The sequence below is a fragment of the Barbus barbus genome (assembly GCF_936440315.1).
Source record: "Barbus barbus genome assembly, chromosome: 33".
In the NCBI taxonomy this organism is placed as follows: domain Eukaryota; kingdom Metazoa; phylum Chordata; class Actinopteri; order Cypriniformes; family Cyprinidae; genus Barbus; species Barbus barbus.
The window spans coordinates 23,919,662-24,041,557 of NC_136761.1; the positions used below are offsets into that span (position 1 = coordinate 23,919,662).

The 121,896-nt window shown below is 37.7% G+C and overlaps 3 protein-coding genes and 1 pseudogene across 7 annotated transcripts; 1 reads left to right on the forward strand and 3 right to left on the reverse strand.

Moving 5' to 3' along the window:
* The first annotated feature begins 75,461 nt into the window (after positions 1–75,461).
* On the forward strand, positions 75,462–76,170 carry LOC306853282 (insulin-like; annotated as a pseudogene). Its single transcript has 3 exons — positions 75,462–75,612; positions 75,736–75,942; positions 76,025–76,170. The product of its transcript is annotated as an insulin-like (transcript).
* Positions 76,171–76,457: 287 nt separating this feature from the next.
* Positions 76,458–87,944, reverse strand: LOC306853558 (hyaluronan mediated motility receptor-like). 2 transcript variants are annotated; one of them, XM_079391060.1, is made up of 20 exons: positions 87,757–87,944; positions 87,243–87,341; positions 87,054–87,127; positions 85,899–85,976; positions 85,593–85,781; positions 85,398–85,484; positions 85,203–85,314; positions 83,873–83,938; positions 83,710–83,783; positions 83,505–83,575; positions 83,057–83,424; positions 82,802–82,950; positions 80,087–80,301; positions 79,884–80,000; positions 79,573–79,731; positions 78,458–78,838; positions 78,279–78,351; positions 77,672–77,848; positions 77,446–77,596; positions 76,458–77,342 (listed from the first exon to the last, which is right to left on the reverse strand). In XM_079391060.1, the coding sequence occupies exons 1-20, from the start codon at positions 87,800–87,802 to the stop codon at positions 77,323–77,325; spliced, it is 2,706 nt and encodes a 901-aa protein (XP_079247186.1). In that variant the 5' UTR covers positions 87,803–87,944; the 3' UTR covers positions 76,458–77,322. The 2 variants fall into 2 exon arrangements, with proteins under 2 accessions (XP_079247186.1, XP_079247185.1); XM_079391059.1 differs by having other exon boundaries at positions 87,054–87,130; positions 87,757–87,939.
* Positions 87,945–90,065: 2,121 nt separating this feature from the next.
* On the reverse strand, positions 90,066–112,711 carry LOC306853094 (cohesin subunit SA-2-like). Of its 3 annotated transcripts, none has more exons than XM_079390280.1 (34): positions 112,641–112,711; positions 107,948–108,079; positions 107,766–107,844; positions 104,497–104,640; positions 104,208–104,304; positions 103,475–103,551; positions 103,152–103,356; positions 102,908–103,059; positions 101,009–101,082; positions 100,761–100,884; positions 100,538–100,636; positions 100,185–100,264; positions 99,355–99,462; positions 99,030–99,141; positions 98,456–98,573; positions 98,256–98,359; positions 98,057–98,149; positions 97,880–97,969; positions 97,566–97,769; positions 96,429–96,499; positions 96,228–96,315; positions 94,481–94,561; positions 94,295–94,387; positions 94,049–94,223; positions 93,562–93,701; positions 93,369–93,470; positions 93,132–93,280; positions 92,911–93,039; positions 92,602–92,807; positions 91,715–91,943; positions 91,441–91,554; positions 91,222–91,348; positions 90,619–90,696; positions 90,066–90,353 (listed from the first exon to the last, which is right to left on the reverse strand). In XM_079390280.1, exons 2-34 carry the CDS (start codon positions 107,989–107,991, stop codon positions 90,330–90,332), a joined length of 3,810 nt encoding a protein of 1,269 aa, XP_079246406.1. In that variant the 5' UTR covers positions 107,992–108,079; positions 112,641–112,711; the 3' UTR covers positions 90,066–90,329. The 3 variants fall into 3 exon arrangements, with proteins under 3 accessions (XP_079246406.1, XP_079246405.1, XP_079246404.1); XM_079390279.1 differs by having other exon boundaries at positions 112,494–112,711; XM_079390278.1 differs by lacking the exon at positions 90,066–90,353 and having other exon boundaries at positions 90,447–90,696; positions 112,494–112,711.
* Positions 112,712–113,614: 903 nt separating this feature from the next.
* LOC306853215 (E3 ubiquitin-protein ligase XIAP-like) lies at positions 113,615–121,123 on the reverse strand. Its single transcript, XM_079390458.1, has 7 exons — positions 120,956–121,123; positions 118,080–118,856; positions 117,735–117,834; positions 116,854–116,932; positions 116,685–116,721; positions 116,380–116,553; positions 113,615–114,713 (listed from the first exon to the last, which is right to left on the reverse strand). The coding sequence occupies exons 2-7, from the start codon at positions 118,834–118,836 to the stop codon at positions 114,523–114,525; spliced, it is 1,338 nt and encodes a 445-aa protein (XP_079246584.1). The 5' UTR covers positions 118,837–118,856; positions 120,956–121,123; the 3' UTR covers positions 113,615–114,522.
* Positions 121,124–121,896: the final 773 nt, after the last annotated feature.

The window sequence follows — 121,896 nt, forward strand, 5'->3', positions numbered from 1 at the left end:
ATGAAAATCAGTCACTTTACTGTAAATGAGCACTGCAAACCGCCTCCTAACACATGTGGAAGGAAATCAATGAGGTGCTAAAAGTCCCAGGTGCCTTATTTCATTTCCCATTGGAGAAGAATTTGGAATTAGGAGACCTGGAAAAAAAATGCTCAAATCCATTAGAGGATGTATAGGTGGCGTGATAACACCTATGTGTAATATTTAACAACTGTAAAAAGAAGCTTCATCGCAGATATTTTCACGGAAGCGACTGGTTCCCAGCACTGAAACTGTAGAGATGTGTTAGAAACAGAATGAATTAGATATTCAGTCTGAGTTCAAGTGAAGAAAACATTTCTCAAAAATGATTTTAACAGGAAAGGAATCAAATATATAAATTGTTCAGATTTATTCTAAAAAAGGATGGAGGAAAAGCAGCTAAAAAGGGACAAACTCATTTCATTTTCACTTTGTTGATTTTCTTGCCCATACTGAACCAACAGCATTTAAAAACATCTGCAATCTGTCGCCACAGGTGCAATACTCTTTTGAACCAATTAAGAAGCATTTCCAAGTAGCCCAGTAACAAATCAAAAAGGCTGCATGGAATAACTAATCTTACAGGATGAAAAAGACTGTTATTAATCGGTTCCATTTGTGTGTGGCTGAATAGGAGCACAAATTGTTTCATTCTTCAGAGGAAATATTGAAAGTTGCTGCAGTGCTGCACTGGCTGTAATCACAGGCCTTTCTGATGCTAATTTACAAAAAAAAAAAAAAAACAGCTCAGTGTAAAATGTCACGTGTCATCGTGAAATTACGGTAATTATAACATGGTGTAAATGCAGCATATATTATATTTGCTCATATAAAATAACAAAAAAATTAAATTTAATATTTTAAATATATAAATAATTTGTGTATTATATTTGGATTGTGAAATTGTTATTGGATTGTGAAGTTATTATGAAAAATTACATTTCTATGAATGATTAAATATATTTTTAACACAATTTTAGTTATATTTGGTTTTTACACATCAACTGTGAAATATAAGAAATGTATGTATTTTTATAGATAGGACAGTGGAGAGACGACAGGAAAGCACTGGGAGGAGAGAGGGAGCGGGATCGGCAAAGGACCTCGAGACGGGAATCGAACTCGGGTCACCGTGAGTGCAGTTGCGTTGTATGTCGATGCAGTAACTACGAGGCTATTGGCGTCGACAGAAATGAAATTATGAAAATATTTTTTAAACTGTTTAGTCAAAAGAGTTATAGCTCTTGATGTCATTTCAAATACACAGTACAAAGTGAGAGCGGCTCAGGATTTCACAGAGAGAACAATAAACTTGTGCCTCTCATCTCTGAGGAGGATACAAGAGACTAGTGAATTCAAAAAGCACCTCATCAAGGTGACTGATGGCCAGTGAAGGATAAAATCAGCCTTTTTTGACAATGAAACAGCTTTCATAAGTGTGCCTCTTAGATGCAGCTGTCACTCAACATAAGCTGCTGTTTCAGCGATGTTCCACAAATATGGCATAAAGCCTGCAGGCCATTCTGAAACATTACTAGCACAGATTCAAAGCAACACGGAGAAGGTGCATCAAGCAGCAACTAGGTTTCTCTTTCTCACTCTCAAACGCACACACCAAACTTCTCTCAATCAATCTCTATTCATGAGGTCAACATTACAGCTGTTGTTGCTGCAGAATGCTGCTTTGTGCGTCTTAATATGCCGCTTTTCCATCAGCATTAAAGGCATTTTGTCCCAGAAAAGAGGCAGGAGAGGCAGTGTGGGATAGATGAGAAAGAATAGGACGTACTGTCACAGACATGTACAAGGTACAGGGATCACAGACAAAAGAATGCTCTTCCTTTCTTTTCTGTTAACAAACAAAAAGCAGATCTCTAATGCTTCAGTTCTGCTTTATAAGTCCATATTTAATAGGTAACGAGATGCACTGTAACTTTCATTACAGGAAAAACATGAATTTCACATAGGAACACGTCTAGGAGCATGTTAAATGTATGCATTATTTATTTTGCATGTGATCATGTGAACAGCACTTGAGGCTTGAAATTTCATGTGAAACTACCATCACATGAGTCACATTGGGAACGTGTGAAATGTGCAGAAAGAACAAAAAAATTCTATGAATATTACACGTGAAATTCATTCAAAACAGGTCTGTTCTAAAACAGTTGCAAAAAAATAAAAAATTTATACAAAATAATATATATCCATCCCACACTGCCTCCCCTGCCTCTTTTCTGAGACAAAATGTATTTGATGCTGATGGAAAAGCAGCATATTATTGCTGGAAATAAGGTTTTAATAATTATTATACAGTTGTGGTCAGAATTATTGGAACCCTTGGTAAATATGATCAAAGAAGACTGTGAAAATTAACCTGCTTTGTTAATCCTTTTGATCTTTTATTTAAAAAAAAAATCACAAAAAGCTAACCTTTCATTGGATAATAAGAATTTAAAATGGGGAAATATCATTATGAAATAAATGTTTTTCTCAAACACACGTTGGACACAATTATTGGCACCTTTTTATTCAATACTTTTTGAAACCTCCATTTGCCAGTTTAACAGCTCTAAATCTTCTCCTATAATGCCTGATGAGGTTAGAGAACACCTGACAAGAGATCAGAGACCATTCCTTCATCCAGAATCACTCCAGATCCTTTAGATTCCCAGCTCCATGACGGTGCTTCTTCTCTTCAGTTCACCTCACTCATTTTCTACAGAGTTCAGGTCAGAGGACTGGAATGGCCAGCAGAAGCTTGGTTTTGTGCTCAGTGACCCATTTTTGTGTTGTTTTTGAGGTTTGTGTTTGGATTATTTTACGGTTGGAAGATCCAAACATGGCCCATTATAAGATTTCTAATAGAATCAGTCACTTATTGATTTTTTATCTGTTGGTGTTTGATAGAATGCATGATGCCATGTGTCTGAACAAGATGTCCAGGACCTCCAGCAGAAATATAGGCCCACAACATCACAAATACAGCAGTATATTTCATTGTACACATGGGGTACTTTTTATCCCTGTGTTCACCAAACCCATCTTGAGTGTTTGCTGCTAAAAAGCTCATTTTTTAGTTTCATCTGACCATAGAAGCCAGTCCCATTTGAAGTGCCAGTCCTGTCTGATAACTGAATATGCTGGAGTTTGTTTTTGGATGAGTGAGGAGAATTTTTCTTGAAATCCTCCCAAACAACATGTGGTGATGTAGGGGCTGTTTGACAATTTTTTTTTAAGGTTTTCTGACCCCGAGACTTAACTATTTTCTGCAATTCTCCAGCTGTGATCCTTGAAGAGTCTTTAGCCACTCAAACTCTCCTTCTCACCGTGCATTAGGACGATATAGACACACGTCCTCTTCCAGGCAGTTTCATTACATTTTCTGTTGATTGGAAATTCTTAATTATTGCCCTGATGGTGGAAATGGGGATTTTCACTGCTCTAGCTCTTTTCTGAAAGCCACTTCACTAATTTGTGAAGCTCAATTATCTTTTGCTGCACATCAGAAATATATTCTTTGTTTTTTCTCATTGTGATGGATGATTAAGGGAATTTGGGCTTTGTTTTCCCTCCTATTTATATTTCTGTGAAACAGGAAGCCATGGCTGGATAATTTCATGTTCATAATCACCCTAGAGTGCTCAAAATTGTGAATATGAATGGGAGTATACTTTCTAGGGGTGCCAATAATTGTGTCCAACGTGTGTTTGAGAAAAACAATTATTTCATAATGATATTTCCCCCCATTTTAAATTCTTATTATCCAATGAAAGGTTAGCTTTTTGTGAATTTTTTAAATAAAAGATCAAAAGGATTAACAAAGCAGGCTAATTTTCACAGTCTTTGATCATATTTACCAAGGGTTCCAATAATTCTGACCACAACTGTAGATTAAAGTCACAATTATCAATTATTTCAACACCAAAAACTAATAGTAGCCTAATTAGCTTACTGAAGACAAGTAAACAGTCAGTAATAAAATAACAATGAAACTACTAACAAACAACAGGACAAATAAATACAATAAAACAAAGATGCAAATGAAATACACTGTTTTTAGCTTTTCAGATAGTTCTATCTAAAAGAAGCAAGAAATATAAAAAAAAAAGGAATAAAATGTACAAACATCACTGTATGAATTCAATATACAGTGTTTTTGTTGTTGTTGCGCGTTTGTTGCCTTTATGATGATAAGACAGTACAGAGGAAAAAGGAAGCGAAGTGGGAGAGAGAGAGTGGTGATATCGAGAAAGGTCCTCGAGCTGGGATTTGAACTCGGGATACCTATAACGCAACGGCGTCATATGTCAGCGCACTGCCCACTATATCGGCGCAACCAGTGTTTATGGCTACAAAAGTTATTATAAGAGCAGTGAGTGATTCCCACTTTGTTGTTTGATTAACATTAATGACACAGATAGCATATTAGGCTGCAGTCACTTCAATTCAATTCAATTCAATTCAGCATTTATTGGCCATGTATGCATAACATACAAGGAATTTACTGCTGGTATAAGGTGTCCCACATACACACACACACACAAAAAATCTGTTAACTTAAGACATAACCAACTGCATTTACAGTATGTGAATACCCTCCAAAACAGGAATTTTCACTTTGTTAAAAAAAGCTACTTGAATAAAATAAACTGTAATAAATTATAGAAAAAAGGAAACATTCTAGCTAGTTGCAATGAAAAAAAAAACACTCATTTTGACTTAATCTACTAAATAACAAATTAAAAACTATACTGACATAAAAAAAGATAAAAATGACAAGCTCAGCACAATATTAAAAGCAAGTACAGGTCAGTATTGTATGGTTTCTGACTTTTCCCCTGTCCTCAGTCTTTTGGTATTTCATATGGTAAATCCACCAGAACAGCCATCCACTCAGACTTCCACAGCTTAATCAGCTGTGTGAAAAGGGTTTTCAATTACACAAACCGCATCAGTAGTCCAAAACAGCCTCTCCACAGAGTCACTGACCACATACACGTGCACACTGATCAATACGGCACTTTTGGCTCTCCATACTCAAACATGCGGTTTACAGAACGTTAAACGCAGCAGACTTGGCTTTATAGGGTGAACTGACGGCCACAACAGCATCCCACCACTGGAAGGTCACAAAGACCCCTTCACAGGGGCCATTGCTTTAAGTCAGATCCCCTCGAGTGCCATCACTGTAAATATGAAGAGGTGCGGATAACAGCGCTGGAGAGCAGACACGTGCTGGAGAGAGATGTGATCCATCATCCCATGACAGCGGCGAGAGCAGATGTCAGATCCCACAGCACTCTTGGCCTATCCTGCCTTTGTTTTTAACTATGCAACTCCCATGTTTTCCTCCATGGACGTCCTTTCTTCTTTACAATATTATTGCTATCACTATCTGACATGCAGCCGGCTGCTGAGAGAAGCTGATAAGAGGGGGCACGAACAGTGTCTGAAATTGAATTCTGCCCAAATGTGGCATTGATGAAGTGGTTTTCATACCTTGCGCAATTGTCTATCGCACGTCCTGTCCAGGCTTATTAAAGATGCCCTGTTTACGACGCCAAAGCCCAGTCATCTCACATTTAAATAACACAATTGGAAAAGCAAATTCTCTATTGGGCCTCTTTATCTCAGTGATGAGGGAGGCACTGAAGCCTGTCATAATGAGACTGTGTCGCTTTGCTTAATGCCTTTTAAAGAGCATCTACCCCTCCTTCTCGTTCACTCTCTCTCTCTTTCGCTCTCCCTCAGTCTCTCACCCACTTCTTCCGACCCTTAGGCCAGCTTTAATAATAGGATAAAGTTCAGCAAATTGATCCAGTCTCACTGGCTTTGGGGATGAGTCAATAACACAAGTGTCCCGCTCAGCAAAGAGAGAGAGGGAGAGAGGAGAGAAGGAGAGAGGATGGGAGAGAAAGACCAGGTGTTGAACCCCTCGAGGATGAGTTTGTCTGAAAGAAAGAAGGATAGATGAGGGGGAAATCAATTTTGGGTCACGCTCTCTTTTTCTCACTTGAAGATGTTAAAAAATCCTTCATCTAAAAGTGGAGCTCCCATAAGATGTATTAGATAAGGAGGGTCCCATCTCAGGGTTCTTATAGTATGAAAAATTTCATTAAGCTTTTTTTGCTTTTAATATGAAAAACAAAAAAGTTATGTTTTTAAAATATATGTTTTAATATGACTTGCATAATAATAATAATTATTATTATTATTCAACATTATTATTAAGGTATTTTATAATTGTTATTATCATCATTTTAAACTTCACTCATGGTTGCTTTACAGATTTAAAAAAATGGTATACAAAAAATATAATTTAATGAAAATAAAAAGTTACTCCTTGTTTAACTATATTTTATTCATAACAGACGCTGTACTTGTTAACATGGTTGTATATGATTATGTTTGCATGCGCTCATATAATTAGATTTCAGCAATTTTTTCAGAGCTCATAAACAGAATACTGTGATTATACTCATAATTAGAGTAACCACAACAAACATTACCATAACAAAAACATGGAGTACTGTGATTTTAAACTGACTACACAATTATGTAAGAAGCACTTTAAATCGCATTTCTTCCACTTCACTCAACATGGACACCGTGTTTCATATTGAAAAGGTTTGTCCCTATCATGTAAACACCATTCAAATAATTCCTTACACTGGTCATTTTTAATAATCAGACATGCTGTGTACATGTAAACACAACCAATGATTGAACCAATGGACTGAATCCACTGAGATCCTGTGTCAGATGCCCCATGCCAAAGAACAGATAGTAACTGATTTGCCAAAGTTTGCGCACTTCAGGGCACGGGTAAATATTTAAGAGACCATTTGCGTCAACTAAACAAGACGCAGTCATAAAACGCCTCAGGTTACGCATGTAATACTGGTTCCTCGAAGGAACTAGTTGCTGCATCCGGTAAGAAGCACGTCTCCAGCGTGAGCGGTTCTGAATATCGTGTGTAATCAGTCCAAATGATGGACGAGACGTCATGGGCGGGGTGACGAAATGACCAGCTGGTATAAAAGCACGTGCGATGCAGCCGGCATTAGCTTCAAGAAATTAAGTAAAGCGCTGGCAGGGATGCAGGAGGTGTGGCACCAAGATGCAGAGTCTTGTTCCTTTGAGGAACCAGTGTTACATACGAAACCTGAGGCATTCCTCTTCAGGAACTCGAGGTGCGTCCGGTAAGACGCTTTGGGGAACGAGATGCCCTCGCTGCCAGACTTCCGAGTCCCTGCCCTATGTGTATCCCTCAGGAGCACGACGAGGGCAAGAGAACGGAAGAGCCTGGAGTGGCCCGCATATCGAGGACATAACACCTGACGAAGGTCAGGGGCGTGGACCAACCCGCAGCGTTGCAAATGTCCTGTATTGGGACACCTGCGAGAAAGGCCTTGGAGACCGCCACACTCCGAGTTGAATGAGCTCTGACTCCCATCAGCTGAGGGTCTGCTTTCTAGTCGCCAGACCTCTCTTGGGGGGACCGTAGCAGACTAGCAATTGGTCCCCCTTTCTCCAAAGGACAGCTCTGTGGACGTATGCTCGCACTGGACACATACACAGGCTCTCGAAAGGGAGGAGGACAGAAAGCCTTCAGTACTATAGGCTGTGGTGCTGAGGAGGGGACCTTCGGAACATACCCAGTTCTAGGGTATAGAAAGGCTTTCAGCCACTCATGACCGCTCCCCAACCGGTGAGGGACGTGTCCATCGCTAGTGTCTCGCGGCGACAAGGAGCTCCCAACACCGGGCCCTGATACAAGAACCAAGGCTTCCTCCACATGTCTAAGACACGTAGGCATCGCCGTGTGAACCTTAATCATGCGAAGCTGTTTTCCCCTTGGGGAAAACCCCTTGGTCTTGAGCCACCACTGTAGGAGTCTCATGTACAGCAGGTCAATAGGTTTCATGTTGGACGCAGCTGCCATCAGACCCAGCAGTCTCTGAAACTGTTTCACAGTGAGTGACCGGCCTTCTTTTCACCCTCGCGACCACGGTGAGGATCGACTCGATCCGAGCAGGTGTCATACGAGCCTGCATCGTGAGCGAATCCCATACCACGCCCAGATAAGTGGTTCTCTGAGCCGGAGAAAGCACACTTTTCTCGGCGATCAGTCTTAACCCCAGCACTTTCATGTGGGCAAGAATGACATCTCGATGCCGAACCGCCATCTGCTCTGATTGAGCGAGAATAAACCAATCGTCGATGTAACTGAGTATGTAGATGCCCTGTAGCCATAACGGAGCTAACGCAGCATCCACACAATTCCTCTTTTTTCGTATGCAAAAAGATAAAATTGACCTTATGTGAAGCTTATAAAATGTCAGGGCAGACAATAAGACCCACAAAACAAAGTTTGGACACCACACACAGAGCGCTTTTGCTGAATGACAAAAAGCTTTTATACCAGCTGGTCATTACGTCACCCTGCCCGTGACGTCTCGACCATCATTTGGACTGATTACACACGATATTCAGAGCCGCTCACGCTGGAGACATTCCGCAAAGCGTCTTACCGGACGCAGCTTGAGTTCCTGAAGAGGAACTAAACAGATTCACTGTTGTTGTCTTCAACTACGTTTCAGAAACACGCTATTATTTGCTGTAACCAATTTACTGCACACTAGTTTAGTGTTGTGGTGTCATCATTTTTACATTTACCTTCACCTAAATGTACCATACAAAAAAAAAAAAAAAAAAAAAAAAAAAGACAGTCTTTGCTTGGTTGTTATATGTCAATAAATACAAAAAAACCCTCCCATCTAATTGGCCAATTGCCAACAAGTCCTTTTTGTGACATTACAAAAAAGACCATCCAGATCAACTCAACATAGTAAATGATGACAGTTTTCATCATTGGGTTAACTACCCCTTTAAAAGATAAAATAAAGAAAAATAAAGTGCTTTCCAGGAAAACCTTTTTTGAAGCAGTGTTTCCCATACGTTTGTTATTTGTGGTTATTTGTGGTGGGCCGCCACAATATCCACCACCTGCTGCCATCCGCTCCAGCGTCTCACACACACGAATGCACAATATTTAGCAACTGACAATACACATACTAACAAACCTAGTGACTTTTTTGAAATAACCTTAGCTATCGTTCAGTTGGACGATGTCTCCAGTACTGCCCTGCGAGCGTGAGGTCTAACTCTACCGGCACAGTGTCGCCTCTCTCGGCATCTATTCTGTGCAGTGAGCGGCAGAGAAACAGCGCTTTCAGTTGGCCGTACCCCCAGCCGACTAGTCAATAAATCATTTACAAAACAGTGTTTCCAAGCACCTGTCGCTTACTGACTGTTTGGACTTCTAAATATGAACATAATTCATCTGTTAATATGCTCATAGTTACTCACATGTAGGCAGTGCACTGAATGAAACAAAACATTAATATAGCCAAAACCACCGCATACAGTCACTTTTAGTGTAAGTTAGATGCATATTGATTTTATCAGACATGTCGCGATTATAAATCAGGATCTAAGGAGTATAGTGAGAGTGATTCCTGGTTAACATGTAGTATTAATGGGTAGTGTTTACCATTTATACTTGTTTTATGTATGACAACAGAAAATATAATGTGTGAACAGCTTTATTGGGCATTCAGTTGTATTACAGTATGTGATAGTTCATAGAGTAGAACAGATCTGAAGTGCCAAAACTCATCTGAACGCAAACTTGATGCAATGACATCATAAGTATGCAAATTAATATGTGACATCACCTACCGCCACAAGTCTCACAAAATCCTGTGGGAAATACTAATATTAACGGATTATTTCACTTCAAGAATAAAAATGTCCTGACAATACTTTACTTACCCCCATATCATGCAAGATGTTTGTGTCTTTCTTTCTTCAGTCGAAAAGAAATGAATGTTTTTGAGGTAAACATTCGAAGATTTTTCTCCATATAGTAGACTTCAATGGGAGCCAACCCATTAAGGTCCAAATTGCAGTTTCATGTGGCTTCAAAGGGCTCCACACAATCCTAGTCAAGGAATATAGGTCTTATCTAGTGAAACAATAAGTAATTTTGACATGAGGGTGAGTAAATTATCAGAAAATTTTTATTCTGGAAGTGAACTAATCCTTTAAGATAACAAACACACACAATGCATATGATACAGAACATCATTTCGATAAGGATAAAACAGCGCTTCGAAGATATCATCGGAAGAGAACGACCTACGGGCTGCACTGTGTACAGAAATGTCCACAGACTCAAGAGACCACCTCAGGAAAAACAGCAAATGTCTCTTCTGTGCCGTTTTCACCTCAGCTCTAGTCCTCTACGTTTTGTGTCTCTCTAAAACTTTCTTGTTTTCTTTGTCTCCCTTTCAGTATGCAGGTGAGGTTGATACCCAGCTGGACCTTGTGTCTAGCTTCAGTCAAATCTGACTGCCGCCTCTGTGTTGTTTAACAGAAACAAGGCCCAAATATATCCATATATCCCCAAGCCTCTGCCTTTCTGTGCCAGTCACACTCCCCTGCAAGGTTTTGTTTGTTTTTGGTCTCTACACTTTTAAAAGAGATGAGGAACATACACATCAACACTGTGGTGGAATTGAATAACAGGCCTCCTCTTATACTATACATGTTATTAACATGAGGTTAATAAATCAATTTCATTTTTTGATAGTAGATACTATCATCACACAATCTCTTGACTCGGCAAAAAGGACTCATTAGAAGAATGCACATGAGGATATGGGTAAACTGTAAACAATCTTAGAGAACATTGCTTGAATGAACCAAAAGTGCTTTAAGAGTTTGTAGAAGGTCACAATATGAATGAAAGATGTTACACTTGTAAGCAATCTATCATGTTAAACAGAAGCCCCTAATGGATGGTTCTAATAGCCCATCTCCAGCTCTGCCGTGCCTCTAAATGCTTAAACATAGCCCTGCTACCACTTCACAGTCATGTGACCCTGCATTTGGGCTGCTCCTCTGCTTATTTTCCAACTCAAGAGCTTTTTTCCACCCCAACAAATAATGGAAGATGAGAGCAGATGCAGAAAAAAAGCACTTAAGCTAAACAACAGGCTGATGGCTAAACCTTTTTTCCCTTTCATTAGTATTTTCTTTTGGTTTTTGGAACACTTTAATCACTTAGCACCATGTTTGGCACTCAGCTGGCTAAAGATGAGAAACCATTTGACTTTCAGAAAATTACTATATTTTGCTGTGCTTCAACAATGGGTTGACTTTGAAGAAAATGTACACTTTGTTAAATGAAGCCTGAGGATTTTAATGAAATCATACACTGAACACCATGAAAAATAAAGCTTTTAAAAAGAAAAAGGACATAAAAAAAAAAGGTTGCCTGTCTTTATTTCCTTCTTGCACTTTATAATCCAAATATGTACAATATCGATAAGACTATTAAAATTTATATCCCTTAACTGCCTTTAAGCTCTACAAAGTAAACGTTATAATGACGGAGAGATGCCAGTCACTGTCTGTTTCATTGTATAGAAGAGAGCAATTTCGTACTAACTCCTCCTTTGCATATTTTTTTTTTCCCTAGATAAATTAACAATTATTGAACTTTGTATCACAGTCCAAAAAGGCAAACTGTCATGCACAGCAGATAAACAAGTAGAATACTGGAAAATTAAATGTTCCACTATCCATTTTTTTCTTCTTTCTTTATCACATTGTGCAGATTGACCCAGCAGACTCCGTCAACATTGTTTACTTTCCTTGAAAGGAAGCTGCTGTCAAAGCACCAGAAACTTATTGAGGTGGCAAAACAGCAATAACAACATCAGAGAGTCTAAATACAACTCATCCCTCTGTTTGAGAACACTGGAACACACAGCTGTATAGAAGTGCCAGTTTTACAGCAGTATTTTGTGTACACAACCCTCAACTATATTAGAGTACTGGATCCACGTTACAACTTGAAAACTATGAAGACTTGCAACTGGATTTTAAAATAAGGGGGTTTTTGGACAGTATAACATTAATTTTTAAATAATAGCCTATAAATGCATTAATTGTAAAGATGTAGAAAGCATAGCAACCTATATCATATATAAACTTATTTATAATTTTACAAATTTTATGATCTGCTAAATGATGCAATGATTTAAAATATCTGTGCTATCATTAACAATAATTATCCATTAATTCTAGATTTTCAAGTCATTGATTTCTACACTGCTGTAATGTCTTTCCCCCAAAGCAAAGAGCGGATTCAGAAACCACTTATGTCATTACATTGCTAAAATTCTACCATAGACAGGAAGAACTGAACACACAACTGTACTGGAGATTTCTTGCATTTTTTCTAGTCTAAAACTTATTTCTACTTCCACTTGTATGGGACTTGAGGATACTTCAGACAAATATTACATTCTGTATATCTTCACAGGATTGACTGCTCAAATATGACAACTTTTCACATTTGTATTAGTTTTTTTTTTTTTTTTTTTTTTATAAATGTGCCACCCTGATCTGCAGAAAAACAGACTATTAAACCAGTAGTCAATCTTACTTTGTTTAGCCATATGATCACTGAAAAACAGCAGAGGTGGATTTTGGATTGCAACAACAGAATGACTGGAACGAAGAGGAGGACTTGGAAAGAGTCTGATGTTGGTCCACTTGGCCCATTTTTTCCATGAAACAAGATACCCACAGGACTGGGCTGGCCAGTGGGAGGTTTCCAGTGACAAATATGAGAAATGCTGCACTCCTCGAAGGCTGCGCCTATTTGAAGTTAATCAGTGGGCAGATGCAGAGCTAACACAGTTCTAGTTCACAGATGTCAGCTATTGATGTAAGTATCCTGTGATTGTTTCTAATTATGAGCCACTATCACTGCTTGGCCCATAAAGAATTCAGCTCCAAAAAGAGGAGCAGAGAAACTGACTCCCCTGTCCCAGAAGAAAGGCCAAGCAAGAAGAAGAGAAGAGGTCCCAAATACATCTCTGAGAACAGCCACAATCTTCACACTGTCAAGACTGTTCATTATTGAATTCAAAGCATAATTATGGTATCATGTGGTGTCTGTTTTCGATCTTTGCAATCTCACATCGCTCATTAGTGACCATCAGAGAAGTCAGAACAAACTTCTGGGGTGAAGCAGAAGATGACTATCCTTATCCAACTATCATTATCTATCAAATACATATCTACCTTCACCATCCACTTCAAAATAAAAGGAAAAACAATTATTCATCCATCCATGAGTGAAGATCTCTCTATACACATTCATCTACATATATATCAGATCATCCAACCATCCATGCATCTACCAACCTGTCTACCCATCCATCCTTCCACAGTATATATTCATCATTGGTTAGATATTCCATTTCTAACCATCTATCTACCCATCCATCCATCCATCCAATCTGTCTAACCATCCTATTTATCTGTCTAACCATCTATCTACCCATATATACCCATTCACCCACCCATCCATCCATCAATTAGGGCTGTGCAAATAATCAAATGTGATGATCATGCGCATCTAGTCAATAAAGCCGGTTCTGTGATTAGAAGTAAAAATCTCCTTCACATGCTTTCAGATGGAGTGGCATTTACTACACAGAGCCGTAGTTCACTGACAAGCTATGCAATATCGAGTTCATAATCGAACATTCATCTTCGATTATGAACGTGATACTGCATAACTTGTCAGTGAACTACGGCTCTGTGTAGTTAATGCCACTCCATCTGAAAGCATGTGAAGGAGATTTACTACTAATCACAGAACCAGCTTGATGCGCATGATCATCACATTCATTTTTTTGCACAGCCCTACCATCAATCCTTCCATCAATCCATCAATCTATCCACCTACCCGTTTACTTACCAACAGATTCCTATCAATTCATCTACCTACCTCTCTACTCATCCATCAATCCCTCCCTCCCTGTACCCATTCATCCATCTTGCCTTATATCTCCTCATCTATCCAAACATCCATCTACCCATCAGTCTACCAATCTACCCATAAATATAGTTGTACATTAACTTATCTATACATACATAAATCCAACAAAAATAAAAAAAAATAACAAATAACAAAAAACCCTAATTTGTGAAAATATCCATCCATCCATCTTTACTCCATCCATCACCCATTTATCCAGTCATAAATGCACTTTTTAAATCCATTCATCTATACACACATCGATCCATCAAAAAAAAACTAAAAACATCTGTAAATATACCCATCCATCCAGTATATTAATAACTGCTTGTGCTTAGAACAACTTCATACAACTGAGTAACAACTGAAGTGAATGGCCTTTAGGCAGGTTACATAAAGCTGTTGCCTCTCTAACTGACCTACTACTTTGTTCAACTCTTGACAAACTTCCATCATAGTAATAAGAGGCACTTAGGAGGCCTTTTCAGAGCTAAAACAAAACTTCCGTCTGATGCTGTCAGTGCACTGAGCTCAACAACCTCCCCAAACCCATGGTGCGGTCAGTTCTGGAGAGATGCGAAGCAAATTTGACCTTTATGGTGCACTAACTACCTGAAGCCCAGCCAGTGAGCGGTCAGATTCGATACATTTCGGCACCCTGCACCCACGTCCTGTTGCCATGAGTGACCTTTTTAAACCAGCGCTGTCACCACACGACAGATTAATCTGAGTAAAACCCAGCGGCTCAGGCATCCTCCACCGTGCATGGCACAACGCACGATGACCTTTTCTCTAGGCCTCTCTCTCTTTCTCTCCGATCACTCTTCTCCTCTCACACACCCTTATCTCACTAGCCTGCATTTCTGTAGCTCAGCCTACATTTGCCTTGTCCCCGTGTTTGTTTACAATGACAGAGAGACACAGAGAGTGTTACTGTGACTCACTCTTTTGACATCTTGGGTGCAGATTGGAGGCAGATAACACTGATGAGCAACACACTGATTCACTTGGATTAAACGTCAGTGTTACTCCTTTCAATAAAATCTGACCAATCAATGCAGATTTTCAGGGGTTATTTGAAGTTGTTCAGCTGTTTGAAGTCATCTAAAATAATATTTAAAAAAAATACATATAAACATGATTCAAAATCGTACCTTGACTATAGTCTGAATTTATTTTATTACTTTTTTTTGAGGGGAGGAGCATCTCAGATTAGATTACGTATTTTTTTACCATTCCAGACTCATGTAAATAATAAAATATAAAATGTTTCAGTGTTACATCCTTCTCACACTGAATTCAGATTTGAATTCAACGACAAACTGACAGTGCTAACAGTCCATGCAAAGGAAAAAAAAATAAGCCTTAGAAAATAAAACGGTCCAGCATAAATTTCCAAGCTGGTCCAAGGTAGTTTTTCTGGTTTGATACAGAAAAAAGGAAGCAACACCAGCATCCAAAACTTTGTAAAAGCCAACCCCTACCGCAAAGAACCCCCCCACTGCAATTGACTGTAAGCTTGCATTTATTTTAAATGCAATGCCCACATCTCAAAACCAGTGGATAGTATCATCTCTCTGACCTACATTTTTTTTCTTTTTTGATAACCCGTTACACTCAAATGTACATTACAACATGGATGAAAAGATTTGTCATTACTTATTTTTCAATCCAATTTTAAAAACAATATTATGAAGGAACTAAATGCTCAAACCATTTTTACAGGGCAAAACTGATGACAGTGATTTATATAAAAAAAACAACAACAATATGAAGCAAAATGTTGAAAGCTTTTGATGGGCAGAGATAGTCTGTTCCTTCTGGACTTGAATGCTCAAAGCATCCACAAATAAATAAATCCTGATGTGTCATCAGGTAACTTAAGCAGTAAACTCGCTTTGAAGATCTGACACACCAAGTTCTGATACCTTGTAAGTTAAGAAAGAGAATCGGCAGTAAGTTTACCTCTCTGGCCGCTGAATATCAAGGGAACAGGGGTCGAGCCAGCAAAGGAAAAGAGATAGAAAAACCCCACCCTGTAACACAATGCTCGTATGAAGTGATGGTCTTTGAAGAGGGGGAGGACGGATCCCAAGAGAGGAGAGGGAGATGTGCTTGGGAAAACAGAAGTTGCTTTAAAAGTTTCAAAGCAGGCACTAAAAGAGCAGCCTCCACTTTTTCTCTGCCGCTCTAACAGAATTCACAACCAGAACCAAACAAACAAATCATCCATCCCACAACACCACAGTCCATATAAACCCATAGCTGGCACCACTGAAGAAAGCCACCGCCAACATAATAGCATCACTCCTTGGCTTTGAAAGTCTCAACACTCTGTTTAATTTCTCATGCAATAAATCAATCAATAAATGAATGACACCTGTACACAGCTAAACCTGACAGTATGGAAATGGACGACAAGGATCCAAGAAAGTAATTTCAGTGAAAGCATAGGCCTCATGGGCAAAGTTAATTTGAGTGAATGCTCCTCTTTGCTTGACCTACAGGTTAAACACCAATCAAGGGGAGATGGCAGTAATCAGACACACAGCACCTGTCACTGCCTGCTGCTCTCATCGGAAGCACACTGCAGAACATGTTGCAGATGTAAACAGCCATCCAAAATATAGAGGTTACTTTGCATGGTCTCAGTTGCTGAAGTATGACTGCGGACTAGGGCTGGGCGATATATCGCATGCGACTGACATGTGCATCTTGTCAGTAAATATCGAGTTCCTATGAAAGCGATATTGCATAGCTTGACAGCGATCTACGGCTCTGTGTATTAAATGCCGCTCCATTTGAAAGCAGGTGATGGAGATTTACTGCTAATCTCAGAACCGGCTTTACTGACAAGACAGTGACACTGCTCTGCTGCTACTAAATTTTATACCAGCAAAATGTGAGCTTGCAGTATGAACTCCATGTGATGCAACAGCAGTGTGGCATACCATAAAATAAATCGAAGACAACACCTTATGCTATTGCATTGTATTATTGCATATACTCAAACACAAAAATGCAGAGAGCTTGACTGACTGGCTAAGTTCCCAATGTGAATCAGTCTGATGAACCATTCATTGGATGAACTCACTGAATCAGTCAGAGCCATCCTGAATAAACAATGTCATGCTTATTGAATCTAATTACTCATATCACATTCAAAATAAACCAAAAATGATACTTTCATACATTACGCAACCGGTAAGATTGAATGTTTTTGAAAGAAGTCTCCTATGCTCACCAAGTATGCATTTATTTTATCAAACTACAAAAGAATAAATAAATAAATAAATAAATAAATAATGTGAATTAGTATTACAGTTTAAAATAACTTATTTCATATATTTTAAGATGTAGGCTAACTTATACCTGTCATGGCAAAGCTGATTTTTTTTTATCCTTGATCCTTCAGAAATAATTCTAATACACTTTGCTGCTCATAGTCAAGTTTTTCTCATAACTATCAGTATTTTTGTGAAAACAGTGATATACTTTTTCATTTATTTAATTAAAAATAGAATTGATTTGAAATGTAAATCTTTAGTAATGTGTTTACTGTCACTTTTTTCAATTTATTGCATCTTTGCTAAATAAAAGTATCAATTTCTCACAAACCCTAAACTTTTAAACAGTGGTGTAAACAAAACATGTATTACAAACTCACACTCATATTTAGATGTTATTAGTTGTAAGCAGATTTAAATTAACACTGAACAAGATTTAAATCATAAATACAAAAAAACTGCATAGAAAGTTTAAAAAAAGAACGAAAAGAGAAATTATGCGTGCTAAACTGCAAAAAAAAAAAAACTAATTGGAAATACACATACTTTTATGCTTCAGGGACAGACATTCTTTGTCTTCCCACTCTTTCTATCTCTCTCAAAATGTCACCCTCGTGTTAGTGCAAGCTAGCGCTTATCACAGCTCACGTCAGAGAAAAGTCAGGGAAACTGATTGCTATTTAAGGCTCAGTGGTATTTTCCTGTGGGTAATCTCTGGCACTCTCCAGCAGTTGATTTTGATGAAGTGGCTGCTGCGGTCCAGCCAGGAGACAGTAGCTGGAATGCAGAAAGAGGAGCATTCAGGGGAATATGATATTGGTTAGGGAATGAGCAATATCTAGAATTAATGTTCAGTTATTAGTTCTGTTCAGTTTGTGAATGAATAGAATGCAGAACATTTGTACAATTAAAAATGAATCTGTCAAACTGGTCAGAGCTTGGTTAGTGAGCTCATTACATTATTTACAGCAAGTCTTCAATGTACCTCTCAACAGAAGCACCATGCACCATAAAGATTTTGAAAGAGAAAAGGAATTCCATATTCACCAGAATATAAGTCACCTTTTTTCATCTGAAATATGCTGCAACTTGTAATATTGCAATATAATGCGATAACGTTATGCATGCAAAACACATACATTTGAATTGTACTGAATGAGAGAGGTAAGAGTTCAGAAATTTATTTGTGAGCAGAAGTTTAAATTTTGTGAGCAGAAATTTGCAATTCCCACATGCCCATATGGTCGGCTTCGCTTGTATTAAATTTGTTTTGTCTTTATTTTCCAGAAAATGCAGAAAGAGTTAAATTAACATTTTATAAAAATTATAAAATAATAAATTTTATCAAATAAAGTAGTTATAAAATTAAGACAATTAACAAGAAGAATATTGAATTTTAAAAGGTCACTACTCAAACAAGCAAGATTATCAATTATTTCAGATCAAAAAGCTTATATAAAGAGCCTATATGTGGCCTTTAAAATGAAATACAGCTGCACTACTAATAATAAAAAAAAAAAAGATTCTATTCATTAAATTATTCTAGCGATTCAGCTGGTATACTCTGTGAGCCTCTACCACCCTGAGGCTTTAAATACAAGATGGCAGACACCAGACTTGCAGTTCACAGTGTGCTTCCAGAAGCACAGCTGAATATACTAAACCTCTGGAGAACATATGGGCAAACTAAACCATTTGATTGAGATCAGCTAATTAATGAGCACCAGACAGCCCATTGTTCATCGGTTATGTCTAGAAGTTGCACCATCTGTTTTTCACACATAGTCCACAAGTAACTGCATTAAATGACATTTGACTGACACTTCTTCTCAAGAACATCTCCACATTTCAAATAACCCATGTGTGAACAAAGCTAAAATTAGTTTGACATGTCAGGAGATGCTTTCATGCGTTCATGGTGTGTCCCTTATATTGTGCTCTTGTCCTCTGAGTAACTGGAGTCAAATCATTAGCTACATCACAGTTACACAATGATCATTAAGCCATTCTGGACATGTTTCGTGTAACCAGGAATCACTCTATGCCTAAAACTTAGCAAGTTATAAATTATATTTTGCCTAATGAACAAATTTGGCCATTAACAAAACTGTGCTCATAATTGGTCCACATCCAATGTTTATACAGTAATTACTATAATGAATCGCCCAATATAATGGCTAATTCAAAATCGCTGGGCATTACTCCACTGGGTTGTTTAAAATATCACAATGGAGTTTTTTTGCAATGAGTCCAACACTTTAAGACATGATGGGAAAGGATGCATTAATGAGTCTGCCCTATTCCCTCACACACACACACACACACAAGAGTTTGCAATTAAATGCGAAATACAACTCAATCCATCAGATGTTATTTCTTGATTATTACCCATTATTTCCCTCCCAGAAAGAGTGAAACTCTAATGGCAATTTGCAGTAATGTAACCTCCAATAATTCTTGCTTTCTCCATTGGTTGTATCAATGGATGTTGTAATTGGCATTTTACTCATAGCTGATTGATTACAACATAAAGTAACAAGAAAGAAACAATTATGTCAAGGAGACAGATGAGCGAGCTCGATAGGCCAACTCTGATTCTGCTGATTTCTGGAAATCGATCCCGCCCTCTTCCCTCGCCGGGTGACAGTCTCGCCTATAACTCACTTCCAGCCTCTTGGGTTCATTCAAATACCCCAGCAAGGCGATATGTGTGCGCCTGGGCTTTAGGTGAACCGTGACTCCTGTGTATGGCAATGACTGGTGTGCTGTATGTGATTGTAGGGTTAATGGTGTGGCCATGGAGCTGTCCAAGGTGCTGAATGAGCTCTATTTGTGAGAATCCCTGCAGTAAAAAGAGATTAACTATTTGTGCTCTGTGTAATATGGGAAAGAGCTAGAGAGAAACAGATCTTGAGCAAGCAGAAACCGTTCCAAATGCTTTGCAATACTTGGTCTATGGAGGGTCTGAGAGCTAAAAATGTAAAAGTGCTTGTTATGTGTTATGAGTTACACGAGGCAAAAATTACAAATCAACAATAACTGGATAAACTGACATTTACAGCATTTCAACACAACCTCTCCACACAAATTTGAAGGCTGCTATTGGATCATTAGGTAAATGCTGCATTGCTTTACAGAGCTTACAACCTACTAGCTACATTCTGCCTTAAGAACAAATGATGCAACCAACTTAAGCGAGTAAGGGTAAGACTAGGCTATTCCCACCCATTTTATCATTGCTTAGAAAAGTAGAACATCTAACCTCAACAAATTTGCACAATATGAGGTATGAGTTATGAATATCAGGATAAATGAGTTACATGTTTAAGCTTAATATTTAAGAATTTAAACAAACAACTAATTCAAATAAGAGAAATAATAGCCATGCTTTCCTTTGTATATAAATTTTTTTCCTGAAATTAAAGCAGACAACCAGTATTTTGTGTTCTGCGTCACAAAGCAGGGAAAAAAATATCTTTAAAGAGACTGCACAATTTTTCATTTTAAATCGACTGGCTTTCAACTAAAAAGCAGAAGGATGGATCAAAGAAATGTCCTTTTCAGTTGTTTTTAAAAATAAGTAGGGCAATAATTCCTGCTCCTCCCCTGTGCCTTGATCTAAAGGCTACCATAAAGCAAACCTGTTCAGCACTGCACCAATCAAATAGATTTGATTAGGAGACGCTCTGTTTTACAGCACTGCCTAAAGTTAAAAGTCATGGAAAATAAAGTCAATATCATTGGGGTGAGGGGGGAAAAAGAACAGAGAGACTTCAGGACCAAAGTCCACGCCGTAGGGAGGAAACATGTGACAGCTGCCATTAATGACAGAGTCAATAGAGCAATAATACCCATAACAAGGTCAGAGCCGCACCAGAGCGTACGATGCTGGCAAGTGTCCGTGCCGCCCCACAGACACTGATGAGTAAACACTGGCCTGGTCTGGTTTCTCATGTTGTGCCTTACCGTCAATAAGGACGTGATGGATTCTGTGTGGCTCTGAACACTGGGCGGGGTGAGGTAATAAATAAGCGGCGCGTCAAAATAAAGGCTCTGGATGCTGATGCAATTACAGAGCAATGTCCAGTTAAACCTCGAGCAATTAACATGCTACCAGAGCGCATGATGCAGGGTTTGTCCACCGGTCCATATAATACACGTCTGTCGATGCAAACTCAATAGGCTTAATTAAACAGCTCAAAAACGTTGTCAGCACAGAAGGAGGAAAGAGCGGTGGGGCTACATCTAATGTCCGTCCAGTAAATGAGTTCAAAAATATGGAAGTGCAGCACTGCTCCCTTTTCTAATTAACTCCCAGCAAACCTAATCAAACACATTCTATGAGTGTAATTTGTTTCTTTTATTTTTTGTATCCGTTGAGCACAGTAAAGTTAAGTTGTTAATGGAAAAGATGACCTGAAACAGAACTGCTTTGTGAAGATGCAGCAAAGCGTTAAGTTAAAGTGTTACTCAGGTATCTGGTGTTAACTACTTTTAAAATGCAGACTTTAAAAATAGATAAATAAATAAAAATAGGCCACAATAGCCTAACAACAACAAAAACACATTGTGTCTACAACTTAATTGTAAAAACATTTGTGGACTGTAGGATAATGATATGTCTGTGTTCAACGATATGGAAATAAAACCCTTTTAATCGAGTTATAACACTGTATAAATCCACTGACCAGGATGACCACCATGTCATGTGACCAAATTTCACTCAACAACTGTAGGATGGCATAAGTGACCTACAAAAAGAATGGCAAACGGCAGCTGGGGTGAGATGCAAGGCGAGAATGGTTCAAAACAGGCTCATCAATGAGAAGCAAAGAAGAGCCAAGCTGAGGCTGCAAGGATTGGACTATAAAAGGACTGGAGTAAGGTCATCGTCCCTGATGAGTCCAATTTCCAGCTTTGCCCAACACTTGGTCATCTAATGGTTAGACGGAGACCTGGAGAGGCCTACAAGCCAGTGTCTCGCACGCACTGTGAAATCTGGTGGAGGATCGGTGATGATCTAGGGGTGTTTCAGCATTTGTCTTTGTTAAGGCGCATGAGTCAAGCTACATACAAAGTTGCCCTGAAAGAAAACTTGCTTTCTTCTGCTCTGACAATGTTCCCCAAATCTGAGGATTGGTTTTTCCAGCAGGACAATGCTTCATGCTGCACAGCCAGGTCAATCAAGGTGTAGATGGAGGACCCTGTCATGGCCAGCACAATCTCCAGACTTGATCCCCACTGAAAACCCCTGGAATGTGATCAAGAGGAAGATGGATGGTCACAAGCCATAAAACAAAGCCGAGCTGCTTGAATTTTTTCCACTAGGACTGGCATAGGGTCAGCTAACAACAAAATGAACGTCTGGTGGAGAGCATGCCAAGATGCATGAAAATATTAGTTTTGTGTTGTGTTTTTTAGAAATGAATATGAACTTGTTTTCTGCCATTTTCTGCAAATAAATGTTCTAAATGACAATGTTTAGGCCTATTTGGAATTTGGAAGAAATATCAGTAGTTTATAGAATTAAACATCAAAGTTCATTCACTCAAAAAAACAGTATTTCAAGTGGAGGTCAGCAGACGCTTGTTTAGAGGTGAACCGAAGTCATCATGGGTAACTTCAAAAAATAAGCTAGTTTGCAGATATGCAGATTTAAATACCTGGTTAACAACAGCATTAAATTCCTAAAAGCAGACAGAAAGAAAAAAGCACTTGTTAGGAAATTATACTTTTGAGTCTGGCATTTATAGGCAAACCACAAAATGTAACATATGGATGTCAATTCTGTCTATGAAAACAGTGCACAAAACTTTTACGAATGTAACTTTTGAAGGCTGCAGTATACTAGGTTTATGACAGACTGCAAATAAGTTATAAAAACTCTCAGCACTGCAGCAGGGTATATCAAGATTTACGAGTATCGTCTTGATTATAGTATGACATGAATTCATCACCATTGCCTTGAGTCTCATTCCAACGGCTGACTATTTTGCCAAAGCAAAATTAAGTTATTTTTCAGAAATGCTTATAAAACTTAACCATCATTGTAAAATCGGCAGCTGTTTTACTGAGAAATAATAAATCAGCAAAGTACACAATAAAACAGCCTGTATATACTGTATTTATAATTCTGCTGTGCTGTGGTTTTATTGACATTAGTGTAATGGACTCATGCAGTTGGCTTTCATCAAAGATGGAAACAGGTGTTTGGATTTGCACAGATAGTTCATCTTTAGGGTGCCACAGTTAAACAGCTTTGATCTACAATCTGCACACAATCTGATCAGCATCAATCATTCAATTTATTTCCCAGTTCTCTCTCCATTACTAGAGCATTTTATACTTCAACTACAACCATTTCTCTTTTAGATTCAAATCACCATTTGGCTCTGGAGTATGAATTGAAGGAACCTTGCACATTCAATTCAGCTCATCTTTCATGACTTTGTCCTTTACAAAGTCAAAAGCTCTGTAACTCTCTTGAGAGATGAGCGAGCACAATAGGTTTTGTGCTTTCATGATTACTGAGAATGAAGGAATAAAGAACATAAAAATGTGCCTACGGCACAAAAGACTTTCATTCTTGAGAGACTTCTACACATACAGAAATTATACGTGTTAGAGGTGTTAGGCGATATGACCAAAATATTACATCATTTATATCCCAGAAATGGGCATTGTTGCACAGTGTCTCATGTTTTACTGCAAAAATGGAAGCCAAAATGTTTTATATTTTAAATATTTAAGCCTGTATATGGAAAAAGAAGAACAAGTAAAAGTAAGAAGGTGAAGACAGAGTAGAAGGCAACGAAGAAGCAGAATGTTTGGTCAAAAATCAATGCAGCAAACTTTTGTATATTAGTGTGTTACTGACCTATCGGTAAGCACCGCCCCCCCTTAGTTACGGTTGCTCCCTTGGACAAACAGAGTTGCTCACTGTCTTACAACGACAGCTGCAGTGTGAAAACCTTGTCTCACAATGTTTTTGCACAATTTTGTACACAAAGCCACCAAATGGGAATTAAATATTGCATGGAGGAATTTATAAAATATTTTAAAATAAATACGTTGGGTAACTCGAGGATTTACAGATCACAATGCAAGCGGGAGAAGTCTCATATTACGGTCGGTCATCACGATCGCGGATGACAACATGCAGAAATGACAAAAATGGCTTTTAATTAATCATTTTAATTTAGAATAAAACTTACTCATTCAGTTAAAACAACAACAGCACAATCAGCCAACTTCTGTGTACATAAGCATATAGTAAATGCTCAAAATGTTTCTTAGCTAAAATATTTGTTCAAAGCATTATTTGTAATGTATGTAAACGCAGGTTATTTTTAAATCATAAAGCACTAGGGTCTTAAGTTCATAAAGTCATATTTTTGGGACGGGAGCTTCATGGTGCTCTTTTGTCAGCATTTCCAACGCTTCTGCTCTCTATGATTTTAGGGCTGCACAATTAATGGAAAAAAAAAAAAATCACGATCTCGATTCATACATAAAAGCGATCTCATTTCTAAATGATGGTGTATTTCCCTGCATTCAGATCATGCTGCATTCACGTTATTGGTCACACTCACACAACAACAAAACACTATTAATTCACCAATCAATCATAAATCTCGATCACTTTTCTCCTCTCCCTCATTGGCCACGTTCCGCTGTCACTCACGTGACGTGTAACAAGGCGGCAGACCTAAACGGAGTCAATAGACCTTTTACGCAAAAACCGGAAGTACGTCAACGAAGTGTAAACCCAGTTCCGGTGTGATTTTTATTTCGTTCGCAGAATGATCACCGTATGACATCAAAGTACCACGAGAGCGATAAGAAAGCAGTCGGATCCTATGCATTCAAATCGCTCTTGCGGTACTTTGATGTCATACAGTGATCATTCTGCGCAGCGCTGCTTCAACGGGCATCAACGCTTGACAGAGGGCGTGTCTGAAGCTTGGTGCTGACCAGAGCCGTTGAGAAACAGTTGCGACACGCTTTGATCTCGCCGCCACGCGGTCACGTGGTTCATGGAGCTCTCAATGGCTCCAAACAATAGGTTTGAATGGGATTAATCGGGTCAGACAACAACAGCAGGTATACTTGCAGCATTTTCCGGCAAATATTAACAAAACGTCCATTGATTAATTAGTTTAATACACTGATAGTAGCATTTTGTCTGTGGATTTTAATGGAAATAATATTAATGTTTTTTTCTTGTTTAACTATGGAGGAGTAAAAACATAGCAACACACAGGATAAGGCGGTTACATTTCTTTGTATGCAAAGTATAAATAGTGTAAACTGCTTAATAAAGATTGGAGACTTGAGGCATGACTTTGTGTTTTTGTGTTACACTTATTCCTGTGGATGTGCAGACCAATGAGGAAATACATTATGCTTATTTAAAAGAGTATAAGAAATCTAATCAGTATGCAAAATGTGTTATTGTATTAATATATATTTCTTCATCTATGGTCATCTATTATTCACATTTTAATACAATATCATGTTAAAATATAAGATACAATATGCATACACAAGTGAATATCAATGAATGCTAGAAAATGCTAGAAATGGTTTTAGCCATTTAAAAAAAAAAAAAAAAAAAAATTGCTTTTTCGCCACCATCTGACCAATTAACACTAGCACTTACCTATTCTATTTATTTATTTTTATTATTAAATTATTAAATTAATTAAAATTATTGCCATGTGAACTGTGGTAGACTAACTGAGACTTGCCACAGCACTTGTATTGTGTTGCTCTTTCGCTGGTCTGTTTGCTTCTACATGAGTCGCTTTGGATAAAAGCGTCTGCTAAATGACTAAATGTAAAATGAAAAAAAAAGTAAAAAAGGCAACCAACTGTATTCATCAAAATATTTTATTATATAATATATCCAGGGAGAGGGCAAATTGTGATCGCTATTAAGGTGTTTCTCACGTTATCTAACTGCAAATATAGCATATATTGCCTATTATCTAAAAATAAACATTAACTATAACGGGTTTCATAAAATACAACCACTGGTCCGATTTCCGAGAGGTAAACTAATGCGTTAAAATGGCAAAAATGCTGTAACTTCCTCAACTTTCTGGCGACTGTGCTTGAGAAGCACTGAAATGAATGGGCTTCAATGCTGAAACTATTGGTTGTTTGGAACTATTGGCTGCTCCATGACACGCTTTACTTCTGCATTCCTAAGTTCCTATGGAAGCCTATGGGAGTGTCGCAACTCTGTTTCTCAACGGCTCTGGTGCTGACGCGCCGTCATAGTGATAACAGCCAATCACATACTTTTCTGGTGCTGCATGAACGGGATTGGCTAGCGTCTGCGCTAGGGTATTTGCATAAGACAATCTGACTGGCTGATGTCTGCGTTGGTGCTTGAAAAGTTTTCAACTTCTGCCGCGTGAAACTCCAGTGAAGCGACACGAGGGACCCACAATTCAGTTCGGCAACGCTTGACGTCACTCCATTCAAAGTAAACAAGAGGCGTTGATGCAGACGCCCCATGTGAATGTGAATATTTTTATTTATTATTGTTAATGTTCTCTTATGTTCAACAACTTAGAGCTTTAAAATTATTCACTTTAAGGGGTCTAAAATAAAGAAGAGACATTTTTTTGTTACTCCAGCACTTTATTATACTGAATGTCCTGTGTTTATTTTGTTTTTTGTACTTGAGTGCAATACATTTTGGTTGAAAAAATTTCCATGGAGAAAAACATTGTGCAGCCCTATATGATTTACCAATGAAAAGCCCCCTCTAGTAGATACTTTATCTTGAGTCTTCCATGCGCAGCCATGTGAGGCAGGTGGATGAAGTCTTTAAAGCTGCAGAAGACTGTCTGCAGGTGGACTGACCCGTATATGAACTGAGACTGCCAGCACAACCACAGCACAGTCTTCAGAGGTAACTGCACCACTCAATCACAATAACTCTTTTAAATTGCCAAAGGATCTCTCAAAGAAATATAGCCAATTCCCACTACTGTGTGAGAAAGAGACATACTAACAAAACATATATTCCTGTCATCTTTCTTCATGCATCTTATTGGATTCCTCTCATAATACTGCCTCAAAAATGGACAGAAGATGCTCTCAGCTCCATCACTTGAAAAGCCTCAATGTCAATGGTTTATCCGAGGGATGAAATCTATGTATTAAGCAATAATTCCAAATGTCATAAATTAAAAGTTATGGTAATTCAAATTCTTAAACTTGGAGTTCGGGAGTCTTATGGACTGATTTTTTTTTTTCATTAAAAAAAAATCTCATGAGTCATTTGTTCATTAATCAAAGAACAAGCTTGATGCTGTAGATTCAATTTGCATCATAACGGAATGGCTTTTGAGAGAAAGAGAATAACAAAAAGAGAAAAGTAAAGGGGAAAAGCTATTTAATAACCAAAAAACCTTCAAGAATAGTAAAGTAGAAAAAGACACTTAAAACTTGCACTTGCACAGTTGTACAAGAAACACACAAGAATCTGTTTTGTTAATTGAAGAACAAACTTGATGTAAATATTAGGCATACATGTTTGCCAAAACAGCTCTGATGTGTCCAGTGGTCTCTGGCACCAAGACATTAGCAGGAGATCTCTTAAAGGTAGAGTAAGTGATTTCAGAGAGTATATATTCATATGTCTAAATTGCTTTCACAAAATCATCTTTTTTTAATCAGATATTTTGGCTCAGATATAGTGTCTGGAGTTTAAGAAAGGAAATTCCTGCTTCCCCATGAGCTAAATCATTAACAGGAATTTAATTGCATGTTTTCGTCAGCCCATCTGCATATGAAAAGGACTTCGCAAGGAAATGCATGCGGAGAACTAAAAATGTAACTAATAATCCATGATTTGTCTTTTCATCTAAACTTTAAATTCAAGGTAAGTTCAAATACGTAAACCTAAAATTAGTTTTGTCACAACACAGCAGGTGTAGGAATGAGAAAATTACATCTCAAAGAAAATGCAGATTAGTAGACTAGATAAATATTTGAATATAACAAAGCAAGTAAATATTGTATGTAAGTATGGGATCATAATAAATGATAATACCCAGCACAGCAACATGCACTGAATGAATAAACAGCATCTGAATATCTATGCAAGATCTGTTGTTACCCAGAATTCTGCCAATGACTGATCTTCCTCTTCCAGCAGAGAGAGCAAATGGGCGGCACTAACTCTGAGAAGAACAGCCACAAAAGGAATCAGAACTGCCAAGAGCAGTAGATCCAGGATCCCACCAACTCAATATTTTCAATCAAACTCTCTCTAAACTTATTCTGCCCTCCCCATAGTTCATTTAACATGATCTAAACACTTATTTCCACATTCCTACTGAAAACAAACACCTGCTTTTTCTTTCATAAACCCACGAATACGGCCACATGCAGCTACTCACAAAGAAACACACACAAACAGCATAAGACGCTAGCCGAGGGTGGGATGTACTTTTGAGCGATTAGTATCTCGCCGCAGGGGGATGCAAGTTCAAACAGAAATCTGTCACAGAGCAAATGAAGGAGAATTATGGATCCACAGGCGGTGGCCGTGGACTCCCGACTGAGTGATGTAAGAGTGTGGCCACAGGCGACACATCACAGTCTAGCAGAGACATCCATCACATTTATCACACTTGCATCTCATTACACTCCTGTGTTAAGATGGGAAGACAAATAAACTACAGCCAAAATAGACACCCACTCAGAAACACTGCAACGGCAAACAAAGTTAAAGCAGAAGTTGCAAAGCATCACATGAGCCAGCACAGAGTGTGGGTAACGTTCGCTCTCTCCACGCTCACAAATGCACACTAGTGGCATGACTCAGGAATTGCAAACTCTTAACATCCTACCGGTTCAGACGTCGTCTCGGCTTCAGTGCTGTCAGCTCAGCGACATTCGGCAGAGTGAAACGTGCCTCCTCTGTTCTGTGTGTGCGTCTCTCTCCGTCTCTGAGTGTGCCGTACCAGGCAGTCTAAGCCCAGCCCAGCGCAAGAAGCTTCAGTTCTGTTCGGTTCAGCGCGGGACAGCTCGGCTCAAAACAGCGGGGGAGTTCGACCACTGATTTCAGAAGTGTGCCACCTACACTTGACAATCACCAATACTGTAGTCAGTTTCACCTTACCTCACTGTTTTACTACCACAGTCAGCTGATTTGTCAATATGAGTGTTCACGTGGTTGGCTGGTTTTATTTCAGTGTTAATTAACGAAGCACAAAAATGAAAATCCTCATCATTTACTCCCCCTAAAATTGTGCTAAACTCTTCTGTTATTCCATGGAACACAAAAAAACACATTCTGAAGAATGTTCGTGCTACTCTATCCAATTCAAGTGACTGTCCAAAAAAAAAAAAAAAAAAAAGCTTAAAAAGCTTTAAAAAGGATTAAAGTCTTCTTAACACTTCCCCATATTTAGGCAATTAATTCTGCTGTGTCTAGTAAGCAGTTACATTTGGTATCATTGACTTTTGGGACTCAAATATTAAAATTATGAACCCATATTCAGGTTACAACTAAGAACAGACAAATGGCTTATAAAATGATTGTCCAAATCAATTTAAAATAAGATACTAAAAACTAAAACCTGTAGTTTTAAATTATACTGAAGAATTTAGGTGCAACAACAGTGTACAGCAGGAAAAATGAAACTGTTAGTGTTAATTAGTAGTGTTTTTAAAGATTAACTTCAAGGTTAATGCTCCCTTATAACGATAAAGGTAATGTAAATATAAAGATAGGAGCATGAGCATGCACAATTAAATATTGTTATAGACGTTTTTAAGAAAATCTGACATGGTACCAATGTATATTGCATCCCCAGTTGACATCAAACCTGACAGGAGGATGACATGCTATATTTGAATATGCACTACTGCTCTAATGTTTGGAGTCAATACAATTTGTTAATGTTTATTTTAAGGAGTCTCTTACGCTCACCAATGCTGCAGTTATTTTATCAAAAATACAGTAAAAACAATAATATCGTAAAATATTACTACAATAATTTTGATAATATCTTCATATATTTGAACGTTTAATTTGTGATAAACTTTCAGAAGCCATCACTTCAGTCTTGAGTGTCACATGATCCTTTAGCAAACATTTTAATATGCAGATTTGGTGCTCAAATGTTTTTTTATTGCTCAAGAAATAATTGTGATGAGGATTATTAGAGTAATTTTCAGACGATTTTATGCCACTGACTATAATAAAAAATATAATGTCAATGCAAGTACACCTTTTCAAAAAATATTGAATTACAAGTCAAAATTAAATTTCTAAATAAATATTTCTAAAAGTCTAACACACAAAACTCTACTTAAAACAACAGTAGGTTTTCCATATTAACTACTGCATATAGCGAGTTAACCGTCACATCAATAACTAGGCTATAACTAAAGATAACTAACAATTACGATGTTAGTGTCCAAACCAGCAATGATATTGCTCCTTTGTTAGCATTTTAGTTGCAGTTAATACTATTCTCTAAGTATTAGAATTGTTATTCTATTTACTGTCCTTGGTGTGGACACTATATTTAAGCACAACACACATGTAAACACAATGGGCAACATGTGTCAGTTATCATGGTTATGTCCACATATCATAAAATAAGTCAATATAGTAGTTATTGTGATGGGCCTACCAAAGCTAAAAACACCTGTGTGCAGCTTAATATTTTTCATATTTACTGGCACTAAACTTTTGAATAATATAGTACACAAACGTGAATGAGTAACATGAATCAAACGGTTTCAAAAGACTTGAAGTATACAGCACAAGATGCAAGAACCACTTTTTATTGATTGTTGGAGCTTAAAAGTATCTATCACCATTCGCTTTAGTTGTATACACTTCCTGAAAAACTTGTTTTGTGTTTCCTTAAAGTCAGTCATACAAAACAACATAAGGGCGAGTAAATGAATAGGTTTTCATTTCGGGTTAAACATTTTAACACAAGGGCATCTGTTTTTAGAGTTGTGTCAAACAGAAGGCAAAATTGGAAGAGTAGAACTCTTTAACTAGTTAAGACACAGATTGGGTGAGAAAGAGAGATAGTGATAGGTGTAATGCCTCCACAGCTCCCCCACTGAGACTCATTGGCAGCCACATCCTGTCTCTTCTCCCATCCTCTCTCAATCCCTTTCTCTCCTCATTCCCTGTGATTCCAACACTGTCTTCCTCTCCCGAGGAGGAAAAGTGGTTCAGATTAAGTTCCTCTCATCCTCACGAGCAGAGCCCTCTATCCTCTCACATCTTCACTTATATATGTACACCTACTGTGAGAACGGCCTGCCATTACCCCTCCATCTCATCTCTGAGGAATCTCAGATGTACCCAGGTGTTACTGCTCACACAGGTATGCTAATGTGCAGCAATTTTCCTCTATTTCATTGCATTTTCTATTACTCCAGAGACTTCAACAGCCATAGGAAGACACTTCTCTTGAAGTGAAGCAGTCGAAATTGAAAGAAAAACAGCCGGTTTGCTGAATACAGTCCATCAGGCCGTATCCATTCTGCTGTGGAGGTCTGGGTCAGACCGGGGCTGTACTCTTTCACAGGAAGCTGAATTTCAAGGGCTCGGTGAAATGTCAGCTGGGCCCTGGACCTTTAGTGGCTATGATATCTTGAGGGATGGCTCTGGTCTAAAGGTAACAGGGGTTGGTGTATTGTGTAAAAAAGTGCACCTGGCATTTTTTTCCCTTTTGTGAGAGATCTTTTGTGAAGAGCCACCTTGAACCACATCGTGGTCAACCCTTAAAAAGAGAGTGGAAGAAAGAAAGGTTTCCTATCAAGAGACAAAAACTTGAGACCGTAAGACCCGCTCATAATAGAGTATGTCTAGCTGACACTGACTTCATTTCGAGTTGCATAAGACTGTGCAGGCTGAAAATGATTCAAATAAAGTTAAATATAAAAGAACTATAGAAATGTAATTCCGCAGTAATACATTATAGGACAACAACATACATGGCTGCAACAAAAAATTCATAGTGTTTTAATATTTATGGATGGCCCTGAATCTGAGCCTAAAGCAAAAATGAATGTGACCAGGTGTTTGGGATAAAAAATAAAATAAAATGCAAAAACAAAAACTAAATAAAATGCAAAACTAATTAAATACATTAAAAAGATATACATTTAAATATTAAAGATTAAAATATTTTTAGATATAAAAACAATATAGAAATGTAATTCTGAAGTAATACAGTATAGTATACCTGCAAACAGGGTTGCAACTAAAAATCATATCGCTTAATATTTATGGATGGCCCTGACTCTGAGCCTAGAGAAAAAAAAGTGTGAACAGGAATTGATAACAAAAAAACTAATAAAAATTAATAAAAATACATAAAACATTAAATAAAGCATTATTTTCTATTAAAGATAAAATTATCATATAGAAATACATAAAACATAGAAATGTAATTCTCAAGTAATACAGTATCGGTTGCCAATAAAAAAAAAAAAAAATGAAACCTGCAAACCGCGCTATTGAAAACAAGACAAAAATTAAAATAACACATGGAAGAAAAAAAATACAAACACATAAAATGTAGATAAAGAGCAAACATACATTTTTAATATAAAAAAATATAAATATGAAGCAGGTAACCGCTAAATCACAGCTCCAATGAGAGCACTGCTTGTAAGAAACCCAGAAACTGTCCAACATAGCCATTTCATAGTGTCTGTGAAGTAAGGAGAAGAATTAAGATTCCAGCAAGCCTGTTGGCAGCATGCAGGTTCAATATAATACAATATAGAGTGTAACAGTAATGGCTCCTGTGCAAGATACACACATCCACATGAGAAAAATGGCCAGTGTCTGAAGTCAAGGACAATCTGTCAAGCTGTGACCCTTGTACTCGAGCTACAGGAAGTGCCTCCCTCAGCAGAAAGCCTGTGTTACCATCGCTGCAGTCGACCGAGTCTGCAGAACTTTTAGTAGGACACACTTAAAATTTCCAGCTCCGTTTTAAAGCCTTTAAATCAGCCCACCGACCGGATTGTAATTCTCCTCACAGTCTCATCCCATCTCTATCTGCCGTAGTACACAGCTCCCACAGTGCAAACCCACTTTTCTTATGCCAATGTAAATATGAAAATAAAGTCACCATGCACTTTTAAGTGCACCCGGTAGAGCTGAACTACTCTGTTGTGTAAATCTGACAAGCCGTATTGCTTTTACAAGTCACATTTTGCCTAGCAATGTACTCAGGGCATATATATTAACATTAATTGTAATGTACCTTGGTGCACAAAATACGCCAAGCTAGCAACTGTTCCTTTTCTAAATTAAAGTTTTGAAGTATTCCAGTGGATTATGGGAATGGATAGGTAATTTAAGTCTACCTCAAGAGGAGTGTTATCTGCTGTTACAACACCTTTCAAAATGAAGAGGACTAAAGAGCTGACATTCATACCCTGAGATCTCATTCGAAGTTCTGTGAATAGGTTGGAAGGTTTCTTTAAAAGTCTTGCGGGATTGTTGAGCACCAAGATTAACTTTGGTTTATTTGGCCGGTTTGCCATCTAAAAGTTCTTAGCCTAATAATTCCACACACATTTCTCTAAAGGCCTCTTTCCACAGCAATAACCATCCAGAAGCTCACGTTGGAGACTAGAGGCCGCTTTTGTTTACTTGAACATACGTCAATGTCATGAAGTGGAAAATGTAAAACCGTACACCGAACCTGCTCATTAAATCCATACAAGCAGGTACGCAGTAAAACCGGCGCAAATAGTTTAGACATAATAATAGTTTACAACAGAGACACGAGTCTCTTGCTGAATCACCGGTTTGAGGGACAGGACATGCTAAGTGTGCAGATTTGTTCTCCTGAGTGCATTTCTGCTAGTTGTGATATATTTCTGAGAAGGTCACTATTATAATCTCAAGCAATGCAAATTTAGGCTGAGAGACGGGACGTGCAAATTAAAGGCGCTGTGGTAAATGAAAATGCGAGATTTATTGGGACTAAAAGGAATTCATTTCATTTTAATATCTCTGAATGGCTCAGGTCAAGCCCTTGAACATTTTAAAGTAGAAATCGAGCCCTTCTTGTAGTTAACACTGCCTCTTGACAAGATTCAATCATAAAACCATATATTTGAATGATAGTTTCCAGTGACAGGGGACTCTATTTATGAGTAAAGCAATTAGAGCAATTATGGCTTGGAGATCATTAGCACAGAGCTGGCAAATGTCCATTCATTCATTATTGCAAACAGTATAACAAAAGATATAATAGGAAAATTAATAATCTGAGCACAAGTCCTGCCAGCGCAAAGGAGGACATTTTCAGACTGCTTCCTGATTTTACAGAAACCATGTAGCAGAAATGCTCTCAAAAGAAGGAAACGTAAAAAAAGAGGCCTTCAAAGATATCAGTTGTGGGTAATTATTATTTTATTACCGGGTTTTATTTCTGCCCCCCAAAATATTCGGGGACATTTTTCCTCCACGGTTGTGTGTGACTAACTGCATAAAGATAAGACAGCTTTACGTGTGAGCACGCCTGCCCTTGTTTATGGTGAAGGGATGACATCATTAGCTTTATTTAGATCAATTTCACACCGTCTGTCTGATTAATAGGGATGCAATTAAACTTAGCACAGCTCTAAACCCAACGATAAATTACAAAAGGATATCTGGAGGAGAGGGTTTCACATCATACTTTTTTTCCACTGTGACCAGAGTTGCTAAAGTCCACAGGCGCTGAAAGATTAAAGTGATGAAGATTACAATTAAAGCAAAACGTTTATATTGGAACATCTTTTTGTCCTTGAGCAGATGAGAAGACTGGGAACAATTAAACACTAAATTACTTCCATCACAAATAACCAAGAGTGATATAACTAACTGAACTAACACTAAAGTTTTCTCTCTACCTAAAGGTAGAGTATTCCCTTTGCAAGCGATTTTCAACCAAAAATTATTTTGGTTGGGTTGTATTATTTTCAAATGCATTTTTTTTTCCTCTGCTTGGTAAAGTATGTGTGCCTTTGAATTCAAATGATCTCCATTTCATTTCTAGGCTTTTGATTAAAAGTTAACATGGCTGTTTTGGGCTCATCACTATATCAGTACATTTATTTATGACATCATATTTTATGTAATCAATTTTATAAGCTGCTTGGACATTCATTCTGACGGCACCCATTCACTGCAGAGGATCCATTGGTGAGCAAGTGATGTAATGCTACAAACCTGTTCTGATGAAGAAGCAGACTCATCTACATCTTGGACGGCCTAAAGGTTAGCAAATGTTTAGCAAATTTAAATTTTTAGATGAACTATTCCTTTAAAGTGTACTTCATGATCCAAAGTCCAAAATATTACGCATTTTGCAATGCAAATCACAGTGTGTTGTGACAACGTTATTTAAATGGAATTACAGCCCCATTGATGCATCCAACCTCATAATAAACCATCCTTGTATTTCTTTTTTATTTTAACTGTCTAACTAATTACATGATGATGGCTGCCAAGTGAATAATGCATTAGAAATTATATTGCTCTCTAAAAAGCCAATTTAGCAGAGATGAAACTGTACAAACTTTGACTCAGAATAAGGATTAATTTAGAAGCTTAAAGTACACAGAACAACCAAGAACACTGACAAAGATGGAGCATAATCGTTTAATTCACCCTCTGTTGTCATTTTTTACCAAGTGTCTTTATAAGAACTAATACATGCACAAGAATATCCAACGTAAACATATAAACAGTGTGTATACACACACATAAACGTGCATGCATTAAAGCTCTTTTATGCAGTTTGTTTTCAATTCTTTAATATTTAAAAGGTATGTGTCAACTATATTGTATCATTTCTTTAGTTTCTAGTTTGTAAATAAGCCACAACCAACTCATATTTTCCAGCAAATTACTACTTTTTTGATTAAAACAATATCTGGAAAACACTGGCAGAACAAGCAGATATCTAAGCATTATTGACCCAAACATCAGGAAAAATGTATAAAATGTTGAGCCCAGAAAATGACTGACATATTGTAGATATAGTCTAAATATAGACAGAGAAAAAGCACAGAAATTTGTATTCAGGTAATGTCAAAAAAGTTGGCCACTGACGCTTCTGAATGTCATGTTTATATGCTGATAATCTTACTATTTATAATACTTTTAAAATCATTTGGCTCTGTTTCATATCACTGCGGCTGCCATATGTCAGGGGGCTTACTAGAGGGTTTAAAAACAACAAACATACCAGAGACAGACATAACAATCACTGCATCCGTTCCCTTTTAAGCAGATTCTCAGGAGAGAGTTTTATCTGTACATGACTCCCACTGCTCTGTTATACAATCACATATCACAGACAGCATTTGTTCCACTCAGGTATCCAGTAATCTAGCCGCCTTCCTGCACCTCGCCGCATTTGATCAGCTCCTCATGGAGTGCTTTACCCTCACAAATGAAGCTATCTGCCACAGTCGTCTCCCCTAAAAATTACCTACATCTAACCTTCCTCCACAAATCACACCCCATGCACTGGATTCTTGTTTTTTTGGACATCCCTTCATTTCTCTTCACTAAATTGGCAGGTCTGAATGGCTGAAGGAGCAGCGTGAGGTGGACAGGTCTACAGGAGGGGGTCGTCTTCCACACAAACATTATTGTCATTCTTTTCATTTCTCTTTCAGCACGCCGTTGTCAGGAAGCAAACAAGACATCACTCTCCACCCACCTCCTGACGCGGGACCACAGAAATAAAGCAAGAAACAAAGATTTGACAGACATGTGAGGACCTAATCTTAACGTATGGCATTGTTTCTCGTTCCTTTGAGTCATATAACTCCAGGCCCACCTGCTCCATGCGTTCGGACCACCTCTGCAGCTCATGGCAGTGAATGCAGTCTGACAAAGCATGTTGTCAGAAGATAACTACATTACCCAAACTTTCATTTCCCTCACGCCAGGAGTTCCATCACACACAGATGTCTTTCCACCTTACGCACTGCGCAGCAGTCATTTCGTATTCTATATCCATCCCACCTCCGACACTGCCAGCAGAAATGATCAACAGAAAAAAACAACAACAAACCTGACATCTTTAGCGGGGAATCTAGATTGCCATCCTCTGAAGATCTCATTCACCTTTAGCGTTGCTCTCACAAAGTAACTTCGGTCCACATGAGGCCATCTGTGCTCTATTATGGGCATATTTTTACTCCCAACATAAACTTCCAACATCAACGGGTCAATGTGTGACTAGAATGTCACCCTGTCACAATGTAATGGCAATTCAAAAGCATCTGAAACAACAGGAGTCGTAAACTCGTGGCAAGTTTAAATAAGCCTATCGATTGTAAATTGAGCAACAGCTCGAGGATGGTGCTTAATTCGTTATGTTTTCCTCGGTTGCAGCAATTACAAAGAAAGCGATCCAATTTGGTGTCGTGACGGCGATAAATAGATCGTAAAGAACGTGATTTAGGCCGACCAGGTGCTGCGGTGAGGTTCGCTTTAACGGCTTCAACAGCCGGGTCGCTTCTAGATTTAATACAGCGGCTGACACAGATGCTCTCCTTCATTCTTCTTCTCGTCTGGCCTGACATGAATACACCCACTACATAATAGGTTCACAATACCTGGAGCTTCATGTTGATGACCTGTCAGAATCGGTAAGAATGCATCATCTAGACAGACAAGGCCGACATTAACAATTAGAGATTCATTAAATTTACAGCACTACAGTGCCTTCGATGAAACTCAACAAGGGCGGAGAGAACAATCGCTTTCGCTTTCGATAACAGCAAAGAAGTGTGATTGAAATCAGATTGAACCTTTATGCTCATCTTTTCACCAAATAAATCTGTACGGCGAGGCTGAATAGCGAGCGAGAGGCATGTCATAATAAATCTCAGCTGTTGAACATCAACTCCTGCGCGCCTTTCTCAGGGACCCAGCGGCGTTCAGCGAATTAGGAGCATCAAGCATCATTCAGTCTGAGGCTGTGTCATATTATGAGCCTCTTTTCACAGACTAATGCCGTTCTGATATAATCTAGGCACTGGCCCAGTGAATTCAGGCCAGCTTGTGGGAAAACAAAGCCTAGGACACCAATGGAGCACAGCTCCAGAGCCCCCATTTAACCAGGGCTCTGTTGGACGGGTGAATAGGTCATTTCCAAATGCCCGATATGGGAGTTGCTCAGGAGCCGTGCTGAAGGGCCCATCTGTTCTGTGCATGTTCAGCCACCATGAGCCCAACTGAGCTGGGTGGCAATTACTATCAAGGAGGTGAAAGTGTGTGTGAAGTGTCCAATTAGGCTTTGTATTTTGGATGATAGCACTGAGACATCATTGGAAGTTTAGAAGGAAGTACTAAAATGGGGTGCTGACGCTCTCCACCGTCCCATTAATGGATAAAAAGCTAGAGTGGTCTAATGGCCCTAAACATATTGAGAAAACACGCACCGATACATACAGCACACCCACTGTTACGGCCTCCAGAAACAGGCCGGTTTTAACTCCAAAATCCAAAATAATACACCATTCTTGTGAAGAGGCTAAACAGACAGCATTTTATATTCTTAAAGGCTCTTAAAAGCGAGATCTAATCCAGATGGTACAAATGATGTGCCTGCGCGCAGCAAATGCACTTCAGATAGATAATACCGATTCCCGGCACCATGTCCAAAAGAGCCCCACTTATCTGTCAGACGATCCATTCTCTTGATCTGTCAGCGTGTGTCCCGCAAGGCAGATACATACACACTAGCAGACAGACACGAACGCGCCGTGCACACACCCATCCGGCAATCATCTCTCTAACTTACCCGCAGGGGTTACGTCAGAACTAACCCTGCTCATTACTTCAGAACAAGCGTCGTTAGCAGAAGCCCTCGCGCGCATTCATCAGAGAGCCTCACCTCCGCTTGTTAAGCATATTAAATGTCCAGCAGCAAGGGCTCAATTAGTCCTCTCTGGGGTACGGTGGCAATCAGAAGGATTCCTCCGTAACACTGCGCACAGATCTATGGTCCGTTTAACCAGGCTGGGCAGAGGCTGGGTGAGAACGATGGATTGTGGGGGTCACTGACGGGAAGTTCTCTGCCCTGTGCTTCTTCGTGTTGATGAGCTGCCCTGCAGAAATCACATCTGTCTCTCCAGCAGTAATGCACTGACTCTGGGCCAAAGAGGAAAGCGATATCATCCTTCTGTCCAGCCAAGGAGCTCATTTGCCATGGCCTCTCTAATTCACATTGTCACTCTTTCAGCTCAAAGTCCATTCTGGCTGTATAACAGGGGTTTCAAACACTTTTTAAGGTCAAGGTTAACCCACAAATGAGACAGTCCTCAAGCAGCAGTAAAACATGCTGTATGCAAAAAATAGTAACCGACAGTGATGGTAAAAAATAATAATATAATATAACATAACCAGGGGCATTTCCTCCAAGGAGAGAAGGGAGACAGTGTCTCCTCAAAATATTGGAAATGAAAAAAATGCATTGTACAAAATTAAAACAACATTAAAATCACTTGTTTTTCTAAAGAAACTCTGTCCAACAGCAACACCAGCAGCAGGTAAAGTTACAGCGGGAGTCTGCGACTCTCTCTCCTCCCCTGAGCCCACTGAGTTTTAAAAGACCCCCCCCCCCCCCCCCCCAAAGCATGTCGTGAGTTTGGTGGAGGGTAACTGAGAATGATTTGGGGAAAGTCACATGAGAGCCTCCATTGTAGTACGATTGGACATGACTGGTTTTGTTCAGCTGTGATTGGTTCACTCCATGAATCCTGCCTCGTGTGTGTGTGCGCATTCCAATTTTGCAAAATCAGTCTGATTGAGCATTATAATGGCATTAATGGGAAGACTAATTTAAAAAAAAGTAATTAAACAAATCACACTTAGATATAACCACTTTTTTACGTCAAAATAATACTTAAAATGGCATGAAAACATGATCTGTGGGAGTTTTTAGTAAGTAATCAGCTAGGTAAAATTAAGTAAATCTGCATCTGTGACCAATATTTAGTGTAGATGACTGATGACCCTAAAAATTCAAAAATAGTTAGAAGTTAACTATTAAAAAGAATAGCTAAAAATAAGTTAAATAAAATACAGTGTTTAAATTGAGTTATTATTATTGAATAAATGTAAAATGTTTAAAAGACACTTGATGATATACATACTTGGCTAAAGAAATAGAATAAATAGAATAAATTGGCTAAAAATAAATAGAATACTGATAACATTGTTAATGTAAAAACATAAAAAATATATATATTTTGTTTTAAGTATGGTAAGTAAGTGAATGGGACATGAATTTACATTTGATTTTTAGAAAACTTTGCCTCCATTTCAGAACACCACTGCACACCACTGAATATAATAATAGAATAGAATAAATATATTGTGTGAAAGTAAAAAAAGCTATACATTTCGAACCAAAAAAGACTAAAGTGTGAATAAGTATGAAATAAGAAAACGTAAGAAGTTAAACTAAAAAAAAGCTTTTAAATTCTTCTTTTTTAAGGGGGCGCTAGGACACCTTAGCATCCACATTTCAACATTTATTGTTGAACAACATATCAGCCCATTGAATTTTAGAATTAGGGTAATAGGGTTACTTAGACAGTGTGTTCATTAATCCCATGAATTACAAACTAAGTTGCTTCTTGATTTATCTTTTTTTTTTTTAGAGATTTATTATTGGTGTTTTTGTACTTTCTTATGACAGGACAGTATGTAGGCAGGAAGCGTAGTGGGAGAGGGAGAGGAATGGAATCAGAAAGGTCCGCCAGCTGGGACTCAAACTCGGGATATATATATATATGTGTATGTTAGAGAGTCGGACTTGTAATCCGAAGGTTGCGGGTTCGAGTCTCCGGCCGGCAGGAATTGTAGGTGGGGGGAGTGAATGTCCAGCGCTCTCTCCACCCTCAATACCACGACTGAGGTGCCCTTGAGCAAGGCACCGAACCCCCAACTGCTCCCCGGGCGCTGCAGCATAAATGGCTGCCCACTGCTCCGGGTGTGTGTTCACGGTGTGTGTGTGTGTGTGTTCACTGCTGTGTGTGTGCATGTTGGATGGGTTAAATGCAGAGCACGAATTCCGAGTATGGGTCACCATACTTGGCTGAATGTCACTTCACTTCACTTCATTTCACTTATATAAAATAGCGCTATATGTCGGCGCGCTGCCCACAGGCTACTCATCAGCAAAGTTTTTGACTGCCAGATCGCTTAGCTATTGCTGATAAATAAACAAAGACGACTGATGTTGTCCTTTTATACATCAAGCTACCTCAAAATGCAACTACTGCATCTAGACTTGCTCTAAACTTTTAAATGTTTCCTTATTTCAAAACAAAAGCACATGCAAGGTGCCGGTCCACCATCAAACAGGACTCCCCAATGGAGGTAGAAGGTTAATTCAATTATATTTTCTTATCCGTTGTTTTCCAGAGCTTGCTCATAGCCTGAGGTTCAACGGTGGCCTTGCCAAGCATATGCTGGCTGGAGGGGAGAGTCGGGGCTGAAATAAACTTGCAGCATAGCAACGGACATCAGCGCTGCTACTGATTACTGAGCATGGAAAGCTGGCAAAGGTAAACACACCGCAGGCGCTGTTTGATTTAAATCCAACCACTTGGACCCACAATCCAATTATTTTAGTGACAGTTCTCTCAAGGATGAATAATTTCTTTTTTTTAATATATTTTTAGGCTTAGCAAGAAGCAACTATTTAAATTATAAAAGGCAACATAACTATTTATCTACAACAGCAAAGTGATTCAAATTGGAACCCTACTAGTCTTTCTCTCTCCCACTTCTGTCAGTGAATGTGTGATGAACTCATTTAAGAGCAGCATGAGCTCTGAAACAGAACATACTGCAAACGAAAGCTAATCAGATCAATGTTTAACCAGAAATCAGCATAAGAACTTCAGAAGCAGAAAATTAACAGATCTGAGGATTCAAAAAAGCAAAGATGATTGGGTGATTATTCTACTGTGAAATGGCCATAGCAGATACAGACTCATAAGCACATTAGAAAAGAGATCATGAATCAACACTATCCTTTTTGAACTGATTAAGTTACATTTATATCTAATTGATGCATAAACGGTCCCAAAAGCTTTTGCTGCACTTATAAATGGATAATTTACACAAAAATTTACAATTTGTCAAGATTTATTCATTCTCATGTCATAACAAATGGGGAAGATTTTCAGTGATTAATGCCTTACCTCTTCTGACATATAAACCACTTTCATGGTGCTTTCATAGTGTTATTTTGGTCATTTTTGGACCTTGATAGACTATGGTTATTGTATTGAAACACAATGTAAAGATTCTTCAGAATGATCATGTGTTCACTGAAAAAAAGGATTCGGAATGACTTCCGAACAAGAAAATAACATTTTCATATCTCAGGTGAATTTTCCCCTTTAACTTCACAGTACAGCAAGGTTGTACAACACTTCAAGTGCAGTATCTATATCTATATGAAGGGAGATCGCCTGTGAAGCCTGATCATAACACATGAGTCAGATCTGGTGTGTTAATATCCTGTGCTGTGTGACAGAGAAGAGAGTTTATGATCTTTACTGTGACATTGAGGAGGGCAGTTTCTCTGCTCCCTCTCACTCATCAGCAGGCTGTTATTTCAGGGTACATGATCGATTGTATAATCTTATATGATTTAAGGCAGCAATCAGCTCAGTTTTCTCCATTAGCTGCTCTTTTTCTGCTGTATTCTCAATTCACTGAGATTAGATGAACAATAAATTCAGTGCTTCATTCCTAAAAATTAGTTGGCTGTGTCCTAGGGGTTATAAAACATTTGCTGATCCTAAACTTCACCCACCTTCTCCCCACTATCTCTTTCAATCAAAAAAAAAAACAAAATTGATTTATATTTGATTTCATTTTGAAATTCTGAAAATGTAATAAATGCTATAGTAAAAGGGGCCTTACTTCCACTACAATACCGTTTAAAATTTTGGGGTTCTGATATTCCAAGATTTTGTATGTTTTTGAAAAAAAAAGTCTCATGCATTTATTTGGCAAATTACAGCAAAACATAATATTTAACGAGAATATTTCACAATATTTATTACAATTTAAAAGAACTGTTTTATATTTTAATATATTTTTAAATGTAATTTATGTAAAAAAAATTCAGAAGCTCATTACTCCAGTCTTCAGTGCCTCAAAACTGTTTTAAACAGTTGTGTTACTTAAGTTTTTTGTGGTAATGGTGATTCATGGATTAATAGAATGTTCAATAGAACAGCAATTGTTTGAAATAGACATTTTTTGCAAAATTATGCATCCAGCTATGAACTGTTAAATATATTCACCAAAACAAACAACTCAAGGGCCTGAATCAACCCCAAAAGTCCCCAGAAATTACCTATCTGAAACTGTTAGTGTAAGGAGCCAACGAGAAGTGAGGCGTACAGATCCATGTGCAAGCTTTTATTAAACAGAGACGTGGTCAAAACACAAGCAGGGTCAAACATCAGTTAACAGATATGTTGAGGACAAGACACAAGAGTATTTCGAGGGCATGCGTGGGTCGTCTATCGGGTTTAGACAAGAGGGGTAATCTGAGAACACGAGCAATAGTCCAAGCAGGGGAAAACAGAGTCCAAACGGAAAGATGAAGGGTTAATCCAGAAAACGGGCAAGAATTAAAACACGAGAAAACAGACAAAGGAAAGACAAAGACAACTAAGTGGGTTCCGTATCGCAGCTAAAACTAGGAGAGTAATAAACGCAGAACAATACTGGAACTAAACAGAATGGCTCGGTAAGGCAGCTCACACTAGAGGAGTGCTATACGCAGAACAATACTCTGCAACTAGATCAGGAACTGAGTCTGACCCTCTAACCTTTAGGCCACAACTTCCCCTAAGAACTAGCCCTCCCCACCGGGGAATCGAACCCCGGTCTCCCGTGTGACAGGTAGAGATACTGTCCACTATACTAATGAGGAGCAATTCATTGGAAGGACGACTTCTGGTGGCTGTCGGGCAGAGGGCCACAGACCCTGTGACACTCAGTCATTCAGGCATGTTGAGGGGTGTTGTCAACACCTGCAGATATCTGCCCCACAATAATGAGTCAACATGGCCCTCCACTCCTCTATATCAAACTGTAATTGTGTTAAATGCCCCGCATAGCTCCGTCATTACCTGACAGACGGCTCATAATTTACAGCCCATTTAGTTTGGTGCTACCCGCCGCTGTGTTTGCCGCATAGAGGGAACAGATCTAAGTCGGACGAGGATGCTGATGCTCCAAGAATCAAGAAGCACAGTTTATAGATGTCATTAACACAAATAACCCTGCATGGTGCGAATGCCTGATTCCTGATTAGCCAGTCTGTATAAGCATTAGCAAACACAGCACAAGACACAGTTTGGAATACCAAAGCCCTGTTTGCTGTCAGTGGGCCTGCCCTAGATCAATAACACACATATTTACTCATCAATATTGCAGCGAGAACCTTGTCTGAGTCTGCAGATGACAAGTGAAGACATGGGAGAGTTTGTGAAATGGTCAAATATTACTTTTTATTGAAGAGGCAACCAGAGAGCTGAATCGGAACATATTCTGGGTTCTGATATTCATGTGCTTCTTTAAGCGAGAGCAAATAGCTATTATACACTTTCAGTCCCACTGAATGTCATTCTCTCTTTTTATACAAATCTGTTCAAACAGGCCTGATTCAAAATCACACAGCACAAACAGCGCAGTTCCATTCAAAAACAAATGACTCATGTCAGCTTGTCCTTTTCATGAATCATTCTAAAAGAATTACAAACTCACAAGTTAGCATATGTTGGATCCTTTAATGTATGAACTTGGTTACTGAATAAACATCAAGTTTCAGTGATGGATTATTTAATAAAATACAATAGTTTAAAGTGGTCATTGGATGCACTTTTACAAGTTATTTGAACTGAAATGTGTATTGGCAGTGTGTAAACACAACCACTCTATAATGATAAAGATCCACCCAGTGTTTTTTGTTGTTTTTTTCTCAAATCATTTCCCCTTTCTCATATCAAGCTATTCTCAGATGCCTGTCTGTGTGACATCACACAGACCCAGGCCCTCCCATGATTGTTGATTGACACTAGCGTTTTTTCTTAGACCCGCCCTGAGTAAGCTGTCATCAGTCATCTAATGTTTCAATGCTGGAGCGGTTGTAGACAAGAATGGCTCCGAAGCGATTGAGGTATTCTGTTGTTGGATGTAATAATGAACATAGCAGTCGTCATTTACTCCTGACATCTGAGCCGCTGAAGATCCTCCAATCTGCCTAAATCCATTTATGTTGACGCGAATCATTCGTGATCCAGCCTCACCTACAGAAGTAGTGAGTATAAGGTTCTTTTATGAATCTTTGCAAATGGCCTTTCCTAATAACGTGCTAGTTAGCAAGTTCCACGGCTAAAGTAAACCGTATCGTGAGAACGGCTCATCACCCCACAGAAGAGAGGGGCGGGGTAGGCAGAGCTCATTAGCGTTTAAAGGAACATGGACTAAAACGGCTTGCTTAAAACAGAGCTGATTTTGACAAGGTAAAAATGGTGCTGTTTTACACGACTTTTCATTAAAACCTTAAAGAATCATATCAACATTTGGAAAATGGGCATCCAATGACCCCTTTAAAAATAAAAAAAAATTATTTGATATATACACTCTAAAAAATGTTGGCTTATATGTGTTTAATTCAGTTCAGCCTGTTGGGTCATTTTATTTTTATTATTTATACCCAGGTGCTGGCATGCATATTACTAGCATGTTGGCTGTTTATAAGTACTTATAAAGCACATATTATTGCTTTATACATGCCTTCTGCATGATCATATTATAGATCCCTTTACCCTACCCCATATCTAAACTTAACAACTACCTTACCAACTATTAATATGGAGAAAATTAGGATAACGTGTATATTATATACAGTGCTGCTTGAAAGTTTGTGAACCCTTTAGAATTTTCTATGTTTCTGCATAAATATGACCCAAAACATAATCAGATTTTCGCACAAGTCCTGAAAGTAGACAAAGAGAACCCAATCAAACAAATGAGACAAAAATATTTTCTTTGTCATTTATTCATTCAGAAAAATTATCCAATATTGCATATCTGTGCATGGCAAAAGTATGTGAATCTCTTGGATTAGCAGTTAATTTAAAGGTGAAATTAGAGTCCATCTGTGCAGAGGTGTTTTCAGTCAGTGCAATGACTATCAAATGTCGGTACTTGACCTGTTTTATTCAAAGAGCAGGGATCTATTAAAGTCTGATCATGTTTGTGGAAGTGAATCATGTCACGAACACAGGAGATTACGGAGGACCTCGGAAAAAGAGCTAATGTTGCTCATCGGGCTAGAATAGGTTACAAAACCATCTCTAAAGAGTTTGGACTCCACAAATCCTCAGTCAGAGAGATTGTGTTCAAATGGAGGAAATTCAAGACCACTGTTACCTTCCCGAGAAGTGGTCAACCAACAAAGATCACTCCAAAACAGAACGTGTAGTAGTCTGCGAGGTTGCTGAAGTTCCCAGGCTAACTTTCTCACATTGGCTAATGTTAATGTGAGCCCACCATCAGGAGAACACTGAGCAACCATAGTGTGCATAGGAGAGTTGCAAGAAGAAAGCCGCTGTTCTCCAAAAAGAAAATTGCTTGCTAAAGATCATGTGGACAAGCCAGAGGACTATTGGAGAAAGGTTTAATGGATGGATGAAACCAAAATAGAACTTATTGGTTTAAATGAGAAGCTATTATGTTCAGAGAAAAGAACACACTGCATTCCAGCTTAAGAATCTTATCCCATCTGTGAAACATGGTGGTGGTAGTATCATGGCTTGGGCCTGTTTTGCTGCATCTCGGCCAGGACAGCCTGCCATCATTGATGGAACAATTCATTCTGAATTATACCAGCAAATTCCAAAGGAAAACGTCAGGACATCTGTTTAAGAACAGAGTCTCAAGAGAATGAGTGTAATGCATAGGGTTGTGACGGTCTATTATTTTGGATATATATTATTTTGGAATATTTTGGATATTAAAAAAAAAAAAAAAGAAAAACACAAACGTGGGGTTGTCCTTGAGGACGAATCCAATTTGCAAAAAATGTGGACGCAAAGTGGCTGCAAAAGCAGGCAATACATCCAACATGTTCGCTCATATTCACGGACATCATCCCTCCGTGCAGATAAAGGTATGTCGCATTTATAACAAGTTATAAGGCCGTATAATTTCCATGATGCAGAGGGAATCCCGGTGCAGTCGCGAACACGATTGAATGTAACATGTAGCCGGTTTATGCCCATACCCCTTCTTTTGAAGTGTGGTCCAAAAAATCTTCATCTGAAGGGCTATCTGGGCAGGGCATGTAACCCATTTATATATGAAATATCTTGATTCTCAAATATGTGTAAGAAAATGCGTTTTGCACCTTTATAGATTGTTATTTGATCAATAAATGGTGATGGGCAAAGTAGACAAGTAGTGTAATCTATTAACTACACATAAAACCCTGACTTTTTACTTAAGTACCAGATATGGGTGTCATGCCATAAAATGTTTTTAATATGACTGACTTTGTATTTAATGTGAATTTAATAACAATAGGCCCCATTGTAAGTTCCTAGCCTAATAATAACACTTTTATTTTACATAGAGTAGGCTAAAGAACATTACATCATCAAATAAGATTTTCATTCAGTCTAGCCAGAATTCAGGCACTCTCAAAAACTCCCATTCAAATGACTGAAGCCGTTTACACTGTCAAATTAATATCTTACATTCATAAGCGATCAAGTGAACAAAACACCGCGTTTCAGTGATGATTCATCTGAACGTCACTGAATTGGCCATTGCATTCATAAGCTCAACAGAATCGTGTGTGATTGGTTATAATGCAGCGCTGTACAAACGTGTCTGTCTCTGGCTCAGTGCCAGCCAAAGCGCGAACACAGATTTGAATTTAGCAGCTGATGCTTTGTCTCACTGAACGATCTAATCACACCTGTTGTGATTGTATCAAATATAAAAAATATTATTCAGCAATTTTTTGTCTTTTGGAAGCTGCATTCAAAATCTACTTGGTTCAGAAATCTAAATTTTGAATGGACATGACGCCTCTGGTTACATGAGACATAAAGCCCAGCAAGGTGATATATAACCCAGGAAGTTTTCTGTGCAATATTTACCCAGAGCTGGGCTGACAAATAACCCAGCAATGACCATTTTTAGCCCAGCATTTTTCTAGAACATAATAAAAATGGACATACTGTAACTGAAATGGGCCCAGATTAATTGAGTTGAGAGCTTGTGATTAGAAATCAAATGAGGAAATAAAGAAATTTGTATTAATTCTCAGCTCTTCTAAAAACAGTATCATGATTTTGCCAATTTCAGTACCTGACTGGGAAAACAATGCGCTGCTGTTCAGCACAGAAGGCTGCGTGAAGTTGTGCACATTATAAATATTATGACATTAAGCCTGTTACTATAAATTATTTATAATATAAACCCAGATGGGATGTTCAACAACAGGCAAGTCATCTGCACCCTTTGTATGGGAGAACTAAATTATCATCCAAAGCCTAACAAGTATGAGATATCATAATTTGTGAGATGACAATCAAACAACAACAGTTGGGGTGCATAAGCATGGTGAAAGTTGTATTAAATCAGTGTGTGCAGATTTAGATGCATAATTTGGTTTTCTTTCCATAAAAATAAACTGCAAACATTGCATTATTTTATTTTTTTCATTTGACCAGACATAGACACTTTTTATTTGTTGCCTAAGACATCAATTTTGTACACTGAATCCAATGGCAAAATTTTGGTATCGATCCAACCCTATCATCGACTCATCTTAATAATGAATCGAAAACATTTAAGTGTTTGAGCAATTGCTTGGACTCAATCACCAGCATCCCAGACTTGCTCATTTGACTCGTCTTGGGGAAGTTATTGCAAAACAAATCCTTTGTACTGACGGGAGTTTGTTCAATAAAGCTGATTTACGCCTGGCCTGTTAATTTATCTCCTCTCATTAACCCGGGCCGCTGCTGGCTGCACTTCCTGCACTAATCAGCTGCTACTCCCACAGGCTGTGTCCACACAATCCCCAACATCCAGCACTGCAGAGCCCGGCTCAGATGGGCCCTTACAATGCACCATCCACAGTCCGCTTGTGTTCCTCACACTCTAATTAACCAGATGAAATATTCCACAATTACAGCTGCACAGCTACCAAAACAATGGAGATTATATCATAAACTCAGTAAATTGCTCCATTGTTCTATTACTGAGTAGCGAACGTCTATATTTTTCGGTGCAGGTAGAATTCACATACACATTGCCATTGTACAAACACATTGCCCCATATAAATGCAATTTTATGAACATACATAAGCAGATGAGTGTGTGTTTATCTAGGTGTGAAGTTCAGCCTGCTACTCTCTGGTCTCTTATCTTGTAGACTATGAGGGTAATTAGGCAGGTAATGTGCTTGATTACAGGTCTGTTTCAGTGTGACCCGTTTCACATGACCCCTACACGTCCAAAAAAATTTCAATATCTCCAGCTACATTAGTCTCGCATAGCCAGACTAATAAGGCCCAGTCCACATTGTGGCCACAAACCTTGCATTAAAAAAACTAAAATCATTGTAGGTGTACATGCCATTAAGGGCAGGTTTAAAGAAAATGTAACAATAGAAAAAATGTAATAAGGTTATTTTCTGCAAACAATGGAAGTGCACAAATATGCATTCACTCATTTGGTCTTTTTCAGGAAAAAGAAAACAAACAAAAACAAATGAAAATATTAAATGAAACAAATGAAAATAAATTTTTAAAAAACAAATAATAAATATTTATTAAATATGCATAAATATAAAAATATGAGCAAATAACCTATGAACCTAAATAAGCAAATAAATAAAATGAATTTCTGCTCATGGATATCTCAAAACAAAGTCTTATATTTAAAAATATCTTGAAATATTTGATGAGACTAACCTGCAAAATTTGAACACAAAACCCATGATAAATTCATTCTCGAAAGCACTGGTACTGCATTTTGTAAAAACAAATAGGGAGGAGTTATAAAATCTGTGCGTTTTACTCCCAATCATATTATATCACTGGATTGAGACAGTTTTTCCAGCGTTGAGTGAATTATGCATCAGAAGGTCAGTGAACGGACAGCGGGCGGCCATGTGAGCACGTCATCTGAGCAATGACAGCGAAGTCACTGTCAGTAGAGATTTTAACCTAAAATTACAGACACACACGAGATCAAATGTAGCAGCCATATATGAAACTGTCTGAGAAAGTGTGTGAGAAACAAAAGAAGAAAGTAACGAATGAAAGAAAGAGCTGTGAAGAGGACAGTCACGTCTGGATTGATTTCAAAGTAAGGGCAAGTCTCTGGTGCCACAGCGCCAGGCCATGAAGGATTACTTCTGCTGGCGGCCCATAGAAATTGAGTCTTTTGATGTTACGCTTTAAATTAAAATTCTAATTTGGACAATAAAAATTTAAAATCACCATTTTTAGACTCTCAAAGAGAATAGCAATAAGCATTTCCATGCAGGAAGCACATTAATGTTAAGCGGATATAGCTGGTCTTCCATGACACCCTTTTTTCTGCTGCTTGAGTGAGTTGCTGCCGTTGATTCAGCTCTGACCTTCTTCTCATCAAAGTCAAATGCTTTTGTGCCACATGCATGCTCTCCATTTCCCTATGTGAATCAACAAACAAGCTCTGCTTCCCCACTACTCTGAGGATGCAACATTTACTGCTGCAAAGCAACCGTACAATGAAAACGCATCTGTGTCCACAAACCAAGATCCGGTTACAAATTTACCACGGTTATAAATTGGAAGACATTTCATGAGATCTACTTTGAGAAATTTAAGCAACATTTAATAACTTTCAGTGATAACATTAGCACATGCCTAACACATCATTAGTGAAAGGGAACATGAAATAGCATTCGCAGACCATTGTACCCATCTAGTGTGACATACTAGACAAGAAATTGGGGCAAAATTAGATTTTATCCATGTTATTGTATTTTGAAGTGGGCTTTTAAATTACATCTGAATGCATGTTTGCTGTCAATTATGGATAAAACTTTTGTCCAAGTAATCAGGGCACATTTTGAGGCTATGTTTACTGGAAAATCTAAATGGTCCCGAAATGTGGAGTCTGAAGTTAACCCAGCATCTTCACAATTTTTCTTTTGTTTGTTTCTCCAAAATTAAACATTATTTTGCATTACGGCTGTAACCTTTATTACATTCACCAGCATTAAATGGCTCCATTAAATACAGTTTTAAAAAGGCTGCATTAACAACAACAGTTAAAAGGGTCGTGAACTGCCTCTGTTTTTTTATTTTGTACGGTTCTCTGAGGTCCACTTAAAATGTTATCAAGATTTTTTTCCATCAAAAATAATAAGAGGTAATAATTTAGAGGTAACGGGCTATTTTCTGTCCTGTTTGACCCCCCTCATCAGAATGCTCTGTTTGAGTAGGCACGGCGGATTGTCGCCTCAGACGTAAATGCCCACTGCCATGATTGGCTAATGCGTGAGTATGTTTGACAGCCTACAACTTGGCAATTAGCAGCGTTGTCTTATCTCTGGAGCCTCTTTATCGTTTGGTTTCTGCATAGACCTGTGTCTCTCCTTATTTACACTACATGTGCAAATCGGTGGGCGGGGCTAAACAGGCAGTGTTGTAGAAGCAGGTGTTGATCATCTTCTTCGAGGCAGTGTTTAGCCACAATGTTACAGTGGTACATTCCACAACCTGTCATTTTGGCAGACTGGCTTCAATATAAGCTGTTTTTAGACTAATGAGAAAGTTTTGAGTTCTGAAACTTACAGAATGTTTTTTATAGCACAATGACCTCTTATTAGTAGTGTTCACAAAATTCACAGATCGGTTCAATATGACACAGTGGTGTCACGGTTCGGTAAGTTCGGGATGGGGGTAATGGGTTACGTCTTAATGTTGTAAATATTTATGTTTTAAACCATGAAGGCGAGTCAATAGATATCACACAAGCAACGTGCAAACTTTACACAAGATTAATGCCGGTGAACGTCTTAATCTCAAGTCAATTTACTATGCAGAAAGTGAAAGTAAAAACGGAGTAATGACGGTGCTTTCGGCATCTGTCGCCGCGTATTCTCTCAGAGACAATGAGAGACGAATCAAGGCTACTTCAACAAGTGCTGATAACGGTAGGCTATATAGCTAACGGTTTTCATTTATTCCCCTAATATTTCACTTGTGGCCCGTACATAGTGTGAAAAAATTAGAAGAAACGTATTTTGTGTTAAACAGGTTGTTTTTTAAAACTCGGTGCTTAAAATAAAAGGTTTTTATTTCATTGATTTTTATTGATGATTGCAGTTTTAATATTTTAATTATAAGCCTATAATTCATTGTATAAAATAGACCTGTTTTAAAAGCCTTTTTTTTTTAAAAATACATTTTAATCGAGTAGTAAATAGCCTAGGCCTAATCTTTTGTTATCCTCGCAGTGCGTCAGTTAGGCCTATGTAATTATTGCGGGGCAAATTAATTGTAATCTTAATTTAATAATAAAAGTAAACTTCATAATAGTAATAGGCCCAATAAAATAAGAATGTCTACATTAATTGGAAATGCCAAATCCTCTTAATATTGCCAATAATTGATTGTTTTGACATTATCTCTAGTTATCGTCGATACAAGATCATCGTCTTTGGACGCACCCAAGAAAGGGGAGGTTCTGACTGGGCAGACAGCACGTTGTCGGTTCTATCGTTTGGGCAGCCTTATTGAGTGCACTGGCACTGAGAACATTATATTTCACACACTTTAAGCTCTTTTATTTAGCAAATGTAATAGGATTAGCCCAACGAATCGTTCGGTTTGTAATGCATATCGAATCGAAAGACTCGTACTTAACGGTTCAATACAAATACGTGTATCGTTACACCCCTACCTCTTATATATAAAAATAATCTCAGTTCATGACTCTAAATCTAAAACGATATCTAAAAATACTGCATATAGGACTATTGACTGGATTGGCATTGACATGGATTGGCATTCCAATCCATGCATCCAATGTGACATTAGCCTAGTTCAAATTCAGGGCAGATAAGTTATTAGATTTTTCTTAAGAGTTTTCCCCCAAGAAACATGCAAATGTGTGAATAAAGTATAGTGAATAGTAAATAGTGGTTTAAATTGATATTCACATAAACTACTATTTAAACGTTTAGGATGAGTAAAATGTTTAATGTTTTTGAAGCATATCCCTTATGCTCACGGATCAAAACTACAGTAAAAACAGTCATTTTGTGAAACAGTATTACAAATTAATATTACATGTAAAATTAGTAAATATTACATTTAGTATTACAATTTAATATAATTGTATTAAATATTTTCACCCTTTAATGATAAAGCTGAATTTTCAGCATCATTGCTCCAGTCTTCAGTGTCACATGGTCCTTCAGAAATCATTATAATATGCTGATTTGTTAAAGAAACATTTCTTATTATCAATGCTCAAAAAAGCTGTGCTGCTTAATATTTTTTTTGAACCCGTGATACATTTTTCTTAGGATTCTTTGACGAATAGAAAAATTGAATGAATCCATTTGATATCTAATTGAAATAGATTTTTTATAAGTCACTTCTGGTCAATTCAATAAGCACTTGCTGAATCAAAGCATTATTTTAATTAAAAAAAAAAAGAAAAAGCATTTGAATGGTAGTGTATATTCAGATCTAAATGTAACTTAATAAATGATAGTTAATGAAAGCTATTGTTAACTGTTAAAAAAAATAACAGGCCATATGAGCAAAAATCCTCTCTTTATCTTCTGGGAATGTTTCAGTGAACAGGAGGTCGGAGCACACAGCACAGCACATTTGACTTCCTCTGAGACCTCCAGGATTGGCTGAGAGCTGCCTAATGATTTGGAATGATTTGGAATGACAAGCGGAGTGTAAACAGCTGGTGGGGGTGCTGGGGTGATGACATCGAGAAACTGAGTGCCCTTGGACACCAGGAACAGCTGTAAGACAGTACACACCCTCCAAACAAAACTATGCCATCCACTCTCCCCTTCCAACCACTGCACCTAAGAGACACATGTCAGGGTGGTGGAAGAGACTACTTACAAAAGCTGACAAAAGTCTATCATGTGACCATCCAAATCATAGCAGCTAGCAAACTTTGTGTGTTGTTATGCATTCAAATCCTCTACAGCTCACATTAATAAACTGGCTCCAGACACATGCCAAGCGTTCATGAGGACAGCTTCTGAGGACGAGACTGCTCCCCTCTTCATCCTGGAGCTAAGACTGTCCTCTCCTCGCCGTAATGAGTTTGGTCCCGTTCCAGGGCCCAGCATGAGCTTTACTGTATAATGTGTCTTCAATGGTCCGCTGGTGACAAGCTCACTAATTCACTCCACATGATTGCAGAACTATTCCCATTAAATGTTCAGGAAGAACTGCTGATGAGACAGTTAGATGGAATGTCAGATGAAAAACAGAGTAGATTCCCCCAACGTCTGCCCTGCATAGCTCAGCATGCCTTCTTTCTTCTTAATTCACCTCTCCTCTCTTTTGTCAGGAGTGCAATAATGAAATGACTGATTACTTTCTTCATAAACCCAGTTTTGACAGTTATCTCAATACAACCTATAATGCATGTAGCAAATGAACAAGAAAACATTACTCTACAGACATTTATCTGTGCTCCTCCAAAACATCGCTCGGATATTGTTTTATATGACTTCACATGGTTTTGGCATGTTATCTTTACATGCCTTCTTGCATTCTGTACTCAATTGTGCAGTGTGTACATATCAATCATACAAACTTCCGTAATTCACACAGTACTGCAATGGAAAAATATTGTGACATATTGCCTTTATCCCTCCTTGCATATTCATGCAACATTCAGAGATAACATGCTTGACAAAATCCTCTGAAACAATATTTAAAACATTCCCAAGTTTTGATGGTGCACTGATAAACGCCAATCTAGTTTCTCCTGGGGATTTATTTATTTATTTATTTATTTAAAAAAAGTGACAGTAAAGACATTTCTAATACAACAAAATATTTAAATTTCAAATAAATGCTGCTTTTGCACATTGCTTATCAAAGAATCCTAAAAAAGGTAGCAGAATTTTAATTTAATTTCAAATATTAAGCAGCACAACTGTTTTCAACATTGATAATAATGAGGAGGAATGTTTTTGAGCAGCAAATTACAATGATTTCTGAAGGACACTGAATACTGGAGTAATGATACTGAAAATTCAGCTTTGCATCACAAGAATAAAAAAATAAAAAAAACTTTAAAATATACTGCAATAGAAAAAAAATTCTAAATATTACAGTTTTTACCGTTATTAATATTTTAATTTTAATAATATTATAGTTTTTCACTGTATTGCAGCCTTGGTGAGCATAAGAGACTTCTTTCAAAAATAAAAGAAGAGTAAATCCCACAGCTATCATCTTAAATCACAACTGTAATAAAATAGTGGACTTTTAACAGTCATGGACAACAAAGGCAACACTAATGTAAGTTCTAATGATCTGAAGACACTCAGAGGAGATAGACTGCTTTACTGATGCATTCATAGCTGTCAGATATCAAACGTCTTTTCTTAACTTGAGATATTACTAGTTCAAATTTAGCCAATTAACTTGTGTTATGTCACAGCACTTGAATAATGCAGTTTTCTTTTGAAAATCTGTTCAAATGACCACCGAGACAACTTATTGTCTCCACCTGATTAGGCCCCTTAATATTTCTGGCAGTTGCAATATGCAATATTTAAGAGCATAATTAATTTCTTTTCTCCAACACAATTGGTTCATTAAAATGGGACACTGCCTCTTATCTTTTCCCCAAAGGTGTTCAATAATTTTCTATTCTACTGCTGGCCTATAAACAGGATCTTTCTGACAGAGACAATCAAGAGCTATTCAATTAGTTCACTAACCTTACAACATTTAATTGAGTGAAGTATAATTTCTCTTTCAAAAAAACTGTTTAACAGTGTTCAATAATTATAGCTGGCCTCAGTGGTTGAAAAAGGTCAAGAATAGCAAGAGATTCTTAGCGTTTGTTGACAGATCTGTCTATCAATCCATTTGTATATCTGTCCGATCTAATCAGCATCCATATCATCATGTACACCGGGAACAGCGCAGCAAAATGTAACCAGCCAGTTGGCACTGGCCCCAAAAAAAAGACAGTGCTGAGATGGCTCTCTAAAGCTATTGTACACGGGCAACGCGTCGCATATTGAAAGCGAAATCTCAATTCAGAGACCAATGCAGCAGTATAAATATTGATCTTCTCGCTATCTCTCATTGGAATAGTCGCCACAGGTCCATATATCTATTTGTGTGGGACTGTTTGCAAGGCTGGCCAGACTGCAGCCAATGCACTAAAGTCCATTCAACATATAAACAAATACATCAGGGTTCTGTTTAAGCCAGCGCATGGGAACCAGCTCCTGCTGCAGTGCCATACTGCCACCTATTGCTGAAAACACTGACCGTGTATCATCACCACTTGAGATCAAAGCTTCGTTGCTTTGCCTCCCAAGTGATGATAGAGTGTTTAGATATTAAATGAAAAGGAGGATGTGCCGATGAGGTTAAGCTATTCAATTAGACATAATTGTTTAATGATCCGTTGGGGTGATCATCTTTTGGATTCATCCAAAAGGCTTTTAGAAGGTCATTATGGATCTTTTCTTTATCACATAAACTGTATATTTAATGTGTGCTTTTTTATATTTTCAGGGATAATAAAGCTAATCTAAATGTATTTTCTGTCTAAAACTTCTCATTAGATGCAATAACAGACCTTAAAGGGATAGTTCACCCAAATCATCATTTACTCAGCTTACTCAACAGTTGCTGGTAGCCAGACGTCCAGGTATTTTTTTTTCTACATTATGGAAGTCAACGAGGACCAACAACTGATGGGTTACTAACATTCTTCAAAATATCTTCCTTTGTGTTCAATAGAAGAAACCAAGTTCATCATTCATTTGTGAATTCATTTTAGCCATTCATTTTACTTCTACCACTTTGCACAAATAGAAAATGTTGTAGCGCCAAACACTCATCTAAAAATCCTGTAGGCAAATAATATAAGGTGCGTAGATCCAAAAAAATACAATGATACAAAGATGAAAGACATCCGCACTCGTCCAAATTCAGCCCAAAAGGCTTATTTAATTTATTGCTCAGAGGTCACAAAAATGTGTGCACTTCTACCACTTTGGAAATAATAGGAAAGGTGCACCTAAGGGGAAGTCGTGGCCTAATGGTTAGAGAGTCGGACTCGTAATCCAAAGGTTGCGGGTTCGAGTCTCGGGCCGGCAGGGATTGTAGGTGGGGGGAGTGAATGTGCAGCGCTCTCTCCACCTTCAATACCACGACTGAGGTGCCCTTGAGCAAGGCACTGAACCCCCAACTGCTCCCCGGGCGCCGCAGCATAAATGGCTGCCCACTGCTCCGGGTGTGTGTTCACGGTGTGTGTGTGTTCACTGCTGTGTGTGTGTGTGTGTTCACTACTGTGTGTGTGCACGTTGGATGGGTTAAATGCAGAGCACAAATTCCGAGTATGGGTCACCATACTTGGCCGTATGTCACTTCACTATTACCAATTTAAAATTGCACCATCATATGCCATTCTCAGCATCTCTCCTGCCAGGGAAAGCTGTCGGTGTATAAACGGTGATTGGGCCGTTTCCCAACGGGTCAGGTGAAAGCCGTGGTTTGGAGCTGAGATTGACTCTGGGAGCAGTGAGACAGTTGGTCCTGCTCTTTTCCCATAGATAATGAATCAGACAGTGGGTTGCTAGTATTTATGGGCATTCAGAGGCGTAAAGCGGGACATGGGGAATTCATATTCACATATAACAGCCTGCGACACGCACAAAAATGACAGGGAGCAGCCTGAAAGCAGTGCGCCTGGTGACTCGCACCTAAACTCGGGGGTAGAGGAGGATCAGGGATAGCAAATCGATTCAGCGCTCGCCATCCCCCGACCACCAAAGTCATTTTGGCAGCAGTAAAAGGAAATTCTATTACCAGTGACAAGTTTGTTTCATTTGCTCTATTGCTTTCATAGCCCAGACATTGAAATGTTGATGGTTTTTCAAATAAAATCATTTTATGTCAAGGCCACAGTGCTATATTATCTGCAGACCTGTCTAAATTGCTGTCTTCTTCTTATAGAGGTTTTGACACTAAAAATGCCACGGTCTGATTGATATCTCCCAGGATCTCCCCCGGTTGAGTTATAACCTCCGGACTAATAAATATCTGATCCCACGTGACCAGAAGCAAAGAACAGACTGGAAGGTCAATGTACACTCGCACTCAAAAGTTTGGTCATAACCAACTTGTTATCGATTACATTTTAGAATGAAGTGAGTGAAGTCATCAAATGATTACATTCTCAACCAACTTGAAATATAAACTACCTAAATACTGTTTAAAAAGCCATTCATGTGTGCAGGACACGTGTTGACTTTTTCCTCCATTAACCAGTCCATTTAATCAACAAAAAAAAAAAAAAAGATAAAATAAAATACAATAAAGCCTAATTTATATGTATCTGCACAAATAAGTATTTAGTATTTACGCATAAATCTTCATATCAAACAAAAAAAAATTGGTTCTTCAGTGGTTCTTTGTGGTAGTTGACATGCTATATAGCACTGCTAAGTGGTTCTTTGGCTCGTAATCATATACCCCTTTTCCACCAAGGCAGTTCCAGTGCTGGTTCGGAGTCAGAGCCTAGTTTCAAACCGGTTCTTTGTTTTTCGACATCCAAAGCACCAGCTCCGAACCAGGAAAAGCGGTTCGTAAGTAGCACCACAACATTGCTGGGCTAGAAGGAAGAACCGCTTGCGTCAGGGGCTGGGTTACCGTGACCAACAAGACGAACAGAAACTTGGACCGCCATATTTGAAATAACAGCTAAACGCTAACACATTTGATTCGCGGTGTTTGGATGCCGATGTAGGTTCGCAAAGCCATGAACATCAATAGCAACGCCACGTCCCCCATTGCTGATAGTTTGTTTAGGCTTGTTCGGGATAGATCGGCGCTGTGCGGACTGTTCGGTGCGAGGCATATCGGGGTGCTGCGGGAGCGACTGGAAAGCAGACGGCTCTTTATGCTTTTGGATCGCTCTCGCGGTGCTTTAGTGTGTTGTGTGCCGATCGATCGATCTGCGTGGCGCTGATGCTTTGTACAGATGCCTGTTGTGCCGCGCTAGTGATCCAAAACATGAAACGTATTCAGTGACGTAAGACCTGGCTCTGTATTGGCTCTCTAGCTTGTGGAAAAGCAACCGGTTCTTAAAGGGTTCGCCAGCCGAACCAACTGAGAACCGGCTATAGCACTGGCTCTGAACTAGCACCTGGAACTGCTTTGGTGGAAAAGGGGTAAGAGGAACCAATTTAAGTGCTATATAATGCCTATAAATAACCTGTAATGGTTCTTTGGGGTGGTTAAGGTGCTATATAGCACCATCTTTAAATATATAGGTGCTATGTAACACTTAAAGTGGTTCCCCGATTACGAGCCAAAGAACCACTTTTAGTGCTATTCAGCACCATTTTTTTTTTAGAGTGAATGGTTAATTTATTTATTTTTTTAAATAACACACACAATATAGGTTTCATAAAATAGGAACTAGCCTACTTAAATACTGTTTGGCTTCAGGCATCCCAAATTCATGTCCCGGCTCAAATTCTTGATCCCATGCCCCCTCTCTAATAACCTCAAAAATAAATCTTTAAAAAAAAAAAAAAAAAACTCTGGGCACAGTCAGGCAGAACTCTTTAGTTCAATATATGTATATATGTGTGTGTGTGTGTGTGTGTATATGTATATATGTATATCTTTTCAATACATTTTTGTCCCTTTGGCTCCAAATGCTTGAAATGACCCCCTTTATGAATACTGTGTAAACCCTGATTGAGTTATCTGCTGTTGAAGCCAATCCAGCTCTTTAGAGAAGCACACACAAAGAGAGGACAAAGGCAAAACAAGCCTGGGCAAACAGACATCCAGATTTGAGAATGCTGGGTACATAGGCATGATCCGGCTCTGATCCAGCACCTCAGACTGACGTGATCCCCAGTAATGACAAATCTCTCATTGAGAGGCTGCAGGGCAATAGTGCTCTCTCACACACGCATACATCCTTAAATAAAACTTCATGTTTCAACAGCTCAAGCTGCATGGCCAAATAAAACACCATGTGGCAGTCAACCTTACAGTAGCATGCTGAGATCGCTCACACATGAATGCGCATTGCGCAACACACCATATTACTGCCTTACAGATAAATGTAGGGCAATAATAATATTACTACAGATCTCTATGTCTTTATGTCTATGTCTTTAGTGTTTTCACATTGAAGCTATAACACATCACTGCAGCAGTATTTTAAGACTAAGCAGTTTAAGATTCGTCATCACACAGCCTAATAGTGGGACCATTCACAAAATTGGTGATATGGAAATAAACACATATACATATATATATATATATATATATATGAAGGTAATTTTAACTGCTTGTATGGACCAGGCATTATCATTAAAAGAAACACAATTGTAACAGACCGGGTAGCTATTGAAAATAAGACCTTTCAACATGCCTCGCTCATTAGCGGTGCATAAACTACTTCAGACAATCTCACAGAGTGCAATAAAAAGGCTGTATCCTGCCTCTGGCAACCTTTTTCCACAAAGACACACATCTACGATTAAAACTGAAGTTTTCGCTTGATATTTACGCTGTGGGGTAAAAAGCAAACTCCAGGGATAAGACAATTTGGTGAGACACATTAATTGCACCGATGATTATCAGGCGAGATACTCCTGCTTCATATTTATAGTTGTGTCCACTTTTCATTATGGTGTTCATTACTGGGTATAAATAATGTGCATAAATGTGCCTACACCCTTCCACACACTCCATAATATTGCCAAGCAATATCCATCTTGTCTGAGGTTATCAGACATTACCTTACTGAATTATGTCTATTAGTTGCTTCGCAGCTTGCCTTGCCATCAGCCTCTTTCTGCAGCCATGACAGCATTAACTTTTAGCTTTATTGCATCTTCTTTACCTAACATACACCATTAATCTGCTTAATGACTACCATGACCCCTTTCATCCAATTTCATAAAATAAAACATATTAATAAAACGCATTAAAGCTCCTATTGTACAGGATCTTCTAATAAATCAGAGAGCACTTTTCAAGGAAATGGCTGCACATAAGGACCGCTGGTTACCTTATTTATTTAATGTTAAGAGGGTTTTTGTGCATTTGCACATGAAAATTAAATCTGAGGATATTCAATGTTTTTAAAATGAAATGAATTGCTTTAAAGATTGACAGAAGCCTTTTCACTTGTGACAAAAATATGACTTTTTCTGATGTTGTCCATCAAGACATCCATGTCCTGTTGGACACATAGGCTACACATTTGCTGCAAAAAGTTGACTGAAATGTTTCTTTTATCAAAAAATTTTTTTTTTGAAAACTATTTGTGCACATATAAACTGATCCCATGTACAAATTGCTTTACAAAACATACATATTCTAAAAATGTAGAAAATAGAAATAATGAAGTGTCTGAATCCCTCCACCTCCTGTTGTCTTCTCACTTATTTATTTTTTATTGCATTTCATATTTAATCTATATTATATTTTTTATAATGTTAATCTGCATTTTAATTTTTAACCAAAAGCCCTACTAGGGACAAGTGTTGTAAATTAGCTTCAGCTAAAAACACTATGATGCATACATCAGATGACTGTTTAAGTTTATCTATGTTTTTTGTATCCGTCCCTATTTAAATAAAATATAAATAAATAACATCAAAACCCAAACACATTTGTTTAGAACTATTTTAGACTGTTTTTGCTTGATATGTGCATATTTCTTTTTCATTGGAGAAAGCATTATTATGGATAGAGGACTCATATTTTAGTTGGAAGCAACAAGTTTGGTGAATGTCTTGATAGATTTACAAACTTGCAGCTTTTCGCTTCAGAGGACGTTATTTGATGGACTGGAGTGGTCTGAATTATTGCGATTTTTTTATTTAAATCAGCTGTTTGGACTCTCATTCTGACGGCACCCATTCACTGCAGATGATCTACTGGTGAGCAATATTGTAATGCTAAACTCCTCCAAATCTGTTCACATGAAGAAACAAACTCTTGGATGACCTGATGGTATACATTTTCACCAATGGTTTTAATTTTTGGATGAAAATAAACAGAAAATGGCAGCCCACTGCTCTAGGTGTGTGTTTACAGTGTGAGTGTTTGTTTGTTTGTGTGTGTGTGTGTGTGTGTTCACTACTAACTGCTGTGTGTGTGCACTTGGATGGGTGAAATGCAGAGCACAAATTCCAAATATGGGATACCATACTTGGCCACACATCACATCCATTACTTTCCTTTCCTAAAGTCTCCATTCCAATCACTATAAAATTACCTTGTGGCCTTGCTGTGTGCATAATTATGTGAACTGATTAATAAGAACATGAGAGAACTGAAACCTGCCATATGCACATTTTAAAATACATTTTATGATCTGCAAACCTGGCAAGTGCTGAGATCAGGAGTTATGGTGTTCCCTACCCTGGGTCTAAGTCCTTTGAAATCATCTACAGACAGGAAAGACTAATCCTTTTGATCAGAGCCTGCCTGGCACCTCGTCATAATTTGTCCCGAGGTCCAAAACACTGGGCAAAGACTTAATTAAACTAACATTACACATTGTGCATTCATAAATCTGATGTTTTCAGTGCCAGTGGTTAAGACAAATCCTATTGACAAAATATTTTATAACCATAAAAATCATCCACTCACTCGCACTTTTTACATTCAGTGAAATAATTTAAATTTCAATATAGCCTGAGTCAAAATTAAATAAGGCACTTATCAAACAGCACTGTGCAGGGGCACAGGGAAGGAATCTAAAGCCTGAAATACAGCATTCTGCATCGTGAAACAATCGTGACTATTTCTGTGATTTTGGCTCCTAATCGGTGGTCCTGTGTCATACAATGAGAGAGCTTCAAATATTGTCATGGTCTTGCAACCAAAGATAGTCTACAATTAGGGATGCACAATATACTGGCTATGCTTGCTGCGATAGACGGTGTTGGCGGTGATGCCGGTGTTAAAGGGGGGGGTTCAATGCGGTTTCATGCATTCAGAGTTGTTTACACTGTTAAACAGTTGGATTCTCATGCTAAGCATGGACAAAGTTTCAAAAACAATTTGGACGTATAACAGAGTATTTCTGTGCCAAAAACAAGTTTCGTACAAGTTTCGGAGAGTTTTTCTTCATTCGTGGTCCTTGCTGACGTAAACGACGGTGGAACTCCTTATATGGGCATTTCTCCCGGAAGAACGCGCCCGTGCACGCGTCGACCAGAGCAAGAGAGAGAGTGCGCCCATCAACGCATTTCATCCGGCAGCACTACACGGGACTCGCTCGGGAAGAATGTCTCTAAAGAAGTGTGTTTTTGGTTGTGAGGGAAAGATAAACTTGTTCAGCTTCCCAAAAGAACCCACCGTTACGTGAACAGAGGATGCAGTTTGTTTTTCCGGGCAGCAGTTTCTCAAGTGTTTTGTTGACAAACATTTTATAAACAAGGCCCAGTTCGACGCTGGATTTGCACATCGTTTAATATTGAAAGATGGAGCAGTCCCAGCCATAAAAGATCCCGGTCATGATTCAGAACTGCAGACGGTAAGTGAAACGGCAACAAATGTCTCTGTTTTGTTGGCGATCGGCGCAAGTGCTCATCACTATTTAGCTCCGCCCACACTGCACGCCTCCAGGAGCTCGGCTTTTTCCAGAGAGAATCGTAAAGCTGTATCTTTCTTTTATTAATATGATAAAACTAAAGACTTTTTGGCGATATGAAGGATGCAGTACTACTCTAAAGGTATTCAAGATTAACATGAGATTGGGTGAAACTGTGTGTGTTAGGTCCCCTTTAAGCTGCAACACCAGTTACGTCACTTGCCCACCGCAGCACCGTCATTTAGATTTTTTTTAATAGTACTAAAAATCATTTAGTTCAGTTAGAGAGAAAACACTACAATTAAAACTGAACTCAATGCAGCACATCGAACAAACGACAGTCGCGCATCACAGATCAGATTTCATTTATCACGAGGAGAGTGAGTCCAGCTGACTGACAAGAAGAGTGAGGTGACACAGACAAGATGATGGCAGAAGAGTTTCAAAACTAAATGTAAAAGCGCCTGTTTTAAAACTATTTTGGATTTTGAAAAGCCTGTTGACCTGCCATTTATCTAAGGTGATATTGGAAGGTTTTTTAACATCCGTTTCTCATTTATTTGGTTCCACAGTATTTACTGATTTTTATTTTATTTAAACTGTGTGATTTTTTCCCCCCATTATTTTACATCAAGGTGTATGCAGTCCGTGCCTCCAAACTTTCTTAATCGTTTTGCTAATAAGCGTTCTACATTTTATAATTATTTGTTCCTCAGTCTTTACTAATTTTCAGTTTCGTATACCTATTTAAAATTTGTAAGTTATTTGTTATTTTATAGTAGGCATATAGTATGGTGTATTTTTATTTGATTTGTCAATAAAATGTATATGTTGTATTTTGTTGTTGCTTGAATTGAATTCAAGCAATTGATGCCGAATTGCCGCTAATTTAATGTTGATTAACCGGTAGGGAAATTTCCTCACGCACAACCCTAATACTGGCCACCATATCGGTATCGGCAGATAAATGCTCACTTTTTCTGTTATCGGTATCGGCCCTATAAGAAAATTTGGCCGATATCTTAAAGCCAATAAATAATGCATTATTTCCTTTAGACACTTCAGATGCACGCTGTTCACCATGATGGTTTTGAACTGCTTGAAATATGATTGGAATCACTTCAAAAAGGACAATAGGCTACACTTAACTACAACATGTACAGGGCAAGTCTGTCATAAAGGCTACATAAAATTATAATGTGAACATTACTGTAAATAATGCTGTTGAATCTTTGCGCCCGTGTTTTGTGCGTTGAGCACGCCCACAGCGGCGCTACACCTCCATGACAGTTAAGTTTGCTTGTGCATTTGCAGCCTTTTGTGAAATTGTATGTTATAATATTGTGTAAATATATATTTATTTTATGTATATTTGATTTATCTCATATAGAATGCGTTTGGTTAAGTTAACAGAGCTTTAATAGAGCGCTTCAGTTTACCGGTGATCATATTTAGCTCCGTGTATGCAGCTCAAACAGCAAAACATTAATAACTATGATTGGGAATATATGTATATGTATATAACATTCTAATGAGAACATTATTATAATAAAACATTGTGAATTCTTTGGGTTTATTTGCCGTGTTTCAGCACGTTGTTATGGGAAGAGATCTTCCACAACAGAAGTTACACAATCTGACTATAGCACGCAATAACTGCGTCATAAGTTGCAATATTATGTTTATGTTGTATTAATATCTGATTAATCTCATAGAATGCATTTCCTTGAGTTAAATAAGCTGCCAGCAAAGCACTTCAGTTTACCGTGTTCATTCAACTCTTCAGCTTCAGCGCACGCAGCTTGAACAGCAGTGCACAATATTAATAAACTATGATTCGGACTGTCATATACATAACATTATAAAGAGAAAACTACCATAATAAAAAGTTGTGAATTCTTTGGGGTTTATTTGCTGTGTTTTAGCACGTTGTTACGAGAAGAGCCAAGAGCACGTCCAAGAGTTACACATCTGACTAGCGCATAATTTAGCTCAAGATAACTTATGCATTTCCATCTTATCCTGTGCATATATAAGTTGTTATATGTTTATGTTGTATAAATATCTGATTCTCATATAGCCTAATTAACCCGCTATAACAAGTGCTTCAGTGTACCAGTGTTCATTCAGCTCTTCAGTTACAGCACACGCAGCTCAAACAGCAATGCTGCTATTTAAAACAGTGGTATTAATTTGTTACTTTTTCAAAATTATTGCTGCATTATTAATAATTACCACCACTTTTATTTTTCCCTTAATATTTTCATCAACAATATGGTTTAGTAATTAAATTCATTTTATTATTGTCCGTGCAGAGGCTATTCCGTTTTATTGATCCATGGCGCATGCATTTTGATTCTTTATACATGTAATGATGTCCAATGACTTGTTTGCATTATTTATGCATTAGTTTATTTATTTGTAAGTGTTTTTAAAATAAAATTTGGTAATGGGAGAGTATATAAAAATTTGGATATAGTTTTATCGGCCAACATATCGGTTATTGGCTTTCAAATATAAAGAATTATGGGTTATCGGTATTGGGCAAAATTTTCTTATCGGTGCATCCTTGCCTACAAACATTTTCTGACAGTGTCAGAAATTCAACATGATCATCACACAGTGCATTGCTGCTACGACCTACGTTTACTGACCAGAAAATAAAAATGCGACATGAAATTAACTCGACATGGCGCTAAAACATTAAACTACTTACCTCAAGCTCTTATTCCTTCCTCTTTCACCACTTCCACATTTTTCAGCACACATAATAACTACAACTGCCGAAATATGATTCATCATGCTGTTTTTGTTTAGCACTAGCACATGCTGACGACATTTTAGTCTTCTACAGAAACGTGCGTCACAGAGTACGAGTCAATAGGTGTCAACATCGTACAGTCTACATGCATGTCATACCCAGCTTTATTAGATCTGTGTCGCACAGTGTGATCTGCAGTGATCTTATAGGATAGCTAAAACTGCAGTGTGTAGAAGGCTTTAACAGGGGTCAGGACAAGGGGTGGCCGGCTATGGGATGGGAGCGACAAGGTCTAATACCTAATACCAATACTTCTAACAAAGGCAATGAATCAAAGAACCACCAGCTATTAAAAGCTTTTTCACTTGAAAACCCTCCCAAAAAGACTTAAAATGTAAAAAAAAATAAAAGTCATGTGATAATCTTAATAGACAAATATGGCAAAAAAAACACATGAAAACATACAAATGAAAATCTCTTAAAGAACTAATAATCTTTTAAAAGATCCTCATATCCTATGATTTTATGCTCCATACACACTGCAAAATCATATTCACTAATTTCAAAATAACAGAATCTACCCAAATAGACCCTATTAACATGAGTCAACTCAATTGGCCTCTCATAAATTAACCATACATCAAATACAGCAGTCAATTAGAATACTATGAATATTCAAACTGTACTACCACCCACTCTAATATCTATATTCAAAGGAGTGAGTACCTTTTAAAATTTCACAGGGGATCAGAGGAATTAAATCGCTATGCATTGCATCCAGTTCCAGGCACGTTAGCTGGTGTTGATTTTAATATCAAAGCCTCTTCGCCATCAAGAGCAGTGCTCGAGATCTAATTACCCGGCCATGATAGACGAGAGGCAGAGCGCACCTGCCACACGCCTCTGTTACCCACCCACCTGCTAACGTAAGCCTCTAAGGGACAGTGGATCAGAGCAGAGCTCCTCAACTGGTGGCACAGTGACCTCTTCTGAAAGGGTCACGGACAAACAAATGCAAATAATCAAATGCTACCAATTATATAATTGTGCATAGTTAAAATGAATGAGTTTATCAACTTAAAAGGAAGACGAAAGAGTTTCCCTTATCGATTGATGTGGATGAGAATCTAAAGGCTGAGAGTCCAATCAAACTGATGATATTTTGGCATGAATTCATTTTCTTGGTGAAAAGCTAGCTAAAAGAGACTAAAATGAGACAAGATTCTTAGCATTGCCTCATGTATTAACCTTTGAAAAATAAAAACTATAAACGGTATACAAATGGTATTTATTTAGCTTTGTTTTGTTTTTAAGTGTTTCCACCATTCCTATTGCTATACTATTGGAAAAGGCAAAAATGCTCAAAAAAATGCAATTAATTAATTATTTTAATATAAAATGTATTAATGTTAATAAAAATAATAATTTAAGTGCTTCTGTCATTCCTATCAAATCAATAAATCTAAAAGTGCCAAAGAATTAATAAAACTAATTGCATTAAATATATTTAAAGAAGATTAATTATTAATTGTTTCTGTAAGTGATTTCTGCATTCCTATTACTATTCTATTAATTAAAAAAATATTAATTTTAATATAAATTTCTAAAAATTAATAAAAAACAAGTGACAAGTAAATAATTTATAAGTAAATAAACAATTCCCGAATTCCTTTCACGGTCCTATCAATAATAAATTAATTAATAAGTCTTCAAGTGTTTCCGACATCTTTATAACTACCCTATTAATAAAGTCAAAGTGCCAAAAAACACATTTGGCATTCCTATCAATGAAGGCAAAAATGGCAAATAAATAAATAGTTTTTGAGTGTAATACTTCCATCCTACCGACAAATTAATAAATTAAATCAAAATAACTGTAAATATATATTTTAATACACCACTTATTTTTCTATATTTAACAATTTTGGAACTCTGTTGGGTTACCCAAAGTCGAGTTATCCAAAGAAAAGACATGCTGACTTTGATCGTCCTCTAAGGTCATGTTAAATAGTCCTCCTTAATGAGTGAAGGCGGTTTTTTTTGTTACATATATGATTAACACTAGGGGCTCGATTTGGCTAGGTGTCACAATTTGCCATGGACTAATAATGTATTTGAAGCATGTGGTCACTGCTGATGAGAGGGAGACAGATTAAGCCTGTTAAAATAATTAACATAAAAAAGCAAATGACATTAAAAGCAAAAGACATTCCAGCCCTCCTTTACCCTTGACATTCCCTCAGTGAGGTGCGAGATGAGTTGCAAAAGGATTTAATTTGAGAAATTACAAAACAGCAGGACTCAGGAGCCCCACAGGTAGCGCAGACTGAATCTCTCCCTTGCAAATTTAAAACATAGACGTTGAACAAAGAGGGTGTGAAGCTTGAAGGGATAATTCTGTCTTGCGCTATGCCTACAATGGGATTTGGTTCAACGTTCTATTTGGCCTCCTGTGGAGGGGTTTCGAATGGAAGGACAACACCATGTGCCTTTGCAAAAAATCTGAATCTTATTTCACACAAGGAACGGCCCTCATCAACACATCAAAGACTCCTTACTGCATTAGCATTCGACTGAAGTGAGCTTGAGCTTCTGCTACACTACACAGACCCAAACAAATGATCACCAGCTAATGGCCCCAGCTAGACGGCCAAACACATGAAACCGTGCCGAAAAGCCTCAAGCCAATAGTTCATAAAGCACTGAATGTTCTGATATAAATCTGCCAATTAGGCAGAATCTCACACAGTATTGCCAACAAATCCAAAGGAACGCAACTATTTTATTCTATAACACCTCAAAGAATAATATTTCCATCATGATTTAGTGGCTGACACTTATTTTAAAGAAAAGTCAAGCTGAAGTGCCATTTTTACACACAACTGAGATATTTATTTATGCCATATTCTGACTTAAGTAAATTAGTTTGAAAATAACATTGACACTTTTTGGAAACGTATAAATTCTATACGGGTTTGACAACTGAGACAAATGCAAGTAAGCAAAGCTTGTTTGGAAACAATTGTTATGATTATTGCTATTTAGTTTGATGCTGATAGAGCACAGAAATTAAATACCACACCTTTAAGGAAAATCCAATTACCTTGTTAGAAAAAATAAAATAACCTACTGGAACATACTCTTGACAACCTGATAACTGCATTTAAATTAATTCACATAATAAACACTCAAAACCTTCAAATGGAGAAAATATATTACAAACTGACTTCCAATACTATATATATTTTTTTTTTTTGCTATGCAACACACAGTTTGCTATGCAATCACAATTGTGTTGACATGGGGAAAACTACCTGACCGTATAAAAAAAGGGTAGCATTTTATTTTACGGTCCTGTTCCCCATGTACATTTGATGTACTTATTGAACTAATTACAAAAACAGGGTGATATCTAGGTACTACCCCTGAACCTAACCCTACCCAATGTAGTTACCTTATATTACCAGTACTTTCTTAGGTATGTACACTTTAAGTACACTGTAAGTACAGGTACAATACAACCAAAAAAGTATCTATGAAGTTCACTTACTTTTGAGATTCTCGGACTGATCCATGCAGCACAATCTGGTGTGATGTTTCAGGCATGTGCTGTCTTGGCTCGGTGCACCCATGTCAATACTTTCGCTGTAGCCTGTGAATGTAAAATAAGATTGGCAGGTTAGCATTATTGAGTCTCAGTTCCTACACTAGTCAAATCGATTCCTCCACGTATCTTGTCTAATGACTGAGAAATAAATCGAGCCACAGCTTCTGCCTCCTAATGAGACCGGTAACAAGTGTCAGAAGGATTCAAGAGCCTTATGTTTTATTTGTAGAGAGCACAATAGTAGGCTACTGCTGCACACCTGACCCTATAGTAAACAGAAGGATACACCTGCAGAAATTGGCGCAGAAAGTTTCTTGAGGGGATAGTGCAGAATTTTTTTTTTTCTTCATTTTTTACCGAAATCATATACAAACCATAGACTTATACTCTTATCCCTACCTCCAAATTAATACTTCCTTTAATTCTAAAACAGGATTATTTTAGGGAACAGATTCTAAAACCATAAGGGAAAATATATATATTTCAAATTAGTTAAAATATTAAAAAGACAAACTTATATTATTTCAGCTCACTGACAAAGGCAACATTTCTCATGTACTTTACTAAACAACATTACTAATGAAAAAAAACAACAATAAAAGAAAAATAAAAATTAATGTATATATATATAAAACTCAAAAGGCAAAATAGCACTGTTCTAAAACGAAACATCACAAACATGGGAATAGTTGGGAGGAATTAGGCCTAAAGTTACTCCAGACAAACGCCAACATAAACAACGTCAGTGCTACACCTAAATACAACTATTTCGCATTTCTGAATGATAATAATCAGTTTTGCCAGACGAAATCAGACCTCAAAGTGAAATTTTTCCCAATAAATGAGATTTAACGGACCTTTTTGAATTCAGTAAACTGCTTTTAAAATGTTGAAATATAATCCTTGATAGCACTTTGCTAACAACTTACCTGATGGCAGGTGCAAACCTCGAAAAGTCCCGGATGCAACACTGCGCGTGACCAAATTCGCGAGAACGAATGTGTGTTTTATAGCTTATATAGCATGATACTATTTCTGCACTATGCTAGTATATTACGCTAGTATTTTACTATGCTAGTGTGTTATGCTAAATTGAAGTAAACGAAGGATTCTTTCACTTAAATGATTTGTTCAAAAACACTGATTCATTGCGAATTCAAAGTAACCACATCACGAGCAAATAACATTCGACCGCGAGCTGTCAAAGAAGCAGCTCATTGGTTGGATTCACTTAACGAACACGCCCCCTTCACTCAATGATTGGCTGTAATAAAGACTATAGAATAAAGAGACTTTTAATGAGTCTGAATGAAAAAAAAAAAAAAAAAAAAAAGTCGTGACGTATTGTCAAGTATGGTGACCCATACTCGAAATTGGTGCTCTGCATTTAACCCATCCAAGTGCACACACACAGCAGTGAGTAGTGAACAAATGCACACACACACACACACACACACACCGTGAACACACACCCGGAGCAGTGGGCAGCCATGCTGCAGCGCCCGGGGAGCAGTTGGGGGTTCGGTGCCTTGCTCAAGGGCACCTCAGTCGTGGTATTGAGGGTGGAGAGAGCGCTGGACATTCCCTCCCCTCACCTACAATCCCTGCCGGCCGGGGGCTCGAACTCGCAACCTTTCGATTACGAGTCCGACTCTCTAACCATTAGGCCACGACTTCCCCCAATGAAATTGAGGCTCTTTGAACGAATCAAAACTACGACAGTGCTTGTCGCCACCTACCGGCGTACAGATGTAATATAATCTGCAGAAAGAGTCGCTGAATGAATCTGAATAATCATAATCATAATCATAAGCAAAGGCCACTTATCCCACATATTAAGCAAAGTGTTACATTTTGAGAAAAAAATCAATCAAGGAAGGTCAAGTAGGCTAATCGTTAACTACAGTAACAATATTAAGTGCGTGCGTGCGTGCGTGCGTGTGTGTGTGTGTGTGTTAAATAGGGGGAGCGCGGGGCACAAAGTAACACGGGGTTAGTTGTAACACACGTTTTTTAAATATTTCCACACATGCTATCATAACCAAATTTACATTATTTACTAGTTACCATGGCAACATTATAGAGAGAAAAAAAATGCGTTAAAAGTCTTTTGAAGATATGGCTGAACATTTATTTTACTAATAAAATTATATTTCTGTCTTAAGTAAATTTTTAATCTCAGTTTTTATTACTAATAAAAAACTTTGATATAAAAAAACTGATTGGAGATTAAAATAACATTTTAATCTCCAATCAGTTTTTTTATATCAAAGTTTTTTTTTGCTTTCCCCCCTATATATATATATATATATAAACATTGTATAATCTTCAGATGGTGCTTGTTAAATGTAATCATCATCCTCATTAACTATAATTAAAAGTTATTGTATAATTTATTTATCCAGTGTAATTTTTTTGTTGTTGTTGTTTATTTATTTTGGTGCATGTGTGTAGCTTGCTGGCCTGTTAAGCTGTTAATGTGCAGTTGTGAGCAGGTTTAATCTCTGACTCTGAGAGCACGAGTAGCGCACGACAGACCCCCGGAGACCGATCCTCGTGTATCGATTAACCCGCGCGGTGGATGCGGAGGAGACGATTAACCTCTGCGGGCATCTTACAGTCTGCTTCCCCGCACTGCCAAATGCAACACACCCCTCTCACTCACTCTGCTCTCCATTTGCACTGCGATAATACCAAAATCCTGCTCTCTGCCCCACTCCACCAGTCTGAGCCAAGAAAATCAGCCCATCTTTCCAGCGCAGGTTGATCGATACAGCAGCGCATCTTCTCCATTCTGACCCGCAAACAGGGTTCATAGAGGGCCAGCGGTGAAGAGACTGCAAATAGGTTATCATGCTCAGAATAAAGCTCACTGCTGGATGTGTTTGGCAGGGAATGCTCCTGAAAATATTCCTTAATGAATCATATTCGAATATCTTGAAAGGAGGGATGTTGAAAGCAATCTCCAGGGACAAAATATGTCCACTAACACCGGCATCGATCACATTGAAGATGACACAGCAGTAAGAAAATGAGACAAAACTCAATTCCAGCAGTTCATATTCCATTTTTCTCCCTTGCAGCTGAGGACTAAAAGGGCAATTACCAAGCACTTCAGAAATGCCTCTTTCTTTACAAAGAGATACCCCGGGCTTGTTGTTTTATTCTGTGGGGATTTGTCATATCTGAGACATTTAGCCATTTTCTCAACTGTCAACTCATCCTCTCACTCAGCTCCATCATTCTGTGGAGACATTCATCATATCCTGATATCAGCAGACAGTGTTTTGGTGCGGATCATTTCAGCACTTACTGTTTCTCACAATTTAACCAGTTAAATATATACCATGAGTTCAAAACAGTTGATAAAAAATGGTCCGATGAGGCCTGTTAAATGTAAAAAGAAAAAGTATAGAGTTATATAGCAGCCTTTATACTGGATATCAGCAATAACATAATAATTAGATTGTAATAATAATAATAATAATATTTATTTATTTATTTGAACAGCTTATGTCCTTTTTTTGAAGCATATATTTTATAATAATGCTCATTATATAAAAATATTAGTATTACTACTACTACTAAGTACGTTATATTATTTTTCTTATTTTTTATAATATTATTGCTATTAAAAATTGCATTATTAGATGTAAAAACAACAATACTACTTCTACTAATAATAATAAAAGTAATGTTTATTGTATATGTAATGATGTTTATTTTGAAAGTCGGTGCTTTTTATTGGCAGAATATATTTTATAATATTGCACATTACAGAAAAATAGTACTAATACTGCTACTTAGTACATCAAATTATAATATACTCTTTATTTTTTTATAATATTATTGTTATTAAAAATTACATTATTATTAGACGTAATAACAACAACAGTAAAATTGAAAAATAATGATGATGTTTATTTTGAAGTCAGTGCTTTTTATTTGCAGAATATATTTTATAATATTATCCATTATATTAAAAAAATATTATTAGTAGTAGTATTATTAGTGCTTGTATTAGTATTACTACTTAGTACATAATATTATAAAATACTATTTTTATTATTTTATATAATTATTGTTATTAAAAATTATGATATTAGATGTAACAACAATAACAATAATAGTAATAATAATAATAATAATAATATGTGTTTATTTTGAACAATTGGTGCTTTTTATTTGAAGAATATATATTATAATATTGGCCATAACAAAACAACAACAATAATATATTTAATTTTCTTCTTATTATTATTATTATATTGGTGTTGTATAATATTAACTAATAAATTACGATGTAATAATCTAACATAATATAATATAATATAGGCTTTCATTTGCTGTAATACTAAATGATTTATAGAATCTCGTTTTTCAAGGTGACCTGCTTTCTTTGTGTTAATATGGTAATTCATTAAAAGTCTGATTAAAGCTCTATTCACAGCCCCCCGATAACGGCCTCATAACATACAGATGAAGGGGGAACTGAGAGTGCATTGTATTACCTCGGGGGGTCCCTTTAGACGGGTCATCCGTGTGTCCCTCAGTGTTAACATTTGAAGAAACTTAAAAGGTGAAGATGCTGATGCTCTTCAACTGCAACTTCACACATTTTCCCCAGGAGTCTCTTTTTCAGAAAGCCTTGTGTCGCTTTAGACACCTCTGGACCCTGACTCCATAGGCCCACTTTAATCACAAATCTAACACGTCTGAGCACTACTTCCTGCTCTCAATTGCCCACAAGGACCCACATCCTGATGGGCCGTTTAGTTCAATAAACAATTCAGCAAGATAAAATGATAGTATACCTAACTGAAATACTCTCCTGACCTGTACATTTTAAGCTGATCGTAATAAAGCCCATTACAGTTATCTGATATGTTCCTAATACTTCTTAGCAAGATGACATGCATAAGGAGTCATGTCATTACATGGGAACTTTTGTTTTTCCGCTGATGCCATCAAGAGCGAGGGCTGGCAATGGGAAGCTATATAAGCAGCAGGATTCTTCCCAATCCTGACCACTCTTGATTGACTGTGCTCACCCAGGAACGGTAAGTGGGAAACCAAACATGTTTTGGTTGCTTTTCTAGATGATCAAGCTTGCAAAAATCTTTAGGCTGTGTTTTCATCAATTTAACTTGTACTCTTCATTCATCCACATTTATGCATTCATTCCAGGCAGTACATGTCCACAGCTTCTGCCCATCATGGTCCTGTTGCTCCAGGCAGCAGTAATCCTGCTGCTGGCCTCCCTGCCTGAATCTCTCTCTACTCCGTCTCAGCATCTGTGCGGCTCCAACCTGGTGGACGCGCTTTACCTTGTGTGTGGGCCTAGAGGCTTCTTTTACTCCAGCAGAAGCAGGAGGGACCTGGAGACTTTGCTGGGTGAGGACTTTCTGTAAATGTACATATACGGGTTTTAAATAGTGGAACGCTTCAAACATTAAGTGTTCGCTTTCTCTTCCAGCCTTGCTCTCAAATTTAGCAGATAACGAGGCAGCTGAGGCTGATCCATTAAAACAGAAGGTGATGATGAAGATGAAGAGGGGGATTGTGGAACGGTGCTGCCACAGGCCCTGCACCATCTACCACCTGGAGGACTACTGCAGCTGAACAAGCTGAAATGCTATGTAAAGGTTAAAGATGTTAATAAATGATCATTACATGCAAGAAGTATTTGCTTGATTGTTTGCTTGTCATTTTGAATGGAAGCTTGCAGAATGAGGAAGGTTCCGTCGAAAGAATGTTAAGTGACAGAAACATGTTCTGGTTTCCCTTGTGTTCTAGTACCCTCTGCTGGGCCTTTCATGATTTTAAGCTCTCAAACTGATGAGAAATGGATGTTACAATCATAAAATGCGTTAAAACTGTGGTATAAAAATTCCAATGACAAACCAAATAAAGAGAAAAGCAAGTATTTTATTATAAAAAAAAGATCCCATTCACTTTCTGTTCTTAAAAACATTAAAATCTATAGTTTTTTTTATTAAAGGGGCATCTAAAGTCTTTACATTTAAGGGACAGTCCACCCAAAAAAGAAAATCGTTTCATTGTTTACTCACGTCATGTCATTCCAAACCTGTATTACTTTCTTCTGTGGAATATAAAAGATGATATTTTGAAGAATGTTGTTCCATTGTAAATGGGAAATAAAATAGTTTGGTCACCAACATTCCTCAACATCTCTTTTAGGTCCTCAACAAATGCATACAGGTTTGGAACAACATGAGGGCGAGTAAATGACAATTTTCACTTTTTGGCGGACTATCCCTTTAAGACCAGTGACAGACAAGTATTAAAAATGGCAAAATATTGCAAAAACTAAATTTTAATAGAAAAATTCAACAGAACAGGTCCTCAAAGTTCACTGGACACTTTTAAACAAAGAGTGGGCTAACTTCTTAAAGAGTTTAAGACAATAGCACACCCAGTGCTGAAACACCAGATAACAGAACATTCAGTGAATCCAAACCCAGAAGCATATTTTTACCAACGTAGTCAAATCAAGAGTAACATTTAAAAAGGGGGGTTGTCAATTACACATGGATACTGAGTGACTAACAACAGAAATAGCAATTCATACACAAAATAATATTAACATTTTAATATTAAATTCACAGACAAAAAAAATACATAAATAAGATCAGCATCGTCAGAGGCACAGGCAGGACATTTGAGCGCTGAACCATCATAAATCACAGTGATCACGTTGCAAAGTCATCCATAGTCCAGGGCATTACACAAAGGTAGTCCAAGAGTGATAGTTTAATACAATTTTTTGTTGCCTTGGAAACAAAGAAAAAGCATAATTAGATTTAAAATTTAGAATAAAAAGAACATACAAATAAAGAATATAAAATGTGTAGCAAGTTCTCTCGAGTTACTCACCTTGTGTAAGAGCGGAGGTGGGCTGCTGGTTTTCTTTGAGGTCGTGTTTGAAAGCCATGCTGGGGTTGAATCTCCGAGGCGTCTGACCAGACTTGAGCCGATCCAGCTCTTGCTTCTGTTTCCCGACCTGTGCCCTTAGCTTGGACATTTCCTGCAGAACACATGAACACGCTCAGCTACACAGCAAAAACAAACAATGACTATTGCCTTATGACTAATGCCTTACTTGTTTGAGCTCCAAGTTCTCCTCTTTTAGTTTGACCAGGTGTTTGATCTTCTGTTTCTGGTTTTGATGACCCATCAGATTGGCGTAGGCATCGGCTAACTTGTTCAACTCTGCCTGCGTGGCTCCTTTCTCATTCAACAAAGCATTCCTCTCTGCTGCAAAGCGGTCCAGCTGTTCCTAAAGACCAGAATAAGCAAATGAGAGGATTCGTCTAACATGCATGTACTGCCCCTTATCTGTCTAAGAGTTGTCTGTACTGTTTTTGCAATATAAAACCAAGCTGTGTGTAGCACCTTCCACTCTGCACATGCTTTGCAGTATCTAATCTTTTCAGTGTGACCTCAACACCACATTTGTGAATATTGCTTTTAGTAATATCATTGTGAAGCTTGTTCACAAAAGGTACCTTGAAAGCAAAAAAAAATAAATAAATAAATAAATAAATAAAAATATAAAACGATTAAATATAACCTAAGAGAAAAAAATATAATAAACAGGAAAACATCTATTTAAAGGTAAAAAAATAAAAGGAATTATTTAAGGGGAATACAAGAGGAAAAAAACTAATAAAAACAAAGTTGTCCTATTAAATGTAATCTTTGCTTACCTGAAATGGTTTTACTTTAGCATAGAGCTCTTCATACAAGTTTCTCCATTGCTCAGTCTCAGCATCACACATGCTGGGGGTGAATGAACAACAATATGGAATTAAATAATACGCACAGATACTGGGTGCATGAGGACACCATGATGGACAAAAAGTTGGGTGCGTTATAACTTTCTCACCTCTGCAGCTGAGCCTCTGCGAGTTGTTTGTGGTAGTCTTGCCTTTCTTCTTCCATCAGTCTGCATAGCTGTCGTTTCTCCTGCTGCCAGTCAACAGCGTGATGCTGAGCAGCATCTCTTTCCTCCTGCACCTGCCTGTTCAGCTCAGAAACCTTGTCTTCCAGTTCCTCCACACGGCCCCGCAGCCTGCTGGCTTCTGCAGAATGGTCCTCCACTGACTGCCTCCTCTTCTGTTCTCTCTCCAGCTGGGCCTGAGCCCGCTCTCCTCTCTCCCGCTCCACCTCCGCCTGCAGGAGTCTCAGCTCCTCACTCAGAGTCTCTGCTGCTTGCTTCAACTCTTCCTCTCTCTGAGACAGCTTAGTCTGAACTTCTAAAAGCATCCTGTAAAACAGCAAAGCCAACAGAAGTTATCAATCACTTAGACATTGACAGACATTTCAATACAATGTATATTCTGAACAGTAAGACAGCTGAAGTGAAAATGTTTGCAGGCTAAACCTATGTCATGAAGACTATTATTAGTTTCAATAGATTAATGTTTGCCATTTAAACTGTTAAAAAAAAAAATGCAGTTAATGTAATATTTAAAATATTGTCTTTATGCGGTCTGTTTCCAAATGAATGTGGATATAAAACATAGAAAGGCTCGTTATAAATTTGACAAGGCAGGATTTAAACAATCAGCTTCATAAAAGCTTCTATCAAATTACAAGCAATCAGAACAAGCAATCAAATTTAAAAAATTTAATGTTTAAAATTGTGTATTTAATCTGAAGCTATAAAGGCCTATTTTAGGGAAAGAAAACATTTATTAAATTTTTTAATTTATTGTAAATTATATGCATTATAAATGGCAATAACATTTACATTTAAATATTACATTCTATTAATTAAATATTTTTTTATTCAATATGTAATCATTTAAAACACATTTGAAGATAACAAAAATATTTTTATCAATTACCCATTTATTAATACAACATACAATATCCTGATCACCTTATTTATTTTGTGGAAATAACTGACTTATTCCCTGCATAAGCTTGGACCACATTGTCAGTCATGTAGGAGCTATATATGAGAAGCATGGAAGATAAATACTGCAGGATACTGACCTATCATGCTCCTCTTGCTGTTTATCCTGCATTTCCTGGTAGCTTCTGAGTTTCTGCTGGTCCTGCTGCAGCGGTTGCTTGAGTTGGTTCATCTCCTCCTGCAGCTGATGGACTTGAGCCTCTACCTGCTCCTTCTGCTCACCCAGAGACCATCTTGTGCTTTTGGAATTTAATGAGAAAATATTTGATGCAGACACTTAATGATGCTTGGATGGGAAGATTAAAGATTAGGAACAGTTAAAGAAACTCTAGCTCATTTTAAATGTCCATGGACAGCATTTTAATAAACAAAAAGGTGTTTAAAGTAACACCTCTCATAGTCAGTAGTCACATCTCCCAGCTTAGCAAGACAGCTGTTGTGATCCTCTTCTAGTTTTTTGATTGTCATCACATGAGCCTCTTCTAAAGCCTGCATCTCAGCACACTTCCTGGCAAAGGGGAACCAAACACTGGTCAGTTTTTGACTAAAGTGATGTGATCAATCTCAACTCAATTAGAAATCTTAAGTTCTCACTTCTCTAACTGAAAGCAAGTGTTCGTCAGCTCTTGCTCCAGTGTCTGGTTCTTCTGCGCGAGGTGCTGGATGGCCTCCTCACTGCATTGCTCCTGCTTCTCCAGTTCTGACAGCTCCTCGAGCACATCCTCCAGCTCCTCGCCGAGCTGTTTCTTCTCCGCCTCAGCCTCATCTCTCAGGCGCTCAAGCATGCTAGCCAGGGAGTCGCTGTGAGTCTGCAGCAACACACATTAGAGGAGCTTAAGAGACGTTAGCCTAATCCACAAAGTCGATCAGGGAGACTTTGACTTCCTGACTGAGAGATGACACAGTACAACCTGCTTAAAGTCTATTAAGATGCACTCTTCACTTAATTGTCCCACTCATGCAGATATACTTTATTCACTATTGATTTTTCCTCTTAAAGTACTACAACTAAATCACAAAATGGCATGTTAGTAAACTATTCCTTGTGTCTACTCAAGCTAATGAAATACAAGAAGAAAAAAAAGCTTCTAAAAGCCCTTCATCACAATAACTGTGCTGCAATGAATTGGGGGGAAAAGGGAAAGAAATCCCAATGATACAATACTTTATTCTGTGCTGAATTTCTTTGAGGTCTGTCAATAATATGAAAGATTTATTACAGCAGTCAAGACTTGAAGTGGATCAAAACCTTTTTTTTTTTTTTAATCAAAATTGTCCTAAAACCAAAATGCAAACTTTGATTAACTTTTTTTGTTCCACTTTAAATGTTGACTACTGTGGTCTGTTCTGCAGAATTTCAGGTCACAACACAGGACATTGACAAAGCGTTTGCTACTGTGTTCTTATTGTGCCATCAGTTAATGTTGTCATGACATTAAAGGGATAGATTTCCCAAAAACTGAATAGTTTACATTTCACTCGAGATTTGTCTATTGAAAGTCCATGCAAGCAAACTTTTCATGCTACAAAAAATTCGCAAAAGTAATCCTAATGAATTGCATGGTTTTAAGTCAATTGAAAAGACATGATCACTTTATATGACAAACAGAATTCATTTATGCACTTTAGGGGTGTGCGATATGACGATTTTTGATCGTGGACGATAAAAATGTCTCCACGATCTGCTTTTGAAGAAATATCGTAGTATCGTGCTACAGAACACATTATGTCAGATACAGTTCTGGCCTCCGTCTCTATGTACTGTACAACACGACATACAGCAGTAGAGTTACTCTGACAGGACACTGCACTTATTCGCGATCGCAAAAGTACATTATTTGCACACAAGCCTTGCTGGTTAAATGTTTAATTTGCGCGCTGGTCTGACGTGCGCTTTTTCTGAGCGCATACACCTGAAGCACGCACACTAAAAAGCCTGTCTAACAGCGCCTGATTACTCAACTAACTTATCTTTTGCGCTAATACTGTCAAAACACACAAGGTTTACATACAGACTGAGTTGGTTATCTCTAAAATGAAAGTAAATAGTTAAGAGAGAAACGGATGCGTGCCTGTACTGTATATTAGATGCGTGCAGCTCTTAAAGGGACAGTACTAAACATGCTGTCGACTGTCATTAAAGGGATAGTTCACCCTAAAATTTAATTTCTGTCATTATTTACTCACTCACATGTTGTCCCAAACCTCTATTAATTTCTTGTGCTGAACCCAAAATAAGATATTTTGAAGAATGAGGGTAACAGTTGCTGGTCCACATTGACTTAAATAGTAAGAAAGAAAAATCCTATGGAAGTCACTGAGGACCAGCAACTGTTTGGTTTTCCACCTTCTTCAAAATAGCATTTATGTTCAGCAGAAGAAACAAACTCATTCAGGTTTAAAACAACTTTTGAGTAAATGATGGTATAAAAATAAAACATTATGACAGAATTGACAGACAGATGACAGAATATTTATTTTTGGGGGAACTATTCATTTAACGTTAACAAAACAACAAAACGCAAAGACAAAAATCACTCACTATTCTTGACTGAAAAACTTTAATACAGTTGCTTTAGGAATCAGTCTATCTAGTGTTTTATTTTTATATTTGTTCATTCAATTTCATTGAATGCTCCTGCTAAATACACCTGTTGTACCTGAAAATAAAGCACTGTTTGTTTTATTTATATATTATGTGTATTTGTAATGTGCATCTTTGTTCTTATTCTTTAATAAGAAAAATAAAATAATGACAAAGATTTTTTTATCTTCGCCCACTTTGGCCTAAATATCTGCCATGCATCTTTGTCTTTCTAGTTTGGCTGTAATGCTCAGACAACTTGTAAAACCAAAATAGTAAAACTAACATGACAAAGAATCGTGATAAAATCGTGAATCGTGATATTTCTAAAAAAACAATCGTGATATGATATTTTTCCCATATCGCCCACCCCTAATGCACTTATTAACATAGGAATATTGATCAGCACATGATAGAGCTCATCAAATTATGGTAAAAGGAAGCTCAAATATGTTTGGTTGATGCGTGAGTACAAACCTCTGGTCCTCAAATTCAAACAAGCAGAGTTCAATTTCTGTTTACCATTTTTGATGAGCCCTACATAAACACATATACACGCTTATAAACTGTATGGGTTTGGATCAACATGACGGTGAGTAAATATTACATTTTCATTTTTGGGTAAACAATTGAGTACCCATGAGCATATTTCAAATCGCATACTTTGTGCCAAACAAGCAGGCCCATTCAATTAATTTTTTGCTGTGAAAATTAATAAATTTGACCTTTTTCTCTTCCAGTTGTTTGGTCAATGCATCGTGTTCCTCTTTCAGCTTTTCGTATGCTTCTTTTTCAGTCTTCCTACTCTCCTCTAATGAGCTAATCTCTGCCTTCAACTCTTGCACCCGTCGCAGACCCTCCTCCTGTGTCCTGGCTGTACACAATCACACACAATCAAATAAAACTCACAATATGTGCTTATTCATAACGTGCATCTCAAAAATACTACATGCTGCATTTTAAAGCCAAATCTCGTTCACCTCTTTCATCCTCCAGCACCAAGCATCGCTCGCCCATGAGTGCCACACGCTGATCCAGCTCTTCCTCGGTTCTCCTCAAGATCTCCTTCACACGGGCCAGCTCCTGCTCCTGCTGCTGTACCGTGCTCCAGGACTCCTCGAGGTCCTGAGATCCCTGCTGCATCTGCTCCTCCAGCTCTTTTAGTGAGATCTGCGAGGTCTGGAGATCCTGCACGTGCTGCTCCATCTCTCTCTCCTTCTCCTCTAGAGCCTTCTGGGAGTCCTGCAGCTCCTGCTGAGACCTCCGCAGCTCCTCTTCCTTTACTTTCAGCACCTCCTGACAGTCCTGCAGCTCACTGGTACATTTCTCCAACGTTTTCTCCACATCACTGCACAAGCCGTATAGAGCTGGATGAGGATGTGAGGACTGTCACAATAACAACAATATGAAAATGCACACAGTTCTAACCTGAGGTTCTCTTGAGCATCAGAGAACCGGCGCTCCATGGTGGATTTGTCCTGGAGCTTAATCCGCAAATCCTTTGACATTGGAGAGTGAGACAGACAGCTTATCGCAAACCAAGCAGCACTTCAAAGTCTGATGATTCAACCTAAGCAGTGAGTAAATGTCATCTGGCATAGGAGAGTCAAATTCTGTTGACCAAAACCAATACCTGAATCTCTTCATTTGCTGAGTCCAAGTAACTCTGCAGGGCTTTGGATTCCTCCCTCAGCTCCTGGATTATGTCTTCATTTGTAGAAAACAGGAAAAAAGCGAGATGTAGACAACTCAGATGATACCATAAAACAAACACACATCTTAGTATGCAAACTTACTGTGCAATTTATCCATTTGATTCTCAAGCTGTTCATTTTGGACTCTTGTCTCCTGATGAAGGTCCTCTGAAAAACAACACACAGTAACAAGCAAAAATGTTAGCTCAGTTACTAATGATATGTGATCAAATCTTCATGAGTCATTCAAATACATAAATGGTTTCTAAACTACTCGACTCAAAGTCTGAACTGTCAAATGTCTCTTTGGTTTCAACACGCCTATACAGTTTTACTTCTAAACAAACAAACAAAAAAATAGAAAAATACACTTTTGTTCAGACATTTGGGATCAGCAAGACCTGTTCAAAGAGAAATCTTACCAAGGATGCATTTATTTGATCAAAAAGAGTAAAAAGCAATATTGTGAAATTACTACAATTTAAAATACCTTGATACATTTTAAAATGTAATTTATTCCTGTGATCAAAGCTGAATTTTAGGCATCGTTACTCCAGTCTAGTGTCACATGATCCTTCAGAAATCATTGTAATATGCTGACTTGCTGTTCTTTTGCACTTTCTACATATTAGTAAACAAATACTTAACTGTATCATTGTTTCCACAACAATATGAAGCATCACAACTATATGTTTCTGAACAGCATTTATTTGGAATAGAAATCTTTTGTAACATTATGTCTTCACTGTCACTTTTGATTAATGAAACATGTCTTTTCTGAATAGATTTAATGAATAAATTCATTAATAAAACACTAACTTCATATCCTGCTCCTACTCTCTCATCATCCTCTTGACTGATAAAGATTCTTCAGACAAAGACATAAACCTTTTGGGTTTCAGACAAATTTGATATTTTCTGAAGTGATCTAGTAATGAGATCGGATCCAATATTCCTGGCTTGTCGGAAGAAACTAGCATTTTTGTCATTGATACGATCTAACATCAGCAAAAAGAACTCCACAGGGTCTTCCGAGAATACTGATCATTTGGTTAAGCTGCCTGAAATAAACAATTCACTAAAATTCAACTAGGTTAATACCATAAAAGTTAATTTTACATACAATTGGATTGAAATTGCTATATACTGTAACCACTGGCATTTCCAATATAACTAGACACCACTCACTAAATTAAAAAAATGCATTGTAATGAGGTCATGAGACAATACTGTTGGAAACACAGTGTAAAATTCTGTTTCACTTTATTTTTTACAGTATATTCTGTGTAGTTTTCAGCAAGTATTATATTTTGTTGTGAACATGGTCTGACTTGAGCATAGAGACACTGGAGGCTTGTCAGATCGATTTTATGACAAGGAACTGATCCAAAAATACACAATATCGAGCATATAGTTCCTCAAGGTAACTTACCAAGATCGGTGTTCCTTTCCTGAAGGACTCTAAAAGTTGCTCTGGCAGTCTCCAGGTCTGATTCCAAGACCTTTACCTTCCCCTCTGAGCTGATCTGAAGAAAGCTCAGTTCCTGTTCACAAATCCAAAACTACACTGAGAAACTTGAAGCTACACAAACTTTTCTCCATGTATAAAATGACTGAGATAACTTACCTTGTCTTTGGCATCGAGTTTATTTTTGGCCTCAATGAGCTCCATGGAAAGAGCATTGATCTTTTTCTTGGTGATATCTGCAGAGACCTGTGAAAATCAAAGTGCCATGACATTCCTCAGTTAACTTGTTTATGTGAAGCAGTTTACTTAAAAAACAGAGACTGGAAAACACACTGCTACAAAAAGACTAGTCACCTTGGTCTTCAGGAACTCATTAGCTTTCTTTAACTCAGCGAGCTGCCTCTCGAGAGAAGCCACATTGGCAGCAAGGCCTGTCTTCTCTCTGACAGCCACAAGCAATTTAGACTCCAACTTCTTCAGCTCTTCCTCCAGGGTCAGCAGCCTGCGGTCCTGCTCTCCTCTCTGCTGCACCAAAGAACGGATCTATACTCCAGCATAAGCAGTGACAGTCAAGGTTAGGAGAGGAGACCATAGAAATCGATCAGGCCTCAAAACAATAAATGGCCATCAAGGAAATGTTGAAAACATTTTCAAATCCACCTCTTTCTCTAGTAGTCTCTGATGTTTCCTCTCAAGTGTGAAACCATTTTTGTCCTTTTTGGAACTTAATGCATCAGCCTACATAAGGAAAAAAAACAACAAGAAAAGCTAATTGTAAAACAGCATAGTAACGATTGGCCAATATACCAGACCGACAAATAGTCAATGAGTTTTTTTTTTTAATAGACACTTTGATGATTCTGAAAAAGTGAAAAGAGCCTACATGCTTACCCAAATTAACATTTTATTAGATATTTGAAAGATCTTAAATACAGGGCTGTTTAATAAAATACCTAACACTCATGTTGGGTTTTGTTGTTTTGAAATGGGTAAGGGATAATGTAGGCCAAATAACCAAACAGTCCTGCATTAACCTGCAATGCTACTCATATAATATAATTATATATTTAAGAAATTACCCCTATACGTGACCCTGGACCACAAACCAAGTCATAAGTGTCAATTTTTCCGAAGTTGAGATTTATACATCATCTGAAAGCTGAATAAGCAAGCTTTTTTTGGACAATATTTGGCCGAGATGCAACTATTTGAAAATCTGGAATCTGAGGGTGCAAACAAATTTAAATATTGAGAAAACCGCCTTTAAAGTTGTCCAAATGAAATTCTTAGCAATGCATATTACTAATCAAAAATGAAGTTTTGATATATTTACAGTAGGAAATTTACAAAATATCTTCATGGAACATGATCTTTACTTAATAAAAGAAAAATCAATCATTTTGACCCATACAATGTATTTTTGGCTGTTGCTACAAATATACCCCAGCGACTTAAGACTGGTTTTGTGGTGCAGAGTCACATATTACCTTTTGGTCTAGCAGTAAGAACAATATATAACAAAAAATAATTTTAAAAAGGGAAAGTTCAGCCAAAAATGTTTTAATTTACTTAACCACATGTCGTATGGACTTATTTTCTTCTGTGGAACACAAAAGATGATATTTTGAGACAGGTCTTAATATTTCTGTCCATACAACAAATGTCAAGAGGATGCATGATGATGTTCTAGACTTTCATTATATGGACGAAAAGAGTTGAAACATTATTGTTTGTACAGCTTTTGCACAGCATGAAGTACATATTTTAATTAACTAATAATTCAGGTATGGTCAAAATTACATATACATCTCTTACCAAACCATCAACAGACATGGTCCTCCGAACTGGAGACATGGGTACTTCTTTTGAGGGTGATGGCAGGGGTACTGCTACTGATCAGCATTTTCAAAAGGAAGTAGATATTATTGAAAGGTAGAGCTTCTCATTTATAACCTAGAGATGAAATGTAAACTCAAATGGCAGTTAAACACAATCTGCTCTCACTTTTTGAAGCTGTTCTGAAGCGCTCTGCTTTATGAAAGGATGCAGCTCCTTTCACATCACCAGACTTCACCTCATATGTACCAGGTGGAGGAGCACAACCTAAAGAGAAGAAAAGCATCATCAAGGAGTAATAAATAAAGGCTATGCATATGAACCTCTCCTTATCTGGGAGACAGCTGACACGTCTCAGCAGTGTGAAATACATAAGCAGCATGAAAGTTCGTCTGTCAGTTTTATTATGTGATTTAGTGAAATGGTTACAGAGGTGTATTTGATAAGCTTTCTTTGGCAGAGAATTGACCCATCAAAGCTGCAAGAAAACTGCCGTTTAATAATAAAAAACTATGAAATTATAAAGTTGAGCTTTATGAAATGGGGTTAGACAGTGAAAACTAAGCAGATAACTACATTAATATCATTTGTTTTTATAATTAAACCATTTAAAGCACATAAAAGTTACTCTCGGTTTTATTTAACGTTACATCGCAGAATAGAGAGGAGACGAGAAACTTACCGACATGCTCGTTAAATCTCTTTAAGGGAGCTCTTGAGAAAGACATGACCGACAAAAGAGGTCGAGAACTCAAATACTGTGGAAAAACCTATAAAAATGTGAAATTTGTTAAAACTTCAATATGCTCGAACGTCAACAAGAAGTGCACACACCCGCTGGAATTTTGAACTTGTAACCCCGCCCAATATAGAGCAGACGCAACAGCTTTAGCCAATCATATTGAAGAACATGTGACGAGCAGAAATGTAAACCAATCAGTAACGAAAACTGGCTATACGTCACATCTGAGCGTTCTTATCTCAAAATTCAAACTGCGTGGGAGATACAGCTGAATTATTAGAGTTTTCATTACTTATTACATTTGTGTCTTATGATGAGGATGATTGATAATGTTTTGTATTGCATTAACAACAGTAATAACTATTTGAAATATTCATAGATGCAGTCTCGCTTAACCACTTCAGCTAATTTTAGATTTAAAAACAATAAATTACTAACTGTATACTAGGCTAGTGACTTTCTATAGAATCATCTAAATAAATGAATCATGTCAAATCAGACAAACACACAAGAACGATTTGTTTACTTTTATTCAAAAAAACTTACTGTCTCCAGACAGATACAAATCAGAAACATTACAGTGGATAACAGAGGACAGGGAAACGGTTATGTATGAGTTTATATCTCTGAACAGGGAAGAGTGATAATATGCTTTAAATGTTAACAGAAAAAAGCACTAGAAAATTAAGCTTTACGTTTAAATGCATGTATATTTACACAATCTATTCAGCAGTTTAATTAATGTAGTGGTGAGGAACAGAAGACAGTTTAAGCCGAAGGGCGTTTACTTTCATAAATTTAAAATCTGTCTGCACACCTTTTAAATAATTACACTCATGCCATTTTAGAAATGCACTGTTCCTTTTCAGATGCGAAAAGTATTCTATGTACCTCACATAAAAGTTTCAACATGGAAGATTTATGTTTGACTACCACCTTCTTTTCCTTTTTAAAACAAGGATGCTTTAAGGCCAAGGCATGGAATGATTAAAGTATACCCCAGACAAAATGCACATGTCTGCAATATAAGTTAATGTATTAGTCAAGCTTCATAGAGCTGCCGAATGCAATGCTGTAACATTAAAGGATCTCATAGGATGTTATTGTTACACTTTGAATATTTCATATTGGGAAAAACAAACTTAGCTGAACGAAACAGTTCTGTCCATGATTTGCAACCAAACTAATTTACAATTAGGAAAAAGGTGAAACCTAAAAACCTCTTAAGACTGAGCAAAAAAAAAAAAAAAAAAAAGATTCGAACAATACACACAAAATAAGGAGGAAAAAAATATATAAAATCTCAAAACTTTACTTGCTGCATGGCTACACACTTTCATGTTTAGACATGTTCTGATACATTTCAAAACCTTTTAACTCTAAGTTGGAGTTTTAAAAATAAGAGAAAAAAAACTAAAGCACAATTATAAAATCAGCACCAATTTATATATTTATATATAACTTTATTTAAATGTAGATGTCTACATAGCTCTAATCAGGGAGAAGAAAATCTCCAGACATACTACACTAAGTTTTGTTTTATTAGAGACAACACAATGGCACTAATGGAGAGATTTCCTCTTCTTTGATTGATCTTAGATTTTAGAGGGACAAGCGAGCAGATCTGATCTTTGGATAAGCCACGTGACTCGGCGGAAGAATTACAGTCCTTTCTGTGCATCTCCACGGACCGACTGGGTTTCTACGTGCCTGATTTACTAGAGCAGTTGGCACATGAAAACAGCTCTGTTGGTGCAAAAACAGCAACAGGGCCACTGAATGGTCAAGGTATTTCATATACACCGATCACTGAAATTGCACCAAAACATCAAAAATGCACCAAAGGCAGTAATAAATCGGGGTGCTCAGAGTGTTTCGATTTAGGTTTCATGTTGTATGTCATGATTTTTAAGGGTGGAATAAAAGGAAACTAAATACTAGTTATAAAGACCTGGAGGTTTTCCTCCATTTCACATATTAGATAAGAAGAATAAAATATATCAATACTCACTATGATGAGCAAAAACCTGCTTATAAATTACTACTTTACACCAGATTACTCACTATTACAAAAGGGCTATACATAACAAAGTTGTCTTTAAGTTAAAAAAGATGCATTCACCCCCGGTTTCAAGAAATACCACAACTCTAAGAGATCTCACATATGTTTCTTCAAACATGATGACGTTTGACTGTGAAATATTTATATATATATTTATATATATATATATATATTTTTTTTTATTATTATCATAAACTCATGTATGGCTAGGACAGTCCGAGATTCCATGGCGTTCAGTATCTACCATCACTGTTTTGCACGACCAGGGAAAGCCCACACAACGATTGCAACGACTTTGAATTGCTCCGTTATCCTTTCTGCATTTTTGTAAGTGTCAATGGTACGAGCTGATTTGGATGCCAATCACTCCATTGAATTTTAATTCTCTTTAGAGAATCAATGTGAATTCACACAAAATGTCTCTTCTCTTCACACGCCTCCAATTCTAATCTTAAAACATGGGCACTCCCAGGACCTACAAGAGAAAATGTTCAAATTCAGTTCAGTGTTTAGACTTACCAAACATCAATCATCAGTCCAGATGGGTCTGATTAGTATTTATAATATGGGATGCTCTCCCCCTCTCTGTCTTTTTGCACAAGGGCAATTCAAACTATCTGAAATCACTCCTGCTAGTGCCATCTAGTGGTGATCTCTCTTTCACGTCCTTAGTGTCGGAGTGAACGAGTCCCCCATTACCGCTGAAAAGCATCATAACCCAGGAAATGAGTGCTTCTTACAGACTCATCCATGATGGAGGCGGGGTCGAAAAAGTCGGGCTTCAGTTCCGATCGCTCTCGTCGATTCTTTGATGGGGGCTGCAAGATACAAAAGCGCAGACGGTAAGGATGAGAGAAAGTGTTTTTTTATTTACAAACCATTATCCATTATTCAGCAATGATGTATTAAAAAGATCACAAGTTACAGTAAAGATTCGGTTTCAGACAGGACTTTATTTCATACATAGTAGATGCTGAAAAGAATCCTGAAAAGTCTGGTTTCCAAAAAATATTTAGCAACTGTTTTCAGCGTTTATAATAAATGTTTCTTGAGCAGCAAATCAGCATATTAAAATAATTTCTGTAGGATCTTGTAACACTGATGACTGGAGTAATGATGCTTTGCATCACACACAAAAAAAATTAAATTTTGAAATATATCAAAACAGAAAACAGTTATTTTAAATTGCAATAATATTCCACAATATTACTGCTTTTACTGTATTTTTGACCAAATCAGCCTTGATGACCATAACAGACCGAAACATACAAAAAATAGACTTTTTACACAAAAGTCTATTCTTAGAGACCAAAATCATAAAGACATTAGCATAAGCTTATTACCAGATCAATATCCATGGTGTCAAAGTCCATGCCTTCATTGAGATCCTCAATTCGGCCTTCTGATGACATCATTACATCTTCCACAATGGGTTCCTCGTCGTCCTCCATAAGGCCTGTTCCTCGACGACTGCAAGCATCGGAAGACCAATGGCAGCATATTTGTAAAAAAACATGTTTTTGTGTGCATTCAAACTGAAATGCAGTGTAAAGTTCCCTTACATGGCATGCTGAAGGTTGCTTCTTAATTTGGCGTAGTTCATAGCTCTCTCCTGCTGCTGTCTGGCCACTTCCTCTTGCTGCTGTCTCTGTGCTAGCATCCAAGTGACTTGTGTACTGTAAAACAATAACATCACACCTCACTGTATCCCTTCAGTCCCAGACTACACTAAGCAGCACACATGCATGAACATTTCATGACTGAAATTAGCTGTACATCATCTGAAAATGCCACAACCATGAGAAACTCGTTAAGCTTGAGATTCAGTGCTCTTACTTGTAGTCCATGGGTGTTTGGTGGAGTTGTGGCTGAGGGGTCTGAGGGTGTGCGTGCTGCTGTTGCTGATCGGGGGTCATGGTGTACACACCCATGTAGCTCTCCTCAGGACGCAGGCGTTTGGGCTCTCTCATGACGGTGGAGGTGAGGTGGGGTGAAGGCATCATGACTGGCGTCTGCATGCTCTGCTCGCGGCTCATCCATACTTCACTGCTGCTGCTGCTCTCCTCTGCACACAGACAGAAGGACAATTGTTAAAGTCGCAATAAAATGGAAATAGTGGCTATTATTGGAGTATAATAGATTATAGAAAAAGAAAAAAGTAAAGGCAGGGCCTTGGTTCTGTGCATAGGCTGTTGATTGGATTTTTTGATGTAGCCACTGCATTTGCAGGGGTGGGTTTAAAGCGATAGTTCACCCAAAAATGAAAATTCTGTCAGGAAATTACAGTTCCTGGTCCCCATTGACTTGGGGAGTATTTTTTGTTTATACTATCGAAGTCAATGGGGACCAGCATCTGTTTGTTGACCAACAGTCTTTAAAACAACAAGTCATACATGTTTTAAACAACTTGATGGTGAATAAATTACCGAATTTTCATTTTTGGGTGAACTATCCCTTTAAGAGGACTAAAGAGAAGCAATCAAAATGTCACCAGAGAGAAGCCCAATGCTTTCACTGGAAAATCAAGTTAGAAAACTGAACAAACATTATCAGGTAAAAAAAAACAAAAACAAAAATCACAATAAGATCTGTAGCATGCATTGTGCTTATCAACCACATGGGGGAAACCGTGAGTAAATGCTGCATTGTGCTGCTTTAATGAAAGTACTTCGGTCGCATGAAACACATTACTTGTCTAGTATCTTAAATTCAAACTGCTTTACCTTCTGGTAATTTCCTCTTGCCAGTGGCAGGCTTAGCTTTTTTACTTCTGACGGAGGAGCCTCGGCTACTGATGCCGCTGACCACAGACATTGTGTCATCATCACCCCCTGCCTGCAGTGAGTTCCTGTAAGAGATGAGCGGCAGCCAGCAGTCTTCTCTCTGCAGGGCCATCTGAAATGTCATGAAGCGCTCCAAATACATGTGCCTTTTGGAAAAGAGAGAAAGGACCAACATTAGATCCAACAGCTAATGAATGATCGTTACACAACTATAAATACACATGCTGAGACCAATAAATGTTTGCTTACACAGTCCGCTTGTCCTGACGCATGAGTTTGGATGAGAACTCGCTGAGAATGTCAAGAAACGCCAGGTTGAGAGGAGGATGTCCCTCCCCCTGAGGATTGGGCTCTTTGAAGGCAAACTCAATACCGTCTCTTTAAAGAGAAAGCAATATGGGGTGTAAACATGGAATGTAACTCCACACACAATTGGTTTTTCCTCCGAGAGGAACTGAATGGGAGCTTACTTGTGTAACATGGCAATAGCATCTCTGGTTTTGACCTGATCCAGACCAAAAGTCAGAGAGAAGCGTCGAGCGAGCTCTTTTATGCCGCAGAAAGCTGAGGATGAGCGGTCAAAGCTGGGTCCCAGATCTGACAGCATCTCATTGAACAGCTGTACTCAGCAGAGGGAGAAAGACAAGTCAGGAACCTCCGAGTAAAACCCGTTTTGATGGTAGATATGAAACCTTATAGTCACTGACCTGCTGTAAACTCAGAATGAGTGTCTTTGCACACTGGATTTTGTCGATCTGTCTTGTCTTGCTCATAGTTTCCTTGATGATGTCACCATAGTCATTGTAATACTGGAGAGGAAATAGAAAAAAACTTGCGTTTAAGTGAGCGATAAAGAACTAATGATGTGAAAATGAAAATTCAAAGAATGAACAGACTCACCCTCATGTATTGCTTGAAAATATCTGCCCCAGTGTTAATCTCAACTACATTGTAAATAATGAGTTTGCAGTATGCAGCCAGCAGGTTTCGCCTCTTGTGCAAAGCTTCGATTTTTCCGGCTTCATCATCCTGCTGCCCATCTGTTCGAAAATAAAGGAAAACAGACGTTTATAAATACTGCTCATGCAGGAAAACTGCCTCCCTCTAGTGGTCACTTTTTAAACACTGCTTCTTGACAACAAATGAAGCAATGGCAAGTTGATATTTGTCCAACACCTCCCGCTTTAAACTAGTCCGTCTACTTCAGCTAAAGCTCAGTGCAGGATTAAGTCTCTAATCTCTAAATCAATTAAACACTTCAAAAGCCAATTTCCTTTGTGTTGTCTTAGTGTTAGCATTGAACATTAAACAGCCAGGGGCGCTAAATCCATTCAGCAAAGCCTGTTAGCGCTAACTGAAAGTCTTTATGCCATTAGCAGTGATAGACCTGTGCTGTTGCTGTCTTCATCCTGGTCAATGAAGACGTGGTCCAGGATGAAATTGAGAAGCTCGGACTGGAGGGATGCCTCGGGTGTGTATACTAGGGGCTCTAGAGCTTCCCTCCCCCCTGAGATGATCTGATGGCTGAAGATCAGCAGCAGGTCACAGAGGATGGTGAAGGTCTGAGGAAGAACATACAGTCAGGTACAGGCTGTTTGTAGCATAATGACTCGTTGTGACCTTTGATGCAGACCTGCTCTTTGACGGCGGTGTTGACGCTGGTTAGGTAACGCTGGCACATTAGACAAAACGCCCTCATCTGCTTCCTCAGAGTCAACATGTCCTCCTACAGAGACCAAATGCATTGTTGACACCCAACAAACCACAGCAAATAAGGGGAAAGGATGCATGCATACAAAATCATATGAATGGGAGCTACCTTTTTAGAAGTGCCCTCAGAGACCTTGGCTAAGCTCCAAAGAATGACGTAATGTGTGCACTGCAGTGCGTGAATGACAATCTGAAACATCCAGAGAGGCAGTAACGTTACCCAACAATCATGAGGCAAAAGCAAAGTTTCAGTTGATTTTGAGGTTTTATTTCTATGCAAGCCTGTTTTTGGCTTAGAGTAAAGAGTAAGAAACAAAATCACACTGTGAGATTGCAAGTTGCAATTCTAAGAGATATAGGGGTGTAACCCCGGCATCCTGGCCAAATTTCCCCATTGGCCTCTGATCATTATGGCCTCCTAATCATCCCCATACACTGATTGGCTTCATCACTCTGTCTTCTCTCCACCAATAAACTGGTGTGTGGAGGACGTTTTGGCGCACTATGGCTGCTGTCGCATCATCCAGGTGGATGCTGCACATTGGTGACGGTTGAGGAGATTTCCCCTTCTATGTAAAGCGCTTTGTGCCTAGAAAAGCGCTATATAAATGTAACAAATTATTATTATTATTATTATTATAATAATAAGTGAAAGGTGAAAAGTGAAGCCTTAATTGTGAGATATAGTCACAATTAAGACAAAAATTACAATTGTGAGAGATAAAGTAAGATATTACAATCGATAAAGTAAGATATTACAATCGTAAGATATTAAGTCAAAAACAAAAAATCCACAATTTTGAGAGATGGAGTCTAAATTTTTTGCTATAAAGTTTCAATTAAGAGAAAAAGTCATTAAAAAATGTCATTAAAGTCTGACCCTGTCAGGCACTACCTCAATAATTCTTCATATCAAAGTCGCTTTAAGACAAGTCGTTTCACTTGGCAGCCATATTTGAAATGCTTCTCGGGAGCGCAAGTGAAGCTCCTATCTCTTTGAATGGGGAAACATCAAATTCTCCAAAACTGAACTCCACAATTTCATATTTGAAGTCATCAATGAAATCTGACAACTGCCTCATAAAGTTGTTCCTTTTGGTCCAATAGCATTAAAAAAAGGCTTAATTTTCTCAGAACGCTGACTGTTTCTATAGCAACCTGGACTTTAACCAAATCCACTACAAGGCAAGCCTGCAACCTTTTCAATTCAATTTTATTTGTATAGCGCTTTTTACGATACAAATAGTTGCAAAGCAGCTCTACAGGAATTTAAGTTTCCACAATATATTTTGGAAAATTATAGCCTTGAGCCAAAAAAAAACAAAAACAAAAAAAAAACGGCTAATGTTTCCACTTTGGCAGTACGTGGGAAAGGAGACCAAAGGCTGTTTTTTTGAATGGATGTCAGTGGAGGAGAGGCTTCACTACGCTGAATAAACAGCTTTTAAGAGGAAACTGCTTATCATTTAATGAATCAACAGCCTGTCTGCTAATGTTTCACACTAAACAATATTTTTGGATTGAACTACTTTACCACAAAAAAAATGCTGTTTCATAAGAGAAATCACTGACTTTTTGCGACAGGTGACAACTGAAATTCATGACGTCAATGCTGTAATGTGATTGGTTATAAAGGCACACGTGATCCAAGTTAGCCGTTACGCTTTCGCCAATAGACCCTCTCATCTCCCTATAGTAAGACAATCTCTGCTTCTAACGGCAGCTGCAGTGTCACGCTGACTTTACCGATTGGCTCTAGAACGGCCAAATTAAGCATTGCATTTTTCCCCATTCAAAACTATACGGGTGACACGTCTTGGGTATTCTGTAGTCTTTGTTCATATGCACATGAATACCTGCTCAGGCATGTCTCCGTTTTCAATACCAGTGTTCAGTAACTTGTAGTTGCTGGTGAAGAGGTCCCATTTGGAAAGGTCATGAGCACTAAATGAAAAGAAGTGGAATGGGTGTTAAATAAAAAGTAATAAATTACCTAAAGTGAATCTGTTAGAGAGAAACTCTTGATGATAGTCAGAGATGAGACAGGAAAGCCTTACTTGTGGAAAGCTGTGATCCTCTTCAGTGTGGAAAGAACTTGATAAGCATCATCTTCATCTGGGTCTTCACCCTTTGGAGGAAACAAGTTATATATAGACAACTGAAACTTTCCAAGCTTCTGATACACTGCGGCAGCATTCAGAAAGAAATAGCTGGAATTGAGTACTAGGTAGGTACTCTGCACAATTAAGCACATTTCTAATCGTGATTACGATTATGGATGCCACGATTACATAATAGTTCAAAGCCGCGATTACAAAAATAAATAAACAATTAAAAATGCCCACTTGCATTATTCTGTGTGCTTAAGAGGTGTTTGTAGCGCAGGGTTTATCAAACTCAAACACACTGGAATAAAGTGCATTTTGTCTAACTGATAGTCGTTGTCACTCTGTTGTGCATAATAGATGCCAAACGTGTCAAAAGCAGAACAAAATAGCGGTACTCGTTTGAACTGCGTGCCACACGGACCTTTTATCCGCTCGCCGGAAACAGCGCAGCGCAAGCTTAGAGCGTATGCAGAGTTCTCCAGTGCAAATCACGTCTCTTTAATTTAAACTAGTTTAAAGCCAAATAAATCAGAGCTGTTATTCTCATCAACACTGATGCAAAAAGCAGCAGAAAGAGTGCAACGATCCAGTTAGAAGACGTTTCAGTCTACAAATCACCCACATTTACCATAGTTTTACTGAAGTAACACTAACTGTAACAATGGTATGGTGGCAGAAAAGTAGGATATTCATATTGAGTATTTTTTCAGCCTTTTTTAAAATATATTTTATATAAAAAAATATGGCATGTAGCTTCAAACAATGGCATAAATCTGTTCAAAATAATCGTTACAGTACTAGGGATGCATTTTATTTGCTACGTCCTTAATTGACTAGTCAGAGTAGTCTACTGTCCTGTCTTAAGAAAGCTCTGAACAATTAAGACTACTTAAAGATTAAGTAGTAGCTGAGTTAGAGATAGTGAACTAGTCAGATTCATCCATACAGAGAAATCTCCAGAAAAACAGACAGCGTTATAGTGGAAGCAGAACACAAATACTCTCATCAAACTGCTGTTCCTATGCAAACACAGAGCAACGTCAAAGTACTCCTGACGCTCCACCCTGAGCCGCCCACTGTCCTCACCTCCTGCAGGAAGTCTTCCAGTAGCCTGTTAAATTTGTCCACTTGCTCATCCAAGAGCTGGCTACGGGCGATATCCACTCGGTTAAAGATAGTGAACTCCTCGTTGCACAGGGCATGGTAGGTTTTAGAGCAAGCCTCAAGCACATCTGTGTCCGTGTGCTTCTCCACAATCTCTCTGATTTGTCTTAACAATGAATCCAGGTGCTATGAGAGAGAAAACAGGCTTTTATTCATATGCTGCACAATCAGCCTATTGTGAATAATCAGTGTTCATTCAGAGAATTTATTCTGTTTAAACGATATGCGGTTCAGACCTTTTCCAAACGCCCCGTGGTATAGATCTCCAGATCAAAAAACTGGGGCAGCTGCAGCAGATTTGTCACTTTCTCTGCATCCACAGAGTACTGTAAGAAAGAAAAAAAACATATTTATCAGTTTTAGTGCTCTGTAAATACCATTTCATGCTGCCTCTGATTTCAATAGGCTTTAACCTTTGCAAGTAAAGGTGGCAGTGCTATAGCGAAGAGCTCCGTCATTCTCGTCCGGTCATCAAGCTGAGTCTTCTTCTCCTTCGCTGTCAGAACCTGAAACAAGATCAAGTGAGAATTGAGAACAGCATGTAAGAGGTAACGTGTGAGAGCAGGAATCCGTCTTCAAGGTCTGGCCGATGCGTGTGGCATCAGGTCTTACCCTCTTGCCTGAGCCTCTGCCCACAGGAGGATGGCACTCTGCAGCCTGACGGATGGTGCACAGCATGATCTCTACCAGAGCCGTCTCCTGTCTGTCCGTCAGAGCTGGAAAACACACACAAAGGTAATTAATCTCTCACTTCCTTTGGAGCAGGTAAAAGTCAACCCTGCATGTTCTGGTGGTGTGTCACTAGGTCAGACCTTCCTCTCCAGGCAATGGCTCATCCAGTAGTAGACTGATCATGCACTCCCAGTCCTTAAGGATTTCTGCTGCACAGTCCCACATGCTGTCCACTAGGTAGGCTGCATGCTCGTGAAGCTGAGGATCAAAACAAACCGTTATAACATCTTAAGATTTATAATAAAAATGATCCTTCAATGCATATTAGAATAATTTCTGAAGGATCATGTGACACTGAAGACTGGAGTAATGGCTGCTGAAAATTCAGCTTTCAAAGTTTCAAAATATATTCAGAAAACAACATAAAATAAAATTGGACTATAATTATATACGATTCAAAATATAAACTTTCAAGACTACCATGCTTCAATATTGAATTGCATTTTCCCTAATTTATCTAAAATGGAATTAAACTGAAACACCACAGCACACAATGTATGAAGAAGGCATTTAAGAAAACGGTTTGAAAATCATAATTTTTTCCGATTGACATTAGTTGCACAGAAACTGCACCCTTCAACTTGCATCATACAAACAGCACTGCTTTGATTTACTGACACTTGATTCGCAATGATGTTGTTGATGTTAGCTCACCTCACTCTCCAGGAAGAAAAAGACAGTGGTTTTGATGAGGTTGGCATTCATGCTCTGTCTGCCTCGTCTCTTGGGCATGCTGTCATCTTCAGGGTCTCGATGACTGAACAATCTGCAAACAAAGATGAAAACATAAAGCTATTCAGTTTACCTTAAACTATTGTTCTCTAATCACCATGTCTATTCATTCATGTCTCCACTCAGTATAGATGCAGTGAAGTTTTGTTTTATGACTTTTAGTAGGTTGGAGAATGGGTTTATAGAAAAGCAGAAATGTAAAGCTTCATGGGATATGAATGAGTGAGTGACAGTGAGTGAAACTCACTTCTTAAAGAGGAACTCTCCTGCTGCCACTGCGACGGGTCGGTGGGCTGAATACACTAGATGGTACACGCTCTCACAGTCTTCTGCAGTCAGAACCTCATCACTGCTACTGTAATACCAAACAACAACAGCATATGAGCATCCTGTCATGCTGATTCTCACAGCTAGTTGTGTCTAAAATGTTTCCTGCATAATTATCCTTTTTTGATTTATTTCATTTGAAGTGATGAGTAAAGACTTGTAGTTTATTTTGATTCAATAACCTCTTTCTATTTTAATATATTGTAAAATGTAATTTAATCCTGTGACAGCAAAGCTGAAATTTCAGTCTTCAGTGTCACATGATCCTACTAATATGCACTGACGGATAATAAAAAATATTAATTATTCCAAACTTTATTTATGATCCTTCAGAAATCATTCTAAAATATGGTCAATTTCTACTTAAGAAGCATTTCCTAATATTATCCATGTTTAAAAAAAAAAGAAAAAGTTGTGCTGCTTAATATTTGCTTGAAAACTGTGATACATTTTTTGGGGGATTCTTTAATGGACAGAAGGTTCAGTATTTTTCCAGTTTTGTAACATGATGTGTGTCTTTACTATCACTTTTAATCAGTTTAATGTGTCCTTGCTGAGAAAAGTATTAATTTCGTTAAAAAAACAAAAAACTGAAAGATGCGTTGTCTTGACCATATTTTGTGGTCTTTCCAGCTCATTATATTCAATTCAGCTCAGCAAATTAAAACTCAAATAAAATATAATTAATTTTGGTATGATGCAAGAAACTGCTATAGCAGTAAGTGTATTCTGTGTCTGTTTTATACATACTGTAACACCAGTGTGAGCAGTTTTATTGCTTGCACTGCAACATCGTACTCCTTGTCCAGCGTCATGGACACAATGCGGTCCTGATGAAGACAAACAGACAATCCATTTTATTTTAAAATATTGAAAAGATACATAAAAGATAAAATGTAAGAGCTGATAAAATGTAAAAACTGTAACTTGAATGCAATGTAAGTCGCTTTGGATAAAAGCGTCTGCTAAATGCATAAATGTAAATAAAAATATACTAAACCATTCAGTTAAACTCTTAATAATTTCACAGAGGAGTATTCTGATGACTAATTTTAGCGATGGCTCTGTTTTGGATGAGAAGCTTCCCCAGATGGTTCTCTCACCTTGAAGCGGCTGGTGAAGAGCTCCAGCTTGGCATTGAGCTCGCGGTTATAGTACAGCCCCTGCAGAGCCGTGAGACACTTCAGACGCACCTCACCTTGCTGAGAGGGAGAGAGGAAGAGTGTTACATTTCCTTCCAACTCCAGGATTGTGTCGTGACTAACTCCATCTGACACTATATTTAGGGATTAAAGAAATAGCAGAGAAAAATGATCGAATCCTCACCTTGTCGTGCATGGTCCAGCCCACGTACTTAAGATAGCTGTCGTTAAGAAATGCATCACTGTACATTTTCATCCACACGCCAATCTCCTCGATGCAGATTGCCCGGATCTCTGCAATTGCATCACTGAGGAATAACAGAAGCACTTAAGCCCACAGACACCCACAGGTATTATTGAGTAATCACTGAAGTAGTAATTTGCGATGAGAGTTTGTGCTGGTAGAAAATCAGCATTTGTGAGTGTGCATACCGATATCGGTGAACAAAGACACCCTTGAAAATGGCATTCATCATGTTTTCAATCTCATCTTGATTTTCTTGCAACTGTAAAGAAATGACAGTTCATTATAATCATTGCTGTAGGCAGCACATGACGGTAACCTGCATTACTAGTCAAGAGTTTGTATCTAAAAATCAAAAGTATTTCTTAAATTGGAGTTTCTGCTCACTTCTGCCTCGTGATTTCCTTTCTAGTTTCTATTTATTATTAGTTTCTGTAATTTGCAATAACAGCTCTCTCTCTTTTTTCAGGTGAAGGGCTCACAAATATGTGATTCATTTAGTGTTTTCTATCGCCATATGTGATCACAATTTGATCACACTGCAACATGATATCCCAGGAGTCCAGCTGACTGACAAGAAGAATATTTTGGATTTTGAAAAGCCTGTTGACTTCTGCCCATTAATCTACGTGATAATGGAAGTTTTTTTAAACATTCGTTTCTCATTTATTTGGTTCTGCAGTATTTGCTGATTTTTATTTTATTTAAACGGTGTATTTTTTTTTCTTTCATTATTTTGCATCAAGGTGTAGCTTATGCCATCCGTGCCGCCAAACATTCTTATTCGTTTTGCTAATAAAAGTTCTATATTTCATAATTATTTGTTCCTCATTCTTCACTGATTTTAAGTTTTGTATACCCTTTTAAACTTTGTGCAAGTTATTTATTTTATATTAGGAATAGCATGGTGTATTTTTATTTGTTTTGTTAATAAAAGTTCTATGTTCTACATTGTATTTTTTTGTTGCTTAAATTGAAATTCAAGAAATTGATGGAGAATTGCTGCTAATTTGAAAGTGAAAGTAAAACGCGCATGGCGCTTACAGCCTATTTAAAACCAAAGGAAAGCATGGAAAAGAGGGAAAAGTCAAACGGCCCCCCACCATGGAGATACCAGTATTACCAGTGTTGTCACACGTCAATTAACTGTTGGGAACATTTTCTCACTGTCACAACCCTAGTGTGTTATCTATGGAAACTCTTAATTGCTGTAAATTAAAAAAAAAGTTCTCTCATTAAAACTGATATACTGAGGAAAGCTACTATCCTACATAGGGAAGGGGTATATGAATATTGGATTGTCGGAGTCAGATACGTTCACATACAATCTGCTACTATACAGAAAACAATTCATACCCCCGTTCGTAAATACAAACAAAAACACTTTTCGATCTACGGGTTGAGAGCTGTATGCTTGCTCCAATGATTTGACTGCACAGATAAATTGAGAGCATGCCACAGATGCGGTCATATTCCTCTAAGTTAACTATATTACAACTCAACTTCTGTGTGTGTCCACGTGGTTTAACTCAATACTATAAAGACATCAATAAAACCTCACACACGCAGATGGCATAACAGCAGGGCCTGTTATTACATAACCCAGTTAATTTACAGCGTCAGTTAAACACAGCTTTCGTACTCACAGCAATTCAGGCTAGCTCTAACCCCACGGGCGCTGACAGAGCGAGAGCGGTGCGGTTGACCCGAGAGCCCACAATAACACAGACTTCTCATTAGAATAGGATCTTTTCTAAATTACTTTATCTATGTTTACTTCGCTTTAAAGTAGGGGGAAAGAGTACGGATGAAACGTGCTGAGTGTTTGGTTGGTCGTGCGTTTTTGTGGCTGTTGGCCAACAGAGGCGTAGGTGTTTGGAAGGAAAGCAGCAAACGCTGCAGTGACCTGGCAGAATTATGCAAAGGGAAGTGAGTCTCCACAGGGAACGAATGCAATGAATCCCGTTCCTCTGAAGGCTTCATTTATTCACTCTTCCCCTTTCAGATTTCACGGTTGCTCTAAGACAATGCCAACATGCAGAATTTATTCAGACGTATGCCACATATCTGTCTCTGATAACACTCACCTCCTTGCGTTTCTGAAGCAGGAGCTCTAGTCTGTCGTTGGCCCTCTTGCCAATTATCTTGTTCCTCTCTGCTTCGTACTGCCGCTGAGTGTTGTCCATGTTAATGCTGAGGTTCAGAGCTACATTCACGAGGGCCGTCATCAGTTTCATAGCTATGGGGAGAAAAAAAACAAAAAAAAGCGTAACGCTTTATTTGGACTAATCAAAACAAAGTTCAGATTTACAAAGCAGAATAGATACTGACCTGCCAGTGTGCTGGTGTGTCTGAAGGCTCGGACTTGAGAATCAGAGAGTCCGGTGAGCAGTGAGATGACCGTGTCCATCATGTACTCGTCATAGATGATGCTGTACTGACACTGCCGCACCAACACGCCAATAAACTCACAGAAACTAGACTTGAACTTCTTCCACTGCGGCCCGGCCATGGTGAGTGGGTAATCACCACTGTCCTGCAATAACATCAACTCTCACTGATTAGTGTGAGCACAAAATAATTCATAAAGCACTCTAGTGGGCGATGAAACGTGTTCTTGAGGAATCATGTTCAAGGTTGAAGCATGAATTTACCTCATCAAACTCTTCTGTCATCTTCCTGATGATCTCAGAGTTTTGCATGTTGCGGAACATCTCACCAGTGACAACACCTGCAAAAACAGCACTCAAAATAAGACTTAAAAAGTTTGGTATGTTTGAAAAAGTAATACCATTAAGAAACAAAACTGATGTGTTTATAATTAGCTCAGGACTTAAAAGTGTACCAAGTTTATGTTGCACCAGCCGATTCATTTATGTGTAGCTTTTTTTAATGAGGAAAATACACTACTAAAAGAAAATGTATCCAGAACATTTCTGTCATTATTTCTTTCTTTCATAGAACACAGAATTACTTAGAAAGCAAAATTCTTTTTTCCACAATGAAACTTCAGGCCCGGTCACAACAGGAACAGTAAATATTATGACAACTGCGATATCTACAATAACTATATTAGAATCAACACCAAAAGACGATGAAATTGTCACAAGAACCACTTTTAGTACGATTTTAAGTCTTTTTTAGAGCTTGATAACCCTAGTCTCCATTCACTTTCATTATATGGAAGGCAGCAGTGCAAATATTCTTAAAAATATCTTCTTTATTGTGCCACAAAAAAATCATGCAGACTGGAATGATATAGTTATGAATAAAGAAATAATTTTAATTGTGGGTGAATTATCCCTGTAACTTTCATAATTATGTCTGTCACACAGCATTTATTCTCTACGAGCTCAAATCAGATCACATGAGAAATGACATTCAAACCTTTGCAGCCAGAGCACTGGATGAAGAAATTGATCAAGTCGAGAAGTGCGACGTCTCTGTCATGTTTGTAGGACTCAATCCAGTCATCAACGACCGACTGCAAAAGAGGAGAGCAGAAATCTCACAAAGGTCAAAATCTGCTCGATTACACAGCAGTACATCTGTCTGCATATTCTCCTGCCAACACTCAAATCCCTCCAAAAGCCACAAACCCACATGAGGGAATTTAAGATGTGAATGCTAGAGCGAGACAGAGGGCAATGTAAAAGCCGGTAATATGCTCACTCACCTGCATGGCACTCTTTCCCAGCCTGACCACTTCAAAAAGCATGACATTTTCCATGCCGTTTTCCTGGTGGTGTCCATTCATGCGTCCAGGCCCTTTCCCCACTCCTTTCCCCTTCTCTCCAGGGCCCTTCTTTCCTTTCTTCGCCTGAAGCAGAGTGACAACACAGGTCAACACTGACGAACTGGATCAAACTCTCCACAAGTGAAAAATGGCTACATTCAGCGATTGTAGAACTGTCAAATATCGTGTGCGACAAAGAATTTTATTTATTTAAATAATATCGATCACAAGCAGCTTGTACAAAGGTGATAAATAAAATTAATGTATGTTTTATAAACTCATACATTCGTCGACAGTATGGATGTAACGATTAACCACGAGCCGGTTGAAAATCGGTTCAATTATGTGACGATTCAAATCGGTTGAGATGCTAAACAAATTCACTTAGGGTTAGGAGTTTATATGAAGGTATGTCTGAGGGGAACTTACGTCTTTACATGGTATTTTTTCTTTTCATCTTGCCTCTGTATAATGCATATTAAAGTTTATAAGTGCAGCGCTGCTTTGTTTACAGCGGAAACCAAGGAAACGCTTAACCTGCTGGCAGAGAGTGAATCTGAATCTCATTCAGCTCCTCTGCCGTTTCATTTCATGCAGATATTTTTATGTAGTTTCACAAAACTGAAGTCAGACCATTCTGTTTTTGCTTCAAATTTCGAAATTATACAATCTAATTTAGATTAAAAACTGCTCATGTTGCATGTATGCAGCATCTTTGTTTGGATCATGATTAAAATTAAGTGGTTGCCTCTAATTTTAAACGGAAAGAGCACAGGCAAAGCCTTATTTTGTTTATATGAAGGGATTTCTTTAATTTGTGTTACTTATTGGAGCTTGTTTTAAAATTTCAATTTAGTTTTGTTATTTACATTTTGTTATTTAGCAGTAGGGATGGGCGATATGGCCTAAAAAATTTATCACGATAATTTCAGGTATTTATTGCGATAACGATACAAATGACGATATATATATATATATATATATATATATATATATATATATATATATATATATATATATATATATATATATATATATATATAAATAAATTAAGTTTTAAAGATTAAGATTATTTCATATAGTATTATTAATGCAATTAACTTGAAACTTTCTGTACACAGCCAACTTATCGCCATGCTAATTATGATCAACAGCTCATCTCCATTAATTGCTCTTATCAACCATAATAATGCGTTACGGACACTTCATATTAAATCATATGCATAGGCTACTGGCACACGTTTACCACGTTGCTGATGACTGGAAGCCTGTGTATGGCTATACTGCTGTGATCTGTTTCAGGCTTTCCATATCATAACATTTTAGAAATTAATTCATTGTAATATCTCAGAAATGGCATATTTAACGAGAACATCGCGGAGATTTAGACTGCTAGGAGCACGGTCAAAAATTTAGCAGCACCTTCAAATCGATAATCAACAATTCTGATCAAAAATGAACCATCCCATTACGAGGTGATATTTGACTCCTTAAAGTGATTTACAGGGAATTTTGTTTTTACCTTTGTAATGGCATTTTTCTAACTTTATTAAAAGTATGGCATCTTTTATGTCAAATTCAAATTGGACGTGTTTCCACTCTTTGTAACCACCATTTTTCTGTACACTTTGCATATTATGGTAGTTTGCTCCTCATCTGATTTTCTGTAACCAAACCAGTTGCAAATTGTGGAGGTAGCTCCTCGCGTAACAACAAGCTCCTCCTCATGGTGCGTTCACACCAGACGCGAATGAAGCGTTAAGCGCGAGTGATTTACATGTTAAGTCAATGCAAAGACGCGAATAGACATCCTGCCGCGCAATTCGCGCGAATGACGCAGCGCGAATTGAGCGTTTAGAGCGAAATTCTATACATATGCTCTCTGTGGCAGTCATACATGTGCGCCTGGCAGAAGCCCCGCCCATGACGCGAATTCGCGTCTGTTGTGCAGTGAATTTCACGCGCGAATGAAGCGAGTAAACCCAAAATGTTCACGCGTCCAACCACGCACGAATAGCGCGATTTATTCGCGCAAGTCGCGTCCGGTGTGAACGCACTGTCAGCCTCAGGTCCGCCTTCCGCCATGCTTGTTTTCACTCCGCACGTGAACAGTGAATCGGGCGCGCACAAAACTACGTCATCAACTAGACTTATCGTTATTATCGTGAGGAGACAAATTTTTATCGTGAGGAGAATTTTCAACGGTATATCGCAAACGATAAGATATCGCCCATCCCTATTTAGCAGAGCCTTTTATCAAAAGCTACTTACGAACGAGGAGAATAGAAGCAAACAAAACCAACAAAAGAGCAATAATATGCAAGTCCTATATTAGTACACTGTATTGTTATAGTCTTATATCTCAATTTCACAAAGAAACGTGCTGCGTTTTGTCCAAGCAATAATAAAAGGTCACATTTAATTTATAATTTGTCTTAAATCTCATTTTGTAAAAAAAAAAAATAATAATAATTGTGAATCGAAAACTCAAAATCGCAAATCGAATCGTGAGTTGAGTGAATCGTTAATTCCTAGTTGACAGGTTATACAAAAACATGGTTACTTCACCATTCAGTAATTTAAAGAATACTTCATGCAAAAATTAAAATTTGTCAAAAAAAAAAAAGTACTCACCTCCGGCCATTCAAGATAGGGATGGATTTGTTTATTCACTTGAACAGATTTGAAGAAATTTAGCGTTACATTACTTGCTCATAAACATGTTAAAACATCTTGATGAATTCAATTCAAACTGTCATTTGGATTACTGTGATGTTTTTATCAGCTGTCCGGACTTTTATTCTGACGGCACCCATTCACTGCAGAGGATCCATTGGTGAGCAAGTGATGTAATGCTAAATTTCTCCAAAACTTTTCAGATGAAGAAACAAACTCATCTACATCTGGGATGGCCTGAAGGCTAGTAAATCTTCAGCAAATTTTCATTTTTCAAGATTCGAGACTTTTATTTGTCACATACACAATTATACAGAGTATAACCAGCAGTGAAATGTAAGTATTTCAAATTTTAAAAGTATTATAAAAATTTTCATTTTTAAGTGAACTATTCCTTTAAGTCATAATCTTAAGTCACGAAAGGTTCACGAACCCTGGCCAATTATTAGCTCCAGAACCATTTCCATGGAAAAGGGGTAAAAGGCCATACAAAGGACTATATGATAATCAAAAATGTCAGAGTCCACTCATACCTTCCCTTTCCCGACAATGAGATTCCTGCCATCAGGATCATCGAAATCAGTGTCTGATGAGAATCGGGTGTCAGTGTCCCTGTTCACACAAACAGATCGATGTTATCAGAGGGAAGGTGAACATGAGAATGCATGCATACCCACAATCTGTATTCATTACTCCTGTGTGTCTGTGCACTCACTGAGTGTAATGATACTCTGTTTGTAATTCCGGTGCAGCTATCATTTCTTTAACATCTTCTGGTCCACTTCAACTTATCAAGGGCTTTGTCTTCATACACGCAGGGCAACAGCGGGTACTTTGTCTCATAAACCTAAAAAACATACACACAAAATGGGGAGAAAAAAATAACGTTAAAAATCGCACATTAAAAATGTGTGAGGGTAAAAGCAAGCACACGTACATCCGTAATCTATGAATTCTTGCTTAATATTATAAATCAACTTCTTCGGCTGTTTTTGAACTCATTTTTTAATTGCTGGCTTATATTCATATGCGTCAGCTGGCTGTCGCATCTCAGTTTTTTCATGTTCTCAGGCTACGAGAGGTGCATTTTAATACAGTCTGAATGTCACAGTGTACAGTGTTGACACAAACTCCTGTGTGAAAAAATGGTTTGCAAGGTCTCATCAAAGGTTAAGAGGCAACAAAATTAAAAAAACTTTGTCACACTTGTGTATATTTGTTACTGAATTCTAATGGTCAAGCCATGTTATAAGTGTTGTCATGTTTATTCATATCCAAAAATTATACAACTAACACAATTATGTTTCAGTGCAGCAGTATATGTGGGATATTAAAAACAAAATGCCTCCAAAACACTCAAAACAATTAGTTTGGTTGCTTTACTATTGCCTGCTGCAACTTCAATCAGTCTGTGATTATATGATTAGGCAAATGTAGTTATACTGTAGCCACAGGGGGGCAGTATGGCTCCATATCATCACTCCTGAGCTGATCACTCAGACACAGAGACTCTTTCAGTCAGTGTGAAGGAACTCCAGTGAAAGCTGCAGGCGCCTGCACCTCATTTCTAGTAATAGCACCATTTCAAAACAACAATGATAACAGTAAATACATAAAGTAGATATTTTTGCCTTTGAAATCATTTCTTCATTTCTTAAGTTAATGACATTTAAAAGCACTCTTTCATAGAAAGCTATAGTCCATATTTTACACACAAGACTACTCTCCAACAGAGGGGTTCATGACACAAAACCCCTTTTCTGACAATGATGTTAAAGGGATAGTTCACCCAAAATGACAAATCGGCCATCATTCGATCTCCCTTGTGTCGTTTAAACCTGTATGGCTTTCTTTCTTCTGTGGAAGATAAAATTGCATGAACAAAATATGCTTTTGGACTCAATAGGTGAGTCAATTTTAGGTGAAGTATCACTTCAAATTTGCTTAGGAATAATAGGACAGCCATGATCATTTCACTATGAACTACAACTGTTTTCTAATTCTCACTTAAAAAAACAAGCTCTTTAACATGTTCAGCAGAGGAGGAAGATATTAGAGCAATGTGATATTATCAGCCCATGAGAGGACCACAGCTGTGCAGTGAAATATGCCTGAAGTCACAACCACCTGTTCATGACATACACAACAACACACTGTAATTAACAATTTAATATAAAGCTCGCTGAATGAAAGACTACCATGATTATCCATAAAGACCTCACTAAATGGCTGTTTCACAATGAATGTTGGGCCAGCACATATCAAATATCATATTTGCAAATAGTCAACGGCATTTAGTTCACACCAAAGTCCCAAACAAGATCTGCTATTGCTAGTCAAAGGCCGGTGGTATTAGATAAAGGGGAACTAATATTTTAAGAAATCATTTCAGTAACAAAAACCTGGATACAGCATCAGCGCAGAATGAGCTCACATTCACTGTAGAGTCCTGTTCATCTGCCGCTGCTCAGACAAACACATAGTCCTACACTAAACTCACACCTTTAGCTGAGATGTTTCAGAGCCACTGGACTTTACACACTTTCAGGCAATCAAACCAACAATCAATTCATTTATATTTGCCTCTTAAGCTTGGCTAGGAAGAATTTTTTTTTTTACTAAACTTTTGGTCCCACTTTATATTAGATGGCCTTAACTACTATGTAATAACATAAAAAAGCACATTGTACTTATTGTGTTGTTCATATTGTACTGCAAAACACTTTTGCTGCTATTGAGGTGTGACAGGTAAGGTTAGGAACAGGTTTGGTGGTGTGGGTAGGTTTAAAGGGTGGGTTAAGGTGTAAGGGATGAGTCAACAGTCTAATTAAGAGATAAGAGAAATTAATTACATGCAGGTATTTTTTAAATATAAGTACAATGTAAAAACACGCAAGTACACAATAAGTGCAATGTATCAAATTATTAATTTAAATGTAACAAGGCCACTGAACAAAGTGGGATCAAACCTTTAAGAAAGCATAAAATTAACAGTCAATATGAATGGAGGGAGAATTCCTCTGATAAATGCTAAATCTTGTGAATTGCTGCATATTTTTTGACATTTGACTATACATTTGCCATATGCCTGTGCCTGAGAGGTACACATGAAAATTATTAAAACTATTTTGTGTCCAAAAATTGCATTGTATACACTATTTCACTAAACATTAGGCCTGAGTTATAAAATTATGTTTTTCCCCAAAAAGGCAGATGTGAGATAAACTGTGTCAAGTGACAGAAAGTAAAACGGCTAATACAGATACACTATTTGCTGCACTCGTGTCCTCAGACACCATTGTGGAAATATTGAAAAATACCACTAGTGCAATGAAAGTGATAGGGGCTGTTCTGAGCTGTGCCCGCGGTTCAGAATGAAAACAAGTGGGCGTGGCTATCTGAGTCTGTCATATCACGCTGCGTCCTTGCTGATTGGCTATCCAGATTCCACCGTTTCCAGGAAACATCTTAGTGCGCCGGAGCTTCACGTCTGCCTATGTGCCCATATAAGGAAGTAACACGTCCGCCCTCCTTTTCACCGCATCCAATCAGAAGCCGCCAGTAACATTTGTGGACGTAAACATGAACAGAGAGAGAAGGAACCGGGCCACCGCTGTAAAAAATGACGCATTTAGACACTGCCTATTATTTTAAACGGATCATTTTGTTGGTTTAATGAATGTTCTACTAATATTCTGAATTAGAATTCGGCCTTATATGTGCATAAAGAGGTGTGGCTTTCAGTACATCAATGTGTGCGAATCAAATACGCTTTAATTAGCATAATCACGGAGTACAAAAAAATAGATATGTCGAATACGATGATCTTCTCTGCTCCAAATGCAGGGCAAACCGTGTGCTGAGAACGTGATTTAACAGTTATGTAATACCCAGCAAGCAACAATAAGGAGAAGTTACGCAATAAGCTCAATGTTCTTTATAGAATAAACGGCGGGAATTCAAAAGCTGTGGCATCATTATCAACAATGCGTTCGAAGGAAAAGTGGCGCCAAATGACGCTTGACTCTCACACACACACAGATGACAGCTTAGCCCAAAACTAATACTGCACCATTGTTTCATCCCATGCTTTCCAGTTCCTGTTTGCTATGTATATTAACACATACAAAACATAATGGTAAACCGGACCTAGCCTCTCTAACTACTTTGTATGCTAAGCCAAGTAAACAAAGCTCCTCAAAACATCTTAATATGGCAAGGAACTGCACAGATCTTGCATTACGCAAATAACGTGTTAGTTTCACATCCCATTCATCCTATGCCAACATGCAGCACATAGTGGATCAGTATTAGCCATTTTATCGAGTGACAGATGAATTTGCGCCAAAATACCGTAAAGTTTGATTGGATGCACTGCCTCTGACGTCAACAACAAAAGATATGGGAAGTGTCTTTTCCCTTTTAAAAGTTGATCAGCACATTTATTACATCGCTCCATTAAGCTTGGTTTTAGCACCCTACCAAAACAGAAGTGAGATCCATTTTTGGGTCACGACCCACTGGTCTAGAGAAGTGAGAAATAAAGGGATGTGGTGATATATGGAGCTGGGCGCTGAGATCGCACTTCTTATCACGATATTACTTCAATACTCGCGGTGTGTTTTACTTCCAACGCACGATTATCACCGTTAAACATCGAGCTTGTTAGCGCAAATAGAGGCTACAGTCGCGAAATCGCACCATAGTTTGACGGAGCGATTTAAAACACGATCAGAAGGGGAAAAATCTCCATCTTGAAGTCAATCCAGCACAGCTGTTTTAGGGATTCTCCATTTTGGCTCGGCTCGTTTCCAGTTATTATGCACGCGCACCTACCACACGCTTACATATAACGCTTAAAATGACCAGCGAGTGTGTTTTAAATCGACAATGTGATGAAATTAGCATAATAGGTGCGACATCAGCTTTTCCATCTCGGAAAAGGGGGGGAAACATCGCGTCCTCGTCCTCCATCTTGCCTCTCAATTTGTGTTCCTGACTGAGAGGGTAAGGCTAGCCCGCTAGCTAACTGTTTACCAATGAAACACGCAAACTACATTCGTTCGTGAAAAAATAATACGCTTGTTTGAATTCACAAAGAGCACGACGAGGTGGTTTTTATCGTTTAAATGCGACAACGGAAGCACGGCGGCTCGTTTCGTATCCTGTCCCTACCTTATCATGCTAGCGCGGCTAACACATCATCAAATAACCCTAAAGCCACTAATTTCTATAAATCTCTCCGCCATTTTACCACTTACCCGATCGCCAGGGTCGGTTCCGGGTTGTTTATAAGGACTTCTTGAAGCGCTAGATGGACTCCAGTGGCTTTAAAGTGCGCGTTCGCGGCTATTTCATGGATGTAGTTTGAAAGTGGCGGTCAGAGGCGGTTTTGGACACGCTCTTACCCGCTTGCTCCGTTCGGTTTGTTGTTCCGATCACTCAGAGAGAACCTGCCGGTGTTGAGCTGCCACCCGGTGGACAGCGGAGGGATTGCAGCTGTGTGCTCGAGACTGACATTCACTGGTCGAGGCCTTGAGCTGCAAAATACACTCAGTGCAATAAACGATATATATATATATATATATACAGACACACACACTCACACATATATATATGCATATACACACACATATACATATGTATGTGTGTGTATACATATATATGTGTATATTTTAGCGCTGTCAAGCAAAAAATAAATTTGTGTTTGCATAATGTGTTCTGTGTATATTATGTATATATATAAACACACACATACAGTATATTTACATCTCTATATTTATATAATTTATATTACAAATAAATATAAGCATCGCTTTTTATTTTTCCTCTTTCCTACAACTTGTTTCTCTTCTGTTTCAGTTTTTATAACCATTTCTTACTGTGTGTAAGTTGTTGTTTTAAAACGTGTTCTTGGCTCAGTGTTGATGTCTGTATAGGTTGTTTATTCCGTTTTAGTACTTCATACTATATGGAAATGAAATATGTGTGTGGCTGTACATACACATGTAGTTGTTTTTTGGTGTTTGCCTCAGTGTTATGTTAGAAGCATTATTATACTCGTACCTTTTGTTTTAATATTTTGAATTGTTTTTAGCTTATTTTTTTGTTTTCATTTAAATGTTTAGTATTGAAATGTTGTTTGCATTTGTCAGTTTTATTTAATTTCTTAAATGTGTGTATATAGTATTTACAGAGTTTTGACTTTGGATAAGAGTCGCTTTGGATTAAAGCATCTGCTAAATTAAATATATTTAATATATAAACAACATTTTTCTGAAATATTTACATGCATGTGTGTATTTACATACATATAATGTAAAAAAAAAAAAAAAAACTTATTTTGGATGCGATTAATCACTTGACAGCACTAATAAATTTATACCATTTTCAATTGTTAATCAGAACAATTAGAGCTGTTTATTGTAAAAATAAATACAAGTTTCTTTAATGTGCAAGATATTATACATTTACATAAACATTTTAATTAATAACTAATCTGACAGCTGCATGTCATTACAAGTGCTTGCAGAAGCACTTACTAAACCCATAAAATACATCACACAATATAATGTAATGTTTAAAATGAAGCACATTAATTGGTAAACAGGCAGAAATTATGGTGAGAACGGTGTTCTGATGAAAGCATAATAGCTTTTAGTTTCACTTTCCAGTTTATGAATTTTAAAACTGACAGATGAAACAAGAGAAAAGATCCACTGTGAAGCCATTTTTATTGTCATTTTAATGGATGAAATGAAAATCTTTATTAAAAGGAATTACGACAACAGAAAGGTATCAGAAGAACAACAAATTTGGACTGGTGAAGTTTAAATTAACCTTGATTAAAAGTCTCAAGCAACTATTTTATAAGAAATAAATAAAAGGTCAAATATAAGGTGCAAAACATGATTGTCAAAATATTAAACAATGAAAATGTTCATAAAAAATGGTCTATATAAAAGGCACTATGGTGATTAAAATGCATCTAGGACTGTGTATTTGAGGGAAGCAACTAAATGAAAGGTTATGTCTTTCCCTGCAATATATTAAAAGTTAAATTACGTAGCGTGTCACTGCCTTGATCAAAATCAAACATCTATATACAGCTTATTTTGAAGTCTTGATGAAAAAATAAAACTAGAATTTTATCATAGTTTAGTACATTTACATATATATACACACACAGAGCTTAAATTTTAGACATCTGTGTGCAATTTTAGGAATGATTACATTCTGCCGCTTTCAATAAGCATCAGCATTTCTTTTGAAGTGTTGTTTCTTTGTCTTTTAGGCATTGTAGGTCTTGATCTTCTGCGTGACGGAGGCACAGCAGATGGGACACTTGTTCAGGGGTTCTGAGCATTTCTGACAGGTGACCAGGTGTCCACAGGGAATGAAGACGATGTTAATGTCACTGTCCATGCAGACTTTACAGAGTTTCTCCCTCTGGAGTTTCTCAAGTTTCGTCATGGGGTCCTCTGTAGAAAATATGTAACAAACGCAACGTTAAAACAATATCAAAATATAGTGATTCTCTGCTTATTTTATTATATTCATCTTATTTTACTTCATGAAGTTTGAAAGCTGTCCATCTCCACAATGTTTGGCATACTATTTTTAAGAGTATGATTTATGAAAGTAATTTCATGTTCCAAAAGTTGAATATATTTGCAGCAAAGCATGCAATGACTGTGGCAACTTATACTATGGCAAAGTTATTGCTTTCCTTATTCAAACTGATTTTATGAATATATGGTTGACCTGAAGAATGAAAGCTATATTTTAGGAAAATTATGAGCTATTTTACTGCTTATCAACACTTAGCTCACGTGATGAGACAAAATACAGATACTTGGTTCACCAGAACGAGACAATATTTGAATACTATTTTTAAGAAATTTTCAATTACAAAATATTTATTTTAATTACACAAAGTAAAAATGCAGTTGTATTTTGAAATATTTTAACTAATCGAGGGCCGTAACTAATGATTATTTTGGTAATCAAGTAATCTACTGATTATTTTGACAATTGAGTAATCTGATATTTTTTTAGTAACAAACAGACCCAAGTGAAAACCAGGCTTTAGTACGATTATTTATATATAAATTAACGATGAGGCAGTAATAATTGGCTCAAATAAAGTAATTACATGGTTTTACTGAACAACACTGTTAAAATGCATAATGTAATATGACTATACATAATATGAACATAACCAACTTAAGTACATTTTATATTATAAATACATGCAGAGGGCGCCAAAGGCCTGGTGATGTTTCACTTTACAGCGTGATTAAACCAGGTTTTAAATCCATTCAATTTGAATATTTGGCCACATGCAAACTCAGAAACTTATTTTGAAATAGTGATGTACAATAAAATGGCATATTTAGAAATAGCTTGATGTATTCTCCTGTGTTGGCAAAGGTTTATAAATGATTTGCGTTACAAATCTAGTGAGATAATGAACACTGTTTTCCCAGATGAACGTTAAGCAGTTCAAATTCACAGCATATACAGTGGAAGAGTTTAGCCCCTTTCACACATACAGTCTTTACTGGTAAATCACAGGCAAGTTACCATTAAGCGATCATTTGTGAACAGGACCTTTTCAAAAATCCTGGTAAATGTGTTATGGCAATTATATCGTTCTTATGGAGATGACATGATTACTCTGAACTGTTTACAAAGCTCTGCTGCTTTTTAATTAGTATTTCTATGTAAATAAGCGGTCGATGGACATCTTTGACCACTGCGCCTCGCAGCTTTTTCAACATGTCGCGCTTCTCCATTCATCAGGGATTCTGATTGGCTAATAATGTTAGTTTGGTTGAGAATGAAAGCTGTGCTCCTCTCACACCATTGGAAGGCAAACTCATGGACTAGAAAGTGATCAACAAGTTTTTTTATTTTATTTATATTTTTTTCCGCAGCTGCACTGCACGCCAGAGATCTGGCACTGACTTTAAAAATGATAATTAAATTTACATTGGTACTTACATGGTAAGTAAAGTAAATATTTTTTTTTTAAGCACAACCTAAAGCAAAGCACAAGAAAATGTTGGAATTAACTTAATACACTTCATTTAAAACCTTGCATACAAATCGGACTTTCAAAAAGAAAAGAAAACAAGTACTTGCCAGTTTTCTCGGGTGTGATATTGGCACCAAGGTCTTGAATAAGGGCCTCTACTGAAGTATAACCCTCAGTGTTCTGACGTAGTTTCTGCAGAATGGTGCGCTCCACTTTGATGGGGTCAAACCCCATATCTACAGCCTTTTGTGCAATCTTTGACTGCAGGACTTTCTGTGCAGCTGAACACAAAGTAGAAATCAAATATCTTGGGAAGACAGGATGTTTCCAGAGATATTGCAGACAGCAGTTATAAAAACTATAATTATGGCTTCATTGGATTTGAAAGTAAATTAAACTTAGAAAAGCTTACCTTTCTCGTGACTTGAAAAGCCATTCTGACTTGATCGCTGTAAGGGCATATTACAAACATAAGACATATTACACACACACACATCAGAATTAAAGGATTGTGTTCATTATGAATTCTATCCATTCAACACATTCTGTCAAGTACACATAATTGTAAAGCAATGACTCACTGAATGGTCTCCTTTTGGAGATCTCAGCTGCATGCTGTTGATATATTCTCTTCCTTTTTCTGCCAGAAGGAAACTGCAGCTGGGGGTCAATTATAATAATTTCACAATTAGACACCACATTTTTCACCATGGTTAACGCTTGCCTCACATGATCAATATCTAAAATATACCGATACCATTCCTCACATTGTATGGACTAATTTTCTTTAGGGACATATATCAGTACCATATCAGTTATTAGATAATATTAGGGTCTATAATTTGGCTATTGGATATTTTTGTTGCCTTAGTCATTGTATAAATGTACACTTATTATTGTTATTAAATTAACTTTGTTAAAATGTTATCTGTAGTGAATCTTAAAACCAATAAGCCTATTATGTAAAGTATGATATTAGGATATTATCATTAACTAAAAATAAAAACATTTAAAAAATTGATACTTGGCAAAAATGAAACAAAAATATATATAAAAAAAAACAACTTGAAGTACTAAACTAAAATGAATTTAAAGAAAAACTATTAAAAAAAAAAAAAAAAAAAAAAAAAAGTGTACTAAAAATGCTTAGCTAAAATTAAACTGAAAATATACAAATGTTATTTAAAACATTACAAAAAACTGTAATAGTATATTATATTATATTGGCATTATATTATAATGGCATATTATATTGTTGTGATGCCCAAATTCACATTTAATGGCCGATTAATTGTTTAAATGTTTTACCTTAATTATATTTACTATAAAATAGTTCAGAATTATTCTATTATAACATTCACATTCACTGTATGCAAAAGAGCAGTCTGGATATTAAGTTAAATTGTGCTGTGAACATGCAAATGTACCTCAATGTTTCAATATATACGAAAAAGCAATTCACCCTGGATACTCCCTGGCATGTTCCTCCCAAGGGTCTTCATCAGGACTCCACCCCTTCAGTCCTCCTCCACATCTGAAGCAGAGCACATGGTCCTGTTTTCCTATGAGACCAAACACCACAACAGTTTGTTCACAGTCTTCTAACAAAGTGCTGCAAGGATGACACATTTTTAAAGGCCAAAACCTGGAAACAATTTAGCATTTTAGCACTTTCTGCTATCCTGAAGTAGTTGTTTTCTTTTTCTTGTTTAAATGGGTTGTGGTTCATTAGCAGCCTACATACACATATACGAAAGAGAATTAGTTCATTCAGTATAAATAACTGAATAAACATAACAGTAGTTACCTCTGCTGTAGAAACCAGCTCTGGCCAGTCTCTCAGGGTCTATGGGATGCTGCATGCCTCTGAAGGTTTCAAGACGCCCCTCAAAAGTCTCCACAGAGGCTCTCTGAACATTCACTCTGGGTCTAGGTGTTGTCAGGGGCACATTGCCCACATCGTGGCCCAAGATGAAGCAGCAGTTTGGGTAGTGCTTTGCATGTTCACCCCAGGCTTCATCGCCTGGCTCCCATCCTGCCAGCTCCTGCTCACAACAGAAGCACCTCACGGTGTCATTTGTTCCCAAGTAAAACATCCCTGCTGCTGCCAGGTCTTCAGGTTGAACTGGAGCATCTGCAGGCCACTCACTGAAAGTATTCAGCCGAGCTTCCTCACTCTTCATGTGTGACACAATGGTCTGATCCACCACTTCTCCCGTGTGGAGCTGGAACTCCATGGCTTCGGCCTCTTCATCGTAAGCAGGGCTTTGAATGAGATCAGAGGCTCTCAAACCATGAGCACAGCTGAGGAACTTGCAGTTGGGAGATGCCTGATGATGTCTCTTCAGTGGGGCATCCCCTCTGTTCCAGTCTTCCACTGTTGCTTGGCAGCTAAAACAGCACATCCTGTCTGCCTGACCTGTAAAATAAAAGCCTGCCCGGGCCAGGCGCGCAGCTGAAAATTCTTCAGAACGGGGGAATTGCTGGAAGGAACTCCCATGATTAGGCATGGATGACCATGCATCATCGGCTTCAATTTCACCATCTTGACTGGAGTGTGCCATTACTGCTTGTAACAAAACGTCTGTTAAAAAATAAGAAAAAAAGTCTGTCAAAATGAAATACAAATATGCATACATTAGCAGTCAAAAGGTTGGAATAATTAAGAAAGAAGTCTCTTAAGCTCATTTATTTGATGAAAAATACAGTACAGCAGTACTTACTGTGAAATCCTGTAAGTGTCACATTTTTTCAAATAAATGCAGTTCAAAAGACACTTCATAAAATAAACAATGTCAAACCTTCTAAAGAAAACAGAACACCACCAACAAAATAGAAACAATAAATTAAATGGTAAATTATTTACTATTATTTATTTGGCAGTCAATGGGAGAGTCACAAGCCTCCTCCAAAATATCTTAAATTGTGTTCCGAAGACGAACGATGCTTTTACTGGTTTGGAACGACATGGGGGTAAGTGATTAATGACCAAATTTTCATTTTGGGGTTGAGTAACCCTTGAAGGCTGGCTGTTAGTTTGCTGACATGTGGTTGCTCAGATCAATAAGATCAGACAAGTTTGAGCAACAATACTAGCTTTTGTGTAATTGCAGAGTTTCTAAAATCATTATCTCGTTTAGAAACACTGTTACAAAGGAGGTTGTGTGTCATTTCCACGACAATGGTCCATTATCAAATTGAATCACCAGGACATAGTGAACCTGATGGGCTCATCAGAACATTCCACAGCCTCCTTGAAACGCGTTGGGTTTACATTGTTTGTGCAGGATTCATATCCACCACTGACACACGTTCAATGGATTTCTACAGTTATATAACAAATATATAACCAGGAGAGTTATTCAGCGTTGCTGTCACTTTAAGAGACAGAGGCGTTGTCAGTCACGTGTGAACAGCGTGTTAGAAACTGCTTCATCTGCACTGACATAATTCATGTCTGCGGGTTGAAGCAACCCCAATAACGTGATATTTATCCCCTGGAATGCGAGGGGAACCCCGCCAAAAAAAAAACGTGTGTTTCACCCCAGGAAGGGGTTTTTACCGGGGGACCCCCCTCGAAACGCGATTGGGTTTGGAGTAAAAAATTGGGCGGGTTTTGTTTTGAAACCCTGCCAACCCTGCCCTGCCCAAAAGTTTCCACTTTCCTAATTCCTAGAAACTTGCAGGACTTTTTTTTCTGCTAATGTCGTTTTATTGCTTAGCATTTGAACTGTAAGAAGCATTGAAATAACTTTCCATCCTAAATTACGACTCTTTAAATCTAATTTATAACATAACATACAAGTAGAATCTCCATAATATAATTATAAGGAGCTTTCACGATGCTCATCCTGTTAATATTTCACACAAAGACAGGAGATTTTTTTTCTGTAAAAAATAATGCATCCCTACTGTCATTAGCAGGGAAAACAAATGCATTGTATATATATCGACATGCATGCATACGTGTGTGTGTGTGTGTGTGTGTGTGTGTGAGAGACCCTGGAGCACAAAACCAGTCATCAGTAGCACAGGTGTATTTGTAGAAATAGCCAACAATACACTGCAGGGGTCAAAATTATCTATTTCTCTTTTATGCCAAAAATCATTAGGATATTAAGTGAAGATCATGCTCCATGAAAATATTTAGTAAATTTCCTACCGTAAATATATACATTAATTTTGGATTAGTAATATGCATTACTAAGAACTTCATTTGGACAACTTTAAAGGCGATTTTCTCAATATTTTGGCATCAATTACAATTAAGTTACATCAATGGCAAGCTTATTTATTCAGATTTCAGATTATGTATAAAACTCAATTAAAAAAAATCGTTTTGTGGTGCCTGGTCATATATATAGCAGTTTATTATTCTGTAAAAGGAGGTTTTCTAGCAGCAAAGATCTGCAGGTGTACCTCACGACACACAGCCTTAGCATGTGGCAGCTTTACAGGGTTTCGGTTTGACTCCGTGTGTTATACATTTAATTGGAAAGCTTTCACTTTTCTCCATTTGCGATCAACATCAGCACGATATAAGGCATGCAAAACATTCAAATGAAGGCCGTATCAGAGACTTTGACCTTAACCTGACAATTAGGCTGTTAGGATTAGTAAAAGCGCACTAGCATTAGCATTAGCTAACAGTCCGCGATGCCATAAACCTTAACGTCTGCTTACCTTCGGTGAGGAAACGCGTTATTTACTGGACATCAACTTCAGTATTTGAAAGACGACAAGCTTCTCTCCGCTCTGCCCTTGGACGAAGCAAATAAATGAGTGCTAGGCAACGCAGAGGTGGGCAAACTATTTTATAGTGACACCCCAAACTGGAATTTACTATTGAATGAAGACCTGGCTCATGAATATTAATTCAGCACGTGACGTTCGTACATCTTATTGGCTGGTGCTTTTCATGAATATTAATTACAGCGGGGCTCTCCAGTACAAATTCCAACCAGCGTTGGATGATAAATTTAATATTCATGAGCTAAACCTTTGCAATAGTAAGATTCCGGAAATTTGGCAATTTGATGTCGCTTTCTCTACCCGCTTGCAGGGATTTTTCTATCGTGTTACAGGAAAGGCGACCGTATTTTTGATTATCCCCTAAATATCAAATGTGAGAAAATGAACCACTCAGCAATAAGAGTGGTGCACTGAACAATGATCATTACACACAGGGTTCCTAAGCAGTATATCATTTGATTTTAGCATTTTTTTTAGCATCTAGAAAAAAAGAAATGGAAAAAAATAAAATAAAATTAAGACAAAAAAATCATACAGAGTAGCCTATTTTTCATGAAAATTTGAAAGCAAGCACAATCCTACATTTTCAGAAAGAATTATGTTTTTATTCAGCTGGCACCATTGCCCTGTTCTTGGCAGATTTAAGTTTAATTCCATTCCTGAGCAGAGGCGGACAGTAGCTAACTAAGTACATTTACTTGAGTATTGTACTTAAGCACACTTTTTGAGTATCTGGACTTTACTTGAGTATTATTTTTTTCTGGAAACTTATGACTTTAACTTCACTACATTTGAAAGACAAATATTGCACTTTTCACTCCACTTCATTTCTATCAAGGTCCTTGAAGTAGAAAGTCATGTAGCAGCTTTGA

Coding starts and splice junctions, on each gene's coding strand:
- LOC306853558 (XM_079391059.1), bottom strand. CDS start 87,802: ATGTCTTTCTCAAGAGCTCCCTTAAAGAGATTTAACGAGCATGTCG. Junction 85,485..85,592: donor ATGAGTTCCTGAAGACCAAG/GTGACTAGTCTT, acceptor TGATTTTCACAG/GTCTCTGCAGATATCACCAA. Junction 77,343..77,445: donor CACCTCCGCTCTTACACAAG/GTGAGTAACTCG, acceptor TTTGTTTCCAAG/GCAACAAAAAATTGTATTAA.
- LOC306853094 (XM_079390278.1), bottom strand. CDS start 107,991: ATGATAGCTGCACCGGAATTACAAACAGAGTATCATTACACTCA. Junction 107,845..107,947: donor ACAGAGTATCATTACACTCA/GTGAGTGCACAG, acceptor TTGTGTGAACAG/GGACACTGACACCCGATTCT. Junction 98,150..98,255: donor GCAGAGGCTCAGGCAAGAGG/GTAAGACCTGAT, acceptor ATCTTGTTTCAG/GTTCTGACAGCGAAGGAGAA.
- LOC306853215 (XM_079390458.1), bottom strand. CDS start 118,836: ATGGCACACTCCAGTCAAGATGGTGAAATTGAAGCCGATGATGCATGG. Junction 116,933..117,734: donor CATGCCAGGGAGTATCCAGG/GTGAATTGCTTT, acceptor ATTGACCCCCAG/CTGCAGTTTCCTTCTGGCAG. Junction 116,722..116,853: donor CTCCAAAAGGAGACCATTCA/GTGAGTCATTGC, acceptor ATGCCCTTACAG/CGATCAAGTCAGAATGGCTT.